Below are 121896 nucleotides of genomic sequence, written 5' to 3'. Positions count from 1 at the left end.
AGCGAGGCTTCAGGAGCACCGAACATGCAGCCACTTGTAATGAGACTCGGTTCCTAGTCATTTCATTGCAATAGCTGCTTAGGCTCAATTACAGCCAGGGCTTCTCATTATCTCTTAGTTGCCAAGTTATTACCTTGTAGGAGAACAATTATTTATTTTTTACCACCTTGCCCAGGACATGCTTGTCACAGATTCTCAGGAAGGCTCATCATCATGTTCAAAGCAGAAAGAGAGTGAGAAAGCTCTCTATGTCCCTGTACACTTTCATGGCTCCATTCATCAGAGTTTTGAGTTATGCAAGTGTCACTGGGCAGAGGAGCCTTGGCTCAGAGCAACCATCACTCTTTCTTCGTCCCTCTATACCTATGTCCCATGTCCTTGGTTTTCTCTCACTTGTGTAGGCAAAAGTGGGAAGTGGGGGGTCAGATTTTGCACCACCTCCAGTAGCAGGTTTTATTTTATTGCATTTATTATTGCATTTATTATATCCCATCTCTTCTCCAAGGAGATCAAGGTGGCCCTCTTCCTTCTCATTTTATACTCACAAGAATCTTGTGAGGTAGGCTAGCCTGAGAGACTGTGACAAGTCCAAGGTCACCCAGTGAGTATCATAACCCTGAGCACAAACCATGGAAGATTACACCCATACATTATCCAGCAAAGTCAATGAAACTGAAGGACAAAGGCCCGACAACACCCATTAATGTCAGTGGGCCCTGACGCAGTGAGTTGTTTATGGATCACTCCTGTTGGGTCAAGGAGGAAGCTTCCTGGCTTGAGACTCAGATTCACCTTCCTGCTCAGCTGAGCAAGTGACTGTGGGCAAGTGTCAGAGCTACGTCATTGGCAGCTGTTAAAGCTGAGTAAGGCATCACGCCAATGGCCAGCTAGAAGTCAGTGCCAAGGAACATACCAAAGCTAGCAAGGCAATTGTTGCCTGGAAAGTTCTAACCCAAAGAGGAAATCTGTATAGCCCTTCCTACTCCGAGAAGCCCCATTGCCCAGCTTGGGTGGGCAGAGCCAATTCAGTACCCAGGAACTATTTTTACCCAGGAAGATGTTCTGCACTGCAGCCTTGGAGGCTCACTACACAAGGGCAGCTGTGAGTTGAACTGTGGATGCACAGCAATAGCTGCTGGTCACTTGCGCTGCCAATCAGTGGCTCCTGATAGCAGGTTATTGTTCATTCTGTAATGCCCAACTGCTGGGCAGATAAAACAGGGTAAGAATGGTAAAACATTGTATTTCAAGACAAATCCCATAGAAATGGTAAAGATTACTGGTGGGAGGACAGCATGGCAGCAGACAAAGTGTGGATGAGAAACACCATATGAATCTCTCCATTCCTACTCAAATGCTATAAAATGCACCCTCAATTGAAGGTCTTGAGCACAAAGACATTCTTCTTTCAAATTGGGACAAATACTGAAAACTCCCCCCCCCCATATGAAGCACACATAGCATTTTATACCACCTTTCCCCAAACATTTATTTCCCCATCCCTCTGGAGAATATCATCTCTACAAATGCAAATTAAGATTGGGACTGAACTCCTAATTAAAAATGTGACACATATCATCCCACACCTCCTTCTTAGGCTTAACTGTTCCTAAGATTTTCCCCGAAGGATGGTTTTATCCTTGAAGGCTCTTTCTAGACAGAGATGCTTAACTTCTCCAGGTATGCAAATCATCGAGTTAGTCACCACAGGTGAGTAAGTGTGCATCTCACATATCTGGGACTGTGTGAGAGGTTGTTTTTTTAATTTTATTTTTACAGGTATCAAAATGTAATAGGCAAATTCTATGCTATTCATATATTGGTGTGTCTAATTTGTATAATAAGGAATTTTGGAGGTGGTGAAGCATGCCACTTGAATTGAAGGATGGATTTCTATTACCATTTCAGGTTTGCAACTCACAACTGAATCCAAATTGTGAAGACATTTTCAATACTATCCCATTTATTGTGGCTGGCCTAGTTATTTTATTTAGGGACTTTTATGTACCCAGTAAGGCCATTTCTATTTTGTTTAAGACTATATAGCCTGAAATATAATAAAATATAAACAACGTATCTTGTGGACATCATGGGAGAGATCTGGCTTCAGAGCAGTGCATGAGGAAAGGATCTAGGTGTCACCCTGATCATGAGCTAGCTGCTAAAAAGAACAACACTCTAATGAAGGCACCCCCAACCTTCAGCCCTCCAGATGTTTTGGACTACAATTCCCATCATCCCTGACCACTGGTCCTGTTAGCTAGGGATCATGGGAGTTGTAGGCCAAAACATCTGGAGGGTTGCAGGTTGGGGATGCCTGCTCTAATGCAATCTTAGGCTGCATTAACAGGAGCATAAGAAGGAATACTTCCATTCTGTTCTGCACTGGGTCAGGCTCTGCCCCTGGATGCCACATTTTCAGAAGGACATTGGCCAACTGCAGCATGTCCACAAGAGGGTGATGCTGATGGCATCATCATCTGATGAGTATTTGGCGCAGAGTATTTAAACCAAGTCCCGTGAATAATGTTTGAAAGATATGAGTATGTTTAGCCTGGAGAAGAAAAGATTATGGTATGGTGCTGGATATGATAGCTGTCTTCAAATATCAGAAGGACTGTCATGCAGAAGATGGAGTAGACTTGCTCTCTCTTGTTTCCAGAGGGCAGGATGAGCACAAATGGTTGCCATTTGTAGGATGTTCTTAAGCAGAGGTGGACAGTCACCACCTTCTGCTAGTGATGCTGTAACTGCATCCTGAATTGTTTATCCTTCACTGAGCAAGAGATGGATCAGGTGGCCTCCAAGATGCCTCCCAGCACCATGGGTCTATGAATCAACTTTGTCATAGCGGCCATGTCTCATACTTTTCCAAAGCATTCATTCGGATTCAGAACTTTCATTTGCCTCCAGTATTCAGAATAAAGAACCCTAGTGATAACTTTACATGGAGTCACTACCCATTTCACTGCTTTGGTGAATTTATTACGCCAAGAACAAGGAATTTGCAGTCTTGATGAATCAAGTTAGAATAGATATGTGTGTGTGTGTGTGTGTGTGTGTGAGGGAGAGAGAGAGAGAGAGAGAGAGAGAGAGAGATATTCAGCGGTTCAGTGAACTCTCTGTTTTGTTTCCTCCCCATGCTAAATCTAGCCTCCCGTTAACATACCAAGTTGGTAAATAAATAATTGGCCACAGCTCTGCTGCCCATACTACTGAGTATGACTGACTCTAAGATGTACCTCATTCTTGACAAATGATGTTTGCTCCAATAACAGTTGTCTGGAAGGGTCATTAATTATTGAAACTCATTTTCCTACAAGGGGAAGAAACTCAAATGAGGATTTGCTTCTTGTCATTACAGTTGTTACGTTGTTTAAATGCCAGTGTGGCTTGTAACATTTTTCTTCCTTGCTTGGCTTTGTGGGTGTTTTCAAACAGCGCTCTGAAAAAAGGGAGCTGAAGAATGGTTGAAGTAGTCATTCAAATGCTCCAGGGCTAACCGAAAGTATTTGGGTTTACCTGGCTCTCTCCAGGTAGTAGGTGGGAAAACGTGAATCCCCAGGTGGACAAGAATGGCTTATTATTATTATTTCATTGACTCGGGGTGTGTGTGTCCTGCCTCCTCCCCTTTACCAATTGATATCAATTTCCAGGACTCAGTGGTGAGAGGGAGGCAGAGAAACAAACACCAGGCTGCATGACATCACTAGGGCCTGTTCCCTATGACATCACCATGGATCGCCCATAGGCCTCAAGTTTGGGCCTTGAAATTTCAGGGTCTGTGATGTGCCTGACCTGGCAATTCTCATATGAGAAGACTGTGGTCTGGATCAAATGTCACCTCAAGCCATGGTTTGGAGATTAGGAATGCACACCCCACATTCCCTTCTCTGATTGGCTGCAGCTATAGACGCTTTTGCATCCACAGCAGGGCTAACTTTGCTTGGCTATGGCCAGGATTGATGAGAACCAAATTACAAGTCATGGTTCCAATCCATGGTTTTAGTGCTGTCATGGTCAGCGCTAACCATAGCCATCCCCAGTTTGACTGTAATGGCAAGCTATTGTTACAGAAAAGCATAGAAGGGCAGTTGGTTTGTTAAGAACAGGAGGGAACATAATCCTTCTGCATCTCCACACCAATTGTAAGGGAACATGATGACTAAGTGACTTGTGCTTCTTGTTCTCTTCTTTGTAATGAAGCAGAACCCCTGCCATGAGAAACACAAGCTCCAAATTTAGAGATACTTTGCACATTCCACTTCAGGGGAAGACACACAAGTGCCATTTTGGATATTACAAAGCAGCTCAGAAAATACCACCCTCCATTTTCTGCTTTCTTCTCTCTTCTTCACCTTGCCTTTCTGCTTAGACAGAGTTCAGCCCTAGGACAAGCTTAAAATGATAAGGAGAATTAAAACTGTTCCTCTAATGAAGGTACAACACAAGTCCAAAGGGGCTGCCAGCCTGTGCCTTTAGCTTCATCTCCATTGCTGCATGTCTCCAGGTTCCCCACATGTTTCAGGATAAAATCTGAAGCTAGGAGCCTGTTTCACTGACATAGGCTCCCCATGCAAAAGCCCTCATGGAGGGGCATGCAGCAAGGCTGATGAATGGCATGGTTGGGGCAGAGTTGGTGTAGCTTGAGGAGGCAGCACAGTATGAGGAGAGTCGCAAGCGCCAGACAGAGATGTCCAGGGCCTGAAGTTCCCCATCTTCCCTCTAATGGATCCTGCCAGTTCAGTTTCCTGAACGCCTCCCAGGATCAAATATCTCATTTTGTTCTGATGTCCGGACATCCAGAGAACCTGCCTGGAAATTAGGAGGAGGAAACAGGCCATGAAGAGCACATCTGGCACAGCGCAAGGGTAGATATGTCTGCCAGGAAGTCAGCCCCATTGAGTTTGATGCGATTTATGCCTGGGTCAGTATAGGATTGCAACCTAAATTATTTATGGCATCTGCTTCCGAATCGCTTGGCCTTTGAATGTGGTATATTTGCCACACAAAGAACCAATTGAAAGAATGGAATGGAGCTCTGGTGGCACATTTCTAAAGATGGTGAGTGCCTGTTGTCAGTTAGGTCAAGTATCGCAAGGGACCTATGCGACTCCCAAACACCTTGCTGTGAAATAGGAGAATGTTGCTAAAAGCCACCAGTGGTTTGTTTTTTTTAAAGGAAGAAGGTAATATGCATTCTGCAAGGTTTCTTCTACAAATGCTCCTCCATTTATTATTGCACTAAAATATTTATACTAGATGCTTTCCCAAGAACCAGGCTGATTGTGAAAACAATTTCCTGGCTTTTTCCTTTCATGGGTGTATGCTGAAGTTCAGATTTACAACCTGTGGGGCTATATTCCGTGCTTGTTTATACGATTATGAAGTTGTGTAACTCTTCTGAAAGCAGACTCCAGTTGCACCAAGCTTCTACATGCATGGAAATGAGAGCAGAGCTTGACTTTCAGATCACGTGGAGCTTGCTTGATAGTTCTGTGCTACCAAGGAAGGGACTGGAAATGACGGGGGCAGTCGCACTTGTTGGGTGCCATGGTTAAGCTCAAACAGAAAAATAATAGACTTACAAATTCCATATTATGCTGCATCTTATTTGGTGTTCTGTGTATGAAACGAAGGCAAGAGCTCAAAGATTTATTAGTGGTGCTTTAGAGCATTATTGAAATTAAGATTTAACTAGCTGTGTAATTTGCTGGAACCAGAGTTTTAGCATTTTTGATATAGTATATGTTGTTATTTGCAAAGATGTACTAAACTGCTTTCATGGAAGCAAAACAACCACAATGTCTTTATTTCTTTTTTTTTTTAAATCAATTTTTATTGAAATTTTTAAACATAAATGCAAATATAATAAACAATGTAACATATATAATAACATAACTTCTTAACTTCTTTAGACTCCCTCACGTCTTCCGCTCCCACTTGCATCTTTGTCAATTCTTCCCCGCAATTTATCATCCTGTTTACATTCTTATGTCCCATTCATTTAGAGTATAATCTAATGGTTCTCCCAAAGGTTTAAAGTTTCCCCTCAATCTCACTTATCATCCTAATTGCATCTAGTTTAGTGGTGGTCAATTATTTATAATCTAGCCTCCATCTTAACATTCAACCAAATTGCAATACTTTTTTAAATAAGTCTTAAATTTTTTCCAATCTTCTTCAACCTTCTCTTCTCCCAGGTCTCGGATTCTGCCGGTCATCTCGGCTAGTTCCATATAGTCTATCAGTTGCATCTGCCACTCTTCCAGTGTGGGTAGATCTTGAGTTTTCCAGTGCTTAGCGATGAGTATCCTTGCTGCCGTTGTTGCATACATAAAAAATGTTCGGTCCTTCTTTAACACCTTCTGGTCGACAATACCCAAAAGGAAGGCCTCTGGTTTCTTAGTAAAGGTATACTTAAATACCCTTTTCAACTCATTATATATCGTTTCCCAAAAGGCCTTCACTCTTGGGCAAGTCCACCAGAGGTGAAAGAATGTTCCATCATTTTCTTTACATTTCCAACATTTGTTATCAGACAAATGGTATATTTTGGCAAGTTTAACTGGGGTCATGTACCATCTATATATCATTTTCATTACATTTTCCTTCAAAGCATTACATGCAGTGAAGTTCAACCCAATGGTCCACAACCTTTCCCAGTCCTCAAACATAATATTATGCCCTATATCCTGTGCCCACTTTATCATAGCCGATTTAACCATTTCATCTTGTGTGTTCCATTTTAACAGCAAGTTGTACATTCTTGAAAGTATCTTAGTCTTAGGTTCTAACAGTTCTGTTTCCAATTTCGATTTCTCCACCTGGAACCCTAACTTTTTGTCATTTTTAAAAACTTCATTAATCTGAGCGTAATGTAACCAGTCTCGCACTTTGTCCTTAATTTTCTCCAAACTCTGCAATTTCCAATTGTCTCCACACAATGTCTTTATTTCTAAGGTACATTCCTACGAAAGTATTATTTAATTGAGTGAACTCTGGTTACACCCACCCCTTATGCTTAAAGCATTCTGATACCTTTTTAAGTCATGGTTCCCCCCCAAAGCATCCTGGGAACTGTAGTTTGCTAAGGATGCTGAACATTGTTACAAATTCCTATTCCCCTCACAGAGCTACAATTCCCAGAGTTTCTTGGGAAGAAGGATTGATTGCTAAACTACTCTAAATTGTAGCTCTGTGAGGGGAACAGGGGTCTCCTAACAATGCTCAGCATCTTTAGAAACTACCGGTCCCAGGATATTTGGACGAAACCAAGACTACAAATGAATGCTTTTAATGTAATTTGTGGATGTGGCCCATACAGTGCTTTTTTTATGGGGGTTATGCAGCGGTATGAACAGGGGCATAGCTAGCTGCTCTGACACCCAGAGCGGCGGGGGTGGGGGGCAGTGCGGTGAGCTGCCCGCAGAGCCTGCCTAGTGGATGCCCAGGAGAGATATGTGGATCAGGCGCACTGCAGGCCAGGCCCTGCAGTAAGTGCCAACCCCCGTGGTGTGCCATTTGTCACCCCCTTCAAGGGTGACACCTGGGGCGGAACGCAACCCCCTTGCTATGCCCCTGGGTATGCATACCCCTAAACATTTTTTGATTCTAAGTTTGGTCTCATTGAGGGGCTGTATTTCAAAATGAGTAGGAAAATGAGAGCACCCGTAAACATTTTTTTAAAAGAAAAAAAGCACTGGGTCCATATATCCAGAAATGCTTATGGGGGGGTGGGGTGCTGAAACTTTTCAGCCTGTAGTGTAGATTGATCCTTAGCACCCCCATCAGTTGGAATTTTGAAAAGTTGGTGGGGCCACACACTTGCCAGTCACATGATGTCACCACGACGTGTCAGGTGACACATTTATTCCTTGCAGCGTTACTTGAACTCAAGTTGTCCTGCAGTGGAAGTGATTCTTTGGGTAACTAGGCCCCACATTATTTAGGAATTTAAACCAACATATTACATGACTAGAAGCCAATGCAGATGATAAAGCAGTGGCATTATATGCTCATGTACTGCTAGCAATCTCGCTGCTCTATTGTAGACCGAATTATGTTTCCAAACTGTTTTCAAGGCAGCCCTGTGCACAATGCATTATAGTAATCCAGTGACATTTCCATATTCTAAGTGTTCTTCAATGCAACTCGGTCACTCCACGGGCATGAACAAATACATATTCACAATCAGTGACCAAGGATCATTTTCTAGTTTTTAAAACTAAATTGTCCCACCACCCAATAATTTCCCCCATTCACTTCTTTTGTCCTTATTGGTGATGCATAATCTTTTGTATTTTTTAAATTGGGTTCCCTGGCACCTAATACAAGCTGCAGGCTTGGTGCCCCCTCTATGATACACCTGTGATACCTGCCCACTTAGGAACCAATGAATCCATTCTAATAAACCCCAGTATGAAGGCTGTTTATGAGGAGCAGGAATATTACCTTGGACTCTGGTAGGCAAAGCTTTCTGTTCTTTAGGTATAATTTTAGGCACAGTATATTAACAATGCATACCTTCTGAGAACTCACTTTTGTTTCATTGGATGACTCCAGGTTCTAGTATTATGAGGGGGGGTGGGAATCTCTCTAGCTACTCTAACCACTCTGTGAATAATCTTACCTCCATTATGCACCCACTTACTCACATTTTTTCTAAACCAAAAGGCCTCAGACATTGAAACTTTCCTCAAAGGGGAGTGGCCCGAGCCCTTTGATCACTGTGGTGCCCTTTTCCTAGAGTTGCCAGCTCTAGAATGTCTATTTTGAGATGTGCCCTTCAGAGCCATCTAATTTCAATAACCATCTATTAACCAGAGCTAAACAGGATTTTCCCTCTCCTTCGCAATGGCCTTATTCTGAAAGGAAATGCTGCAATGTCCACAAGAATAAAGAGAGAAAAGCTGTAAACATACTTTTTAAAAAGAGAGAGAGAGAAGAAAAATGGGGCTTAAGCATTCTGATGTCTATTTTGGCTTTATCACTATTCACTGAAATAGTCTATAACCAAGAGCACAAAAGGACACCATTCTACTGTTGCAGGTAGCAATAAGATAGATATTTTATTACTACTACTGTAGACAAATATAAACTGATAAACCAATATCATTTCTCCCCCATTATTCATTTTGTATATTCCAAGGTCTGGGCTTTGCTAGTATTGTCAGTCCTGTTATGTTGGATTCTATATAAAATGGCAAAGCCTAATAATAATGGAACCTAAGAGTTTCACAAGGAAAAAAATGCACACATTTCAAAGAAAAGCAGGTAACCATCTGTGATCCAGCATAGGCATCAGGGAGTTTGTATTGTACTGCTGTATTTCTTTGTTACCTGCTTACTTTTTCTTTTTCTTTTGTAAATTGCAGGCTATTTACCAAAAAGAGACAAGAAGAATCACAACTAGTTTGGGGGAGTATCTTATTTTTCACTTGCTTATTATCTGCATGTTTCAGCAAAGAAGAAGAAAAGATTTGCTGCAGTACAGCAGCATTGCTTCAAAGACAGGTGATTATATAAAACATTGCCAATCACATTTGTGCAGAGTTTGGAATGCAAAATGAAAACAAGTCCTGGCTTAGACAACTTGCTGCAAAGATGAGCTTTGACACTCACCTACGCTCTAAAATATTGTAATAAGACCAAGGTTGGACTAAATCAGTTTCTGGGACCCCCCCTGCCAACCCTATAGCCCTGACCATGAAAAGAGACTGCCCAATAGGTCAAATGGGATGGAGAAGTTTGGCAGATTCCCTTTTGTTGGGAGACTAGGCCTTTGTAAAACTAAAGAGAGGGTCAGGTACGGGTGATGAGTTGCTATAGAAACTTGGTATCTGAAGAAGTGTGCATGCACACGAAAGCTCATACCAATAACTTACTTAGTTGGTCTCTAAGGTGCTGCTGGAAGGAATTTTTTATTTTATTTTATTTATTTTGTTTTGTTTTGACTACGGCAGACCAACATGGCTACCTACCTGTATATAGAAACTAAATGACTGTAGGCACTTCTGGAAAGGGTCATGCCTTGGTCATCTCCCCTCTCTTGGCAGTAGATGATGCCATCAAGGTATCTGTTGTGTGAAAGAGAACAATAGACTGCTGTGGCATTGGCAACTCTTAGAAACCTAATGGGAGAGTAGGATGTGCTAAAGCTGTGAACTTTCCATTTTATGCTCACTGTAGACCAGGCATAGGCAACCTTGGCCCTCCAGATGTTTTGGGACTACAACTCCCATGATCCCTAGCTAACAGGACCAGTGGCCAAGGATGATGGGAATTGTAGTCCCAAAATGTCTGGACGGCCGAGGTTGCCTATGCCTGGGGTAGACAAATGTGTAATTAAAACCTTAAGGCCATAAGTCCCAGTGACTTTCAATTCAAGGAAACCAGTTCCAGAGCAGGCACTGGAATGGGGGGCTTGTAACAATATAAACGATGAAGGGCTATTGGATGTGGTGAATCCATGCCTGCATCTGCCATGATCCCGCTGCACTCCTCCCCCCCCCCCGCTCCAATGGCAGAACATCTACACTGGTGGAACTTTTCACCAGCTTGTGGAGCAGAGGACTTCTGATGGTGTAAGTGTCATTCTGCCGTCAAACATCTGACACTGCTCTGGAGCAGCACTTACGTTGCTTCCTACTGACCCTCAGTCGCCTTTCAATGTGCGGTTTAGATTACACTATTCTGTCAGGCTTGAGGAATCCTCTCCTTTCCCCCAATGGCACCAAAAGGCAGGGAGGAAACAAGAAAGTTCTTATGTATGATTTATTCAGTCATCACAGTAAAAGACAAAGAATTCCTGTCATTCCTCCATAACGGAGTTGCTCGCACTGAGCTCCTCCCCCTTCCCTCTCTAGCAACAACATCTGCTTCTACGGCATCTGTCCGTGGACAATCATCTCTGTCTTCTGTGTTCTAGCACCCTTAACAAACCCCACGTTTTGGGAGAAGGGGGATCGGTTATGCTCTCCAGTGACGTGTCAGCTGGCTGCTCTGCCTCCTCCTCCTAACACTCTGCTGTTTGCCTGTCTCTGAGCTGCTATCATCCTCAAAGCTCTACTGTAACTCAAGACTGCCTTCATCCTCTCTGGAAGCTACAGGAGAAGGGGAGTGGGAGAGCTCCACCATTCCTCCTCCTCCTCAGTACAATCCCGGACATCTTCTTGGCAGGGGGTTGGACTCGATGGCCCTTGTGGTCTCTTCCAACTCTATGATTCTATGATTCTAAACCCGCTTAACTGAGAGTAATCCCATTCGAATGTCCCATTCAGGTAAGGGTCATAGCTGAGGGGTAGAGCACTTCCTTTGCATGCAGAAGGTTCCAGGTTCAATCCCAGAAAGGGCTAGGAGAGACCCCCTGTCAAAAACCTGCTGCCAGTCAATGTTGGCCATGCAGAGCTAGATGGACCAAGGGACTGACTCAATACAAGGCCACTTCCAATGTTCCTTATGATGGAAATTGCTTCTGAGTAGGCATGTATAGATTTGCACTGTAACTGGAAGATTTAAACATGAAATATCCAATAATGTTAAATACAAAGCAAAACGTTTTAAATGCACTTTTGAATATTCTCTCCTGAAAGTCCAATTTTGAAACTCGCAATCTGATATTGGAAAACCTGTTTAGACTCTTCCATTTCTGGGGTATCTTTCCATTTGTGGAACACATTGCATGCAACTATTAAACGGGTAGGCTCCAGCCCAGTCAGCTCCTCAGCTCCATGAGTCCCGTTTCATGCCCAGCAATAGGCAAGCCTTGCTTGGTTCAGAGTCCTCGTGGTGTTGGTGGCAACGCATGATTTAAATGGTATCATTTCCCAAAAATAATCAGACTGCAGATATTTCCAGGAAGCCCAGTTAGTAGCTGTTCCTCCTGCTGAGAAATGGAAGAATGTTAACAATTTCTAATGTGATTTGCTAGGTACTCCACTAATCCAATTAGTCCGTATCATCCAATTAGCTCACATAATCCAGATTAAATTATGCCGTAAGCAAAAGGGAGGTGTGCTGGGTGCCAGAGGTGCCACTAGGCTAAACCTTACAGCTGGTCGAGGCTCACCCCAAGAGCCAGCCATGCGAGCTAGGAATGAAACGAAATTTTGTACACCTTTAAAATAGGGAAGCGACTTGGTATTTACAATACAGAATTTTAAGTATCTATTATTCTATATATACCCTGGTAGGATTGTATCCATTGCCACAGCTCCACTAGCAGAGTGGATTTCCATGCATGTGATAGAGCTTCATCTTCCTTCCAGCTCCCCATCCCTGTGCACCCTCAAAATCAGCTATGGGGGGATTAGGGGCCCCTCCAAAGCAGATTTGTGCGGGGGAGGAAAGGAAACTGAAGTCCTGTTGCACTGGTGAACCATGCTGGTGCATAATTAGGTAGAGCCCATAATTAGGGTTGCAATCCTAAATAGACTTACTGAGTAAATTCTATTGAATGCAATTCAGACTAAAAATGTGGAGGTTTTTGGTTTAAGTCAGGAGTGTTCTAAACCTTTTTTTTAAAAAAACTGAAACATAGGAAATTGCCTTATACCAAGGGGTAGGTCAGGGATGCAGTCCTGGTCCTCCGTAGTTGCATGGTGCCCTTCTCACACAAGTAAGGTGTGAAGGGGGCTAATGTGGTAGGCATTCCACAAGAAAGGTGCCACCACTAAAAGTCCCCTGCTTCTTGTGAATGCTGGCCTTGCTCAGTCCAAGGAAGGCAACCTGAAAACCCCACCCCAGATAATCTAATGGCCAAGGAGGCTCTCATAAGAGAAAGCAGTCTTCAGAGCACACCTGAGCGATCATTTGTTTAACACTCTTATTGAAGCTTATGCCTAGAACTGTTCCTTTTTATCTACTGCATTATTAACCACAAAAAGGGCATGATCCAGCCAAACACCAGCACTTTTAAGTCCTCACTAATATTGATAGGAGAGAGTTGTGCAAATACAAAGCTCATCCATTAAAATGAATGGGGACTGTAGTACTTAACTTGGGTTGCAATCCTATACGCAGTTCTGAGAGTTTGCTTCATTTAGCTTAACGGGGTTTATGTCCAAGGGACTGGACTGCAAGTTTTCTCTATGATATCTTTTTAAAAAAGAAAAAGAACTGGGCAAAGATTTTTTGAAATGCTGTTCTTAAATAAATAAATGTGAAACAGTATGAAGGCACTCTTCCAAAGCTTGCATCATGCAAGGAATATTTGCTCAACACTTGTTTGGACTTGTTTTTCAAAATGCATATTGGTTAGACTTGAATGCTTCTCCCAGGGTGACTGCTGGAGTCTGGTGTGTAATTATGTATTTAGGACATAGGTTATCTTTCCTTTTAGAAGCAACTGATATGGAAATAAATTGGGCTGTATTTGCAATGGTTAGGGGATGTTTTCACTATTCAAAGTACTCGCAATGCATTTAGCTCAGGGGTCAAGCAAACTTTTTCAGCAGGGGCCAGTCCACTGTGGGGGGCCCGGACTATATTTTGGGGGGAAATGAATGAATTCCTATGCCCCACAAATAACCCAGAGATGCATTTTAAATAAAAGCACATATTCTACTCATGTAAAAACACCAGGCAGGTCCCACAAATAACCTCGAGATGCATGTTAAATAAAAGGGCACATTCTACTCATGTAAAAACACACTGATTCCCGGACCGTCTGTGGGCTAGATTTAGAAGGTGATTGGGCTGGATCCGGCCCCCTGGCCTTAGTTTGCCTACCCATGATTTAGCTCAATTTCTCTCTCTCTCTCTCTCTCTCTCTCTCTCTCTCTGTAGTAGTAATCATTTCTTAGCTTTTGCATTCTATGGTCAGGTCAGTGTGTAGTAATAATTTGAAGAAAATGAAAACAGGTTATGCAGGATTTGTACCTTAAACCCAAGCCAATGAAAACAAAACGTTTGACCTTGTCTCTTTTTATAATGATATTATCTCAGTGACAAGATTTTGCATGTGTGTGTGTGTGTGCACATGTAAGCATTTTTCAAGCACAAAGCAAATTTGCCTAGTGGAATTGCAGCTGCTGGAGTGTTCTGTGCACACCCCTGCTATGAAGTCACAATATTGCAAAGCAATTCCCTTCAAACTTCTCCATATGTAGGATGCCACATATCCGAAATTACTTTTGGAAGGGCTTCCACTGGACAAGATCTCTTCCAGCTCTCCAGTTCTATGATTAGAAGGAGCCTTTGATTTGAAGGGCTGTCCCAGCCAAGCCTGATTTAAAGATCAAGAATCATAAGAAAAGAGAATGGGGGGGGGGGCCTTGAAGTTGCCCCCAACAGGTAGCAGAGTAAGGCAGTCTTCTTCGCTGTGGAGAAATGCACTTTTTTTTTTGTTTTAGACTCTAGTGATTAGTTCTAAATTCACATCTGTACATATAAATCAGCTCTGCCAAATCTTATGCAAATTTGTGGCACAGGGACATGGAAGCTGCCTTCTACTGAGGCCCCATCTACACTATCTATGCAAAGCCTTCTCTCCTTGCTCCCCTCACAGAGCTACAGTTCTCAGCGTGGTTTAACGTTCAACCCCTCTTCCCAGGTAACTCTCAAAATTGCAGCTCTGTGAGGGGAATAGGTGTCTTCTAACAACTCTCAGCACCCTTAACAGACTACAGTCTGAAAGCAGTACCATACCAAAGAACCCTGGGAACTGTAGTCTGTTAAGGGTGCTGAGAGTTGTTATGCTGCAGATGGGGCTTGAGCCAACCCATTGGTCCAGAATAGGCTAAATGCAATACTGAGCAAGATGAACTTAAGAATGGAAAAATGAGAAAGCGAAACTGACATCTTTACCTTTCTCTACTTGCTACCCATTTACACACTCCTCTCCTCTCTATTATCCTCCTCATCTCTCCTTTCTCCGTGTCCCTCCTGGCTTCCTGGCCAAGCTCCCAGGACAGTAGCTGACCCCACTGTCATGGAACGTCCTGGTGGCTCTTGATGCTTCCAGATTTCTCGTGGTCTTGCAAGATGTCAGTAATGGGTGCCAGAGACAGTTGCCACGCTGGATCACTGCCTCAGGAAAGATAAGTGACAGTTCACTGCATCCCGACAGTGGCTCACAGTTCCACTAAAACAATAGTTAAAAACTATCCACAGTCTTAGATACGGAGTTACAAGCTGTTGCACTGTAAGGTCCCCAAGTATACAGTGGTACCTCGGGTTACATACGCTTCAGGTTACAGACTCCGCTAACCCAGAAATAGTGCTTCAGGTTAAGAACTTTGCTTCAGGATGAGAACAGAAATCGTGCTCCGGCAGCACGGCAGCAGCAGGCGGCCCCATTAGCTAAAGTGGTGCTTCAGGTTAAGAACAGTTTCAGGTTAAGAACGGACCTCCGGAACGAATGAAGTACTTAACTCGAGGTACAACTGTATCTTAATTTTCATCAGTTGGGGGGGGGGGGAGTTCAAAATGAAAACCACCAAAAGGAAAATTTCATTATGCAGGCTTAGAAAAAATATGCAGACTGTCACATTGTCATAGAAATATAAAGAAAGACATTTTTTTAACAGATATAGCTCAGAAAATAAACATTTATATATATGTAACAATTGAATTCGCGTAAACTTTATTGGGATATTTCTTTTCTTTACAGAAAGGCATAAATGGGTAACATCAAAGTTGCAAAGTGGTATATTTAATAACATAGGGAGGGTCCTGCTGAATGAAGCCAGTGGCCCATCTAGTCCAGCATCCTGTTCTCACAGGGACCAACCAGATGCCTGTGGGAAGCTGAGAAGCAGGACCTGAGCGTAACAGACTTCTCTCCGTTTGTGATACATAACAATAGGTTTTCAGAAGTGTACTGCATTGCTATTCCCTGAGGGCTTGCCTAAAAATAACAGTTTTTAGTATTTGTCCAAAACCACAGATTGTCGATGCACAATGCAATGCATCCATATGGAGTATATTCCACAAAATGCCATCAGGCTAAATGCTGTCTTCCAAGTAGCTGCCGGGCAGACTTTAGGATCATGTGGCACTACTGAAGAGTTCAGTGTTATTTCCTTACATGAGATAGACTCTAGATAATATTAGCCATCCTTATTTATTAGATTTCTTTTGCCTTGTTCCCTCCCAGTAAATGAAAGTTCATTCCTCTGTATGAAATAACTGATTCACTGTCTGAAAAAAATCCAAAGCTTCTGATTCTGAGCTTCTTATAGGTCCAACTCTGGCACCCAACACCCAGCACCCAGGGGTAATTGCGGGGCCCTCAGCACTCTGGCAGGGCCCACTGATGTTGATGTGTGCCTTGGCCTCACCAACACTGATGTCTGCTTTGGCTCTTCAGCCTGCCTGATTACCTAGTAGTGGCTTTAATGGATGGTGTCTGGGAAGCCTTCTGCCATTTTAATTTCCCAGCATGCCCTGAAATAGCAATGGTTGGGCAGGCTTGTGGTTGATAGTGCTGGACTTTTGACATTACACTGTATTATTATTATTATTATTATTATTATTATTATTATTATCTTTCCCAGAATGCGGAAAGGTGCAAATTGGAAACAGGGAAAGTGGAAATCACTTTCTTATTGTTGGGCTGGATTTCTCTTGCAAAGTAAGAATAAAACTGAACTGAATCAGGAATTGAACCTTCTTCCTTCCGAGTGTTGGACAAAACACCACTCCCTGTTAGTTTTGCTTTCACTTAAAAACAAACCCTGGGCCAAAGTTAAAGCAAAGAGTTGCCTTTCTAATTAAGCAGCATTCAGATATGGCCTTCGCTTTTGCTCACAGGTTGAGTGATGAACTTCAGTGAAAGCAGATGGCCACAATGGTATTAAAACCTAAAGACTTCATTTAGGCTTTTAATTGAAAACAATTGGACCCTGCTGGATGGTAATTACCTTGCCTGTTTGCAAATAACATCCCAGCACTTATACCTATGAAGGAAAAACCCCAGCAACAACCCTGAAACTGAGTTAATAAGAATGCCTTATCTGCATATTGTAAGCAAGGAACATCAAAGACTGTTTCTGCTTTTAGACTCCCTAAGAATGCTTCCAGTGGTCAGCGACATGAAAAAGAAACTGCACAGGAACAGGAAAGGAAAATTGAATTTTCCAATTTTTTAATGAAACAGCCTGCAACACACATAGGTGTGCCTACCTAACTTCTACTCAAGAGTCGACCGATTTGTAATTAAAGTTCGGCATGCCTATGAATTTCAGTAGGCCTATTCTGATTTTAGCTACATACAACCCCAGTCCCTCTCTCTCTGCCTCCATTTCTTTCTGAAGGTATAAACATAAATATAAAGATATAAATTGTTGAATCTCTCTCTCTCTCTCTCTCTCTCTCTCACACACACACACACACACAAACCAATGCAATATTCCAACATTTTCTCTCTCCCACCCTGAAATAACCCATTACAAACATTAAATATACCAGTTTTTATTTTTTATTTTTTAAATATTTTTTATTAAGGATTTTCTTGTTTTACAGAAGTGTAGTGCCTCGTATTTTTTTCTTCTTCTTCTTCTTCCATGTAACGTTTTTACAAATCCGTTTTATTTGTTGAGGCATTAGGGGGAGAAGAAAACAGAAAGAAAAAAGAAAGGGGGGTGGGGAGAGGGAGGATGGAGTTGTACAAATAGACTGGAAGTTCATAGCTGCATTTCACTATGCTGTCATCTTCACTGATATAGTAATTTCCACTTCTCATTTTTAGATGGTGCAGCCTACTATCTGGTACATTTCAAGCTGGCTGTCACCAGAAATTTCAGCAAATGCTTCTGTAACCATTTATATATTATATGTTCAGCCTAATTCAGAAAATAAATCTGTGGCCATACCTAGCCATACAGTCAATATTTATTCAATTCTATTTTCATTTTCCTCTCCTAAATGCTCCTTCTGCTTTCCTCTCATTGCTGATATCCTAACCATCTCCTAGAAAAAACTACCCCTGAAATTGTTCCTTCCCTTCTATGTATGCGAGTTTTCTCTTTCTTTCCCCTAAACCAAGAATAAATATATAGACCTCCATCCCTATTACATATGATTTTCCTCCAAGTTGGCATAGACAGCTGGGAATAGTAGGTAATTTTTACAAAGAGAGGGGACAGGATTCTAGCATGCTTAGAAATCACATCAAGGCTAGCCCAGCCCAACAATACAAACTACTCAAGTGCTCATTGCGACGGTGGCATCAGTGAAACATTGTGTGATTGAAGAACTGCTTCCTAGAATGCTTTGCAGTGATATGCAATCTGTATACGCAATGCAATCTGAAAGTGGCGGCCTAGCATCTTCTGTGGCAAGCTTGGGGCAAGGGTGGGCAGAAGGTCAATTGGGATCAATTGGTATTCCTCTTGTAGTAGATCAGTGAGGGTTCCTAACTCCCAACTGTTTAATAAAAGCAATAAGAAAATGACTTTCCCCCACCTATACTGCTGAGATGAAGAAAGCAAACTGGGAGTAAATGCCGAGAGCTCTGTTCAGTACTGAAAGTTTGCAGAGGAATCCTGTCCTTTAATTTTGTTGGCCTTTTGCACCCTACTCTGATTGGTAGATCTATGAGTTCTTAGCTTAGGGATTGCCAAGGCAGTGAAAACCCCCCCCCCAACAAGATTTCAAAGATGAAAGCCAAGGAGATGACCATATGAACAGAGAGGAAGCCTCTTCCAGCTTGTGACATCTAATTTGCAGCAATGGCTGCACTTCAGGTAGAAATTTAATAGGTGATGCTATACCCATTGTTGCATCTCCATGGAAGGAATAGTAAACACTTAATTTCTGCCTGGCATGCAGCAGTTTAGAAGTGCAAGAGGTTTGCAAACAGAAACATGGTGACCCTACTTGCAGCCCTATTGAACACTTGCAATGTCTAAATTGGCCCTTGGCAGTCTTCTGGTCAATACCCCTATTCTGTAAGTTAACAAGTGTGTAATGGATACAAGCACTTGTGTTTCAGGGAATAAGTCAATCTTTAGCTGCCTAATACTGCATTTGCAGAAGCTTCCAGTGCAAGCAAAGAATCCCCAAACTGCCTCTCTCTTTTTTGGGGGAAGATAATTGTCATTTTCTTTCTGGCACTGCGATCCCTTTGGAGACAATTCTTGATAAGATCCTGCCTAGCAATTTTCTGCGTTCATACTTAGCTTCTACATGGTGGGAAGTGGCATATTGGCCAATGCATCCTGTGTATCTGTAGGTACAAAACTGCAAAGAACTGCATTTATTTTTATGCCTGGAACCTGTGACAAATAAGCAACTAGAAACTAGTTACATCTGAAAAGTAATGTGAGCAAGTGCCATTATTTTTAGCAGGCGGGTAATAACTACTCTCCACTGGTTCTATACGACATAATTGCACACTGTAATTTCTGCTTGCAGCTTTGCAGGGCTTGTGGTGTATAGAAAACTATTTTAAAGGTATATGTAAGGCATAAGCTCTATTGATTTGTAGTACACAAAAGCAATAAACATCTGCTAGCTTTGATTAAAGCTGAAGTGAAGCTGAAGCTCTTAATCAATCTCTAAAGCTGCTCTGAATATATCACAAAGCGATACTGATTATTGCTATTATATGGCAAACTAGGGCATCCAAGAAAGAATGGAAGGAAACGATTCTCTCCCTTCCTCTGGGAGCTATGGATTGTATAATGCTGTCTTTTATTCAGAAATACACCTGGAGGGGTTACCACACAAGCTAAGATATGATGACAAACTGAGAATATGATGCTTTAAGGAAGGATATTATTCAAGGATTCTTCTTCTTTAAGGCTGGGCTGAAACGGGTAAGGGTGCTTTTCATGAACATTGGCTCCCTCTGTGAAAAATATCCCCAGTGGTTTTTTATTTGTGTGTGCAAAACTGTTGCTGGAGAGCAAGTGTGGTCCTTCTGCACATTCTGGTACTGGTGGAATTCAAGAACGGAACATCTTTGTGGCCCTGATTGGCTGCTGCCAGGTGTCCTTTACTGTTTTCCAAAAAAGCTCTTCTTCTGCCTAGGAAAGAAACTGATGTCATTATATAACTGGAATTGGTGACGTGATTACTTCATTGAGGACAAGCAAAGGCTAATGAGATAGAAATGAGGTGGCAGAAGGCTGAGGTCATAGAATGGATGGTACCATGTAAAAACAAACTTCCTAAAAGTTAAAAACAAACAAACAAAGAAACTTGCAGAACAACAAAATAGTTACACTAGAACCTTCCACAACAGATACTTTCAATATTGTAAAAATAATAAAATAACTGTTTTTATATATGTAATTGCTTTAATTGAATTTATACATGCAGTTGTTTTAACTGTTTTTATATAGGCAATTGTTTTATATATGTTTTTACTGTATTGTGAAGTCGCGTTGAGATGCTTCAGAGGAAGTGATCCATAGATGAAATAATAACAATACTACAAATATGCAGTACCCCAGCCATACATTGGAGTCTAGTGTGATTTGTAATGGAGAGGGTCATGTGTCCTGCATTACATTTAGTTAGGTCATGTTTACTCTGCTTTCAGTGTGCTCCCACCACTATATTGGTAAGTCGTATACACACCATGGACATGTTCACACCATACATTTATAGCGCAATGACACTACTTTAAAGAGTCATGGCTTCCCCCAAATAAGAGTGGTTACAAGGCTCCTATTCCCCTCAGAGCTACAGAGCTCAGAGTGATTTTAAAATCAATTCCCCCTCTCAGGGAACCCTGGGGATTGTAGCTCTGTAAAGGAAGCCACAAGTGCTAAGGTTGGGGTAAGATTTGGACTTGGATTTTGTTTAGGCGCCCCAAACCCATGGCTGTTCTCCAAGCCAATACTTGTTCTTTCTATTCTTAGAACAGTCCCCATTTCTTTCTTTTCCTTTTTAAAAACTGCAGCAGTGTGTTAACCTCTGTGGCCCCGTCTTTGCTAAATGGGGAAATGTTGCAAAGCACCATTGTTAGTCTGGATTTGTGATCTATGGGTTAAGCTTTAAAAGAACTCTCTTCACTTGAAAAATCACATTACTGTGAGAAAACTGTTTACTTTCTATTGTTGCAAGTGACACTTAAGACTACTGTAAGTGAAAGAGATTAGAGAGAAAAATTGTCTCTATTTTCTTCTTCTTCCTTTACCTGGCTCTTCCAGTAATGCTACATACAGAGATGAGTTTCGTCAGTTTCTCCATACAGCCCTTCACTCAGATTCTCAAAGGTTCCAGCGGATGAGACAAAATAGACCAGACACAGCACTGTGATCCAAATCCTTCTGTGACCAGGGCTCACCTTGCTGGATATGGCATGAGAAGCAGTGAAACAATATGAGCCACTTCTGCAATTGCAGCCAGTTGTGTACTCAGGCATATACCCTTGTGCAGTGCTAGAAAAATAGGTGCTGGTACTCACCATGAAGTTGTTACAGTAAGTGCCACACTTTTTAACAACAACAAAAAAAGGTGCTGGTACTGCATACTCTTGAGTACCCCCCTAAAGAAAAGCACTGCCCTTGTGGGATAGTGGGATTAGTTAGACTTCACAAGTGAAACTGAAATTGGCTTTGACTGAAATTTGTAATGTGAAGGCCTCAATGGACATGGAAATTTCTACCCCTCATGATGAATACACATACATGGCACACATAGCATGAGAGAAGGCCAAATGGTACACTGATTCCTCGTGTAACCACCCAAGGCCTGTTGGTCTGTAATATAAAGGAGAGAGGTTTTGATTCCTTAAACTGTGAACAGGGAAGAGCAGTGTATAGCTACAGAACCCAACCTGCTTCAGAATCCTTCATTTTTCAATTTGAGTTAGATTCTTGAGTGTCCCTACAGTGGTTCTAATGGATGCTAGGTGAAGACAAAGAGGGTTTCCTGGCTCTTGAGATATTCTATAGACCTGGTGGCAATGTGGTGCATGTGGATGCTATGGCACTCTTGAGGTCTTTCCCTGACACCCATGAAGCCTCTGAGCCTCTACCTCACTCCCCCCTTGGTCATGAGGTAGTGAGGATGGTTACTTAAAACATTCCTAGAGTGGAAGTTGGAAGAGTCTTTCTCTCTTTCTGACCCCTCTCTCTGAGTGGGCTGATCTGGGGGAAGGGGAATATAAATGACCAGAGGGTGTGATGTTCATAGTACCTATGAAAAACACACTCCAAATTCCCCATCTTGCAATTTGAACGTGTTATTTCAGGTGCTACCTTCTGGAACCACAGAAAACAAATTTACTCCATTTTTGCGGCATCCCTTCAGATGGCTATTGCTCTGCATCTTGGTGGTCTTTTCTCCTTTAAGCTAAACATCCACAGCTCTTTTCTAGAGAGACAGAAAGAAGCAGTTGATGCAAAACAAATGGTATATACGCAGTGCATATGCCAGCCACTTGCTTTTCTTTGAATAACGACATTTTCACAGAAGCCCAGGATTTTACTCAAGTGGGAAGCAAACTCAGCCTCTTGGCTGCTTTTGGGATTAATGAAGTGCTCTTATACCATTCTGGACTGCCATGTCCTATGGAGGCACATTGCTATAGAATGTCTCAAGGGCCAGCAAACCCTCTTTGCCTTCCAGAGATTACTGGAATGAATGAAGTAGCTAAGCAAAAATGGGTTGGATTATAACACATGCTTGGGCCTCCAATCAGTGAGAACCTGCCTGAGGTGCAGAATGCAACACTATCTCACTTTGTCACAGAAAGAGTTAAAAAGATATCCCTGTAGTCATAAAAATAAATAAAATCGGAGCTGACATTTAAGCCCAAGTGACAGATTTTCTCTCCAGCTCCCACACAGACAAGTGCCATAACCTATCATATTAAGCTGGCAGTGAGAAAGAACAGTAACAAAAGAAAGCAATATCGTTTTACTGAATTTGTTATGTCTACATTGTGCTGATCTACTGTGCTTGCACTCTCTTCAGACGTCATGTACGGATGGGCTTGGTTCCTGGGAGCCTTTATGTGACACGAAGCATTTTGTCCAAACCAGCTCTCTCCTCCAGTTTCCTTTGCAGATGGATAGTCCGAAGTGAATATGCACAAGAATCTTACTTAACAACTACATGATAAATTCCTTAGGTTGCATGCACTGCATCTTTCTCTTTCATCCCTTTTATGGCAATGCAGAGTGTTTAGTTTTCTTTGGATCCACCCACTTCTCTGTATCTTGCAGCCACCCATGAACACGACTGGAGGTTAGGCTGGAATTTCAGTTTAAGTAATGCTTTAATTACAGGATCAGTTCAAATTTTAATTGAGAATAATTTTGCAGAAAAATAGTAAGTTCTGTTTGAAATGTTCCTTTTTTTTAAGGGCACAATCCAGCCAATTGCACCCCATTGTTTTTAACAGGAGCGTTAAGCAAGTGCTTAAATTGTCTCTGTTGAAATCAATAGTTGAAAGCTATTCACTTTCGCTGGCTTGTGCCCATTGATTTTATGCAACAGTTTGAGCTAATCCTGTAATTTGTATATCAAAAAATGTGAAAATTCTGAAACATTTTCATTCTTACATGTCTAGCTTGGCATAAATACTGGTTTGAGTCAAAAGGCTGATGTCAACACATTCCTAAGTTTTGAAAAAATCAGTCGTCTTATTTGGCAGATTTTGTTGCTACTCTGTGCTGAGCAGCAACTCCCTCCCTAGCCTTGTAGCACTAGAAGACCTTGTGAAGCACCCTGAGATCCTCAGATGAAGGGAACAACAGCAACAATGCCTTTCTGATTCTAGGACTTGTCTCCATGTCCAGGCACTGCAGATCTAATGGATCTGGGAAGGATCAGGGTGAATATTGAATCTGCTGAAGGAGGGACAATGCGGCAGAGTGTGGACTGAAGCCAACATCTTGCCACATGGATACCATCAAAGTAGTTTCCTCAGCAATCATATCTATAGGATATATCCACGTTGTTCATATATTTCAGGCTGCATTGTTACCATATATAGAAAAGGGGTACATTTTTCTCTGGCCATACTGAGCAGCAGAATGAAGCAACCTGCTTCAGGCACCACCATGGAGAGGGAAGTAGGTGAAAGCACAAACTGGTGTCTGAATGGTATTGCAATTTTTTTTTGAAGTTTTGTCCCAGGGGAAGGGGCTCACAATTTGGGCTCCATTGCAGCTAGCAGCAGCTCTGTCTTTAGCATGTGCACCACTGGGGTGCAAAGATCCTCCCAGTGCCCCCAAATTTAGTTTAGCTCCCAAATTAACTTTTATTATGCTTATGTCAGACACCACGATTACGCTTTATCTCTTGTTTATGAAAGAAGGGAGGAAAAAGAAAAAAAAAATTATTTGCTCATTTATTTACAATACACTTATACTTAAGTGTGCACCACCACTACACTTCAACTTATAAGTATTGTTTAGGCACCTACTTAGGAGAAAGACCAGTCGTGTCAAAGGTGCCACTGACCCCACTGCCGCACAGCAGCTCAATACAATACGTAACATAATATTTTGATGTAAGAGTTAATTTCAATGACAAGTACTGTTGTTGAGTCTATCAAGCACCACTGCTGGCACAGCGCGTCTTTGATAAACGAGTGCACAAAGTTGAAAGTTCTTTAGTGAAACAGTAGGTATACATTTTGGTAATACCTAGGTATATATTATTTCATAACAGGTAGATAGTTAAGAGCTTAGGTGGCTTCAGCAACAGGCGTCTGGTGCCCCCCAGAATTTGGTGCCCGGGTGCCCCGCACCCCTCGCACGCCTGGGTAAAGATGGCCCTGGGTAGAAGAATGCCTTTTGCTGACACTCTTTCCGTGGATCTGCAACAATACAGATACAGCCTAGCTACAGTTGCTTTGCTATAATGTGTTTGGCGCTACTGTGGCAGGAAATGGGGCCAAATTGGACTCCCCCCCCCCTGAGTCATGCACCTTCCAGAGGCACAGCCTGCACCAGCCCTGCTCTGCATCCTCCTTGGCTGTTTTTCCTTGGCTGGAATGGAGAAGTGGGCTCTGGGAATAAATGTGGCCACGATGGTGCTAAAGGCTACAGAGGATTATCTCTCAATGCAGCGACAGAGCCATCCGCAAAGGGCTGGTTTGGTGCGTGTTTTTAAGCGGTTATTGCACGGTTTGTGGTTGTCTGTTTCCACCTCTAGCAAAGTGAATATATGTGGCAAGGGCTGCTTAAATTATTCATGAAAAGCTTTGCAATCTTGAATCCTTTAATTCTTTCATGTCTGTAGTACAAAAGGAAATGCCAATGTTCCCTGCTTATAGATTTTGTAAAATAAAATCCCCCAGCAAAGCTTGGCAGGTGAAACAAAAATTAATTGTAAAGCATCAGTTACTATATCGTTCACCGAAATTAACAGTCCTGCCGCCGAAGCAAACCCATAGATTAGCTTCTCTGATCTCTTGAGCTTGGCAAGTTGCCTTCTAGGCTCTTTCTCAATGCTCTGGAGGTTGGAAGCCAAGTATGAAAGGGGATGCCTTGATGTCAGTGAAACAGCCCAACGCTCTTGCTCCAGGCAATGATGAGGAGTTAAGATAGCAGGCCGAAGGATGAGGCAAGCACTATACCCACAGGATGGATTCTGTTTGCATTGTCAGTTCCTTGTTTTGGCCAGTGGATTTCCATTAAAAACGGCATTTGCTTTTTCTTTTTTTAAATGCCATCCCCCTGTGTTGTCCTTCCTTCAAAATTGTCAAGCGCTCTCTTCAAAAGCTCCATGTGTGTTGCCCACAGTCAGTAGAAGCTGATCTTTTAGGGCAAATGGGGGATTGCCCCACCAACCTCATTCTGATCTCAGTCAGCCTTCTCCTTTGTAAAGCACAGTTTAAGGCTGCAGTCTTAAATACATCCATCCAGGAGGAAGGTCCCTTGAACTCAGTGCAGCTCATTCTGAGTAGGATTGCATGGCACAATGGCTATATGCACATTTAGCTGAGGATAAGGCCCACTGAAGCCAACCAGACTCATGTCTGAGTAAGTATGCCCAGGCAAGGGGTTGGAGTTGGTGAGGCCTAGTCACTTTCCTGCAAGTTGAAGCAAAACTCCTTCCTGATATTAGCTCTTCTCCCCTTCCTGAGCTGTGGGGCTCACCATGATCTCATTCAGCAACCCCTGAAGAAGCCTTAAATAAAGCAAATCACACCAGAGACGCCCTCTCAGTCACCACTGCCATGTATGTGTGCATGTGCAGGATCATATAGTTGTAGAGCTGGAAGGGACCCAAAGGGTCATTGAGTAAAACCCCCTGCAGGGGAGGAATCACAGCAAAAGAACCAGGTCTTATATTTGTTGTATTTTAATTTTCTCTGATTGTCCATTGCCTTGGAGACCCATGGTCAGACATAATGGCAGCATATAAACATTGCAAATAAAAAAGAAATACATTAGGAATCTGTTGAACATGCTGCTTTTGCTCTCTTTAACATGTTCCTAATTTTGATTATCTGCCCTGAGCCTTTGAGGAAAAGATGGGTTAAAATATCCAAGTCAAATCCACCCTCTTGGGTTTTATTGTAGTGCTGCGTATATTTCCTTCCTTCCTTCCTTCCTTCCTTCCTTCCTTCCTTCCTTCCTTCCTTCCCTTTTTAAAGAACTTACTTTTTAAACATTTGGCCCAGATGTAAAAGAATAATAATAATACAACCCCCTCCGTGCATAAAGAATACATAACTTTGACATCCCTCCAGTTTGGAATACCACTGCCAGGCCTGGAGATGTGTTTCTGCTCCATGAATTATTGCGTGTTTGAGGCTGGAATGGCCTATGTGTGTGTTCCCTCTGCCAAGGCACAAACACACATTTTTATCAAATTTGTCAGGTTAAACTCCTGTTCGCAGCTAAAAGGCACCCGCAGCTGCAGTGCATTTGTGAGGATGAATGAGCCGGGAAGGAAAAAGGCTTTTGCTGTGTGGCTGCTATTTTAATGTGCAATTGAGCCCCTGAGATGCTCTGTTCTAGTTCAGTAGTTCTAAGAGGAGCAGTTCCCTAGGGGTCTTCAGTACCCAGATTAATTGAAATAACTCCAAGGGTTTTTCTTAATTCCTGATCCCTCCCCTGTGTTCTCTCTCTGTCTTGTTTTCGCACTCCGAAAACTGAATTTTATTTTCAATGGATAGGATGAAAAACACAATTCAAACTGAGTTAGCGTGAAGCTGAGAGGGCCACTCTGTTCTCCAAAACAAAATGCTCCGGCGGGTACAGAGAGGCCAAGCATATTTGGGACATTCATGAATGAAACCTGAATACAAACCACGCTGGAAAGTGGAAACTATTCCCCCCCTCCTTTTGACCTTCTCAGTTGGTTTGGAACTCCTTTGATCGTAATCCAATGCAGACATTTTTGGCCATGTGAGAACACGGCTTGGGATTTGTCAAGCTTGTGAGCATGTGCTGGAGCAGTTCTAATCTGTGTATATATTGTTGTTCCACCCTATGGATAATAATACACAAAGGAACCTCTTCTATAAATACCGCCAAACACAGTGGCAGGGATTAGTTTTCTCCATTCAACTCAACCTTTGGCTGAAACCCAAGCAGCACATCTCACTGCCCAGCTTCTTTGCGCTGGTCTCTGAAATACTTTTGCACACTTTTGCTGTTTTCTTGGTTGTGGTGGAAGCACCTTGGGATAGATGGACTAGAAGGTGATTGAGGCACAGGAAAAGGGTGGTTGCACAAATAAATCTAGTGTTTTGATTCTGTTGCCGCACCAGCTTCTGTGTGTCCTAATGGGGTGAGAGTGCTCTATAGAGAACAATAGGGAGAAACTGATAGACCATGCCTATCCTTAAGAATGACTATTCTCATCAAGGCAAGGAGGAACTACTCAGTGTTAGCGAGGTCACTTAAATAACACAGATGGAGCCCAAAGAGGTCTTGAAAACACTTAACAGACAAACTGAACAAAAACAATGTATAATTTTAGAAGAACTGAGAGGCTTTCTCTTTCGTAGATCTTAGATCAGGCCTTGTACATAGCATGAGGACATTTGACCAACCATACAAAAGAAGATTCCCTCAGAACTACACAGCCATTCAGAAGACATGCTACCTCAGTGAAGGTCATGCCACTATTCCTGGTTGCTAAGCAACAACTCCACCCATCCCCCTCTTTAGATGACTTTAACACTAAATGACTTTAAGTTGCACACTGAATGATTCCTGCTGCTGCACTTCCAGCACTCCATACCTCCTAGGTTGGGGGGGGGTATTGCAATGTTCTTAATACCAGTGCTATTAGATAGGACACCTGTTCAGGTCATAGTAACTGTGTCCTCCTAGGGCAGGCATCCCCAAACTCGGCCCTCTAGATGTTTTGGGACTACAACTCCCATCATGTCTAGCTGATAGGACCAGTGGTCAGGGATGGTGGGAATTGTAGTCCCCAAACATCTGGAGGGCTGAGTTTGGGGATGCCTGTCCTTGGGTATGCCAGATCATGGAGGATAGAGGGTAAGTGCCATCTTCAGCCACTGAGCCCTTCAACGTCATTAAAGCTTTGAAGAATGAGAAAAATGGTCTTCCATTGGAACCACTTGCATGAGAAAAGTGCCAACATAATCCAGTCCACATAATATGGCAGATCTACATGTTACAGAGATGACTGAAAGGAGCAGAGAGAAGGATTTCAGGCATAACAGATGCTTCTGGAAAGGAGAAACTAGGACTGGAAGCAGCTGATGGGGATGGGAAGCACAACATCTTGAAGAGGAGATGGGGAGACACCAGCACTTTAAAAGGGGATTGGCCTTGAGAATCATTAGCTGGGTTCAAAGAATCTGGTGCAGAAAGGTACAAAGGGGGATTTAAGAAGCTGTGTGATATTCTTTGCCTTGATAGATGTTGCAAACCCCTTTACTCTCCAATCGTCTCTGCCCACACAAACACTTTTGTGACTTGCTAGAATTTGTTAAAGTACAAAGTTTAGTACAGAGCACTCTAACACAAATCATCTTAATGAAGTGGAGGGGAGCCAATTTAACCTTTACATTTGGGTTTAATAATCTGAATGAATTAATGTGACAATATTCACTTTTAAAGTCATTTTTGAGATTAAAACGCACTGCTAATTTTGGCTCAAACAGATTGATTCTGGAACACTGTAGTATATTGGATTTCGACCTTGAAGGGATCTCAAAGGAGAAAAAATGTTTTAATTTGTCCCCCACCTAGGTAAGCTAGAAGTACTATCAGAGTTCTAGCCAGGCCAAACGGTTTGAGGAGGGTGGGAAGCAGGGCCAGTGAGGTGTGTTGCCAGGGGAGAGGGGAGTGGCTTGAGGAAAATCACATGGACCAGATAGAGAGCCCTAGAAGGTTTCTTACACCTGCTCAAAGAGCTACTCCACACCCTCTCTCAGCAACAGCTACCCGTCAGATTACTTGATTGCTTCCCTCTCTGGTCCATCTGTCTCCAGCCTTCTTTCCTGCCGGAGTACCACCTGCCTGCTACCTGTTTGCCTTCTTTAGTACATGCGAATCTTTGGACCTGAGCTCCTGACATGCCGTGACAACTAGCTATTCTATGTTGTTTCCATGGTTAAGCATTTGCATACAGGACTGACTTAATTGTGGTTCTATCATTTATCACGACTCTGTTTACTCCCTGTTTCCTTTCATTATCCTTCTATGTACGGTTTGGATGAAAACATCTGTAAAAAATCAGGACTGATCTACCCGTTTGAACACACACATGTTGGGTTGGGCCAGGTTAAGCGTACATGCTCTGTTTCCCAAAGCAACGATTCTTGGCGTTGTTAAATTCCTTTCTGAGGATTTGTGTTGACAAAAATGTTGGGTGGGGAAAAGGGAAAACAAAGTTGTTAGGACTGGAAAGCTTGTGCAATGCAGCACAAGGTGAGTCCCATGCTCAGGGTCATTAGGAAAGGGATTGAAAATAAAACTGCCCTAGTGCTTCTTCACACAGCGCATAGTTAAATAATGAAATTTGCTCATACAAGAAGCAGTAATGGCCACCAGCTTGTAATACTTTTAAAAGAGGATTAGACAGATTCATGGAGGATGTGGCTAATGACGGAAAATAAGGTAAAGGACCCCTGGACGGTTAAGTCCACTCAAAGGCGACGATGGGGTTGCAGCACTCATCTTGCTTTCAGGGCGAAGGAGCTGGCGTTTGTCCGCAGACAGCTTTCCAGGTCATGTGGCCAGCATGATTAAACCGCTTCTGCCACAACAGAACACCTTGACAGAAGCCAGAGCACATGAAAATGCTGTTTACCTTTCCGCCACAGCAATACCTATTTAACTATTTGCAGTGGTATGCTTTTGAACTGCTAGATTGGCAGGAGCTGGGACAGAGCAAAGGGAGCTCACCCCGTCACGGGGATTCAAACTGCTGACCTTCCGATCAGCAGCCCAAGAGGCTCAGTGGTTTAGACCACAGTGCCACCCTCATCCCTAACAATGGCAAATAGCTGTGCTCTATTCACCATGTTGGAGGCAGTATACCTCTGAATATTCCTGTATTCCCAGTATTCCTGGGAACTGCAGGAGGGGGGAGTGCTGATACACTCATGTCTATCTTGCAGGCTTCCCATAGGCTTCCCATAGTCGGTCACTGTGAGAACAGGATGCTAGACTAGATGAGCCTTTTCTCGATTCAGCAGGGTTTTTCTTATTTTCTTCTTCTGATTTTGATAATTTATGACTTTTTAATCTGATTTTTCATTTTAAAAGGCTACTGATAGAAAAGAATGCTTTTTTAAAAAGAAGTCTCTTTTCATGGAAGATACACAGGAGTGGATTGACTGTACTGTACAATGTGCGGAGCTCCTTTCGAAGCATAGAATCTTCACATGCAGGACAAGTCCGTAACTCACCAAAGGTTTGAGACCCATTGGGTACCCTTCACCTGGCATAGTCCGCCAGTCAAGGCCATTTCCCGGGGTGTGGCTGCTCTCGCATGCTGACCAAGGAGTCACAGGTGAGAGCTCAGTGCAGGGTGGGGACTGAAGGTGGGCAAACTACCCCAGAAGGAGCACAACATGCCCCCCACCAGAGGTACTATCCTTCCCCTAACATTGCATGCAATCAATTATAATTATGACATAGGTAATTTCAAAGGGACAAACCTTTATGCATAAGTTATACTTTGTGACAGGAAATAGCTGGTTTCGGCATTGAAACGTGCGTGAAGGGGGCGAGAAGGGATTAGCAAGTCTGTCAACACAACATGAAGAAATTTAGGAAGGACCAAAGTTCATCTGGTCCTACCTCCTGTCCAAATGCAAAACCAAATCCCCTGTCAAAAATCCCCATCATCCTCCCTTGAATAAATGCAACAGCCTTTTTGAGGGACAAACTCTCCATTCGCTTTTCTTTCAGTTAGTCCCACCCTTTACAAAGTTGTTAGTCCCACCCTTTACAAAGGCTTGAGATTTACGGCATGTAATGCCTTGAAAGAAAATATTATGAAAATGATATACAGGTGGTACATGACCCCAGTCAAGCGTGCAAAGATATACCATGTGTCTGATAATAAATGTTGGAAGTGTAAAGAAGCTGAAGGAACATTCTTTCACCTCTGGTGGACTTGCCCTAGAGTGAAGGTTTTCTGGGAAATGATGTACAATGAACTGAAAAAGGTATTTAAGTATACCTTCCCTAAGAAACCAGAGGCCTTTCTCTTGGGCATTGCTGGCCAGAGCGTGCAAAAGAAGGATCGAACCTTTTTTATGTACGCTACAACAGCAGCAAGGATACTCATCACTAAAAGCTGGAAAACTCAAGAATTACCCACACTGGAAGAATTGCAGATGCAACTGATAGACTATATGGAACTGGCGGAGATGACGGGCAGAATCCGAGACCTGGGAGAAGAATTGGTAGAGGAAGACTGGAAGAAATTCAAGGACTACCTACAAAAATATTGTAAATTGTATGATTGTTAAGAAAGATGTAAGATTAGCAAAAACATGGCTTCAACAAACTAGTTATAAAGAATATAAATTTAAATTCAATTGGAAGATGAAAAGATAAATTTGGGATAATTAATATTTTATGATTAAGCTTCAATGAGAGTATGTTAAACCCCAAAATTTGAGACATTAAATATTGGAAAATTATATTATATGAATTAAATCAAGTTAATAATTTGCTGGTAAAATTTATGTTTAGAAAGCAGGAACAAGAGATGTGAGGAAGTCCAAAGTTGAGAATGAAATGTGGATAATGGAAAATATTATGTTATTATGTATGTTTTTTATTGGTTATATAAAATTTAATAAATATTATTATAAAAATAAATAAATACAAAGTTGCTATTTCAAGTCTGAAGCTGGTAGGCAAAGTGGGCTGTGTGCTTTCCTGCACACTTTTCACAGTCCAGCTGGGAGTGCTCTTTGGATTTCCTTCCTTTGCAGATTTTTCCTGCTTTCTTTCCCTTTCTTTGAGGCCAGGGGCAGGGGAGCTGTTTCCCCACACAGACACTGCATCTCTTTCATTTATTTTGGCTCCTGCGTCACGGTGAGCCTTGACAGATGCTCATCTGCTGAATGTGTTTGCTAGGAAATAGCAAAAGGGACTGATTAAAAGTAACAAGTTACTGACGTTTGCTACTGAAGGGGATACTGACAGAACACTGATATTACAGAAATGCAGAAATACATTCAGAAGGAGAGATCAGTTTTGGAATTGGGATAGGAGGAAATAGTGCTAGTTCCAAGACCCCCTAATTGTCATTTGCTACAGGGCCGGAATGGAATCTAAAGCAGTCGTAGATGTTGATTTTGCATGAGAACTGAGATGCAACAGCATGCTGTGTTTGAACTGCTCGCCTGTTCTGTGTTGGGGGGCTGTGTGTGCCACAAATGTGGCCCAGGAATCAGATTCCTGAGAAATATTTGGAGCGTATGGAGTGAGGAAGAAGGATGCAGCTGTGTAAACTCAAGATCCCACCTCTATACAAAGTAAACAAGCAAATTCTCAACCCTGCTCAGACCCTGAAATCTTCAGATATGTTCCAAAGTGTCAGATTCCTAAACTACTGGTCACAAGGCTGTTGTAGGGAGTTCATGAGCCCCAGATTCTAAGAAGGAAATATAAGCAGCAGCTGAAGATGGGATGAAGATCATGAAACTTTTCCCCACCCTTCAGACCCTATTTAAGAAGGGGCTGCTCAGTTAACACAAGAAGAACCCTCCAGAGGCTCATCTAGTCTAACATGCTGTTCTCAGTGGTCAACCCAATGACAATGTGAAGCCCACAAACATGACCCGTGTGCATCAGCACTCTCCCCAGCTGCTGGTATTCAGCGGCATATTGCCTCCATCAGTATGGGTACACCATAGCCTTATCTTTCATGAATCTGTCTAATCCTAGCAGGGGAGATACCATGCTCATGATGGTGGTTTTCTCAGGTGGTTGTTCTCTGCAATTCCCCCAAAATGCATAGTTTGCATAGTCCTCTTTTAAAGCTAGCCATGCCAGTGGCCATCTCTACCTGTTTCCTGGCAAGATTATGGGGATGACGTACAAAGGTGGTTAGTAAATTCACTCTAATCTAACAGAGTGCCATGGACAGCACGAGGGTATATATTATTCCAAATGAGAATCTTCACGCAATGATCTACATGCATGTTCATATTCTTGAAAAGTGTTCCCTTTTAATAACTTTTCACTTTCCTCCTTACCTTAAAAGAACAGGAAAAATACAGTGTGTATTTAGCCAAGGATGACTGAAATAGTGAGCCTGCTATAGAGCTATATTCATCCTTTTTTGGCCAGACACATGTCCTTACCCAGACAATTGAACTTAGAAGCAACCACTTCTTCCTGTTTCCAGCAGAAGATGACTCTGCTAACTTGTCCCATGTGACAATCATGATGTCTCTCACTTGCTCATCTAAGGCTGTGTTCCAAGTTACAAAAAACAAAACAAACTCATGCAGATTGGCTTCTCCTCCTTTTTAAAGTGCCAAATGAATATTAAACTGGATGAATATGTCAAGCAACTGACTGTTGTTGTCTTTAAAGCAGAAAGCCTTTCTGAAGCAGGGTGAGAGGAAGCTAAGAGAGAGGAAATCAGCAGCATGAACTAGCATGCATTTGTGTCATTAGATGGATAAAAGCAGGAAGAAGCAGGAAAAAATATCTGCACTAAGTATGTCTATACACACTCATATATATAGAGAGAGGGGGGATCTATTATGTGTTCCTATCTCATGTTCAAAAGTGAATTACATGAAGTATTATTTATTCTATTTTCATTTATATGCTATGGTTTATTATTTCACTGAAACTTGTGAGAAGTCCCCACCTTCAGGCCATAAAGTGGGCCCTTTAAGATACTCTGGTGCTCCAAAAGGCAAGGGCGGGGGGAGTCTAGAAGAGATGGATTAAGTAGAAACTTAGAAGGCCTCAGTGCACTTCCATCCCTTGTCAGAGCAAGCTGTTCACTATGAGGCTTCCTTGACACTTCGACAACTGGCCTGCCTTGCACTGTGGATGGTTCTATGGGGATAGAATGAAGCATCTTCTGTAGAAAGGATGAACAATTGCTGTTCCTCATTTTAAACACCGTTCAGAAACTTTTCGTTAAGTCAGTATTTCCATTTTCTCTCCAGATTTATCTTGGAGACCCTTGCTCACTCCTGAATCCGTTCCAGTTTGTCAACATTCTGTTTCAAATATGGTGCCCAGAAGTAAACACAGTACAAGGTTTGTTTTTGAGAAGGAAGAGGGGGGAAAGCAGACACAAAACACAACCTGATATATATCTGAACTCCTTATGTTTTTATTGGGATTTTCTTGGGGTGAACCCTATTAGATGCATCACTAGTCTAGAAATTTGCCTTTGCCAATAAGACCATCTGTTCTATTCACGGAGCTTGAAATCTCTGGAGTGTTTCTCACAGCCTCATAAACGAACAGCCCTTTTTACGGTCACAGTATTCTGCGTCAACTCTGTGAACAATGGGAGAGTACCCAGGAGGTCCCTGCAGGAAGCAGAACTTCCCTTGTATAATTAACTGGGTGGGAGGCTGGGGAATGCAGATAGTACATGAGACACATCAGACAAACTGCTGAAACAATAAACAAACAAATGAGCAAGTCCCATTTCCTCTTCAGGAACTGTTGTTCCCATTGCTTCCTTATTCCAGAGCCTCCAATTGCATCCCCCCCCAAAAAAAAATCCTCCTTTGCTTACAGCAAGTGTTTTAACCCCTCATGGGCACTGCCTTTGAATAAACTGGCCCAGCCTAAATTTAGCCACAAGGTTCAGCTTTTCCAGCAGGCAGAGGTGAAGTTTGGCACATTTGAAAGTCACATTTTTTCACTGCTTATTGCTGTATTAAAATAACGGAGTTCACAAGCATAGAGGGACATGAGGCTAGATACTCTGAGGTGCTTATGCAAGGCAGAACTATTCATCTGCCAGCCCTCACCCCATCAAACAACACAGTCCAGACTTCAGTTTGTCACAGGTAGGGAACAGGTGCAAACATGAAAAATTGCCTGCAAAGTCCAAAGGAATCAAGAAAGAGTTACTACAAGTGGAAGGTAGCCCCTACTAGCCAACCTGTTTTAGCTATGAAATTATTTTCCTGTCTCATTGAAGGCAATCAGTCTGAACCTAAGGATGAACAAAATATCACTAAGTGAGGTGCCTCCCTTTACTTTCCTTACAAATTCTCAGAACATAAGATGAGTGCTGGTTTTGACTTATGAAGCCTTAAACAGCTCAGGACTGCAGTATCTCAAGGACTGCCTCTTCCCATATGAACCTACCCAGACCCTGAGATCATCTTCTGAGGCCCTTCTTCATGTGCCTCCTCCTCAAGAGGCGCGGAGGGTGGCAACATGAGAATGGGCCTTCTCTGCAGTGGTTCCCCGTCTATGGAATGCTCTCCCCAGGGAAGTTTGCCTGGTGCCTTCATTATACACCTTTAGGCACCAGGCAAAAACATTCCTTTTTAACCAGGCCTTTGGTTGATCTGATTTACATCCTATGCAATTTTAAAATGTGCTTTTGGGGGGGGGGGCTATTGGGTTGTTGTTTTTATTTTTATTATATATTTTGTGGTTTTATATCTTGATTTTATACTGTGAACCGCCATGAGACCCCCTGAGTATAGGGTGGTATATAAATAAAATAAAATAAAATAAAATAAAATAAAATAAAATAAAATAAAATAAAATAAAATAAAATAAAATAATCCATTTCGTTCAGCATTCTGGCCAGTGGCTTCCCAGAAGTCTGTGGGAAGCCTGCAAGATGGACATGAGTCCAACAGCACTCTCCCCACCTGTGATTCCAAGATACCAATACTCAGATAGTCATTGTGGTTAGTAGCCATGGGGAGGGGGTTGGACTGGAGAAGGGGTGTGGGCTGGCATTTGACCCCTGGATGCCAATGGTGAATGCAGTCCTCTGACCAAAGAAGATTAGCCCCACCCCTAGGCTGTTTCTCCACTTACAATCTACCTGCACAATCATATCAACTCAAACATTACTAAACACAATAAGCTCCCTGTGGCCTCCTTGCAAAGGAAACCACACCTCAGAAAGCACAGCACCCCTGGAATCTCTCCGTGCTCAGAGAAGTGGAATGATTGCAAATGGCATACAGCCTTTCATTAAGTAGGAAGAGAAACATGTGTGAAAATTGGTGTGGGGCTAATCCATCTGCCCACCGAGAGCCCTGCCGGCCTGGGCACTTACCTTGTCATGGCTGACCTCGCAGGGGAAGAATTGAAGCCAGCTGTGGCCAATTTGAAACACCTTGGCAGACCGATTTAAAAGGATGCTGCTGCTGCTGCTGCTGAATCAATCCTCTTAGTTGTATGATTTGTGAGGTTCTGGCACTCAGTTCTGTTTGCTGCCTTTTTGTTTTTGAAGCAATGGTGGGTGTAGTAGTTGGTCTGAGTAGCTGGGTGTTTATAGCTGAGGGGGGAGATCCAGATGAGCTGGAATATTGATGAGGTAAAGTTGTTGGTGCGTTTCTTCTCCGAATAGAGGTTTTGAGGGCTGCATGTGCTCTGGGGCTGAGGTTCCCCATAGCTGTTGTAGCAGCAAAGCACTGGAATGATCTGTGTGGGTTGTGTTACGTGAAACAAGCATTACAATGGTTGCTCCAGCTGATGGCTTATTTGTTATTACTTTAAATACACTCTGTTGGCATTAAGCACAGCAAGAACTCTAGTAAAATTGGAATGGTGACATTTAAAAATGAAGGCTCTCAAATAGGCTTTTAATCTCTTTCTAATAAGAAAGTTATCTGCTAAACACCAAGTTTAACAGTCATGTAATAAGTCCGTATCTATAATATGGCTAATCATGGGTGGGATATGCCTTAATGCTTGGTGTTTAATTAACCTATAAAGCACTTCCTCTTCTTTTTTTGCTCCATCTAAATTACTCTTGTAGCTCTACAACTATTTAAAGTCTCTGAAAGTGTTCTTAGTTAAATATTTTTGCCAACGGTCTGCATTACGCTGCTGGAGAAAGAGGGGGAAAGATTCCTGGATATTTTTGAGGAGAGGTTTAATAGGTATGGGCAGATCTTGAACAGGACTGTCTTCTCTTGGGGAAGGATTCCCCAAAATTCAGAAATGGCCACTACCAATTCTGAAAGAAATCTTCTCCATAAAAATGCCAGTTTGCAAATATACACACAATCCAAGTTAAAAATCTATTTAACCCCTACCACCACACAGGGGTGGATGAAGGTGTCGTGACACCTGGGGCAGGCCGTTGCTATGTAGGGCGCATGTGTGGCATCGCTACGTACGACACATGCGCCATATGTAGTGATGCTGCACATGTGCTGTACATAGCGGTTTGCCAGCACTCCAGAGCCTTACGAACGCTTCCGGGATCCCTCCGTCGTCGCTACAGCCGTGAATGGAGGATCCTCTACATGTGGTTGTAGCAGTGATGGAGGGATCCCACCACTGTCCGTATGGCATTCATAGCGCTGGCAGCAAACTGCCATGTACAGCGCATGTGCAGCGTCGTTACGTGCAGCGCATGTGTGTGACGTTGCACATGCGCTGTACATAGCGGTTTGCTGCTGGCGCCGGAATCCTCTACTTGCAGCTGCAGCCGCGAATGGAGGATCCTCCACATGGGTTGCGCGATGGCTGCTTGCGCTGCTGTGAGCCCCCGCAGGGTGCCCTGTCACCCCCCCAGACATGGCACCCAGGGCACGCTGCCCCCCCGCCCCCCATTGTGACACCACTGCCACCGCATTAATATTGTAATATCCAGTATTCATGTCAAAACTGATATTCTGGGTGGTATTCTGGTCTCACTCCCATTGTGCTAGCAGTAATCCTTTCACCAACAGTGCCCTGGCTTAGTGCTACACTGGATCCATCTATTCTGTTCTTTCTCTGAGGAGTGTGGGGCTCTTTCCTTTTACACTGATATTTTCTCTCTGTCATGATGTTAAATGTAAAAAGCAGAACAAAACAAACTCTGCTCAATATCCCTGTGGACTACCTATTCCCTTAGTCTCTTAGTTTTAGTCTATTAAAGAATTGTGTTACATCTAGGTAACAGATGACAGAGAAAAAAATAGCATCTCTATTTTTAACTTTTTCAAGAATAGGTTCCTCTTGTGTTTTAGGGATTTCGTTTATGAAGTAGCATATAAATATATTCATTTATTGTATGTTGATATGACTTATTATTTGATTTTCCAATTTTAAAAACCCCAGTGATTTTTTAAAAAATACACATATGTACTTAAACCAACATGAGGATAACAGTCACAACATAAACAGGTGTAAAGAAAAGTAACTGAAATTTAGAGAAGGTACATTTGCTGGGGACGTGAGTCATAACCTTTTCTGTGGTGGCCTCCCATTTGCGGAATGGCCTCTCCTTGCAGGTATGTTGGGTGCCAACATACCCCCATGAAGACATACCCCCCCAATCAGACTTTTAAGGTATTTAATGACTGTTTTAGCCTTCTGTGTGACTGTTTTTGTTACCTTTACTAGTGTGTTTGATTTTAAAAAATAAATAAATTATTACAGTATATAGCTTCACACAGAGAGTGAGACCCCACTTTAGTCACACTCAGCAGACCCATTGAATTCCACCATTTCTGCACACTCATCTTGTAATTTGTATTGTTCTTGAACACAATTTAATAATTCTGGTCTGCTCCCAGAATTTTTGCAATAGTTCTTCCTTAGATGGACTTGTGATTACCTTCCCACATTTTTCAAATAAAATCCTTGTAAGAGTGGGAGCATACAGAACTGGTAATTCCCGCCCTGCCAGTTGGAATATGGCTGCAATATAGTTTAAGTGCATATAACTGGCTCTGACCAGCTTTATTTCATATATTTCTCCAATGAATGCCAGTTGGTTTGGTTTTACTCTTTTTCTTTGGTAAGTTATTTGATACTGTACCCCACCCTGACCTACAAGTCAATGAAGGGCAGGCCATACATCTTTTAATTTTTTTTTAAAAAACCATACAAAATGCTGTTACTTATTGGTGGACAGATCCTAACTGGAGTACTGAAATAAACAGGCATCCCTATCAATCTGGTTGGGCAGGAAAGGTAAACAGGGAAATGAGAGAAGTAGAGCATCGGCTTTGCATGCAGAAAATCCCTGGTTCAATCTCTGACTTCTCCAGGTATGACTGAAAAAGTTCACCATCTGAAACTCAGAGGAGCCATTGCTAGTCAGTGTAGACCACACTGTGCTAGACAGACCAATGATCTAAGTATTAGTATGAGGAACAGTGAAGTAGCTTGGCCCCCTTGCTCCCAGTATATAGGTGCCATCAGCCAGCAGGTCCGATTCACACAGGTCGTAGCAATCTGCATTGCATATCCCTTGCAAAATCACACAGTGGCAATCTGTAGCCTAAGGTGAGCGCTGGGAAATGACAGAGAGCCAAGCAAACAAATGTGTCAAAGGCTGGCTAAGCATGAACAAAGTAAGAGATGCTGCTGTGAACAGCTTTAACATTTCCTGAGAGTCTAGGTGAATAGAGGAGGACAGGCCTGGGATGCTGTATAGACTAATAATGAAAACTGGTTATAGAGATTATGCAGCGCGATAGAAAACTTGCCACAATTGTACATTATCATAGAAATGAAAAAAGATCCACTATCTCCTTCTTCAAACACTGCTGAATGCCCTTTAGTTCCGTGCAGATCCCCGAAGCCACGGCAGCCTCAAATAACAGCAGTGTCTGCTGCACAATTAGTTCTGACAGGTGGGCCTTTCCAACAGCCTGCTGCCAGTTGCGGAGGAATTGGACTCCCAGGAGGAAAAGGCTTGGAGTCAGGGAGGGACAGCAAATCCTTGAGGTCTCTGGTGATGGGCATCTGTTCTGTGTTTACAGGCCTGCTTCCTCCAGGGCTGCAGGTAAGTGCTCACAGGGAGCTAGCCGAGCCTCTCTCTTGCCCCGTGGGGAAGAGTGTCTTATCACAATCAGAGAGAAATGTTGATGTCAGGCAGGTTTTTCTACATCTCCTTCTGATCTCTTTTGGCAGGTCTGTGTGCAATCGAGAGTGCTTGACCTCGTGCTGAGTTCTAGCCTGTCACAAAACATGCGCTTCCACAACATGAACTTGATTATAAGAAGAAGAAAGGTGAGGTCTCCAGTTTTCTCCTTCAACTAACTGGAGCAGTCAGTAACAGTAGCTTTAACGATCCCACCAGGGTCCGAAGGCAAGGTTCACTACCCCCAAATGCAAGCTGTCCATTATCAGTGGCAGACTTTGGGCTTTGAAATTTCAGTGGCACCCTGGGCAATGCCTAAACTGGCACTCCCCCTGCCCCTCACCTTCTATTGTTTGTCATTGGTGCAGTGCAGTTGCAGTTTAGTGCCCAGTGCGGGCAAATTGGTTGCACCCCTCTAAATCCACCTCTGCTATGATCATGCATGTGTTGGGTGGTCATATTATGTATACGGTGTAGCCAGTTTCAAGGTAGCTGAACTTGCATATTCCATTAATGTAGCTACAGTGGTACCTCGGGTTAAGTACGTAATTTGTTCCAGAGGTCCGTTCTTAACCTAAAACTGTTCTTAACCTGAAGCACCACTTTAGCTGATGGGGCCTTCTGCTGCCGCCGCACCACCAGAACACGATTTCTGTTCTCATCCTGAAGCAAAGTTCTTAACCCGAGGTTCTATTTCTGGGTTAGCGGAATTTGTAACCTGAAGCATCTGTAACCTGAAGCGTATGTAACCCGAGGTACCACTGTACTTTGAATGTGGATGTGCATGAATGGCACGGGCCTTTCACAAAGCACGGCCACAAGCATAGCAGGAGGACTTCAGTGCTGTGATCTTCTTCTGATTCAGTGCAAGCATTTTGCCCAGCCATTTAGAACAACCCCCCTCTCCTCCTCCCCACTATCCTGGGGTTTCTCCCGTAGCCAGTTTTGGGGTGTATGTTGGGAGAAAGCTCCATTGCACAAGCTCCTTGTGTAGTGCTTCTGCTGACAGGACTAATTAGTTGAAGCTACCCAATGACAACACTAGTATGTGGCAGCTCAAGCCCATTCAATAGACAGGCTGAATGCGGACAACTATTTCATTGTTTTGTGTTCAGGAAAGAGAGGAGAGGCAGTTCTAGACCAACAGCAAATGATGTGGATTTGTTGGCCCCACCCCTCCTAGATATCCTCATTATTCTCACAGTAGAGTGGAAGCCTATGTAGCTACAATGTTTTCCTTTAAATATGCCCTTGCTTTCTTTAGGACCATGGCCTTGCTCCATCTTTCTCCAACAAAATTCTGCTTCCTCCTCCTCCTCTTATGCTTGTGGGTTCATCCTTAAGTCAAGGCTGTTTTTTGGTGGTCTTTTTCATGCCTAAATGACACCACCATCTACTAAATGGCTTGGCAGACAGCCTGGTCTATCCTCCTACCTTCCGCATAGTTGGAACTTTTCAGCTCACTATCTCCTACTTTTGCATTCTGGTCTGGCATTTATGTGGCAAAAATACATGGAGGAAATGTAGCAGCTTCTCCCATCCTTTCTTCTCATCTCTCTCCAGTTATCAAGACATACACAGTATTTGATAAAAAGGAACCCACCATGTCTTGTTACTTTTTCTCAGTTAAGATACAGTTTGAACAGGAACAGTTTATGTTCCTGTTTGTTTATATGTTGCTTTTTGGTTGAAGGCCCTCAGTAATATGATGCCTTGATTAGGTGCAATTAACTTTTTTTTAAAAGCATTGAGCCAGTTTTTTTTAGTTTTGCAGAAATCAGGCTTAAGATACATAGGAAAATACGCTTTTGGTAACTTAGAGAACAGAGGGTGGTTTGCTATATGAGGCAAGAAATAATTCGAGGAACCAGGTCCAGTGTGAAAAATAAGACCACGACAAAATGTAACTTCAAGCAGGAGTTCTCAGCAAATCAAAACTCTGGCTGTGAGCTGCTTGACGGACTCTGAAAAATACAGGAAGTATATTTGCAACCACTGGATTGGAAAGACAGATGTTTCTCTTATTCCTTCCTGCTTGTGCCTAGCTGTTGTCAGTTCAGCTAATAAACTGTGCCTCTGAGTGTAGCTGGGAGGGTACTCAGTGGGAATACCACAATAATGCAGCTTGTACTACTAGAGATCTATCTTTTGTCCCTCTTATTTAACATAGGGGTGGGGATAGGATTTAAAACCAAATTGAACCAAGACACATTAGTAATAAATTTGTGCAGCTATTCTGATTCCAAAATGGATTATTTGTTTGAACAGAAGAGAGAATAATTACTAGAAACATAGCTTAGTGTATATGAAGTCTACCCAAGAAGCAGAATTGCCACACAAAAAAGGTGTCTCAGCAACCTAATTTCTGGGAGAAAGACAGCCAGGTTACTAAGGCCCGTAGCCTAGATTGTCACCATGCAGTACGTTAACCTCCATTCAAGGTGACTTTAACATACATCTCTGTGTGATGGTTGCATGAGCCGCAGCTGGTTATCAGTGCTGTCCTTCAGCTATCAGTGTAACCTATGACTCCAAAGGGCAGGGAAGGATAATTACGTGTCAGTCTACACTATTTAAAAATAAAACCAAGCAGTTCATGGACAGAAACACTGTATTGATTCCAGGATGCTGCATTTGTTCTATGTCCATGGAGTCAATTAAAGTGCTACTGTATAGTTCAAAGGCGCTGGTTGTTAATGCCAATCAGTTGGCTGGAGCAGACAGCAAGCCCTGTTTTTGTCCACTTGCAGCCATGGTTTGGAGTCAAACCATGCCTGTAAACAGACATTTCCCCCCTTGCAGACTGGCAGAGCTGGTGAATGTGGGCAAGGCTCCTCTGTGAAATCTGGACTTCTGAATGCCCCCAGGGATCCTAGGTGTGTGGAGGGCTTTATCTGTGTACAACTACACCACACAGAGGTGATAACTGTGGGGCCATGGCGAGGGGGACACAGCAATGTTGGGATTAAAAGCAGCAAACATAGTCCTGTTTTCCATGTTTAGTGAATGCATGTCAGCCAAATGAGTGAACAACCCTGAATTCTTTGGGGCAAGCAGTTACTAGAAATACATTTTTATTTGCATATTAGGAGCTGTACAGTACAAGAAAAAAATAATCAAGAGGGCATCTGGCCAACATCCTTTAGGACCTTTTACAGTTATGGAGTAACAACTCTAAGAACAAACACATTGTATGAATGACTTTGAGGAAGGACTGGTTTGCTGATAAGAATAGCAACTGAGATGCCAAGCTAAGTCTTGTCCGCACTTGTCCTGCTGCTCTGTACCTGTAAATCAGAGCAAACATCAACTGGGTTTTCCATGGATTGATGTTTGCTCCAGTTCAGCAATAAAGAACATGTTTCCCCAGGGAAAGTGATGTGGCAAAAGGAAAACCACTCAGACCTTTGCCTAGAAAGCACAGGACAAGCAGAATACCTCTCAGACCTCTGCTTTCCAGACATGGGACAAGTGAAGTATGGATGAACTCTTAGGGTCACTGATGAGCTGTTCTGATAGCTAAGCCACTCATCCAACATGTTTACATATGTATTCCATCATGAGATGGTCCCAAGTCTGGGAAAACTTCTATGAACCATGTGGCTCTAATTTACTAAAATTGCTACAGAATTCCAGAACATTCTAGGAAGTTCCTTCTGCAGATTTTAACAATTCTTCCTGTCCTAGAATGACTCTGCACATAAACACTCCATGGAAATGGGAGTCATATAAAGAAAGCCACATTGGAACCAGGCTTTTTACCAACCCCCAGTGACCACTTTTTGCACAGTTTATTCTCTCAAGGACCCATTTATGTCTCCCCACTGAGAAATCAGTTAGCCATAGAGTTGACTGGCAGGAGACAAGCTCCTGCTTAATACTGTGTAGTACCCAAAACCTGGACGCAGGTGGCGCTGTGGGTTAAAGCCTCAGCGCCTAGGGCTTGCCGATTGAAAGGTCGGCGGTTCGAATCCCCGTGGCGGGGTGCGCTCCCGCTGCTCGGTCCCAGCGCCTGCCAACCTAGCAGTTCGAAAGCACCTCCGGGTGCAAGTAGATAAATAGGGACCGCTTACCAGCGGGAAGGTAAACGGCGTTTCCGTGTGCGGCTCTGGCTCTGGCTCTGGCTCTGGCCAGAGCAGCGATGTCACACTGGCCACGTGACCCGGAAGTGTCTCCGGACAGCGCTGGCCCCTGGCCTCTTAAGTGAGATGGGCGCACAACCCCAGAGTCTGTCAAGACTGGCCCGTACGGGCAGGGGTACCTTTACCCTTACCTTACCCAAAACCTGATACACAGCATAAGCAACGAAGTATTTGGGAACAGTGGCTGCTGTGCTGTCAAACTGAACATACATGTGAGTGTTAAGTCACATGGAAGGCCCAAAGAGATCACATTAAACTTCAAAAGAGTAAACTTCTCAAAGATAAGAGGCATGGTTAAAAGGAAGTTGAAAGAGAGAGTCAAGAGGATCATGCCTCTTCAGGATGCTTGGAGATTATTTGAAAGCACAACGATAGAAGCACAAATAGCATCTGTACCTCAGATTAGGAAGGGTATAGATAGATGCCCAAGAGGACATTGATGTGGTCCACAAACTCAGACAGGGAAGCTTTGAAAGGCAATATTTCCATTTAAAAGCCCTTCTCAAATCAGGAAAATATGAAAAGCACAAATTCTGCAAAATGTAAGTCAATAATAAGGCAGATAGGTATGTTGGGATTTTGCCTACGTGCTTTGATCCAGCTTTCTCACAGAAGCAATTAGTGAGTTGGCCGAGGATACAACTCTGCTATTGGTCGAGGTTACCCATATAGGCAGGATGACTTCTGTGTGGTCGGTCGGTCTATTTGGAGTTAGCTGAAATTGAGTTCAGTGAGAGAGAGTTAAGATCCATGTCTGTATCCTGTGTATAGTAACTTGTGAGTCTGCTGTAAATAATAAACCTCTAAGTAACCAAGTTACTAGCAAGCAGCATTTTGTTCTTGGTCATCCTGTCAGCTTGCAACCAGATACTTCCAGAAAGTCTGCGTATACTCTGCAATATTCAACAAGGTATGGCTTTGAGGAGCATATTGTTAGAAACCTTAAGACACACAATAAAAACACATTTAAGCAAAGGAATCAGCTCAGGAGGTTATTGGACAAAGGCGAGAAATGATCATGGAAGAAATAGAAATTGCAGAGGAGCTGAACCAATTGCTTGTGTCAGTCTTCACAGCAGAAGATAATAAACAGATATCCATACCTGAACCATTTGTTTTTTTTGTTTTTTTTAATAATAATTTTTATTAATTTTCCAATTTTAGAACAAAGCAACAACAACAACATAAAAACATCAACAAATACGAACAAATACACAAATATAAATTCTTAACCTCATTTTCATAAACCTCCTTTCTCGGACTTCCCCATACCTCACCCTTTTTGCATCCTTATTTTACAGTTTTTCAGCAACCCTTTTTGCCAATTAAATTTAAACTTGTTATCTTTCTCAGTTTCACCTTAAATCATCAAACAATTTCAGCTGTAATTCTGCATCTTCCTTCCCCTTGACATTTTAGCACTCCTCAATTTTATAACAGTTCTTAAGATATACTTTAAACTTCTTCCAATCTTCCTCCACCGTCTCTTTCTCTTGGTCACGGATTCTGCCAGTCATTTCTGCCAGTCCCATAAAGTCGATCACTTTCGTCTGCCATTCTTCCAGTGTGGGTAATTCTTGTATCTTCCAATACTTTGCTAGAAGAATCCTTGCTGCTGTAGTGGCGTACATAAAAAAAATCTTATCCTTCCTTGACACCAATTGGCCGACCATGCCCAAGAGAAATGCCTCTGGTTTCTTATGAAAGGTACATTTAAGTACCTTCTTAATTTCGTTATAGATCATTTCCCAAAAGGCTTTAATCTTTGGGCAGGTCCACCAAAGGTGAAAGAAGGTACCTTCAGTCTCATTACATTTCCAGCATTTATTATTGGGCAGATGATAAATCTTCGCAAGCTTGACTGGGGTCATGTACCACCTATAAATCATTTTCATAATATTTTCTCTTAGGGCATTACATGCCGTGAATTTAATACCGGTGGTCCATAACTGTTCCCAGTCAGCAAACATAATGTCATGACCAATGTCCTGTGCCCATTTAATCATGGCTGATTTAACTGTCTCATCTATTGTATTCCACCTCAGCAGCAAATTGTACATTCTTGATACATTCTTAGTATTGGGTTCTAACAGTTCTGTTTCCAATTTCGAACCATTTGTTTTTTAGAGGGTGCCAGAAGAATCAAGTCAAACAGAACTGACAAGAGATGACACACATAGGCAATTTGAAAAATAAAAAACTAACAAGTTTTGAAAATATATGTACCTGGGAGTTTAATTTAACAATTTAAATTGTTGACATTGAACAAAAATATGCATCTTTTCACTGAAGTTAGCATCTGAATTGTAGGATTGGGAAGGAAGCTAATGCAAAGCCAATCTTTACAGTGATAGGACAGTTCTAGCCTTGCCTAGAGATGCTACATATTGATCCTTGGATGCTCTACTCCTGAGCCTACTGGCCTTCCCCAAGGGCCAGCATCAACAGTAGGCATTGCTGGGCATCTGCTGAAGCCCATGTCCCTGAAGGGGGTCCACTGCCATTATCTAGTTGCACACCTACTTGGGAGTGATGCCTCCTCAGCTCCATTAGCCACAACTCAGTGCATAGACTTAGGCTGCGCGTCTATGAGGAGCAGGATAGGGGCCTCCAAGCAGAGGAATAAGGCAGGAAAAGAGCAAACCCCATCTTAGAAGTGTCAATTGGAGAACACCACAGATGTGCTGCTTTAGTTAATTAATTGCATCTATTTTTAATCTAATCTATATCTCAGCTGTGATCAAGTCACTAAAAGGCTGTTTGATGGGGGTTTCTGTCACTGGTTAAAGTAGCTGTGCAGAATGCAGCCCTGGAAATATCAGCTTATAGGTATCTTTAAGCAAATGGCTACAAAACGATGATTTGAATGACCTGGAAGGTGCAATGCAGATGCTTTGGGTCTGGGACTCAAATGTTTGAGTGGCTGTGACAACACCTGTACTGACTGCACTGATCATGCAAGCAGCCCCAACACGAACACTGGCAGCATACAGGCCTCGGAGGAGGTTTGTAAAACAAGCGTGGCCTTTCTGCGTCAGGAGCCCTGGACAGCCGTCGGAACCAGATGGAACTGTTTGTGACACCAGCCTACCTCCAGAGCACATGGGAAGGCATGTGTGAAATTGCTAATACTTCACCATCTTTGTTCTCGTAACAGCGGAGTGAGGAAAGGCTTATTGTGATTTTTGCAGGGGTTGCGGGGAGGGCAGAGGAGGAAACTGGATTTGCATTATTCTTCTGAAAGATGGAAGTGCTAATGGCCAGAACAGGAATGAGAAGAATGTGGAAATGAGTCACAGGTTTATCCATGCATGTTTTTGTGGTACATTATTCGGTTTGCATTGCATTTGCACAGATACCTCCCGAGCTCCATCATGGGAGCAATCCATGGGTCCCTAGCTCTGTGTATGTATTATGTTCCCCTAAGAGGAAAGTTTACAACTTGTGGGGGGCGGAGTTACTTCAGAAAAAGTTGAGTAAGTGGGGATATGATGGTGCTATATAAAATCGAAAGAGAACAGTTTTTCTCTCATAGTGCTATAACTTGGGGACATCCAAGAAAGCTGAATGCTGGCAGACAAGTACTTCACAAGGTGAATTTGCTTCCACAATATGTAGTGGTGGCCACCAACGTGCATAGGGGATAAGACATAATCATGGAGCAAAAGCCTATCAACCAGTCATGGTAGTCACTACCTCCAAGATTAAAAAATCAGCAGTGCATTTCCAGAGTGAATGTCCAGACTATACTCAGCTTTCCCTTGCATCTGTATAATGAAAAATGAAACCCAAGAGGACATGACCTCTTCCACCCAAGGTTCCCAGTACTTTCCCTTTGTCAATCAGTTCCTCCTGGTTGGTGAGGACCACATCCATGATAGATGACCTCCTTGTCGCTTATGAAGAACCATAAAAAGGAAGAGCTTTAAAGTTACGCATCAACAGTTAACACCTGGATAACAGAATGAGGTACACAAGTCACTTGGTCATAGTCTTCCCCACTCTAGGGAGATGTATTCTGTTATGATTTAATTTATAGTAATAATGTCTAAATCTGCATATATTCATATAAATTAGAATATGCAAATTATATGCAACCCTGTTCCTGCCTCTCAATGAGCTTCCTCTCTCTCCCTTACTCCAGTTCCCATTGCAAGTTGTTCAAACAATTCATTCAGTCATCTTTAAAAAAAGACCTCATAATTGCACTTTGTTCTTGAAGTCTTCTTTCCCTAACACTTTTCTCCTTTGGCACTCACCACTGGAGGAAAAGCTGTGGCCAGACACTTGGCTAGGTGACTGAAGGATAGCCAGATTGCTCAGCTATGTCCGGAGATTTAACATTGTTAGCAGAAGGATATAGACTCATTATCGGAGTGTGCTAATTTTAGAAGGTGACTTGTCAATGTCACACAGCACGTCCAAGGAATCCGGCTTGAAAAGAATTGTGCTGTATTTTATCTATCTAGCCTGACAATAGGATTGCATAGTGGCTGTTGGGCTGTTTGCTGAGCATATGGAACTTGAGCACTCACTGGCTGGTGGCCAGGCATCCAAAAGTTAAATTGATGGGTATTGCCACAAGGACTTCCAGCCTGTGCAAATTGCACAGAATGAGGCCTGCTTTAGTTTTGCTTTCTTTCCTGGGAGCCTTCCTCACAGAACAAAGCCAGCAGGTATAACTTCTTCTGCTCTCCACACCCTAGGACAGTGTTGTCAACCTTTTTGGGTCTGTGGGCACACGTTTGTGAAGTAGAGAAAATGTTGTGGGCAAAGTATTGGAACCTCAGCTTCAGGATCTGTTCTTCCTGCGAGCACTCAGGGCTGATTTGGGGACACTATTACAGTGGTTCTGCTCCTATCTTTGTGACAGAGTCCAGGGAGTAGCTCTGAGAAAGGGCCTTTAGGCCCCCGACGGCTACATTATAGGCTGCTGAAGGGGACTATTTTATCTCCAGTGCTATTTAATATCTACATGAAGCAGTTGAGAGTGGTCATTTGGCGTTTCAGAGCAAGATGCCAACAGTCTACTGATGACACTCAGCTCTATTTCTCCATAACATCTGAATCAGGAGAGGCCTTGCAATCTCTGAGCCATTGCCTGGGCGCAATGGTGATATGGATGAGGAAAAGCAAGCTGAGCTTGAATCCTGGCACTGTGGGTGAGGAGTCCCCATGTCTTAGAGAATGGTCAGCTGCCTACCCTGGATGGGGTTGCACTCCTCCTGAAGGAGCTGCTTCTGGATCCAGCTGTCACCTGAGGCTCAGGTAGTCTCTGTGGCTAGAAGTACCTTTGACCAGCTGTGGCTGGTTCCATAACTACAGCCATTTCTGGACCAGGAAAGCCTTGCCACAGTAGTTCATGCATTGGTTACTGGCATCGAAGGGCTGTGTCAGATCAGTATCATAGCATGCATGTTTGTACAGGTTTCCTCTGTTGCAAATATTAATATTGCACAGCTTGAAGCAACTGGATACATCATGGTCGCGCAAGGCGCATGAGAACCACATGGGGCCAAGTTGGCACCGCTGAAATAACTTACAGTCAGAGTGCGTTATGTTAGCACTCTCTCTCTCTCAACAAGCATTCCAGACCCAAGGAGAGGCATGTTACTCACACTAATGCCCGAGAACAAAGACTAAAGGCAATCCCCTTTCAAAATGGAGCTTTGCAACAATTTACCTTTGTTAAATGATCAAAGGTAAACATTCAATATTAGAGCAGAGAACAACAACAGTTAATTATCAACCCACCTAGGAGCTTAGAGTCCTTTAGTATGCTGACATGGAAAAATCCGAAATGTTAGCAATACACAGAGAGAGAGAGAGCTTTATTGCGGTCCATAGACCTAAAATACACAGTACAATAATCAACAGTTATTAAGGTGTAAGATCGCTTCTCGGCCTTTTGGCTAAGATCAAGTGTCGTTGGCAATACACATTTAGCCATTCTCCATTTCAGTGTCAATTAAAGAGTTATACTTAACAGTAATCCCTTTTTCCCACTGTGTTCCTGATCAGAACTGCTGTTTGCATCTAGAGAAAAGCTCCCATCAGCTCTGAGATCTTCCACAATTAAATGGAAAAGGGTATTTGGAATTTTCCATGTGGCTATTGTAGTGTTTGCTCAAACCATATGAAGTCAAAATTCTATTGGCCAATCCAATAGACAACTGATAATACTGCATTTAAAAAATGGTTAATATGGTATGAAGGGAATTGTCTTATGCCGTTAAAAGTCCTAGTAAATTGTTTTATGTCAGAATGACTACAAGGGCTGCTGAGATAAAATCTGCAAACACAAAAGATTAATTATAGACAGCAGATTACAAGGTCCCTTGGTGAATCATTTTTGCGATTTGGAGCACAGCAAGAAGGGCCTGAAATTTTGGACTCTAGAGGAGTCCAACTTAAAGCCCTTTCTCCACAATGCCAGAGCCCCAATCAGAATCAATGCTCCTTGTCTTTAACTTTCCTTCTAAAAAGCCATTCTTGTAATTGCTAATTAAGGTAAAAAAAGGTAAAGGACCCCTGGATGCTTAAGTCCATTCAAAGCATGAATTGCATTTTGGGTAGTGTTGGGCTCTTTCCTCCCTCTGTAGTACAGATTCCCTGTATGGAATGTTATCACTTTGGGGCCTAGTGTTCTCTTTCCACATACTTTATTGGTCTAAAATTGTAACTTGTCATCCTTCCCTCTCCCAAATCATGCCCTTCAACTCCATTCCTTATTCTCACAGTTCCACAAGTTAGAATTTTGGAAATCCAAGTTGTTCTGCAAAGGGCAGGGTTCTTTCTGGATCTGGAGCCAATAAGCACACCAGTGGATGAAGAATAAGTAATGCTTTATTTGCATAAGGTTAACAGATAGCAGCAGGGACGCGGGTGGCGCTGTGGGTTAAACCACAGAGCCTAGGGCTTGCCGATCAGAAGGTCGGCGGTTCGAATCCCCGTGACAGGGTAAGCTCCTGTTGCTCGGTCCCTACTCCTGCCAACCTAACAGTTCAAAAGCATGTCAAAGTGCAAGTAGATAAATAGGTACCACTCCAGTGGGAAGGTAAACGGCGTTTCCGTGTGCTGCTCTGGTTCGCCAGAAACGGCTTAGTCATGCTGGCCACATGACCCGGAAGCTGTCTGCGGACAAATGCTGGCTCCCTCGGCCTATAGAGCGAGATGAGCGCCGCAACCCTAGAGTCATCCGCGACTGGACTTAATGGTCAGGGGTACCTTTACCTTTAACAGATAGCAGCAGGCATACAAAACACAAATTATAGCATACCACACAGAAATCACACACAATCTCCCCTTCAGCTGCCTGAAGCTCCAGGTAGAGCAGCGAGAGAGACCCCGGCCACCAGTCTCACAGCATCTGGTACCTCAACCTGTGAAGAAGCTCTCTGAGCCCCTTCAACCTACAACTTTTATAGCCAACTTTGATTGACTTGATTGACTGTACCTGGTTAGCAGGCATCACTCATGATCAGCCCAGGACACTGGGAGTGACTCAACAGGAATGCGGAGCAGCTGAGAGTCTTCAACCCAATTCACTGCAACTGGGTATCCTCCCCACTAGCCAATCAGCACTTAGAACAGGAGACCCAGGAAACTCCTGACACAGGTGTGTGGAAAATAAGTTATATCAGCATGAACTGGCAAACTTTAAACCAGGGATGTAAACGGAAAGAGACACGTCATCTAACTCCTCAAAATTACAATGGTCTTCTGCGTTTCCCCTACACAAGTATATAGTGGATCACCCTCAGCTACTTGCTTGCCGGCACCATCCAAAAGAAGCCTAAAAGCCTCAATAATATTTTTGCATCAATTTACCTTGGCAAGTCTTTAATTGCCTAAGTTCCCGAGGTCTTTTAAAGAAAGGTGTTAGGATGGCTATCTGCCAATCTCCTGGGAAGGAATCTGATTTACATATTCACACCTTGTATTTAAAAGTTCAACAATTTAGCATTTTAGATCTTTTTAGAACTCTTGGGTAAATGCCATTCAGCCATCATAGCTTACTTTCCCTGTGTCAGTTACTTCTAATATTTTGGCCTTTGTCACCTTTGTTTGCCCTAGTTATTCAGAATCACTTGGTGGGCAGGGGAGAATGGTTCAGGAGTCGATCTCTCTACTATAATACCTTCTGCAGCAAAAAAAATTCATTCAGCAATTTCCCTGTGATCCTTCTGTGCTCCTTTAACACTGCTCCTTCTCTGGCTGGGTTGCAGCTTCGGATATATTAAAAGCCCTTAATTAAAGCTTCCTTTCAATAAGCCGAATGTGGGACAAGGCTTTGTTCTATGGCCAGGTTTCTGTCTCCTTAGCTTGGACTCAGTGTAGCACTTGACAGATTTTAGACGCTGGATTTAATGGGCTCATGCAAGGGGTGGGGCATGAGCCCATTAAATCCAGAGTCTAAGGGTAAAAAAGATAAAGAACCCCTGGACGGTTAAGTCCAGTCAAAGGCGACTATGGGGTTGCGGCGCTCATCTCGCTTTCAGGCCAAGGGAATCAGCGTTTGTCCACGGACAGCTTTCCGGGTCATGTGGCCAGCAGGACTAAACCGCTTCTGGCGCAACAAAACACCGTGACTAAAACCCGAGCGCACGGAAACACCGTTTACCTTCCCACCGCAGCGGTGCCTATTTATCTACTTTGCACTTGCGTGTTTTCAAACTGCTAGGTTGGCAGCAGCTGGGACACAGCAATGGGAGCTCACTCTGTCGTGAGGATTCAAACTGCCGACTTTCCAGTTCCAAGCCCAAGAGACTCAGTGGTTTAGACCACAGCGCCACTCATGTCCAGAATCTAAAATCCAAGTCCAGAGTCTAAAATCTGCCACGTGACAGTGGCCATGCATGGGGGGGGGGGGGAGATGTGTGAAGCGCCTCATAGGTTCCCTGTATATATTGTTGTTGTGGTTGCTTGTTATTGTTAACTGAATTTATATACCGCCCTATACCTGCAGGTCTCTGGGTGGCTCACAGGATAAAAGGATCCCTACACCCTGTTGTGGAATGCACAGCCATCATGGTGTGTGGCCAGCAGGTGTGTTAACATCTGGTGTGGGGCTGGTGGTGTGCACAGTGTTGGGGGCAGAGCTGGGAAGTGCAGTCTTTGTGCCGGAAGAGAGAACCCTCCTTTTGTCCTAATTGGGTTATGGACTGCTAAGAGGCAGCAGTAATGAGATCTTAAGGAGGCTTCATGGATATCCAGACCATGACATGCTGTAAGCAAGATCGGAGCCAATATGCTTCCCGAAAATATGTTGATATGCACCTGCGCTTCAGATTATACACTTCAGTATATACATATCTCTATATCTATTTATAATTGAAGAAATGCCAGTGTTTCTGGATGGAACTCACTATATACGTTGTGGATTTTTATTTTATTTTTATGGTTTGCTTTGAAGCTTTCCCCCCCTGCAATTGAAACTCGGCAAATCAAAGGCAATTCATCCTCGGAACCAGTGATTGACTCAAGCCAAACAATGCTTTCTGATTTATCATAATTGAAAAGATTGCAAGACAGGAATAGGATTGGGCTGCAACTCAGAGAGTGCAAATGCTTTATGACAAGTATCATTACATTTGTATGCTCTATCAATTCTGCATTATGGGGTTTATTTGCTTTTTTAATATATAATTTTATATTAAATGAATTTAATGCTTGGAAATGACCAGCAGTTCTGGAAGTAGAAGTTTAATCTACTCACTGCAAAAACAGAAAAGCCTTTCTAGGGCTGAGATTCTAATTCTGCATGGCTAACATGCCGCATCCCTGATCAGTTTAGGATATTGTATTGCATTTACTACAGGCAATCAGCTCAAGTGCTCAGGACAGATTCTATTTCATTTCCAAAATACTCTGTAAATGAAAAAATGGAATTTAAAATGCATGCAAGTTACATCGCTAGCCAAGTCACTTTACAGTATGGAAATATGTGATTTAACTATATTTTCTTTTCTGAATCGCATGCATTTTGCTCTCTGACTTACCCGTTTACTGAAATGTCTTCAGTATGGTATTGTTACATAGGTTGTGAGCCACCCCCAGTCTCTGCCCAGTGGTTGCAGGATTCCAGGGGGTTCCAGGCACTTACCTAGAGTCATGTTTGCATTTGAAATTCAGGCATGTCAGAGACTGTAGTGTTTAAAGATATATGGTTTATTTTACACTTGTACAGTGGTGCCCCGCAAGACGAACGCCTCGCAAGATGGAAAACCCGCTAGACGAAAGGGTTTTCCATTTTGGAGGTGCTTCGCAAAACGAATTTCCCTATGGGCTTGCTTCGCAAGACGAAAATGTCTTGCGAGTTCCTGCGGGGTTTTTTCCCCTTCCTCCCCTTTTCCTAAGCCCTAAGCCGCTTATCAGCTGATCCACTGATAAGCCACTTATCAGCTGATCTGCTAAAAGCCGCTAAACAGCTAATAGCGCTAATCCGCTAAGCTGTCAATGGGCTTGCTTCGCAAGACGAAAAAACCGCTATACGAAGAGCCTCACGGAACGGATTAATTTCATTTTGCGAGGCACCACTGTATATACACCTGGGTCTAGGTGGAGGAAGCGGGTTCACAGCATTATATCTCCAGAGAGACTTGTTCCCCACAGCAGCGCAGCACTGAAGCCCAAGGCATCCTGCTCACCATCTCTGTGCCTCTGTCCCAGCTTGTCAAGATGGTTCTGCCCTGCATGGCCTCTGCCTGGAGTTCTGGCTCCTCCTTTCTCCTTCCCAAGAATCTTTGCTAAGTGGGCCCTCCGTGTTCTCCAAACCTTCCTGCTTTTAAAGGGACACATTTCCCCTGTTACATCACACACCTTCGCCTTGGCAGCCTCCCAAATCTCCTGTCTGTGTCCACTCCTTGGAGCAGGGGGGAAGGACAGCTGTTTGAATCAACAATTGCACTTAATGGCTCAATACCTGACTCCCCATTGTTCCTTAATGGCTCTGCAGTTAGTTAGCCCAGCCATATGGGTTTGCATCAGCTAACCCAGAAATATCTTAATACTACTGTTTATTAGGTTTTTTTTTACCATTTACCATCAGCCTCTGGTACCCCAGATCTATGGCAATATATTTGAGCATCAGGAGCATTTTGATGACTTTCATTCCCACCAAACTCCAGAAATTAAGGAAGAGCCAAGTAGTGTACAATTGAAGCTAATGCACTCATCAGCGCCCAAAGCTCATTAGTCTCATGGTATTACACAGCTAGAGGGAGAGAGTAAAATAAATAAAATAACCCTGAGACGAAAGATGAAGAGGAAGCCTTCCCACAAAGAATTCTGGTAACTGGAGATTACCCTTCACAAAGCTACAATTTTCAGCACCCTTAACAAACTAAGTTCCCAGGATTATTTGGAGGAAGTCATGTGCTTCAATGTACATTGAATATATGGTGTGCATGCAGCCCAAATCCTTTTGACAGTATAGTAATCTCTTGGTGTCTGAATTGTTCATTCTTGTCATGTTATTCCACATTCATTTCAACCAAACTTTCTAGTCACTTATCACTTTTGCCAGGAAAGGTGAGACCTTCTTGCCACTTGGAAGAAACTGTTCTTAGGTTGGCAGCCTTAGAGAGGCTGTCTGTTGGATTTACTGAGTCTCAACCCCACCCTGTAATACATTTTAATTATAAAAATGCCTCAAGCTGCCCAGGTTTTACTTATCAGACGAAACAGGGGGAAAGGATAAAGGGCTGGAAGACTGGCCTTAGTCATACTCTGCTCAGATGCCAACTTATTTTTCAAAAATCAGAATTGCCTTTTCTGAGTCACCCTTGTGACTAATTCCCTGAGTGACACCTTAGAATATTATAAATCAGGCATTCGTTAAAGTAAGGGCAAGTTCGGATAATTCTATTGCAGCATTGTTGTTGACCTTGATTGCTAATTTTATTTTTTTATTTTTGTCTTGATTGCTATTTAGGTTTTCTCTTTTTTAAAAAAAATGTTGGCTTAGTGTTGATAAATGTTATATAACTGTATTGGCTGTCTTAAAGTGTGTGTAATCTGCCCTGAGACTGCTTTTAAAGTTGAAGGCAAACCCCACTTTTCTTTTGGCCTTTTAAAGGAAACTCTCCCCCCCCCGGAACTTACATGAGTCTTTGGAGATTTCTCAAAATACAGGATATATGCAAGACCCATGAAAGAAACCCCTGGGCAATTAACATCCTGGTACACCTCCTACATTCCTTAGATCTATTTTGCAGCAATCCATTTACAGACTAACTTCTCAAGTGCACAGGTGGGACACTTCTATACTTTCACTATTTAATGCTGGGATCACCTACAGGCAAATTCCGATGGAACAAGTATAGTTGATTGGGAGTTCCTGTGCAATAAGCCCCCTTTCCCAAAAGAGTTTTTGCAATAACAGAAGTGATGGGTAAATGCACTAGAAAGTGAGGGATAACACTGGCACTGATTTAATGTCATGTAACAACAACAACAATTTATTTATACCCCACCCATCAGGCTGGATTTCCCTAGCTACTCCCCACAAGCAAAATAGAATGAATACTCCTGCAATAGCAAACATTATCTAATCTCTCTGCAAGGAAATCAGGACGAATGCTCAATAAACAGGTTGCCTGGAAGTATTCAAAGGTAATGCAAATAACAGAAGATGAGTGTGGCTTGTGAATCAGGTTGAATTTCCTAGAAGAATCCTTACTCTCTACCCCATTGCTTCCAGCTTTACCCACCAGAATGTTATGTTTACTTTAGATACCACTTTTTAGCCCAAAGGCCAAGCAGTGAACAGCATATGAAGGAAAGAGATGACAAATGTCAAAAAAGTCGAATAAATAAATCTCAGCAATATAAAATGGCCAAACCACAAAATACCCACCATTTGTGCTTCCACTTTGTGCAGTCACTTAGGACTTACAAATTCATTTTGGCTGAAAAATTCGTTTTGGTTGACGCAGTGCTTTAAACATTATACCTGAATTAAAGTCCAGATCGTGTTCATTCCTAATTAATTTGCTACTCAGGTTTTGGGATTGCCAGTTACTGTACATGACAGCTAGGAATTGTTTGAGGAAGAGGGAGCAGTGGGGGAGCAAATGACTTTCCATTTTCTCATTTTACATTCACTACCAGAAGTGAAAGCCTGGCCTTGCATATGTTGGTGTTGTGTGCAGTGTGAAATCCGCTGAGACATTTGTGCACCGTCATGCTTTTCACCACTATATTTTACAAATTGTGTGCTCCTGCATAGTTAATTGCAGGGCTGAGTACTTTAAGTACTTGTTTTCTTTTCTCCACCATCACCATTCCTGGGCTGATAGTATTTACTTAGCAGGCATTCATCTAAAGAAAAACGTCCCTACTTTTATATAAGTCAAAGTGAGCTCTCTCTCTCTCTCTCCACACACACACACACACACACACAAACGGGGGTTAGACTCAGTGTTGTCTATTGTTTTTGGATCTATGAACCAAGCTAGATGTGATGGCATACCTCTTAGAGACCCTGGAGAATCACAGTGGATCAGCAAAGACAGCAGAGAGCTTGACCATCTAAATCAGTATAGGTAAAGGTAAAGGACCCCTGACAGTTAGTCCAGTTGCAGACAACTCTGGGGTTGCGGCACTCATCTCACTTTACAGGCTGAGGGAGCTGGCATTTGTCCGCAGACAGCTTTCCGGTTAATGTGGTCAGCATGACTAAGCCGCTTTTGGCGCAACGGAACACCGTGACAGAAACCAGAGTGCACAGGAATGCCATTTACCTTCCCGCCACAGCAGTAGCTATTTATCTACTTGCACCGGCATGCTTTCGAACTGCTAGGTTGGCAGGAGCTGGGAAGAGCAACAGGAAATCACCCCGTTGCAGGGATTCGAACCACTGACCTTCTGATCGGCAAGCCCAAGAGGCTCGGTGGTTTAGATCACAGTGCCACCCATGTCCTTTTTATCTGGAAGCTGCCTTGAGTCCCATCAGGGACAAAAGGCAGAACTGCTGCTGCTGCTGCTGCTACTACTACTACTACTACTACTCAGTGGTAGAGCATCTACATGCAGAAGGACCCAGGTTCCATTCCTGGTGTGTCTAGGAAGGGCTGGGAGAGATGCCTCCATGTAATCTTGGACAGGTGCTGTCAGTCAGCGTAGACAATACTGATCTAGACAGACCAAGAGACTCACACAGTAGAGGCAAGCTTCTGTTGTTCCTATGCTCCTAAAAACCATATTTTCACAGGAGCAAAACTTCCCAAGGATCCCCACCCCTAACCTTTCCTCTTCTGCATATCCTGGGGTGCTTCCACAAGGGCAAAAGAAACCGAAATCCTATCCAGGTTCCTTTGATCCCTGGTTAGCTGACAATCCCATGTGCCTTGAACAGTTGGGCTCAGCTGTAAGGCATGAAAAGAGAAACTCAATATATAAAGGTCCCAGCTGACTGGTCTGGCAAGGGGCAAAAAGGGACTAAGTGAACATTGGAAAGGACCATAATAATAGGAGCAAATTCTTCCCAGAGTGTGAAGCTGTGGGCTTTTTCAAGGTCTGAAGAGGATGCAGAAATGCTGTTGGTTGACATTAGATGGCCTTGCCAGAAAGGGCATCAAACTGAAATAAAATATTAACGTATCTAACAAGCATGTTACTAGCAGCCTGAATTAGTCCACACATGCATTGTAAAACTTGATTTCCCATTCCTTTATTTTTATGCTTGGTTGAACAGCTGCTGAATGTGAGAACTGTGTCCGCTGAGAAGCATTGCATTAGAGGTGATGCAAGACAACATGATGAACGTTTTATCTCTGGCATTTGATCTGTGATGGCTTTTCATTCAAGTAAACAACCACTTGACATGACAGACATAAAGTGATGAGCATGTAGTTATGAACTAAGCCTTTTTCACTGATGTGTACACAGGATTGCAGCAGTACTGCTAAACTGGCACTGAGAGCAAGCGACCCAAAAACAGCTTCATCTGTGTTACTGGTGACATGCTAATGTTGATGCATTGACATGCACACAAGTATGCTTTAATATGTATTTTTACTGTTGTAACCAGCTTGGAGATTTCTCTCCCCATAAGCAGTATAGTAATATTTAATAAATCATGCATAGTAGAATCATGGAATTGTGGAATTTGAATCCCTTAGGATCATCTAGTCCAACCCCCTGCAGTGCAGGAATATGCATCTGTGGGGATCAAACTTAGTGCCAGAAATCACCCCAGAACATCTTAAGATAACAGTCATGTTATCTGTAGACATTTATCCTCAAAGTGAGAATTAGCCAAAGTCGCACTACAAACTTGTTTTGGTAGGATTTGAATCCAGGCCCCCTAGATTCAACGAGTGGTCCAATGGACTACATTTCTTGCTAACCAGCTTTAACTTTAAGATTCCATAATACACCTTCTACTTTAAATATCCAAAAGACTTTTACCCGAGAAAGGAATAATAGGTTCTCTTAGCTATACAATTGAATCTGCAGCTTCAGCCAAGGCTGGATCTAGAAACATCAAAGAAGCATTTCAGTTAAACGCGTTGTAAATTTAAACAGGGAAAACAGGTAGAGAAAAACGGGACTCCATAGCATCATATTGTGGCACAATGCTATATTGCATATACAACACATATAAATCGCTTTTTCTTTACCAATCTAGCTGAGCCGCAATTCCATTTTAAGCAGTGGCTGCTTCTTTGACTAATGTTTCCCCTCCTGCATTCCTCCCTCACTTCATGCATAAACAAACGAGTCACAAGAACAACCTGAAAAGGGGAAAATAATGCTACATATACATATACATATACAGTGTTATAAGTGCTAGTGTGGGCTGTACTTCAAAAGGCCAAGACCAGCTCTCAACTACACTCTGTTTATACCCCACTCTTCTTCCAAAGGGAGCCCAGGGTGGTAAACAAACAAGCAATAAAACAAAAGTTCTAAGAACAATTCTAATAAAGATGCAGACTGTGAAAAATCCCTGCTTAAAAGGCTTGTTTATATCTATCAAATGGGGTAATAGGTTGGGACTTTCTCTCTCCTTCCCTCTGGCTCAAGACAGACAAATGTTACGGCTTTGTTTTGGTGGTGTTACAAGACCATTTTTTGCCTTGCTTACCTGTAATGATCTGTCCTGTAGCTCCAGCTCTGAAGACTTCACAGCGGAAGTTTTCACAGCCAAAGCTGCTGTCTTCATAGTTCCCTAAGTTTAAAATGTGTTCTCCTTACTCAGTTTTTCACTTGTTATGAATTCTCTAAGATGTGCAAGGGAGTGAGGGGAAGAAAGCATTTTGCACTGTCCATTATACAACTAGAGAGAGCGGGGAAGTCTAAAGTGCAGTAATTCACATAAGTGACTATGGAAAGTGGTGCATTTTTACTCAATGATTTTATTCCCTGGTGTGCTGATTGCTTTTCCGACACCAAAATATGTATCCTATTACTTTTTACTATTGTTAAATAAGGAACTGGGTTCTATTATGCTCTTCTGTACCTGCAGCACAGCCATTAACACTATTCTGTTTGCCAAATGTGCATCTCTGGTGATGAAACTTGAGCAAGAATGAATACTGACATTTTAATGGCTGCTTCTGATTTCATAAAGCTGTTTTTATAGAAAGGTACATTGATAAATCTATTTTGTGAAGTACCAAAAAAAGGAATCCAGGCTTCTGAAATGGAATAGCTATGCCCAGCTCAAGGATTCAGCTAGACTAGTAAAGAAAAAAGGATTTATATGTGTTGCATGTGCGATATAACATTGTGCCACAAGATGGTGACATGGAGTCCCGTTATTCTCTACCTGTTTTCCCTGTTTAAACTTACAATGTGTTTAACCTAAATGCTTCTTTGATGTGTGTAGATCCAGCCGAAGTTTCATTTTCTGGGTTACTATTTTGTTACTGTTCAGAACCTTGCAAACAGCTGACTTCATCATTTCACAGAGAGCAGGGCTTCTTGTGTTTATTCAAGAGACAAAAGGTAGCTAAAGGCTTACATGCTGTGTCTTCATATTCCATTGATAGAACGATATTCAAGAACCATGCACTATCCAACACCTGTTGTTAATTTCCTTCCGGTTCATGAAGAACATCATGAATTACTGCTCCCGCTGGTAGCTGGTGATGTTCTGAAGGCCAGCCTGGGAGCTCACTGCTGAGACAAGATAGGATTTGGATCCAGATCCGTTGTTGTTGGCATACATCTGTCTCACGAGACAATGGAGTGTGCCTCGAGAGGTGAAGTCAAACCATTGTGTTGACATCACTGAAGTCACCTCCATGGAGCGCAAGCCTGAGCAGCATGTATAGCTTACAGACATACAGTTTAAAGTTATTACCGTATATGCTAATAGGCTGGGAACAGGAGTGTTGAAACCCAGATAAAGAGGTACAATTTCTAGATACCCAAAGGACTGTGTCCTAGAACAGCTGGAGCCAAGCAGAGGTGGTGGTGCCAAAGACTCGGTGTGAGATGCTAAGTTTCAAATGTTATGGAAATTAATGACATCTGAGGGGGCACCACTTAACCATCCCTGATCCAACATGTATTTTGGAGAGCTATGGTCTCGTGCTGGGACGCAGGTGGCGCTGTGGGTTAAAGCCTCAGCACCTAGGGCTTGCCGATCGAAAGGTCGGCGGTTCGAATCCCTGCGGCGGGGTGCGCTCCCGCTGCTCGGTCCCAGCGCCTGCCAACCTAGCAGTTCAAAAGCACCTCCGGGTGCAAGTAGATAAATAGGGACCGCTTACCAGCGGGAAGGTAAACGGCGTTTCCGTGTGCGGCTCTGGCTCGCCAGAGCAGCGATGTCACGCTGGCCACGTGACCCGGAAGTGTCTCCGGACAGCGCTGGCCCCTGGCCTCTTAAGTGAGATGGGCGCACAACCCCAGAGTCTGTCAAGACTGGCCCGTACGGGCAGGGGTACCTTTACCTTTACCTTTATGGTCTCGTGCTAGCTTGCATGAAGAATTTATATATCCACAAATCGATATCAGCTGTTTAGTGCAGTTCAGTTTGACTAAACAAACAAGCCCCTTCTCTCTCTCTCTCTCTCTCTCTCTCCCTCTCTCCCTCTCTCTCTCTCTGAGTATCATGTTTAGGCATTGATGAAGTCATAGAATATATATATATATATATATATATATATATATATACACACACACACACACACACACACACACATTTTAGGACATCTGGGAAATTACTTGCAACAGTTGCCTCCATCCGCTGAAATATTTATATTTAAACAAAGTTAGGAATACATAATACAAAATTGTCTGGGCTTAATATATAAGCCTCTGTGCATTTTTAAAATTTGCCTGTGCGAGACAGCCTCCATTTCAAAAGGGCAAGACTGCACAGAGTGATCCTTGCTGACATTCCAGGCACTAGCTGCTACTCATCCCATAGGAATTACTCAATGTGTTGGCTTCTGATACTCCCAGACAGTATCAAAACAACTGAGGAGATCACTGGCTAGGACAAACTTAAATGTACTTTACCTTATGTCCTATGTGAGAGAGCTACCTCACTCATCCTGGCCTGTCGTTTTGCTTCCTAGATCAAATTGTGCCCTTCAGATAGAGCCAATTTCATGGCTAAGGCTGGTAATAAGGGGAAGGGGGGAGAATGTAAAGCTGGTGTTAGGAGTTTGAGGCTTCAGACCCCACAAGTGGAATTGGCAAAAGCTGAATTCCATGCTGTGCCTCTTTGCACAAGAAGCAGGGAAGATCCTGGATTTTTAGCCAAGTCAGCTTCCAGGCTGTCACAATATTACAGGTAGGGATGTCCATTTCAGTTTCCCCCTCATCTTTTCATTTTTTCCAATTTTATGTTCAGTTTTTCACATTCACGAAAATTCACTAGTGGATTTCTCCCAGCATATACACCTTTGCATGTAGTTTTGCCTAATATGCACAGTTTTGCAAAGTAATCTTCCTGGATGCATTATGAATGTTAATATATACTAATATATGCATTTTACGGATGTTACCTTAGTATATACACATCGCTTGGCTGGAGAACTGCACTGCAAACTCCAGAGGAGTCGAACTTTCAAAGGATGGCTCTGATTTGGTTCACATATAGTTTCAAAAAGTGTAAATTAGGAAGGCCTCTAAATGTGATCTGAATTGACCCCCCCAATCCCTAATTGCAGATGGGGTTCAATCAAATATTTGTAAATTCAGGTTTTGCAGTAAGTGAATTTTGTGTTCTTGTACAACAAACCTGTTTCCACTCCTGTCCCTCCTCCAAACATTTGGTAGTAAATGAGAAAATGCACTGGAAATGCACTGGGATAACAGTCACTATATATGATCTCATATAGCCTCCCTGCAAACAAATCAGAATGAATCCTCAGTTACCAGTAAGTGTCATATAACTGCCCTGCAAACTTTGTGCAAAGAAGTCTGAAGTAATGTTCAACAAGCAGGTTATCTGCAGGCAGTCCCAGTCATATGGTTGCCCTTTGCTGTGGACTTGCCTGTAATGAAGTAAGATGTAACTTCTGTGCTTCTTATACTAGCCTGGGGAAGTATAATAAGGTAAATTCAACACTTGCTTCTTATTATCTTGATTGCATTCCCTTGTGTAAATGCAACTAACTTTTGGTTAAGTAAGTCTATGTGTTGTAATTAGGGCAAATCTTAATCCATGTTAATGTTTTTGTCCTTTGGGCTGAGTTACTGAGAAAGTGTACAATTAGATTAGAGAGGAGGAAGACTTGGAGACTGTGGATTTTTCCCCCTTCCTCTTGTCTAGCAATTTGGGTTTTTCCAGACTGATGTTTGCTCTGATTTAAGAGAGGGTTTTCCCTGGGAAAGCAGTGGGGAAAGGGGGAAACTGCCTGGATCCATGGCAGAGAAAGTGCTGGTCAAGTGGAAAACTGCTCTGACCTATGCTTTCCAGGCATGGGGCTAGCAGAAGTGTGAATGAGTCCTGTGTCAATGATAAAACGAACACACAAAAGGGATGTGGCATATTATAACCACAAAGACAATTTTATTGAGTAAGGGGGCTTGTTCATTCCATTTTGGAATAATAAAGTCAGAGATGAAAGACCTCCTTATAATTTATTCACATTGGTTTAATACTCTGTCGTTATGTAACCTTCTCTCTCCTCACCTTTCCTCACTCTAGAATATCACTTTTGGTTTTATTTAAGCTATACTACTGGAATGTAAAATGGGAGATATAAAAAATATTTTAAAAGAATGATGAGAATCTTTCCGGGTTACAATTCAGTACTCCAGATAGTTCTCTGGGTGGCACAGATGCTGGTATTATTATTAAGGTAAAGGTACCCCTGCCCGTACGGGCCAGTCTTGACAGACTCTGGGCTTGTGCGCCCATCTCACTTAAGAGGCCAGGGGCCAGCGCTGTCCGGAGACACTTCCGGGTCACGTGGCCAGCGTGACATCGCTGCTCTGGCAAGCCAGAGCCGCGCACGGAAACGCCGTTTACCTTCCCGCTGGTAAGCGGTCCCTATTTATCTACTTGCACCCGGAGGTGCTTTCGAACTGCTAGGTTGGCAGGCGCTGGGACCGAGCAGCGGGAGCGCACCCCGCCGCAGGGATTCGAACCGCCGACCTTTCGATCGGCAAGCCCTAGGCGCTGAGGCTTTAACCCACAGCGCCACCTGCGTCCCATGGTATTATTATTATTATTAATTTATTTTAGAATGTTTTAGGGTGAATTTAGTCCTAGCGGTAAAGCTGGAATAACTAGGCACCCACCTAGTGAGGGTTCTAACATTATACGAACACAGCTTAGAAGCAAGTCTTACAACCCTGACAGTAATTCCTGGCAATCAAAACCTGAGCCCGAGAAGAATCTAAGGGATATCCAGTGACCCTCAGAGATGTGACATAAATATGCTCCTGTTTACTTCTCTGCTTTCTCTTCTACAAACTCTTCTCTTCTGCTACTTTGTCGCACCTACTGGAAAAGTAAAGCTGAAGAGACTGACAGATTTATTTCTCTTTCATTTAATGGATGTTGAGACAGAGTGACTTCTGCCCCATTGATCCAAAGCAGCTCCTATACTTTCAGAAAGAGAATCACTCGAAGATCCCAAGCATGTCCTTTTTCTTCTGGTAATTTGTTTTTTTTAACCCCCCCCCCCCCATGTTAGCAAACTATACATGAAGTGGAACATGGCAGAATATCCCCAGTGTAAGATAAATTGTGTTGCAAGGCTTGGGACTAATTATCCTCTGCAACATCAGAGCTAGATGGACCAGAAAATAAAATGGTATCTTGTGGCTACAGAGAAAATTTGGCAGCAGCATTCCTCCATACACGATTAGATGGGTATCATGCTTGCTATTGTGGTCCAGCATTCGCTTGCAGGGTCTCTACGGGCTACATTTATTTTGTGTTTGACAAGAACTCTTTGTCTTCTCTGCCGTGTGTATGCTCTATGTATACATTTGCTGGACTTTTCTCTCCGCGGCATTTAAGCTCCCCCCACCCATCCCTGCTGTTGACATGCAAGTGCTTTTATCTGGGCTTGATTAATTAGGAAGCACGCTAGGCTTTAGCACAGTACCCACAATGGCAGCCTAAAGAACTTTCCCAACCACCAGTCGTCAAAGTAAAATGCTAATTACACAAGTGCACAATACAGTAAAGTTCTTTCAGGTGGTGTTTACTAATATAGAAGTGAAAGCTCTCAAGAAACGTGCAAGTAGGTTTTCTATGGAACGCTTAGAGGAGTATATCTGTGGAGCAGAGATGCTGATGCAGCTATTAGGGCTTGGCCCCAGCATTCTTTGGGAGGTCTCAAAGAGGCAAGCATTGCAGTTCTTCATTAGCTTGGGTAAGATTTAAGTCAGAAGAATTTCCAGTTTACCTACTTACTGTGGGCACTCACCTGTCTCGGCAGATAATGGAAGAGTTTACCTATAGATTACTAACTTAACAACTCCCAGATGAGAGCTTCACATGCCCATGGGAACTCACACTGGGATCTTGAGGCTGTCAAGAGCATCAAGGATCAAAGCAAATTGAAAACCTATCACAGTCCTTGTCTTCAACAGCTGCCCACACAAAAATTTATTCTTCAGCCGGGATAAATTTTCATTGGCCACAAAGTTGTCATCTGGTGAAGGTGTAAATTTTTCCTGGATATTATATTTTAATATTTGATTGTCATAATTTCGATGGTGGTGAATCACTCTTTAATACAGTGAACTGTGAAAGCAGCATAAACCTGATTTTAATTAATGCGTTACTATGCATTTTTATATATCTGGGAAACCTGCAAATGAACCCTAATTGCCAAGTGTGGGTAGAATCTGGGGTTGACTTTGGATAGGCTCAGAAACAAGGCAATCTCCTTCTCATTTTTTTTTTTTTTTGAGGGGGCACCTGACATTCTAGTTGAAGGTGTGGGGAAGTCAAAGAGCCAACCTGGATTTCACTCCTCTTCTTTTGGGGGTGGGTGGGTAGGGAAAAGCTATAATCCATATAAGGGACACAATTGTGGCATTTGGGCCTCAGTCTAAACTGAATGGTGAATTGTTATGAAACACACATTTTGAATTTGAGGAATATTTCATGAGTCTTTTGCAATGAAAATTGTTTTACTTTCATTATTTGTACAGCACATTATCTGCCACCCCAAGTCTGTTTCACCCAACAATCACATGTAGAATTGGGTGAAGGAAGAGGAATTGGGATCTTTCCCACTGGACCTGCCTTTCCCTGCCTTGCATGGATCCTTAAGGTTGGATCTTAAAATAAGGGCAAATCTTTCTTTCTTTCTTTCTTTCTTTCTTTCTTTCTTTCTTTCTTTCTTCTTCTTTCTTTCTTTTTGGAAATGCATTCTTCAAGGCATTACACTCTGTTTAAAACCACCTAATCTTTTATTAATGTACATGGTCCTATAAAGTAACTTCAGACTTCAGTAAGTAGATTCATATGCAGTGCAGTATTTTAACTAACTGCGGAATGCGCTCGCATATCCCTGAGCAAAAGGGACATGCTTGGGGGAGTGTGAAACGGGCCCCGTGGAGCTCAAATCGTAATCCTCTCTCCGCTCTCCCTTCGGTTTCTCCAGGCGATGCAGCTGAGGAAGCTTGAAGAACAGCCTCGCAACATCCGAAGAAGCCTGAACTTTCAAGTCGGCACTGCAAAAATATGCAGGTGGCATTCATAAATTAGAATTTTCTAAACAGGGCCCTTGGAACTTGAGCAGTCATACATTGCAGTCACAAAGCTGTGAATTTTCTGATTTTTGTCACACTCTGATAAGATTAACGCCGCCGTCCCTCCTCCCCCCTTGCACACACCACAGTTAAATTCACTCCTGCTGGTGGAATTGCAGAAGTAATTTCTCTGACAATAGAAATCTAAAACTTTTGAGATTTTCTGCCCATTGGGACGGAATGCAATTTATCAATTCCTATTAACTCCAGTCACCAATAAGAGATGCCTTTATTTTCCTCTTAGGGAGTATAAAGTGCACACCACCTATATTTTATGCGCTAGCGTGAATTTCTCCATTCAAATGGCAAAAGCACCTTGTTTCTGAAACCTCCCCTGAAAGAGAGAAGCATCACTTTTAGTAGCACTTCTTATTTGCTGTGCGGCTCTCACAAGCAGAATTATGAAGTGTGTGAAGTCTGCTTACATTTGACTGTGCTGAGTCCATGGGCACTTTGGGCTTTTCCGGCCCCTCTCAGTTTTGTATAGACATTTTTTCTCAGCACCAATTTTTCTCAGACTATGGCTGCAATCCTTGTGTACTTACTTGGGAGAAGGTACCATCAAATATAGCGGGACTTACTTCTGAGGAAAAATGCACAGGATTGTGCTGTATGGCTGTAATGCTCCACTTGCTTAGGAGCATATCCTTTATATTGATAGACAAGACTGAGCTAGATGGACCAGTAGTCTGCTAGCTCAGTCTGGTCTACACTGAATGGCAGTGGCTCTCCAGGGTTCAGGCTGGGGACACTCCTAGCCCTACTTGCAGGTGCTGGGAATTGAACTTGGGACCTTCTGCATGCAAAGTGGATGCTCTGGCACTGAGCTATGGCCCTAGTGTGATTTCTGTCTAAGAAAACATGTCCAGGCTTGGGCTGCTCATGGAACTACAGTGAAGCTGTTCCCAAGTGAGTGTTTTCATACTACACTTGCATCTTTTCTGTCTGTGGCGCAACCTCTATAAAGGATGCTTCATACATCAGACAGGGGCAACCAGAAGTGGTTCCTGATGGGTGTTTATTATGAGATTGGTGCTGCTCGTGCATGCAAGGTTTTCACAGCAGCCACACAACGCCACACTGGCACCCAAATGCCAGGCCGCCTTTCTCCCTGTTTAATCTGGATTTACCCTTTTGGCAAACAAACACAAATAAGTTAAAAAACAATGCTCTTGCCAACAATCTGTTTCCAGTTTGTGAACAGGCTGCTTGCAATGTTAAGCCCTAAGCAGAGAGGACCTGCTGCTCTGCAGATGAGGGCCAAGTTACATGTTACAAAGGAGATACTTGACTGGATATCCTGTCACATTTTGCTTGTCTGGAAAGCAGGTTCCAACAATTTGGTTCAGGGACATGATGCAGAGGGGATTTAATCCTTTCTTCCATACTTCAATGCAAATCCCCCTTTCCCGTGCAGCTAATAGCAACTGCAGGTGGTGGTGAGAGTGTTGTATTGGGAATGGGCATAGGAGGAAATGGGTTCAACCAGTTACACATTGCCAAAAATGTGGAAGTGCAACACACACACACACACACACACACACACACACGCATACACACACACACACACACACACACACACACACACTGTGGGTTAATGGAAACATGGATTGTCATAAAATGTGCATATGCTAATTTATATATCTATAGGTGCTAATGTATAATTTTTTTTAAAAAAAAATAGCATTACCACAGATTTCATCACAGTAGGGAAGACTGTGACCAAGTGACCTGTGTGCCTGCTGAGACTCCTGTCAAGAGCAACTTCAAGGTCCCTGCTTTCTCTTCTTGGGATTCTTTCTCTCTCAACTACAGTGGTATCTTGAGTTAAGAACTTAATTCGTTCTGGAGGTCTGTTCTTAACCTGAAACTGTCCTTAACCTGAGGTACCACTTTAGCTAATGGGGCCTCCCACTGCCGCTGGGCTGCCACCATGCGATTTCTGTTCTCATCCTGAAGCAAAGTTCTTAACCTGAGGTACTATTTCTGGGTTAGCGTAGTCTGTAACCTGAAGCATCTGTAACCCGAGGTACCACTGTAGACTTTAAACTCTTCCGACATAAGACTGTCCTCTGTCAGGCCTTCAAATTGAGGACTGTGAATTAGAATGCATGACCACTCCATCCTCTTTCCATACCATAGGTAAAGGTAAAGGTACCCCTGCCCGTACGGGCCAGTCTTGACAGACTCTGGGGTTGTGCGCCCATCTCACTTAAGAGGCCAGGGGCCAGCGCTGTCCGGAGACACTTCCGGGTCACGTGGCCAGCGTGACATCGCTGCTCTGGCGAGCCAGAGCCGCACACGGAAACGCCGTTTACCTTCCCGCTGGTAAGCGGTCCCTATTTATCTACTTGCACCCGGGGGTGCTTTCGAGCTGCTAGGTTGGCAGGCGCTGGGACCGAGCAGCGGGAGCGCACCCCGCCGCAGGGATTCGAACCACCGACCTTTCGATCGGCAAGCCCTAGGCGCTGAGGCTTTAACCCACAGCGCCACCTGCGTCCCTTCCATACCATAACCTAGTCCAAATCCTGCTCTTAGCAAAAGAGAGACACAGGTCCATTTATGGATCTCCTCTGTAAGGTGCAGTTTGAATCTGAGTGTTCTGAGAAGGAGAGTTTGGTCTTACAGCCTGTTCCTACACAGGTCTGCTCAGAGGTAAGATTGAAACGAGTTTAATGTGACTTGTCAACTTGTAAATAGATTTAGGATCCTAGTCTGGGTGTGTGCTAAAAAAATGCGGCTGGAATGAATCCCACACACTTTCCTTGCTTACCTTTCTCCCTCTTACTTTGCACATCAGAAGAAAGAAACATCACCAAAACGATAACCAGGGCTTTCAGCTTTTCCCCAACCTGGTGCCCTCCAGATGATGAGCTACAACTCCCAGCATCACTCCCCACTGCTCGTGTCTGCGGCAGATTCTAAAACATTCTTTTATGGGTCAGAGGCACATAAAGAATTAGGGATGCAGTCCAAAGTTAATGGGAAAAAATGATGAAAACATAGCATTATAAAAGGAATTATAATAGACAACATTGCCTTCTTTGAAAAAAGTTGGGAAATCAGTAGATCGGAAAGACAGGAGTAAAATGCAGGACAATTTTTGCTATTAGTGAAGTATTTGAAAGAATGCCTCTTACTTCTGATATTCATTCTTAATGACCTGGTTACAAACAGTGTCACATGGCTGGAAGAAGGCTAAATAGATGGCAACAATTTGTTGTGATCTATTGAGTCCTGGGGAGGCACCCAAGTGGGGTGTTGCAGACACTAGAAGTCTTGGTTTTATTTATCTTTCCTAATGTCTTGGAACGAAGAAAGGAAAACATCCCATTAATTAAAATTGTGCATATTAAATTGGGAGGTGTAGCAGAAAATAGACTAATCACTTAGTCATTTATAGGGTGTCCCGAGCTCATATAATTTACTATGCACCAATTAAATGTGAAATAAATCCTGACTCATAGCAAATTTTATTCACTGGCTTGATATTTAGAGCCACAGTTTATTTCCTCCCAGTGCTGTATAGCTGCCACGTGAACTGGGCACCCACCCACTTTTCATTTAAATCAAGAACGTTAAGTTCTGAAAAATGTCTGCCTATTAAGAAATACACAGACAAAGTTGAGAGATTTGGAACTAGGAGTTCAGAGTTCATTTATGAAGAAAGAATTAACAATGCGGCGAAACTACAGGGATGCCACAATTGCTGAGCCTCTTAGAAGCAGGGAGAGACCCTTGAACATAATCATCACCATCATCATCATCATCATCATCATCATCATCATCATAAATTATTTGTACCCCGCCCATCTGGCTGGGTTTCCCCAGCCACTCTGGGTGGCTTCCAACAAAGATTAAAAATGCATCAAAATAGGAATGGCATAATTCTAATGTTGAAATGGGGTCTCCTGGTCATGGTATTCCCTGAAGCTTTTTGTGTGGCAAAGGGATTGTGGCTTCACTGCCATGCAAAAGACCCTCAGACACCCAAAGTGGGGTTGTCATGGGGTTGGGACAACACAGCAATCTAATTACATCTTGCCCAGTTACTTCACTTTGGGGAGTGAAATGGTCTAACCTGCACTTGTTCGATCCAGCTGCCTGCCCACAGTGGCGGCCCCTGGATCTATCTGTCCAGGAAGACCAAGCAATGATAAATGGGCTACTGGGAAGAAGGAAGAAGAATCCCCCCCACCTTGAAGATACAGTATATTTTGTAGGAGGCCATCAGATAGCTATGAAATGGCCATTACTCAAGTAATATAGATGAATTCACAATTTAATCTAGAGACCTCATAAAATGCCCTTTTTTTGGGGGGGGGGGGGAAACCCCAAAACAACAACCACCCAATTCCATGATTGTCTTGCTTATTCTTCACCAGACATCCCTACTGATGTTGGCTGGATATAGTCTCCTTACAAAAAAATGTCCATTGGGGTAATAAAGTATCATATTGAAAGCACTATAAATCCTCTGCCGTTTCCACAGACAGTTTTGTAAGCAGACCGTTCCAAAAGCTGCCTCACCAGAGCTCTAGTAAATCAGGAGCCATCTGGTGTGTTTGCATTAATTCATCCACATTGCCTGTTACTCTTGCGCAAAATGCCAAAGGAAACCTGAGTTTGATGCAATTAGAATCAGCTGCAATCTTCACTTATTGGGAAATTACCACTCCCACAAATCCAGCAGGTAACTGAGATGTGCTCCACAGAGAGTCAGGAAGCACAATTTTGCATTTGGGAACATGGGAAACATTTCAGTTGCTTCACTGTAATGAGTCTGTGTGGTCTTGGCATTTGTATACAGACTGTAAGTTCATGGAAGATAAAACTAACAATGGCTACTACCTGTGATGGTTATTCTGCTTCCATGGTCAGAGACAGGAATGCTTCTGAAGACCAGCTGGTGGAAATTGCAGGAAGGGAGAATGTTCCCGTGCTCCGGTCCCACAGGGTTTCCCACATGCTGACCATTGTGAGAAAAGGATGCTAGACTAGACTGGCCTGAACCAGCAGACTCTTCTTATGTTCTTATGTTTCCTTGTGAACACTTCCAATCCGATGTAGATTTCAATCCCTTCCTATTCTCAAATCTCAGGCTGGCTGTTTTTTTTCTTAGGCTCCATTTTAATGACGGGGGAAATGAGCCTGACAAACTGGGATTTGCAAAAGCTTGTTCAAGGACCTCACAGATTGTGACCCAGGCTTCACAAAAGTGTCTCAAATATGGAGGCACGTTTTATGGATGGGGCAGGAGGGGCTTAACTCCAGTGACTCCAAGGGGAAGCCTACCTCAATCATACACTGTTGTACCTTGGTTTTTGAACGCCTTGTGACTCGAACGTTTTGGCTCCCGAACTCTGCAAACCCGGAAGTGTTTGTGAACTTTTTTGGAAAGCCGAAGGTTCGATGCAGTGTCCGTGGCGTCTGATTGAGTGCAAGAAGTTGTGCCTTGGTTTTTGAACGTTTTTGGAAGTTGAACGGACTTCCGGAATGGATTCTGTTTCAGAACCAAGGTACTACTGTATGCTTAAGTCAAGGAAAAAGCAGATTAGGGGCCTTTCTCTCCCCCTCCTCTCTCTCTCTCTCTCTCTCTCTCTCTCTCTCTCTGTCTCTCTCTCTCTCTCACACACACACAGAAATCTAAGAGCTCTGTGAGTGATCCCATGCCCATGAGGACAGTTTGTATACACCATACAGTTGCATGAGCAGATCGATCAATCAGTTTATTTATGGTCATAGACCAGCAGTTTAAAAATGGTTAAAAATACAATAATTATAACAACAAGATACAATAGTTATAAGAACAAGCCAGAATAAAAGCAAGGAGACAAGAGTCACTAACCAGCTAGAATTTTGGCTGAGCAGATCTTTCTCCATACGTTTGGAAGGGTGCCACTCAAATAACATAGACTTGTGCAACTGGCCCCATTGTCTAATTCCAGGGCTGGCCCTACAATGAGGCAGAGTAAAGCAGCTGCCTCAGGTGGCAGATGCTGAGGTGTGGGGGAGGGGACAGAGCTGTGCCCTGTATCTAGCCTGCCGCCGTTAAGTGCAGTGGAAGATACTGTGCTTGCAGAAATACTGGAGTAGGATTCAACAACCAGTCAGACTGGTTTTGCCTATGTGCCTTGAGGGAAGTTTCATCTTCTCCTTTACCTCAGGCAGCAAAATGTACTGAGCTTCTCATTTAATTCACACATGGACTCGTGCCAAAGGGAAACAATTTCCACATCACAGGGTGTTTATCTATATCTATATCTATCCATCTATGAATGGGCCAACATTGTTACCGTAAGTGACACTACAGCACATTTTTTTGGTACATAAAACGGGGGGTGCCCTTTGCATGGACACATGCAGCCCCTGGATCTGGAGCGGCTCCATCAACATAGGCTTGGCTTCGCCTTCCCTCAGGTGGGATACCTGGAGGTCTCCGCCTACCCCAGTCAGTTGTCCAATCCCACCTGGGGGATGCGTTGCCAAGGGGGGGGGAGGGATTACCTGCCCACACAATAGAGGGAGGATCTTACCTGGGAATCCTCACTTGGCTCCAGAGCTTCTCCCACCCTACCCACCCTCAATTAATGTCTTATTTTGCAGGTTAACTTCTTCACAGGTATGCGGGCGCTGCTACATCAAGGTCGCTGTTAAAGGGCCGGAAAGGAATTCCCCTACATTGGCAGGTTTTGCCTTTCCCGTAGCAAAACGTCACAACTTTGACGGTATCAGGCCTTGGGCGGAATCCTTTAGTCTATCTTCCTCTTTGCAGCGGCGATATCAGGGTTCCCCGTTAAAGGGGTTTCTGAAGGAAGGCTTTGACCGTACGTCGAGAGGTCGTCATTGCTCTCCCCTGCGGCAGCGGCATAACGGGGACGGCTATCTCTCCTTGAACATATGTTCTCCAGAGCCGGCCCATCTCTCCCCCGCCCCACACACTTGGATAACCCTGATGTTCCCTAGGTCCCCAGCTGGGGACTGGGGAGGGATAACGCCCAATGCCTGAGCCAAGGTCTACCCACATCTGAAATTTAATAAAGTTGTGGCCAATTTAATCCCATAGCACGTTGTCTTGAGTCATTATTCCACATGACGGGGGGGGGGGATCTGGGGGACTCCGCCTGTCCACGCAATGCCACTTTCTTATTTTTCTTGGTTTGCTGTCTTTTGTTTTGGCAAGCGGAGCCAGGAAAGTGCCCGCAATGACAACACAGATGTATGCTTTTGAAACGAAATGCTCCTGCCTTCCTCCCCTCCTCCATTGAGGGTTCTGCTGCACCTTTGTCTCCCTGCTGCTGCACAAACCACATTGCCTAACGCCCTTCATGGTACCTGGAGTGAAACCTCTCACGTAAAGTTTAGGTAGGTTATGATGATTAAACGCTGCTTAAAGATAAGATCTCTTGCTTCTTTCTTGGGCAAACCTCCCACTGACATAGGACCTGTGAGAGAAAAGATGTAGCTAATTGTAAGACAATTCCTTTGAAGTTCTGCGAGTGCCAGTAACTTCAGTAAAAGATTTATAAGGGGCTATTGGGAAGGGGGTGGGCAACCTTTCTAAAGTCCAAGCTACTGAACTGGCAGGTTGTTCGTTTTGACCTGACAGGCCGGTCAGGTGAGGCTGTCAGTTCTTTGAAGTATCTGTGTCTGTAAATAAGACATGAGTCCAAAGCAAGGGAGTTCTGAGCAGCTCTTTTGCAGCTGCTCTGCTGAAACTCACAGTGTGGGAAAGATTTACAAAGAGCAGAAATTTGCCTGAAGTTAGCTTCAGGCACAATGGAACGGTAGCTGTACCTGTTTCTACCAGCAAGACAGTGGCACCATACAGACAGATTATTGAACATGCTCAAGGTAGGGCCAGCTGTTTCAGAGTTAAAATTAGGAAATGTTAAGCAAAATGCTGTTGCATAAGAACTGGGTTCAAAACAAAACAGATTGGGCTTCTGTAGCTGCCCATTCAACCATAGATGCGGTGGACACATCCGTTAATTGCAGTTTCTCTCTGTTTCTCATTTTCCCCCACTCATAAACTCAGTTTGCAACATTCCTTCAGAATTTTGCAAATTTTAAAAAAGCCCTCACAAATTTTTGCAAGCATTTTTAGTGCACATTTCTGCTTAATGTACACATTTTTGCATGCAATTTTACCCAATATGCACACTTTTGCAAGCAGTTTCCCACACCACAATGCAATTCATACAGTATGTAATTTTTACATACATGTACATTTTCTTCTAAGTATTTTTATACACATTATCTGGTTGAAGAATTGCACTACAAAAATTAAGAGAAGTGCACATTTTGCAGGATAACTATGCTTTGGTTTGTCTATTGTTCTGGGAAGTGCAAACCAGGTAGCTTTGTATTAAAATGCAAACCAAACTGAATTTCTCCCTTACTACTAACCATAAGCATCGTGCAGCCTTATCAATGTGTTAGGTTTCCCTTTCCCAGGATGCTTCTATAGCAGCAATCCCAGGGCTGGTGTTGGGTGGGGGCCATTGAGGTGGAACCTGACTAGTGACATCAGAGTCAACAAATTCTAGTTTTGTCCTCATCTTCCTCCCTGCTCAGTTCTGCAAGTGCAGTGCTGAAGAGGAGGAAGTTGGCACTCAGTGCCACAGTCTAGATTGGCTGTAAGGGCTTTAGAAAGAAAGAGGAAATAAAACTTAGAATCATAGAATCATAGAGTTGGAAGAGACCACAAGGGCCATCGGGCCATCGAGTCCAACCCCCTGCCAAGCAGGAAACACCATCAGAGCACTCCTGACATATGGTTGTCAAGCCTCTGCTTAAAGACCTCCAAAGAAGGAGACTCCACCACACTCCTTGGCAGCAAATTCCACTGTCGAACAGCTCTTACTGTCAGGTATCAGTCTGATATCAAAATGCCATTATACAAATCTATGGTTTGTAACCACATTTGGATTACTATGTACAGTTCTGGTCATCTCATCTGAAAAAGAATATTGTAGAGTTTGAAAAGGCTCAGAGGAGAACAACCAAGTCTCCTTTCCAAATCATGGATATGGACCACAGCCAGTGCTATTTTTCTAGAAAAAGAGGTGCCGGAACTCACCATAAATGCCTCCCTTGTTCTCTTATACAGTGGAACCTTGGTTCTCAAATAACTTAATTCTCAAACGCCGAAAACCCGGAAGTAAGTCTTTTGGTTTTGGGACATTTCGGAAGTCAAACTGACTTCCGTAACAGATTAAGTTTGGCACTTTTGTTTTTGCTATTTATTTTGCATTTTTGTTTTTGAGGCTTTTTCAGTTCATTTGTTTTTGTGACTGTGTGGAGCCCAGTTCAGCTAGTGATTGATTGATTGATTGTGTGACTGTGGAAATGGATAAAAGCCCCCCATCCAAACAATGACTATCATCAGTGCACGTGAGGAAAAAAAAATAATTTGAATTATTTCATCTACAATATTGTCTTATTTATTTTATAGTACAGTACATTGATTATTGCTTTCATTTTTTGGCTCAATGTTCTTGTTTGATAGTAAAATTCATGTTAAATTGCTGTTCTAGGGGTTGTTTTTAAAAGTCTGGAACGGGTTAATACGTTTTGCATTACTTTCTATGGGAAAGTGCGCCTTGGTTTTGAAACACTTTGGTTTTGGAATGGACTTCCAGAACGAATTAAATCTGAGAACCAAGGTACCACTGTAATGGCAAATGCCACCCAGTGAGTTCCGACTGATAAAACACCCTGACCACAGCAGAGATGGTAGGGGAAGGCAGTCTCTGGACCTCACAGGTGCTCATTAGAGCAGTTGCCCCTTGTTCTGGTACTGAGATACAATGGTGTGGAGACCTTTTGTATGTCTCATGCAACTGTGAGTTTCCCACCTGACAAGAGAAGAAGAGAAGCTGGTTAGCTTGCTTGATCAGCATTTAAAGCAAGTTGTTTGGAAGGTAGGGTTGCATTCAGATTGTAATAAATAATGTTGTGGTATGTTAGAACAGCAAAGGCACACAGGAAAGTGACTGCTCCTAAGCTCTGTCATTCTATGCCTTCAAAAGCTGAAACAAAAGAAAATCAGAAGCCCCAATGTAATTTGTGCGACCCACAATTTTTTTTTCTTCAGGCTAGCACAATGACAAATCCACACCATTAATGTCATATTTAAATTGCTTCAAAATTTATTTGAAAGGTATCTCCTGTTGGACAACCAAAGGCACTGCTTAACGTCTTGGCCTGTAACATGAATTGACTCAGGACATAAATATTTTGCCATTCATCTTTTCACTTGCTCCTGGATTATACCATAAATTGTGATCCCTGGGTTAATAATACATATAAAATCCTCATTTTTTTGCCCTTCAGTGCGCTTTTCCCTGAGTTGAGAGAGAGCGATCAAGGCCTCCCAAAATAAGGCCAAATTTGAGCCAGAGTTCACCAAGGCCCCTCTACATAGTCTTGCTTCAAAACTAGCAGATTTGCTTCAAAACTAGCAGATTTGATGCAGCTTAACTAATTCCCCCCTTCAAAGAAAGATTCTACCCTGCCAAACATTTCCACTGTTCCAGTACTCTTCTTTCCTTGTTTTTGTTCTCCAGCTGCTGCTTCTCAGTGCCATTTTGCCACCCTACCCTCAGTATCTCTGGCATTTGCCAGTGCTTGCCATTTAATGTAATTGGCTGGGCAATGCATGCTCAGAATCCCCCACCACACACACATATTTTCAGGCTTGGAAATATAGTTTTGGGTAGCTCCAATGCTTGCCTCAAATACAATATGAGTGTTAAAACTCCAAAACTTCTGCAGCTTGTGAATCTGAGCCAGAGAAGAACTTTTTTTGCTTTTTCTCTGATATCCACCCAGTTCTTACACACCCATCCATTCCTCCATGTGATCCTACCCTTTTCCATTAGCATGGAATAGGGGTGTGTGTGTGTGCTGAGGGACATGGGCAAGCAGGTATGTCAGGTGTGTAGCCTGCAGGCACAGTCCTATTTCCCCATAAATGTGATCTGTGCAGATTGGGGGAGGGGAGAGGAAGAATATGCATTCTCCTTTGATGTCCTGGTAAGTACCTTTGCATCCACATGACTGTTGCTTCCCCTTTCGTAATGCAACATGCTGCAAGAGATGCCTTCCTTTAAAAGTTCTGGAGCGAGTCTAATAACAAACAAGTATAGCAGCTGAAAATTCCAGCTTTCTGGGCACGGTGGATTAGAACCAGGTATAGGAATCGATCCGCTAATAGCAGCAGCTTCAACTCTACATAAATCAAGGGGGAAAGCAGGATTGTGAGACTTTGGGAAGCAAGATCGAAAAAGCATTGCCTCATCGTTGTCAGCACTGATGGCAGCTTTAGAAGACAACTGGCCCCCAAAGTGTCGTGAAGCAGTTGGGCAATATACACATCAATCCAAATTCTTTACAAGGGATTCACAAGAATGGGGGCTGGCTCTTGCCTAGCAGCTGTCTGCTTAGATTTTCACAATGCTGTATTTTCTGTGCGCCATTTTCTCCTGTCTACAGGATGGCTTAGAGAAACCTCTGTGGTACAGTTCTTACTTCTACAACTACGTAGGATCTATAAGTGAAGGAGAGAGCAGGACTGCAGCAGCAGGTGGTGTCCACAACCTTTATAAGTTCATAAGCCAATTACACTGAAACATAGGCAGCAATGCTTTTGAATACCAGTTCCTCGAATCCACAGAAGGGGAGAGTACTAGTCCTGCCAGAGGGCTTTTTGTGGGATATGTATGGCTGATATGATTGCAGAAATGGCTACTGGTTGCTGTGGGCTATGTCCTCAGGAGAGGCATCCAGAATTGTAATCATTACTGAGAGAAGCGGTCCAAATATGTTGTTTTTCTTGCAAAACAGAAAAGTTTAGCACCCATGGAGAGACAGTTATGTTTCTTCAGTTCATGTAGAGTTTCAGTAGAGTAATAGCTTCAAACGCTTGAAACAATATATAAGGGTTAAAGTAAAATGGACGAGTTAAAGTAAAACAGGCCATTAAGTGAAATGCGTGGGGCAGAGCAGGGGAAGAGATGACCTTTCAAGCAGTCATTGAAATTCAACTGTGCCCATTATTATGCAAACAGTCTAAGAACTGCTCTCAGGCTTGGTCTGAATTGCAAATAGATTTTTAAAAACTGCAGGCAGTCCCAAGGTTAGCAGGTTGGGGTATGTGAACCCCGCTTCTCAGATCCTGGATCCAAGTGATGTTCTTCTGCAGCCCTTCCAAAGTTTGGTAAATAACTGGGTGTGGCCTCTCAGTTGTACTACTTAACAGTGTTTGGCTGAAATCTGTAACACTTGTTCGGGTCTTGTGTCTAAAGAGGGAATTAGAAAGTAGTAGTCGGAAAAAAGGTCCGTATATTTAAAGCTATGGTTTTTCCAGTAGTGATGTATGGAAGTGAGAGCTGGAGCATAAAGAAGGCTGATCACTGAAGAATCGATGCTTTTGAATTATGGTGCTGGAGGAGACTCTTGAGAGTCCCATGGACTGCAAGAAGATCAAACCTATCCATTCTTAAGGAAATCAGCCCTGAGTGCTCACTGGAAGGACAGATCGTGAAGCTGAGGCTCCAATACTTTGGCCACCTCATGAGAAGAGAAGACTCCCTGGAAAAGACCCTGATGTTGGAAAAGATGGAGGGCACAAGGAGAAGGGGACAACAGAGGACGAGATGGTTGGACAGTGTTCTCGAAGCTACAAACATGAGTCTGACGAAACTGCGGGAGGCAGTGGAAGACAGGAGTGCCTGGCGTGCTCTGGTCCATGGGGTCACGAAGAGTTGGACACGACTAAACAACTAAACAACAACAACAATTTTCATCAGAGAAATGTTGGAGGGTGTGTAGAAAGAGGATGCCTTTGTTGTTTGGACCAGAAGTGTGCAGGATCCACTGGAATATCTCTGGCTGGTTTGCAGAAATCTCTCCCAAAGAAGGCAGTGATAGCCACCACCTTTTTTGTTTCAGTCCTTTTTTTCTTTAAAAAAATGTTTAGGGGTACTCTCATTTTCCTACTCATATTGAAATACTGCCCCTCAATGAGGACAACTTAGATTCACAAAATGTTTAGGGGTATGCGTCCCCCTCGTAGCTGTCAACTTTTCCCTTTTCTTGCGAGGAATCCTATTCGGAATAAGGGAATTTCTCTTTTTAAAAAAAGAGAAACATTGACAGCTATGGTCTCCCTGCGTCCCCCCCGAGAAAAGCACTAGTTGGTTTTAAAAGAAAACAAAGTCACGGTGGACAAGGCTATCAACAGTGAAGCTACCAACATGAGTCTGACCAAACTGCGGGAGGCAGTGGAAGACAGGCGTGCCTGGCGTGCTCTGGTCCATGGGGTCACAAAGAGTCGGACACAACTAAACGACTAAACAACAACAAGTCAGAAATGGGGGAGGGCACTCTCCCTTGCTCCCCATGTTTCTGTCTGCTCTACCCCCAACTTTCCTGTTTTGAGAGAGAAGATCTGAATTGAGAGAGATCTTTTTTTAAGTGCACTTGTCTGAAGACACTTAGAAGTCTTCTGACAAGTGGGAAGCCTGCACCCTCAGGATTCCTGATTGCAAGGAGACTTCTCTGCATTTCAAAGCCACCTTTAGACTTCCCACGCGACTTGAGAAAGTCAGGGATGGAGCAGGTTGGGCCTGCACACACAAGGACAGTTGGACGGCAGCATGGGGCTGCACTCTTCACCTGACCTTCTGGCTGCTGCTGCTGCATATAGCCATGGAGAGGGGGGGGGGCAAGGTCATTGTGGTACAAATCCACCAGTGGAGCCATACTGGCATTCCTGACAGTGCTTTTGAATTGTGCCAACCTCACCTGCTTTCTCTTATTGGGCACATTACATGAAGAGGGTTTTCATCTCTTTAGAAACCGTGAGGGGATTTGCATTAAGTTATCAGGACCATCAAACACTTGAGATAAAGGCAGCTTCAGATAATTTGGGGGAAAATTTGAATATGGGTTGTATGAATATCTATAAGCACCTTGTTCTTTTGTCCCCAAAGTTGAACTCTCATCCCCCAGGAATATTTCTTTTAGTTACTTAGGGTTACTCATCCCCCTTTCTGAGCTTGTCCTTTAAGGCCACAGTGAACATGGCAAAATAAGTGAATGCCTGTCTGGGGAAAGTCATAGATTTAACCTATTAATTATTACTTCAAACTATAATTTCAGACTGAATGCAAGAATCTCATTTAGAAAGGCGGTCAGCATAAAGGTAAAGGTAAAGGTACCCCTGCCCATACGGGCCAGTCTTGACAGACTCTGGGGTTGTGCGCCCATCTCACTTAAGAGGCCAGGGGCCAGCGCTGTCCGGAGACACTTCCGGGTCACGTGGCCAGCGTGACATCGCTGCTCTGGCGAGCCAGAGCCGCACACGGAAACGCCGTTTACCTTCCCGCTGGTAAGCGGTCCCTATTTATCTACTTGCACCTGGAGGTGCTTTCGAACTGCTAGGTTGGCAGGCGCTGGGACCGAGCAGCGGGAGCGCACCCTGCCGCAGGGATTCGAACCGCCAACCTTTCGATCAGCAAGTCCTAGGCGCTGAGGCTTTAACCCACAGCGCCACCTGTACCCTGCGGTCAGCATAGGTAAGGTTTAAAGACCTCATTTGATGGGGACCATGTTACATCCTTTATGCCAATAAATACTTCTGTAATTATAAGCTTGCTGCTTCTTTTCAGTTTTAGTTTGCCTAGTTTCAACTTCCAGCTCTAAAATATCGTAATGCTTTTTCTCTATTAGAAATCTCTCCATGGGAGGCACTTACAAACAGTGATAATAGCAACACTTAACCATCTGTTTTAAGGTCACTCTATTTAGTTTGGCAATCTTGCTGGAAGCCAGGCTTTCCAAGCTATGAATCATTCTGGAAGCCCACTTCTGAACTCTTATACATTTCTTTTCCTATTCTTTAAAAATGCTTTGACACAAACCCCTGACCTACTATGCCATTAACACACGCTACTGATGTTTAAAAAAACAACAACACTCTGAGCCAGTTTATATAGAGTGTTTACAATAAGTCACTTGCCTTGAGGAGAAGGTTTTACATCCAATCCGCCTCTGTTCTTCTCAAGTTTCCTAATCAAATAGAAGAATGTAAAGCCTCCGTATTCTTAAATATAAAACTGGTTTAATAAATTACTTCTTCAAAAAACAAACATGGCCTGGTTGAAACCTTGAAGTTGGCTTTAACTCTATACCCTTAAATTCCCCAAGAAAACTGGCGATGGCACAGCTACGACTTGCATGCCAAGGCTCCATGACCCTGTCACTCCTTAGATGATAAAGAACTAGACAAGCTAGCAGCCTATAGCCTGGGCTCAAATAGGCCACAACTTCATTGATTACAGATGTGAATAGTTTGCTATAGGCATTGAGTGAAGCCATTTATTTTGCTCCAGCCCGTCTGCTGGGAGTAAACCAAGGGTAAACCACATGGGGGGGGGCTATGACATACATCAAATAGGTGTCCCCCTGAGGGGTCCCCTTTGGTGGAGTGTTATGGCCCTAGCCGCCACCTGGGCATCAGATAGAGGCAGCTCCGTGCGAATCCCTTTAATGGTGCACCCTTAATCAAGGAGGGGCAGGCAGAGGCTACAACTTCCCCTCCACCCAAGGCTTACCCAATGCCTAGCCTCACAAAGTTGTGATGACTGCTATGAGGTAGGTGAAAACCAAATGGCCGGTGCCAATTTGTCAAGCGAAAAAATTCCTGCCCAGCCCCAAATATGGTGGCTAACAAGGTCCTTCTTAGCATGAAAGGAAAAGTGTATGATAAAGGGAGGGAGGGTGGGAGATCTGACAAAAAGCTGAGGATGACTTGGCAGGCTATTTATTCCCCCAGGAGCGAACCCAAATGCCCATTGGCTGGTTGGTCTCACCCTCTGAGGAACTCCGGCCCCCAGGCCAGTCTGCTATTGGCCAATCTGCAGGCAGGCCTGCAATCCACTGCAGCCAGCTGCTGGGTTGCAGATGTGGCTATGACCAGCCTACAATGCTGTCTGACCATTAAATGTAAGTGGACTTCTTCCACCACCCACCCATCAATTTATTCACTCATCCACCACCCCACATCTAGTTCTGTCATCCACCCTTCATGCCACATATTGGCTGTGGAGCTCCTCATCACCTTTATACACAGAGAGGTAAGGTAAAGGTAAAAGACCCCTGGACAGTTAAGTCCAGTCAAAGGTGACTATGGGGTGCAATGCTCATCTCTCTTCTGGCTGAGGGAGCCAGCATTTGTCCACAGACAGCTTTCTATGCAGTGGGAGTGCCAAAGCACATGGAAATGCCGTTTACCTTCCTGCTGCAGTAGATAGATAGATGATGATAGATAGATAGATAGATAGATAGATAGATAGATAGATGATAGATTTTTCTAATAACAATTTTTCTTAACGTATTATTTCCAAATTTACATTGATTTACTTCCCCCCCACCCCTCCTGGTTTCCATTTTTTCCCTTTTATTTTCCTTGCATCCAATTATTTTTCATCACTTAATTTCAAATTCTTTTTCACATCCTAATTTTGCCTTCAGTTCATAAATGTTGCAACAATCCTGCTAATGTTTCCATGTTTTTACAGCGCTCTTTAAAATAATCTATAATTTTTTCCCATTCTTGATTAAATTTTCCTTCATGGTGTCTGATCTTCACAGTTAATTTAGCGTAGTGTATCATCTTAGTCTTCATTTCTTCTTTCGTTGGGACGTTCTCTTCTTTCCACTTCTGGGCAAGTAGCATTCTGGCAGCTGTGGTTGCATACTAAAAAGGCCTCTGGTTTTTTAACAATTGTATTTTTAAACATTTTTTTTTCCATTTCATTGTATATCATTTCCCAGAAGCCCCTTACTTTTTTACATGTCCACTACCTATGAAAAAACGTATCTTCTTTATCTTTACATTTCCAACATAGGTTAGATGCATTTTTATACATCTTAGCAAGTTTTACTGGAGTTAAATACCATCTATACATCATTTTCATATAATTTTCTTTTAGTGAACTGCATGCTGTAAATTTTAAATTCTCTTTCCACAGCTTTCCCCATGATTCAAATGGTATGTTATACCCTATATCTTGTGTCCAGTGTTTCATTACAGTCTTAACCTCTTCGTCTTTCGTCTCCCATTCCAGCAGTAGTTTGTACATTCTTGATAAGAATTTCTCATTATTTTCCAATAATTCCTTTTTGAACTTTGAGAACTCCTTCCCAAAGCCCATCCCTTTATCACCTCTGAATATGTCAATCAATTGATGGTATTGTGGCCAATCTGTTAGCAGACATTTTATATCATTATATTCCTTCATCTTTAAGTGATTTTCTGGTTCTGTTAACAGATCTTTATATGTTGCCCAATTTCAAGTTTTCCCTTTTCAAAATATTGCTTCCATTGGGAACACTGTGACGAGTACCAGAAACGCCATTTACATTCCCGCCACAGTGGTACCTATTTATCTTATTGCACTGGCATGCTTTTGAACTGCTAGCTTGGCAGGAGCTGGGACAGAGCAACAGGAGCTCACTCCGTTGTGGAGATTCAAACTGCTGAACTTCTGATCAGCAAGCCCAAGAGGCTCATTGGATTAGTCCCCCCCCGGGGGGGGGGGCTAAACTGTGAATATTATTCTGGAACAACAAATATGATAACCCTTTTTTACTTAAAAAATGCATTCTTCATTTTATGGCAAAGCATTAATGTCAGTTGTGCAATCTGGATGCAAGTATGCATTGCCTTGTACTGTACTACAATAGGAGGAAAGGTGCATTAATATTCACTTTGGGAATGGTTTAATGATGAGTGATTGATGCATTGCCAGCTCATAAAATCCGATCAGTATCAGCTCATTAGCAAGAAGTTGAACTGTATGCATTGTTTTGATACACCCACCCACATGCACATGATAAACAACACTCAAGACGGAGCCTGCTTTATTAAAACATAAAATATTAATTCTGAAAATCAGTCTTCAAAACTGAGATATTGACTACATAATTCCATATTCTCCTTATTGGGCTGTTGATGTTGAATGAGGAAGACATTTTGCAAATGACTGATAAATGGTAAAATAGTTACAGTGGTACCTCAGGTTACACACGCTTCAGGTTACAGACTCCGCTAACCCAGAAATAGTACCTCGGGTTAAGAACTTTCTTCAGGATGAGAATAGAAATCGCGTGGTGGCAGCGGGAGGCCCCATTAGCTAAAGTGGTGCCTCAGGTTAAGAACGGTTTCAGGTTAAGAACGGACCTACAGAACAAATTAAGTTCTTAACCCAAGGTACCACTGTACAGGTATTACTTTCCCCAAAGTCACATATATTCCAGTTGACCCAAGATGGAATGACGGTCTCATTCACTAATCCGAAGAAAACATCTCAACAATATGCATTGGGAGGAATTCAATCTAACCCTATAATAATTACTCCATCACTGAAAGCTTCTTAACTTGCAAGACAAAATGATTCCTTCCAGGAGTGCCAACTTGAATGAAATATGGGACGGGGGAAGGTAAGTCCAGCCCTGCATAACTGATCACATGATGTGGCACACACTTACCATTTCAATGGCAATACTTATCAACTTTGGAGGGCCCAAGCCCCCTCAAATATTTTATGGGGGGTGGGAAAGGGACCTTAGCCCCTAGGAGTTGGCTCCTATGATCCCTTCTCTCTTCCTCATGTTCACTGTTCTGGGGATTTTCCCTACCCTCCTTGAGCCATTTTTTTTTGGGGGGGGAGGGCTGTGTGGGGAGAAGCTTGGTAACCCCATTGCACTAGTGGAAGTCCTTGTTAATTGAATCCCACAAACATGAATCCCTATGGGAATCTACCTGCAGCAGGAGTGCTCAAGGGGGATTATCTAACTGCAGTGGACCTCATGTAACTCTGAACAGTTTCATTCCAAATCCCTGTTGTCTCTGGGCTATGGCAACTGCGTGAACATACCTAAAGAAATCTGAATATTTCTGAACATTCCTAAAGAAATCTGAATATTTCTGAAAGTTCCTAAAAAAATCTTGACATCTGGAAGAAACATATAGGGTGTTTCTTCCAGATCCCAAGATAAAGCATACGAAAGAATGAAGTGCCATGTGTAGTCTGCTGCAATTTTCTGGCCAACCAAGAGTTAACCTTATTTAATTAACCATGAACAGAAGCAAACCTTTATGCTTTTTTAAAAAAATGTATAGTTTGAAGCTCTTTTCTTTCACAACATAGCAGAATATCATCTGGACTAGAAGTTCACAAAGTGGGCAGTAATCCCCCCCCCCCGGGGGTGGGTGGGAATTACCTAGGAGGGCACTAAGAGGCAAGGCGTGATGATGCTGAAAGTGCAAAGACTCTGTAGTTTTGTAACATGAGTCTCCTAGTCTCATTCGAGGATCTCTCACTTCCAGCAGAGAGAGTGATTCATATGCACATTGTCAAAGAGAGAAAGCATAGAAGGACAGGCACAAAATGATCCTATTCGAAAGCCCCAAGGCTTGTGGGAGGAGTGCTTTGAAGAAGAACACAATGACAATACAGTGGAGTTTAATATGACAGAACTGCCAGGGCTGGGCAACTTCTTCCATGCCCAGAGTGGGTTCTTGGAGGCCTCTTTAGGCTTTAAGCAGTCAGTTAAAAGCAATTCTCTTTCATTTCTGACAGGTTTGGGCATGTAGACCCATTAAAATGAGCTCAGGTAAAACAATTGGCAAAACAGACTGTGACCCAGGCAGTTTCCACCTCTTTTTCTCACATCGTTTAAACTTGTAAAAGCTTGCTTAGTTTTCTTCTTCTTCTTTGGTCAAAAGCTTCTTAATCCTGAATCTGATAAATGCAGTATTCCACCCCCCCCTTTTCAAGATGAATTAAGCCTTCTTCCCTGAAGATGAATCGGCAAACATAAAGAAATTTTGCAACGTGAAGTTGATTGTGGCTGCAGTCCTATTAGTGTGGCCAAGTACAAAGAAAGCAGCAACCTTTAGTCTTGCAGCAACCTTTTGTTTTTGCATGGAAGGAGGGCTCTCATTAGGCGTAGCCTGTGCAGCCAGCTAAAACCTCTGGAAATTCCCCCTTCTGCAGAACAATTAAAAGTGCAGGAATCTAGCTTCTTTTGCCTTTGGCCAGCCTAGGACATTTACCTGGGAGACCCATTGAATTTAGTGGGATTTACTTCAAAATAAACATTCCTAGCATTGCACTGTTAATGGTGGACAGAGTAGTTCAAATCCCAATTTGCTATGCTGGAGGGGGATGGAGCGGAGGGTTCCTTCTGCCCAGACTTGCCCAGATCAGCCAACCTCTGCTGTGGAGCAACTCCATCATTAGTGGCTCAGCCTTGTCAGAGAGGAGCACCCCAACGCTCTTTCTCAAACATTGAACAGTTAGAGCCTACCTACAGTCAGCAATATTTCCACCAGTGGTAGGTACTAGAAACTGCCCACAATAGGGCATTTCAGAGGCAGGGAGAGGACAGTGCTGGTCCAGCATATGATTCACTCTAGAATCCAGTGCAGCAAAGAAACATTTTTCCTGTCCTTCTCCCCAACTTCCACCTTGGCAGCTGTGAGTGGTGGGGATGTAGATTCAGCATCGGATTCAGGGTGCTGTGGGCAGTTCTGCTACACAGGGCACTGAGCCAAGGGGGCACAAAACTGAGAAGATTCATAATTGAGAAGATCCATTTGGAGGCACCAAATTTTGGCCTTGCACAGGCACCATATTACAAAAGATAACCTGGTGGATGCAGCCAAGGCCACACTGCCCTGCTGTTGCAAATCAGGAGTTTGGATTGCCCCTCTACAAGAAAGAAGATTCCACCTAAACATTAGGAAGAACTTCCTGACAGTAAGAGCTGTTCGACAGTGGAATTTGCTGCCAAGGAGTGTGGTGGAGTCTCCTTCTTTGGAGGTCTTTAAGCAGAGGCTTGACAACCATATGTCAGGAGTGCTCTGATGGTGTTTCCTGCTTGGCAGGGGGTTGGACTCGATGGCCCTTGTGGTCTCTTCCAACTCTATGATTCTATGATTCTTGGACTGCAGTTCTATACACGTTTACTTACCCCGTTGAACTCAGTGGGTCTTACTTCTGAGCAGACTTGTGTAGGCCCAAACTTTAACTGTTAGGTATTTTAGCTATAAACTAACTCAGACTATAGAATAATAGAATTGTAGAGTTGGAAGGGACCCTGAGGATCATCTAGTCCAACTCCCTGCAATGCAGGAATACGCAGCTGTCCCTTATGGGGATTGAACCTGCAACCTTGGCGTTATCAGCACCATGCTCTCACCAACTGAGCTATTTCACCGAGGTCTGATGAGTTCACTGTTTGTGATAAGCTTCTTCTTTCGCTGTATTGAGAGTAAACCAGATACAATACTATGAAGTAGTTAAGATGTAAGTGATGAAGCCATGGTGGTCTTTGACATCTTTGTATTCCTGACTGATTTGGCGGAACACAAACAGTAAAGTTAAAACGGGCCTTTGTTTGATCCTAGAAGCAGCAGTGAAACAGAATGGAGGAGGTGGCCTCTACAGAAGGCTGCCTGGGAAAAGTATATCTGCTCAGTTTTATCTGTGATCAACAGTTCCATTTTGTTTTCATCCCATTTTCATCTAATCTTGAGAAATTTGATTGAATGTTGCCGCGTTTGTATTGTCTCTGTGCAAACCACTTAGGGACTTTTATTCTATTAAGCGGTATCATTTTTAATTGATAAATAAATGCAATATAAAATCTCAGAGGCACTTGGAGAGGAGGCAGCTGCTCATATCCAGCCTCAAAGCTCCTTTGCTCATCCTCCTCTCCTACCTATTCTGGCAAGCAAAACACTGAGCATAGCAGGGCTTTCCAAAGGGGAGGATGAAGGCTCTAAATGGCTACATTGTTCAAGTAAATGATTTAGGTTGGCGAATGGGGAAAAAAATGAAGTGTTTCTGCACCTTTAATTGTTTTTCAGAAGAGGAATTCATGCTCAAGGTTGGTCCCACTGTTGGGCAGAGTGAGGCAACTGCCTCAAGCAATGGATGCTGCAGATTGGAAGGCTTTTGGGAGCCTCTAAAGTAGCTTGAAGTCCTCAGTTACAGTGAAGGATGCTGTTCCATCATCTGTAAGGTTTAGCTGCCAGTCCTTAAGACTTCTGTTCAGTTGAGGGCACCATCTTGTCCTTCATTGAAGGGATCAAGATGTCTTGGGCCAGCCCTGAGTGAAATCCCCCACCCTTTTTCATGCTTTCACCGATTCATCAAAGACAGCTCCATTTAGTTTGTGTTAGAACAGGCTTGCTTAAGGGTCAGAGAGACAGGCATGGTAATGTATAAATGTCTGTTAAAAACTCACACCTTCAGGCTTTCATTGCCAAAATGATCTTCAACCTCAACTATTCTCCGCTCCTTTTCTATTGGGTGTATTTGATTTAATGAACTATGTGACGAGTTACTGTAGGCACTGTGGAAACACATTATCGTCAGTACTACCACCATCACCACCAGGCAGGAAAGTAATTACGTGACAGCATATCTCCGTGAAGAGAGGCCCCGCTTTCTTCTGTGTGGAACATGGTGGACCTTGGTGGTACCAGAGGGAGAGGCAATGCTCTCAGGACAAGTAACTCCCTCCTTCCTCCCCACTGCTGAACCCTGTAATTATTTGAAGGAAAGTCACTTTTCCTATATTGAGAGTGGATTCTTTATTATCATCTATCAATGTAGAAGCAGAAATGTTGAAATAGAATAGAACAGACAAATAACAGAAGTCAGTGTGTGATCTGAAGCAGGAACTCAGGGCCTAAGCATGTGTCAGGGTATTTGTGGAACACGGTACCTCAGAGTATATTTTGGGCACTAGATACCTATTCAGTGGCAACTGGGCATAAAGGAAGTACAAATCCCAATAGAGAATTCAAATATTTCCCCCCCTTACGGATTGTGTAGTTTGAATGACAAATTTTTCATTTGTGAGACTGAGGCCACATTCACACCATACATTTAAAGCCTGAAAATACCACTTCATGGCTTCCCCCAAAGAATCCTGGGAAATGTAGTTTGTTAAGGATGCTGGGAAAGTCCTTGGTATGCACTCTCCCACCCCAACATAACTTCTGTCTCACGGGACTGAGCTACAGTTAACTGGCTCTCATCCACTACTTCCTCAAGATGCTGGTTCAGCACCTTCACAGCTTCATAGCAGCATGACACTTTTTGTTAATGTCTGCACATCAAGCTGGTGTTAAAGGCGCAGCTACAATAGCCGGTTAAAAAGTTGGCCACCTGCGTTGGCACAATCTAAAACGGAGCTGAGCAGAGAGGCTGCACTGCCTGCGAATGGAGCCAACCCACCTTTGCTGCTTTAGTCAATTAGCTGCGGGTGAAAGAACAGTCAAGGTCCACTGGGTGAGATGCTGGAGGTCACTACCTGAGCAGTGCTGTGAATGCTGGGCAGCGAGCCAGCAAAACTTTGAAATGGAGGCAGCTAATTAGCTGCAGGTGACTGCGAGGAAAAGTCATTCAAACCCGGAGTCCCCTACAGCTGGGGACAGATGAGAGCAGATGGGCATTCCAGGTCTACTCTTGTTGGCTTCACTTCTGGGCTTACTGCCACTACGTCGGCCTCTCCACTTGCTTCCCACCCCCATTTTATCATGTAATTTACAGCATCTTGCTGTGCTGGTTGTAAACACGATGAAGCAAGTGTAGCTAGTGCGGCAAAGGCAAGCTGAAACAGTAGTTCAGAGAGCAGCAACCGCCTCTCTCCATCTTATTTAAGGGGCGCCTCCCGTGTTAAGTGTTCAGAGTCAGTTGTGCACATAGCTGTTGCTTGGGATGTGGGGAAGTGCTTCCAGATTTCAGCTTCTCCAGCCCCAAATGCTGAAAAATGAAATGAGAAACACCTCACAAAAGAGGTGTCTTTTACATAGGTACAAAAGAGGTACCGGTTATACATCACTGATTTTGCAAGATACTTTGGTTGCTTCCAGATAACTTGTTTATTGAGCACTTATCCCAATCTCTCTGCACAAAGTTAGGGGTTTTTTTTTTGGGGGGGGGGGAGTTATGTCTGCTGTTAACTGAACATCCATTCTGATTCGTTTGCAGGAGGTTAATACAAAATTGCCTAAGGCAATTGTTAGCCAACGCTTTCCAGGAACATTTCCTCATTGCTTTCCGTACCTTACATATGATTTTTTGGGAAACAGGTTTTGGTTGCACAAGAACACCATATTCACTTTAATCGCACAACTTGAATGTGCCAGGACCCAACTGTTTGCCACACCCTGTGCTAATTTTGTTACAACTGCATGATCAGATTGGGCAATGAGAACAACTGACACCTGACTTGCTGGTGTCAGACACATGTTTGGTTTGGACATATGACATTTTAAAAATCTGGAGCCTTCATTCAGGATAGGCTGGGGAAATGATGTGAAAGGCAGTAATAGTGTGTCAAAACCTGTCTTCTCTGGCCATTGAGAAGCTTGGATGTGTTTTCTCAGGTGGATAAAATTCTTGAGATATTGGTATCTTTGCCCAGTCACAAATGCACAAGGGTACAATGCAAGCAGATTCAGATCCAGATTCACAGCAGCACCAGTTCGCACCTCTCAGATCCTTTAAAAAATAATTGGGCTTCAAGCCTCAAAACCCACCCCCATGGAATAAAGACACAATGGAAACAGAATTTAGTTTCAAGGTTAATGGGCAAATTTAGGCCACAACTTTATTGAATACACAGGTGTGACTGGTATTGGCTTAGACATTGGTATCTACTGACTATAATTGGCTCCTGTCCACCCAGCAGGAAGCCTGCAAAGGGTAAACTGCCAGCAGAAGGAGCTCCAACAATGGCTATTGACTGGTGCTCACCCCTGGGGTTCCCGAGGGTCCTGGCAAGGCCCTAGTCCCTCCCTGGGCTTCGGACGAGATCCAGACCCCTGGATTCCTTTAACGGAATACCCTATCACATGGAGGGGCAGGTGATGGCCACACCTCCCCTCCCCACATTCCCCTAAACCAATGCCTAACTGCCAAACCTTACAAAGTTGTGACGATTGCTAAGAGGTAGCCAAAAACCAAGTGGCCACTGCCAATCTGCCACACTGGAAAAAATTCCTACCCGGCCCCCGTTCCAAAACAGGTGACCAACCAAAGTCCAAAGCAATGCCAGACACCGATCTAACAATGGGTGGGTGGGCGGGCGTTCGGCAGCACAAAGCAAGAGACAGGCACACATCTCACTGCCATATACTTACCTTGTGCCAGCACCCCTGATTGGCCCAGGCCCCTGGAGTGATAGCAGCATTACTGACCGGTTGTGGGGAGTCCTGGGGCTGCACACAACATGGACCCTCAGGTAGGAGGATGCAACTAATCAGATCCTAGCTAAATGGACCACTTTCAAAAGGAAAAAGCCTTCTCTTTCAGCACCTTAGCATTGTTCCTCCCAGATGGAATTGGTTTCATTCCTCACCTGGCTGTAATTCTAGACCATTCCAGAAGCTTGGATGCAGGAAGAAACCATTTGTTATGCTTGCCAACTAATAAATTAATAGCAAACTCACTCCTCAAGTGCTGACTGTAGAAGGTATCAGCAGGCCTGCGGTAACTCCAAGGTTTGCAGGAGAATAAATAGGGGGAACCCCCTATCAAAGGATTAAACATGCTCAGAGGCCACAGTACATTCCGTATATGTTGGAGGTGGTTTGGAAAATTGAGGTGGTGGTAATGGAATGGAGTATGGCAAAAAGGGGCATGGCTGGCAATGGTCATAGAGCAATGGTATGTTGCAGGTCTCACTTCTTGCTGGTGAATTTTCACTGTTCCCCATGAATGACCAGGTTGTTCTAAAGCTTAAAGGCATCATAAGATGGCATAGCCCACAACAAGCACCTATATGTGGGGTAAATCTGGATAAGCTGCTATAGGTTCAAATATCATCTCTCCATAAAATATGTTGGCTATAGTTTTTCATATACATTGGGTGTCACTCTGGAGAGGATGCACATATATAGTGTATGTAAAGCGGTGTAAGCACAGCGTTCTTTCTGAAACATGCATTGCTTACTGACAGCACAATACTACTCAGAAGTAAGGGCCATTAACGTCAATGAGACTTCCTCCAAGGTACGCATGAGTAGGATTTTCTCCTCACCTTTAGTGATAGTATTATTTGGATTTTTTAACCCACACTTCACTGTAAGTCCCAGGGTGGGTCACAACAATACAAAAAAAAAAACAATATTAAAAACAGTTAAAGCAATTTACAACTAGAAGAATAGGGTGGATCCATATATATACCCCAGATGTGCCTTCAGCATATGATGAAAGATATACAATGAAAGTGCTGGACACACTTGTGGAGAGAAAACTTCACTGCTTAGGAGTTGGCCATGGAGAATGCCCTCTTCAAGCTGTCCAAGGGCAGTTGAACAACCAGAAGAGCCCCCTTTGTTGATCTTACCACTGAGAGGGTCTGTAGGGAAGGAGGCAGATATTTAAGGCCTCTGTCCTTTGGGGCTTAATCTCCCTGATGGCATTTTATGCAGCTCACCTTTCATCTCTTGGAAGTGTGTGGCTGAGATGCAGCTAAAAGTAAGCACTAGAATTCTGAATCCAAATGGTTATTAAAGTTCTAAGCCAAGCCACGAAGACTAAACTCTGATGCTTGGAGGGCAGAAAGCATTAAATTTGGGCATCTAAACATAGTGGTATCGATGCATTCTTCTGAGGCCACTTTCTGACATTAATTAAATGGATTCACTAGTGCCGGTTTTATTAGAGAGGAAGATGAGTGAGCTCGTTTGAGCGCAATATGAAGTGACTTGAATCTTTGCCCAGAATGCTAATGGAAGCTTTTTGAAATCAGAAAAGTAGATAATAACATTTTATTTAATTAATACATATTTTTTTCTTTCCTCTTTCCTCCTTGCCCTTCTGTACTTGAAGATGTGGGAGAATATTAAAATCAAGGCTGGCTCGAAGCATTTGCAACTTGACTCAAGGTGACTTTAAAAGCATACTTTAGATCCAGTTGCATGCCTGGAGATAGCTTTATGTGGCTGTGATTGCTTCATCGTTTGAAATAGACAACTTCCAGAAGCTCCCAGTCTCAGCAAGTTACATTTGGGAACTTTTGCTGTAGATAACAGATGATACGCTATTCCAGATGAATGGGTCAGGGAAACTTTTCCAGCCTGGGAGTCATGTTCCCTTGTGGGCAACCCTCCAACAGAGGTCAAGGAAAGAGGAAAAAGTGGGAAGAGCATGGATGCGACTCTTCCAGAAAGATACATACTAGCTTGCAAAGTCAGGGGGTTCTAGACAGACAGACAGACATATACAGTAGTACCTTGGAAGTCGAACAGAATCTGTTCTAGAAGTCTGTTCAACTTCCAAAATGTTTGGAAACCAAGGCACGGCTTCCGATTGGAGGCCAATCGAAACCCGTGGAACCCGCATTGAACGTTCAGGTTCCAAAGAACGTTTGCAAACCAGAACACTCTCTTCTGGGTTTGTGGTGCTTGGGAGATGAAATGTTCGAGTCACAAGGCGTTCATCTTCTTGATCCAGGCAAGGAAACCCAAGTACCTATTCCAGCAAGGCAAAAGGACTCAAGGAAGACACAGAGCAGGGCCAGTGAGGGGTGTGGCTTGGAGAGAGAAGGGAGCAACATCATGGGAGGAGTCTAAGGTGAAGCTGTGAAGCTCTCTTGTTATTTTTTGCCATTGGAAGCTGCATGTTGTTTAAGTAATCTTGTTACATGCATAGTATTGAAATGTGGTTTGTTGTTATTGTTTTGCCATGCTATTATAAAATGGTCACTATGTTGTTGTTTTACTATGTTATTATGAAATTGTTTTTGCAGTATTTGTTTGAAACACATCCCTGTCTTTCTCTAGTAAGCTGTTTTGAGCATGATTTTTTTTTTTTTTTTTTTTGCAGAAAAGTGGCATACAAATATAATGTAAAGAAAAAAGAAAGCAAAGGAAAAATATGTGGCCTGGAAGAAAGGGGTGTCACTTGGGAACAGTTCAGAGAAATGGATAATGAGGAGGGGCTTACAACAATTTTCATATACAGTGGTACCTCAGGTTACAGACACTTCAGGTTACAGACTCCACTAACCCAGAAATAGTACCTCGGGTTAAGAACTTTGCTTCAGGATGAGAACAGAAATCGTGCAGTGGCAGCGCAGCGGCAGCAGGAGGCCCCATAAGCTAAAGTGGTGCCTCAGGTTAAGAACAGTTTCAGGATAAGAACGGACCTCCAGAACGAATTAAGTTCTTAACTCGAGGTACCACTGTAGCTGGATTTAAAATGGCTGGCCCACATTGCTGCTCCTAATTTAAATCTACTTTTTAAACAGAAAGGGGTGGAGTGGGTATGGGGCAGGCTTAAGCACGTTCTGCCGACGCACGATGACCCAGAATGCATCCCCCATGCAATATATAGGGGAGAACAATCAATGAGCTGGAAGGAAAGGACACAAAAAACATGTTTAATAGTAAATCTCCGTGTGTGGCTTGCAGCATTTTTGAGATCAGTTTTGTATTGTTATCCAACCTAACAATGTTTCTCTGTTTGTTCTTTAGCTGCACTGGTTACTAATTGCACGAGTGTTTTGCAAATACTTTAATGGCTTTAGTAGATTAAATCTTTGGTAATGTCTCTGCCAGCAAATAAAACTCAGTTGTTTGCAGTGCTGGATATTATGCTGTTCATTTCTAACTGCTGCACTGAGAAGTGGGATTACAACAGTTTAGGAAGCTGCAGAAAAGTCAGGCAAATTTTAGAATTTTACTAAAGCAAAATAGCAAGTGAAGAGTATTCTCAGGAGCAAAGAGTTCAAATTCCTGTGTGAAAGGAAACTTTCCTCAGAAAGGAAACTGCAGAACAAGGCCATTATTTTAAATCCCACATTATTAAAATATTTCTTTTAGGAATTGGATTGCTTTGTATAATAAAGCCTTCCAATTTCACACACCATGAGCAGTCCATCTTAGTAAGCCTGAACCTTCTTCCAAGCTCCCTGCCTTTTTCTTTTGCATGCTCCTCACTTCCTAATTTTTTCATCCAACTCCTTTTTCAACAGCCCACATAACACCCCATCTTACAGCTGGGATTTGTCTCCTGTATGTGCCCGTATGGAAGGAGGCAGATATGGTATGTGACTAGATGCCATAGAGCAATGTCCCACTGCTCACTACTAGGCAGAGGATCACAACCGCCTTGTACTCAAACAGGAAGAGGATTTCCTGCAACCTGCATGTGGAGCTTTACTTTGGGAGGGTCACATTCCTTCCAACCACTAGGTAATGCTACCGAGTGTAGCTTCTATTGACTTTTTTTAAAAAATCTTAGTACACCAACTAAAATTATCTCCAGCTTGCTCTTATGAAAACCACCACCATGTTTCCTTTTTACTTCTGTTCTCTACCTAACAAAAAACCTTTGTGTTTTCTTAAGGCTAGAAATAGATCTGAGTAACAGCTGGATTATATATTTTCAAAAATGTTGTGTGCCTAAACCAGTTACTTCGTGCTTCTTTCTCCTGCTGATCCCAAGTGCAGCCTGCAGCCAGCACAGAACCCAGTGTAGCCTAATACAATAGTCTGCTACCTCCTCTTATACAGTCGTACCTTGATTCTCGAACGGACTCCATTCCAGAAGTCCGTTCAACTTCCGAAAACATTCGGAAACCAAGGTGTGGCTTCTGATTGGCTGCAGGAGCTTCCTGCACTCAATCAGATGCCGCGGAAGCCGCGCCAGACGTTCGGCTTCCAAAAAATGTTCACAAACTGGAACACTCACTTTTGGGTTTGCGGCATTCGGGAGCCAAAACATTTGAGTCGCAAGGCATTCGAGAACCAAGGTATACCATTTTAAGACTGCGTCTGTGTACACACCATACATATAAAGCACCTTGTAGCTCTGTGATACGTAAACTATAGTTCCCATGATACTTTTTTGGGGGGGAGGGAATATGCAGTCTGTGACTAAAGGCAGACTTTGGACCTCTTTGCGTGTTAATCATGTGAAGGGGGCATTGTGTGACTACAGGGAGTGGGGCTGTGCTGCTGCCCCCACCCCAGACATCCATGCATAGACAGGTTAATATTGCGATATATATTTCTAGATCTCATTTCATTACTTTGCAGCTTTAACAAAGCTTATCTTCACAGCAGCTCTGGGAGGAAGGATAAAACGATGACAATTGAGAGCATGCCTAAGGGGGGGATTTGAACCCAGGTCTTCCACATCAGCACCCAATACGCTAATCAAATGAAACCCCTCAGGCTTTACTTGGACATATTGTTTTATTTATGACATAGGTTTTTAAAAAAAGTTTGGACACTAAATGAAATGCTACTCTGTAGGATTCTATGGCTTTCTTTTTTTAAAAGTTCACTTTGATACTTACTTTTAAAGAAAAAAATACTTAACATTATTCACATTGTTTAATTCTGTAAGTGTTCATTCTGCAGAACAATACATCCCCATTGTGTTAGATACAGTTGCTCTAGATAATAATACATCTGATCATTATTTCAGCCTATAAAATAATATTTATTATAAAGCATCACTTCTACCCACCTTTCCTTTTCTTAAATACCAGCATGACATGGGGAGGAATGAGTCAGCATTGTCTTGGTTAATGCCGTCTCGAGATTTTCTTTCTTTCTTTCTTTCAGAAGAGCTTATGAGCTTCCAAAGGCTTTAATTAAATATGGCAGGGCAGCAGATGTAAAAGGGAAAACACACACGCCCTTCCCCACCATGAAATCCCCGAGAGAGCTTAATACGACTTCGGGGGGACTAATATTCTAAAACTAGACAAGTTTCTGATGTTAAACCCTTCATACAAATGAACAATTTTGGTCTTGAAGTTGGCTTTCATTTTGCCTTATATTCATTCTCTGGTCTTAAGCTGAGAGGGTTAGACGTTTTTGCCTGCTATCATGATTTTTGTCACGAGTCTAACATCTCACAGGGTGGAAACCAAAGTAGCACTAATAAGAATGTTCCATTGGTGCAAGGATTTCCGCTTGCACAATGGAACATTCTCCCCCTGGGCTCCACCTAAATCTCTTTGTGGAGTTTCCCCAAGCCTCTGGAGCAGATTTGGTGAGAGTGTAGGGTGCATATGGGGAAAGGGGAGTCCTGCTGGGCAAGTGAAAATCTCTGCACTGATGGGACACATTACTAGAATACCATCTATTATCATTTTTCCTCAAATTTTTTTTTTAAAATAAAAAATATAATGATGATTTGGCACACACACAAACCTCACATGTGCCAATACAGTTCAGATTTCTAGTACACTCTGATATGATCATGGTTTTAAAAAAATGTACAGGAATGTACGGGAATAGGTCTCCAATATGTACTGTGAAGGATTCTTCTGGCTGTAAACATCAAATAGATATCACTCACCTTCAAAAAGTATATGTATTACCAGCCTTTTCTACTCCGCAAAAAATGGAATTTCTTTTTGCAGCTGTGGAACCTTTAAAAAAAAGAAGAAAAAGATTAATATAGTGCAATCAATGTATATGGCATTTTATATAGCAACCAAAGCCAAAACAATTTGTTCTTGCCAGAAAGACTTTACATTCGAAATTTCAAGAGCGGGAGAACAAATAACACATAGAGCAGAATTATACCAAGATTTAATATTTATTTCATATGCCACTTTTCTATTGAAATAATATTCACAGCAACATACAAGAACAGAGAGGTGGGGAAGGAGAGGAGAAAATTATGTGGTTTTAGTGGAAATGATATAAAGGATTAAGAAAAAATGAGTTGGTGAAAGAGAGAATGTTAAATTATAGTATCTTAAGATAAATTGTTAGGGACGCAGGTGGTGCTGTGGGTTAAAGCCTCAGCGCCTAGGACTTGCCGATCGAAAGGTCGGCGGTTCGAATCCCTGCGGCGGGGTGCGCTCCCGCTGCTCGGTCCCAGCGCCTGCCAACCTAGCAGTTCGAAAGGACCTCCGGGTGCAAGTAGATAAATAGGGACCGCTTACCAGCGGGAAGGTAAACGGCGTTTCCGTGTGCGGCTCTGGCTCGCCAGAGCAGCGATGTCACGCTGGCCACGTGACCCGGAAGTGTCTCCGGACAGCGCTGGCCCCTGGCCTCTTAAGTGAGATGGGCGCACAACCCCAGAGTCTGTCAAGACTGGCCCGTACGGGCAGGGGTACCTTTACCTTTTTTAAGATAAATTGTTGGGAAGGAGAGGGCAAGATAACAGTCAACAAAGAGGTTGAACGGGAGATGGAAAGTTATGAACAAAGTGTTTCTGTCAGGCATGAGAGATTAAGGGTGGATCTACACACAGCAAAAAAAGGGCTATAAATAAGTCAGAAATTAAATCATTATAACAAAAGGGGGGAAATGCTATGGGAAATCACTTAGAAATTTTATTTTTGCTCTCTGGAGCCACCTGGTGCTGCATGTTTATAAAGCATTCAAAATGCTGTTTCTTGACTAATGTAGCTGAGTCCTAAGTCAAATGTTTCATGGGAAAGCAGTCTTTTGAGAAATAAGCAACAAAGATATGCCAGAGGTGGCCCTCCAGGTATTGCTGGTCTACAAGCCCAGACCATTGTTCATACTGGCTGGGGATTATGGAGGTTTGAATCTAACAACATTGGAAGGCCACAGATTTCCCACAACTGATGTAGGTGTTGTGGGGAGGAGGGTCCAGTTATGGAGGCTCTTTCAAGTGCTTACATCAAGACTAGCACAATATGTCAACCCTCAGCAACCTTCTAATTATTTCCAAAGCTTCCTCCCCCAAGTTTCCTTCTGTATGGCCTCTCGGGTCATACAGATTCTGTGAGCAAGAGGTGAATAGGCCTCTTCCTTTTGGCAGCGAGTCCGGGTGAGAACATCACCACAATATGATAAGTGGCTTTTGTAACTGAAGAAATGGAGAAGCGAGTCATTATAGCTTTGCCTTTCTTTCCTCTAGGCAGGCTACTAGAAGCTGATGTACTAACAAATTGGTCCAAGAGCTCATAAAACAAAAGGAGGCATTATGATGTCATGGGGCAAGTTCTGAGGAGAGAGAAAAGGGAAACAGCGGTAAACAGAAGCTCGGCCAGTGAATCATAAAACCCCAGAGTAGTTTTAGAGCAGGAACAAATGACTCATGTGGCTTACAAGCCACAATTTTGCATGGAAAAGTTCCAATAATGCTGCCCTCTTTCAGAAATCATCTTCTGTCCTTTCTTTAGAAAGAAGAGGGAAGATCAAACTTTCCTTCTCTTCAGCTCTGTGAAACCTTGGCGCCTCTCACCATCCCAGGAGACGAGCGAATCCTCTTTGACGACTGCTCTCCAAGTAACTATAGCTCCTTCAGAGAGGGATTGGATCTATTGGTTCTCACCTGCTGCTTTCTAAAGCAGTCATTAGTAATACACACAGGGGAAATCTGGTTCTACTGCTCAGGCTCAATTCTATCACCCTTCTGCTTGAGAAATAATTTCTTAGTAGGGTAAATCATCTGAAGATATAATCTGTGGATGTATCCTGGCATTTTAGCAGGTCTAGTCATGGCACTGGACAGGTTGGAGGAAATGCCTCAAGAACTAATCCTTTGGACTCTGGATGTTCAGCATCTGCTGGAGAGCAAAGGCAGCCTCACTGATACCAGCAGCCCTTAATATCCATGAAGTTTTGGCATGATTATCTGATGCCCAACTTTTTAAAAGTTTAGGGAAGTTTTTAGTGTTTGATGTTTTATTGTATTTTTAGTATTTTGTTGGAAGCCACCCTGAGTGGCTGGGGAAGCCCAGCCAGATGGGCGGGGTATGGATGAATGAATGAATGAATGAATGAATAAATAAATAAATATAAAAGAAAAGTTAAAGTTCTTTATTATTTTGTGTGTTGTTGTTGTTGTTTTAAAAAACAGTTTAATTGTAAGCCAAATTGGAGGGATTTATATCCTGAACAGATTAAAATCCTCTTGTATCTCATCCTAGATCCTTATGCTGAAAGGCAGGTAAGAGGCATAATAAAGAAGACTGGATTTTTTCTTATTTAATTACTGGCCACAGAGAAAATCTAAGCAGTAGCACTGAGGTTATGTGATTATCATATATATATATATATATATATATATATATATATATATATATTGATTTATATACCACTCACATGCCAAAAAGGACATGGATGTTGTAACCATATAGGAGAAATATTTATCATTATTTTGTGATGGAAACCCTTACCTGTAATAAGCATTTACAGCGAAATGACACCAAAGCAGAAAGAGCTAACCAAAGTGTTTAATCAATGTTTGTATTTATTCTTGATTTATTAATTAAATATTTATACTGCTTAATATAATAACAATAAACACTTTAAGCAGTTTACACAGAAAATAATAAAAGTGCAAGCATTAATGTTCAATCAAATTCCTAAATAAGTAAAATGCATGTTTAAGTAAAAACAGAACAAAACTATATATTGTAGTGAAAAGTGTAAGACCTTTCACCTTCAAAAAACTTTTTTTCTGCTCTCTGTCAAAATTAACATAGCTGGAAAATATAACAGATAACATATTAATCTGGGAATAAACAACAAATCCACCCCCTTTTTTGAATAGCTGTTTTATCTCTGATTAGTCACATTCCTTTCCTTGCCATTCCAATATAGTTCCTCTATTATCCACCCCCTTTCCCCTTTGGGTGGGAAGACCATGTGATTTATGCCTCCGTCATTCTGTGCCTTGCCATCCAAGCATATGCTTTATGGTATCTGATAAGCCTTGAAAGCCATTGCCATTTCTAACCCTCCAGTGCCTTGATTGCTGATGCTGCAATTACCTATCAGATGACTCTGCAATATCAGTGGCACACAGGGAGAGCATGCAGTAATGTGCCACCACAGGTGAGGGACAAGAGCTGATTTTTCCAGACATCAGCCTGATCAAAGAAATTCTCTGCCTAGGGCCTCATTTGGGGGCAGTTGATAATGCAGAGCTGCTTCTCTATGGATAAGTGAGCCTTGCTATTTTCAAAGAATTTTACATACAGAATTTTTGCTTCTTCCCTTCCCCACAGAACCACTCAGTTCCAGCCCTATTCTGAGTTTTCTTTTGTCATTCTAGCATGCATAATATAGTCAACTCAGATAGGAAGATTGCTACGGTATAGACAATGTGTCCTTGTCAGTAAGGTTGAGGAGAAATGTCTATTTTCAATTAAAACCAATTAACATGAGACTGGACTTGCCAGTTGTCCATTGCTCACAGAGTTATTTGAAATGTATATACCCAGAGGGGCGCGGGTGGCGCTGTGGTCTAAATCACAGAGCCTAGGGCTTGCCGATCAGGTTGGCGGTTCGAATCCCCACAATGGGGTGAGCTCCTGTTGCTCAGTCCCTGTTCTTGCCAACCTAGCAGTTCGAAAGCACATCAAAGTGCAAGTAGATAAATAGGTACCGCTCTGGCGGGAACGTAAACGGCGTTTCTGTGCGCTGCTCTGGTGCCAGAAGTGGCTTGGTCATGCTGGCCACATGACCCGGAAGCTATACGCCGGCTCCCTTGGCCACTAAAGCGAGATGAGCGCTGCAACCCCAGAGTCATCCGTGACTGGACCTAATGGTCAGGGGTCCCTTTACCTTTATACATACCCAGGCTGTTGCATTACTGATTTAGTTCACTGCCATTCTGAATATGGTTGTTGAGTTGCATTGAGTTGGAAGTTTGTGCAGAAAAGTAAACTTTGCTGAAGGAAAGCGACTGTCATTATCAGTCGTCTTTTTTGGCACAGTGATAACTTTTTTGGAAACAGAGAAGGGCCTCTCCTAGGCAAAACAAAATACAGTATAAAGAGACAGAGTGGCTCATAATAGAGTGGCTTGTTTTTTTCTCCCACCAGCCTCCTACATGGTCAGACCAGGATCCCAAAGCCACTTGCCCTGCCACAATTTTTCCCAGAAATGCATTTCAGGTGCCAGGTTCTGGGTACATGTTTGGCATCATGCAGAATGGCATCATGCACAGTGACATCCTTGGCATTCCTGGACACAGAGATCATATTGCAGTCACTTTCCCAAAAGTACTCAAGGAGGACTTGCATTGGGAGGTGAGTAGTAACTAATTATGGAAAAGACAACCGTGACCAGTTGTTCAACACCATTTATAATTCCAGGAATGTTCAGCACCATGAAAAGAAGGCAACTGAAAATGGCATATCATTTGCACTTCTCCAAAACTGGGCCTAAACCCTGATAGAAATGGATCTAGAAAATCAGTTTCTTTCAAGAGTGCCTAGATCTGGTCCATGACTACCTGCTCAAGAACCTTGCCCAAAAGGGGAGAAGAAGGATATTGACAAGCTGGTACATGTGCTGAGGAGGGCAACCAAGACGATCAAGGGTCTGCAAACCAAGCCTAATAAGGAACAGCTGAGGGAGTTGGGTATGTTTAGCATGGAAAAGAGGAGACTGGGAGGAGATATGATAGCCGTCTCCAAATATATAAAGGAGTGTCCCATGGAAGATTGAGTTTTTTCCTGCTCCAGAGGGTAGGATTCAAACCAATGGCTTAAAAGAAAGGAGATTCTGACTAAACAGCTGGAAGAGCTTTCTGACAGTAAGAGCTGTTTGACAGTGGAGGGTGGTGTGGTGGACTCTCCTTCCTTGGAGACTTTTAAGCAGAGGTTGGATGGCCACCTGTTATGGATGCTTTAGTTGAGATTCCTGCATTGCAGGGGGTTGGAATACATGAACCTGAACCAAAATTATATGATCCCCATCATTATAAATCATGTGTAGAATTTTAATGATTCAGATTGTGCATGATTTGGGGTAGGTGGCCAGAAGAAGATCACCTGGCTTGGCCAGGAAGTTCTCTACCAGGGAACACTATGAACATCTACCATTTGCCACCTGAAGACACTTTCAACTCCTTCCTGTAATTAGTTTAATGTCACAGTGTAGAATCAAAGTGCAGTATGAGTTTGCTATGAATTGCTTTGAAGCTGTGATTCCAGCTTCTCGATACAGGTGTGCAGGAACTCTTGCTCTTCCTCAGACAGGTGTCAAATTGTGTTGACTTCTCTCTCTTAAAGAGGCTGCACTCTTCTAGTGGCAGATTCCAACACTGTTAGGAGAAGCAAGCTTAAGAAGAAAAATAAATAGCTTTAGGATTGTTATGAGGGGTATGTGTGTAATCTCATTTGAAAACAACTAGTGCATGGCCCAAACTTATATCACATTTGATGGCAAAGCCTCAAGGCAAAATAAAAGGAAAAGGGAGGCTTTATGACAGAAGTGCCTGGTGTGCTCTGGTCCATGGGGTCATGAAGAGTCGGACACGACTAAACGACTAAACAACAACAACAAAAATCTATGATGCAATCTGAGCAAATTCTCCCATGGGCACAGAACACTTTTCCACGTAACATTTCATATTTGTAATTGTCATTATTCTTACCAGTCATACTGACTGACTCACAACAGGAGTGTCTTTATGACTGGCATGCATTATGTAGCAAAAGACATGGGAATTGTGGTGGAAAGGGGTCATTTTATTCTGGAGATTCACACTCAGATACTTTGTTTAGGGTCCAGGGTCTGTAGATCGAGCTATGTGCAAAAACAAAGTTCCATGGGAACCTAGCCTAGTCCAGGGCTCTCCAACAAATGACAAACCTTTGAAGCGTCCCTCATTATTTTGATTATGTGATTCATCCCATTTCATATATTTGTGCTTTTGGATTTTTAAAGCCAGATGAACAAAGATACAGTACGATGGTGGGCGGAGTGCCAAGTAAATGATAAATTATACAAGTCAGAGGTCGGAGGAGTTGGAGTAGTTATGGACTTGTAAGCATACATCGAAGTAGCAGAAGAGGAGGTTCTGACAGATCATCAGCTGGAAGAGCAGCTGTCAGTGGATAATGCTAATGCCTCAGCAAAGCTGCGAGAGTTCCTGCTCTGAAGGAACTTTTCAGGAGAACGAATAGGCATTCCTCTTAGGGGATTCTGGCATTCCTGGATGTTTTGTGTCACTACAAACACTCACCAAACAAGATCCCTTCCAGGTCTTGGAATCAGTGAAACAAAATGGTTTTCCATTATGAAGTGCACATTTCTTGGAACTATGTAAAGGGTTGATGATCAAATGGGGAATTCTCTTGGCTCACATGAAAACACCAGCCTTTGGCCCACTGCTTCAGATTTATTGTTCTGGGAAGCTGGTCCCTGCAGCGACATTAAAAACAAAAGTCTGCAAGATAGCCTATTGTCTAAATAAGTAATTATAACGAAACTCATTTTTAATCAAAGGAAGGTCTTATCCAAACTGTAAATGAAACTTGGTGAATTTCAGAAGTTGCTGTTGAGGGCTTAGTATCCAGAAAACATGAACCTGAGCCAAGTGGAACTGGAAAGATGGTGGTTTTGGTAATGGTTATGGTAATAGTAGAAGAAGAAATATTTGTATTAATTTTTGTGGGGGGATTAAAATACATCTCCACAATTGGCAGTGATTCTTTAATTTCAGTGGGGTTCAATGGGACAATCCAAATCTCAGGACTTGGAATACAGCTTTTGTGACTGTATTGTAGTTCTCAGGACCAGATTCTTGCGGATGATTACAGATTTTCCACATATGTAATTTGAAAATGTTTCCTTGCACTATGCAGATATTTATTTTCTATGGGTGATAGCCAACTAAATTATATGCAGAGTAGACTACTGAAATCTTAAATCCATTAATTTCAAATGGTTTACAAGCTGAACAATTCTTTGAGTGATATTTGACCCCCCCTCCCTGCACTCTGTCTATGCACTTGATAAACCACTGCTTTCAGCTTTCCCCCTTATCTCTTATTTTTTATATGCCTGCCAGCCCTGTCAGAACAGCTGGTTTCTTGAGCTGCTGCTGGTGCTCTGACAATGCTGTTCTACCCCGACAGTGGCATCACCGGAAGGTATTTGTGCTGCGTCTGCAATGACAGAGCCTGACACTCAGAGCTTGACTTCTTCCGACTGCTTGAAGGAGGTCGCCAGCGAATGCCTGCCTGGAAGCTCTAGCATTGCTGCTGCCCACGCTTCGAAGAAAGACAGCGCCTCAGAGGCAAATGCCGCCTTTCCTGAGATGATCAGGTTGGATGACCTCGCTCAGCGTGACCTTTGCGCAGGACAGACTTTGTCCATGCCGGTTTGTGAGTTTACCCTCAAATCACAGGGACTGTGCTAGTGATTAGGATGTCAGATTCTGAAGGGAACTGCAAGATACAGCAGACTCTCTGCAGTTCAAATCAGCCCTGATTAGGTATGAAAAATAATCTGTCTCCTTTTAGACTGAGGCATTGTCTGCCTGTAGACATTAGCATTTTATCTACTTAGAAGATGTCAGCGGCAACAGAGTGTTCGTTGGAAGTATACTTCTGTATTGTCATAAATGGCCTGTATCCCCCCCCCCTTTTTTTATAGATTGCTGAATGTTTATTTTGTCATTTCCTTTTTCAACTCGATGCCACTGATCCTAGCTCCTGGTTTCAGATTTCTTAATGTGACAGGGAGCTGAGAGAGAAAGAAGCAGATTGCCAGAAATATGGCTCAGTCAGAAGGGAAATTGTTCTATGCAGTGCTGAAGAGGGTGACAGCTACAGAAATGGTGTAGAGGTAGGTGAAAAAGCACTTAGGGTGCAATCCTGAAACTCTAGAAACCAATGGTAAAATAAAAATAAAAATGATTGTAATGGTTTGGAATTGCAACATGTGGGCTTAAGTAGAGGCCTGAAGGTCCATCTAATAGGGTCCCAAGTCATTTAGTGCTTTATAAATTAACATTAAAGAGTCTGAACAGAGTAAAAGAACAACAAATGGCATACCCATCAACATTTCTCTGATGAAAATAGGGACATCCTATTCAACATCAACAACACCTTTATTATTTATACCCCACCCATCTGACTGGGTTGCCCCAGCCACTCTGGGCTACTTCCAACATATATAAAAATGTAATAAAACATTAAAAAAGCTCACTATGCAAGGATGCCTGCAGGTATCTTCTAAAGGTTGTCTCCTTGGTTCAGGGGTTGCATAACTCCATACCCCCCAACATTTCTTGGATGAAAAAGAGATGTCCTAAGGGAAAGAGGGACATTCTGGGATCAAATCAGAAACTGGGATGGCTTCTGTAAATCTGGGACTGTCCCTGAAAAATAGGTACACTAGACTCTGAAATTGGTACTCAGGGATACTCTACATCAAGGTAGTGGCCCGAGGGCCACATCCCCTCTGGACAACCTTCAGGGCCACATGATGGGCCAGTAGTGGGCAGGGCCAGTTGCAACATGGGAGGAGCACCTAATGTAAATTTAACCTTTGTAAAGTAGGGTGGTTTGTACACACACTCACACAGTACTCTGTATCTACCATTCAGACAAGCAAGAGTCCAAGGACTCATTTCAGCTAGGCAAAAACACTTGTGTGCATTTACTCTCGCATGTGTGCTGTACTCTCGTCAGGCCACACCCCTCACTTGGAGGTGGAAGTTTCCCCATCCTGTTGACCTAATTCAGCTACAGGGACCCACTTTTATGCAAACAAGTTTCCATGCACAGATCTGCTATAGTGAGAACAGAACAGTTTGGGAGGAAGACTGAATGCAACCCATTTCTGACTTTTTCAGTTCTTGCCCAAAGCTATGTGCACAGCTCCAGTTATGAATAGTTTTCATATGTGTTTATTTGATTAGGAACGAGACTGTAATACCTCATGTTGTTACTGATAGGACAAAAGGTGTTTAGCCTCAAGTTCCTAACAACTGTTGCAGTGCACCAAGGATGTTATCCGACAATACTGAGTTATACTTTTAACAATGGTTACAGAAACATGATTTTCTCCTTTCTCTGTATTGACATATTGTTTTCTTGCAGAAGATGGCGCGCGGGGGGGGGGGGGTGTTATTTGCTGTTATTATCTGCAGATATGAAGGAGAGAAGAGGCTGAACATAATTTGGAGGGGATTGGATCGTGAACTGTATAGAATCGTGCTTAAATGGATAGATTTGGAGGGAAGGGATGTGGTTTATACAAGAAGGTTGTACATATTCCTATACATGTCAGATATTTGTACAATGCGTTGAACTATCTTTAGACCTGGTTTTACTGGTATTATTTGCTGCTGAATTGTTGCTGATATAAATTGGTACTATAAATAATTTGTTGTTTTATTTATTATATTTGTATACCACCCATTGAGATGGGCTTTTCAGAGCCCTGGGGGTTTATATCCAAGCTAGACTCAGATGAGTTCTCAGATTCAGATGATACCCCTAGTTACCACCTGAGAAACAATTGTCTATATTTTCCCCAAGCCAGCAAATGTCTCCTGTGTCTTGTGCCTGGTCCTCTCACAAACAAATCTGTTTATAAGGTCCAACCTTTCACTTTACGCACAATTTCCCTGTCAAATGACTCTTTCTAACCACAGCACAGGTTTTCATTTGTCAATTCCCAATCTCTACCTACGCCATTCGTTTAGTGTGGACTGTATGTCTCTATTTGGTGAAAATCCTACTGTTTGTAAGAAAAACCTAAGCACTGCTTTGCTGGATCAGGCAAAAGTTCTATCTGGCCCTATGTTTTCTTCCTGACAAGTCCTGGGAAGCTCAGAAGCACACTGTGATGAGCACTGCGTAGCACACTGGAGGTGCTCATTAAATGTAGCATTGCAGTAACAGTACTAGTAGTTGCTGTGCATCCTCAGAATTGTTTGTGGTGTCTTATTTCCCAGGTCCTGCAAATGCAGTGTCCTCTGAAAGTCTTGAAGTCAAGGAAAATAGAATGGAGGGGAGGGGTGCTTCTCATATATCACAAGTCCAGAAGCTGCTGCCAGACTAAGAGGAAAATGCTTAAGCATAGCATGACTCCAAAAGGAATTCAATATTCCACTCTCCAGAGTGAGCGACTGATCAAAGCGACTAGTTCTGAAAAGACAAACTCTCCCATTCCACCTGTGCAAACTTTATTTAAGAATGAAAGATCTTTGGGGAATGTTAATGACAAAACGCCACTTCGTTTAAGGATCGGAGCAGCCTTCTCTCCAGATCTTGCATTCCTCAAATGTATCGATGGATTCTGTCATCTGTTTTTTTAATGGTGGGGCAAAGTGGGTCTTAGTAAATCTTCCATATGTGATGTAAAGCTTCTTAGGAGCTTTTTAAGGATGACTCCTGCACATCTAAAAAAGAAATAGAGAAAACATTATGTTGCACTGGCATTCTAGTCAGACGTTTTCGGGCAGTAAAAGCAGATATGACCAGTTCAGATTTTTAGGACCCCGTTTTTGAATAAAAAGCAGCTTACTCATCTGACAAGATGAAGAAAGCAATATAGGAATGGTTAGTTAAGCTGTTGAGAGAAAGGGGGATATTAGGAAAGAGACAAGGCACCACAGTGCCACAAATATGTACTTCTGTTTCCTCTATTGAATTCTGATGACCACACTGCAGCCATGTCGGCAGTTTTGACATTTGGTGAGGGTCCTAAGAGTACTCTCTAGCCTCTTTCAACAGAAATGCAATTTCCAGGTGTCCCTGATAATTGCACATAATCCCAGTTTCAGTATGTGATGTAGGTCAGCAATGGGCGGAAGGTTCACGGGAACCACCAGGCAACTTGGGGTGGATCACTAAATGATCACTGTTTGCTGGGAATCTTGCAGCAAATGCTGGATTAGGTGGACCCTGATCTAATCAGGCAGGACATTTCTATGACCTTAAGCAAGACTAACAGGTTAAAGTGGGCAAGGCCTTAACTGCATGTAAGCAATTAACAGCCATGGTTAACGAGATTTCAAATAGTTGCCATGGGATGGAGAGCAGGGCCCTAATTGTGGCCTGCTGGAAGGGGGTTAACCATGTCTTCTTGTGCCATGACATCAATGGAAAATACTCTCTAGGGCAGCCTTTCTTAACCTGTGGGTCCCCAGATGTTGTTGAACTACAACTCCCAACACCCCTAGCTAGCAAGGCCAGAGCTCAGGGATGATGGGAGTTGTAATCCAACAACATCTGGGGACCCACAGGCTGAGAACCGCTGCTCTAGGGACTGACAGCAGCTTGGGGGGGGGTGTCACACAATTTTCATGGAATCTATTTTGTACGAAAACTGAGGATGCAGATTGCATATATGGAACCTGTGCATTTTCAGGGTGACTTTGTATATTCATTCTGTTTTAAAGTAATGTTTGCACAGGGCTGTAAGAAAACCCCAATGCTCCTGAGTCTTCAATGCAAGCCTCCTAGTCAAATGATACCACTGAAGTCAGGGCTGACTCCTGAGGATGGCAAAGTTGGCCATTTACTAAGGCCCCCAAGACCAGCAAAGGCACTGCCATCTCAACAGAGGTACCATTGTCATTCTGCTTGCAGCACCCAGGAAGAGCAGAGACAGCATTATAGAATTCTCTGACTACTTTTTCTCTTCCAAATAGGGGGGCTCAGTGAAGCTGCATTTCCTGAGCACCCTCCTTCACAAATACTGAAGCTGACACTGTCCAGCCAGCCATTTATTTTTCAGCTGGTTCTGCTGTGATTTCACAGCCTTTAAGCTATTTGCTTTCCGGCCGCAAGGCCTCCACGGATGTCACCTGTGCTTGGAGTAGCGCCAGCAGCAACTGGATTTGGCCCTTGGTGCCTATCTTTCATAAAGCCTTTCACATTTGAAAATGCTATCAAACTAAAAATATAAAAGCACAAAATTGCATCAGATCAGGCAGCCACAATTACAGCAAGCACATGAGACAAAACCCATTGTCATTTATCTCTCTGGGGACACCGTGCCTTTTGTTTCAGAGCCCTATTATTGGCATTGTGCATGTTCTAAAATTATAATAATTAAAATGGTGATTATAAGTGTCAAGGATTGCAATTCCCCCCTCCCTAATAGCTGGGAACGATCTGTTCGTTATTGAAGGAGGAGGGTGTGAATTGGCTTGAAATCCACATTGGTTTAAAAAAGATAGAATTGAACAGAGTGCAGAGCAGATATCCAGACCAATGTCGTCGTGTTGCCAGCCAGAACCCAGTCACCTTTTTTGTATGAGGGTTTAAGTAAACCTTGGCAGACCTCTCTTTTTAAGAATAAAGAGCACTTTGAGACAGGAGAGTCTGGAGCAGATAAGTAGCTGAGGAATGAGACCTTTTGCTTCTTTGTTCCAAATCTCCCCCAGGGCATTTGCCCCTCACATGAAATTTATTTATTCATTCTCAAACACTGATACACCACCTTCCATACCAATCCCAAGGTGATTTACAACCTTAAAATATGATCCCTTGGGTAATAGGCAAAATTTAAAGCCAATAAAAGTTTAAAGCCAGTAAAGCCAAAAAGAAGAAGTACATATTAAAATGCAACCATACATTCAGTAACCAGAACACTTCTCAAGGCCAAATCTCAATGCATTTTCAGAAGGCACTGAAAAATCATTGCACGCCTTATTTCCAGAAGGAGACTGTTCACCAGATGAGTGCCACAACAGAGAAGGATCTCATTCTGGTTGCCACCAGAAGTGTCTCTGCAGAGTGTGCCACAACCAAAGATCCTCAATGCTCATATATGGGTGCAAGTGTTCTCTTGGTGGGGAAGCAGTAGATAGGAAAGGGCTATTTCAGCTTCTCTCCATTTCTCATTTTTCCAGTCTTATGTTTGGTTCTCCACATTTCTGCAACATTTCCTTTTTTTTTTTAAAAAAAAAAAGCCCTCATGAAAATTCGCTGCAATTTTTTAAATAGCAATAATGTTTTCTTTTTCATATTGAAAGTTACATATGTTACTCAACAGTTCTAGTCCAATTCAGCAAAACCAGTGACTTCCTGCTCACCCAACACCAATGTTTATAACCCAAATTACATACAATTGCATTTTAATGTTCTTCCTTATCTAATTTCACCCTCATGAAAATTCAGTGCAATTTTTCCTCATACACACATTTCTGCAAAGCAGTCTTCCATTATATAACACATTCTTGTATGTTGTTTTCACTAATATATACATTAACGTGCACATTTTACCTTTGCATATACATTTTTGCACACATTACTTGGCCAGAGAACTACACTGCAAAATTCGGAGATGTGTGAATTTTGAAGGATGGCTGGGTTTTGGTTTGCATGGCGTTTTGGAAAGTGCAAATTCAGTATGTTTGCCTTGAAATGTGAACTGCATCCAATTCCTCCCCCATCCCTGCCTGCGGCAACTGTCTCACTTCTGAAACCTGATAGAGTTTCAAAGCATTTTGCAGTGGGAGAAGAAGGTGATTGTTTTTGAGGACAGGGCAGGATGGAGAGACAAACTTCCTATACATCTCTACTCGGAAGTAAGTCCCCTTTAGTTCAATGAGACTTTCTCCCAGGTAAGTGTGCACTGGACTGCAGCGTTAAAACATAGCCAAATAGTGGAACTCGTTCCCAAAGGAGGCTGTGATGGCCACGAATTTGGATGGTTGTGAAAAAGGATTGGACAAATTCATGGAGGGGAAGGCTATCAATGGCTACTAGCCATGACGGCTCTGCTCTGCTTCTGAATAGCAGTTGCAGGGAAACTCAGGAGGTGGAAGTGCACTTGTGCTTGAATCCTGCTTGCTGTTTTCCCACTGTGAGAACAGGATACTGTACTGGTCTGATCCCACAGGCTCTTCTTATGTTCCTATGGCCCTGATTGCTTTGGGACTGGTTTCTCAAAGCATGTGGAATCTGAGATGAATTTTCATTGGGTGAGGACAGGGGAAGGGATGATGAGGGGGCTGCAGACTTTAGCTTTGATTAGCCGGTGGTCAGAAAGTCACCGGCCTGCCTCCTCACACTCTTTTTAATGACGATAACCAAAATGGAAGGCGAAAGGGTCGAGATCATCTGGGAAACAGAGCAAGGAAGCAGGGAGAAGGTGGGGAGGGATGAACTGGAACAGAGGCTAGCGGAATTGGAGGAACGCTGATAAGTTCTATTTAGCGACTAACACAATGTGCGTTGTAGCACAATGGCCTTTTTCTGCAGGCAGATTATCCCAGCCAGTCTTTCCTATAATAAAGAAGAAGAAGAGTGTGTGTGTGCGGCAGCGGTGGGAGGGGAGAGAGAGGAGGGAAATAGAGCACCAAAGAAAAGGAAAGGCGGGCTGTGAGGCAGCAATCAATACTGCCCTTTATGCTGCCTGACATTTGAGGGACTTGTTATCAACGATTGCTGCCTGCTTTATCTAAATGTATCTCCCCAGCTGCCAGGCGCAGTTCTGATAGGCGGCTGAACGTGCCGATGGCCTCTGCTGATACAGCCGACTGCCCAATTCACCCACGTGCTTCGGTGGCAGGAGCCTGATGGCTCTTGTCATTCCGTCGCTGACACACCTCTGCCAGCCTCAGCGGGAAGGAAAAGGGCAAAAGAAACACACGGAGAGAGGGCATTTTCCAGGCTGATTGCTCTCTCTCTCTCTCTCTCTCTCTCTCACACACACACACACACACACACACACACACACAGCTATTTCAGGGTTTAAAAGCAACCCCCTTCCATTTAATAAGAATAAAGGGAGGTAGTGAGCAAACGGGAGTGAGGAAGGTGGGTGGAATCTGCCTGACTTCTTCCTTTTGTCACTTGCTTTTACCTCAGCTTTATCCTGCGCTGTTTCTCTGGCAGAAACTGACTTATGCACACACACCTCTCTCTCTCTCTCTCTCTCTCTCTCTCTCTCTCTCTCTCTCTCTCCATCTCTTCCTGGTTTCCTGCAGAAGAGTGATAAGACTAATCTACAGCTCGACTGCTAGTTTGTCCTTTATTGTACAAAATGCTTCCGTTTAATATTTCATAATGTATACTCTCATACCCACACAAATATAATATGAAGTATCCGTTTGAAATGCATATCCATGCTTTTAGAGACCTGCTGGTTAATAGGTGCATGTGTGGGTGGGTGGGTGGGTGTATAGGAAAGAATAATAAAACGAAAAATTGGGTGGGGGGGGTCACTTTATGTCCCAAAGCATCCCCATTAGCCCTTCCAGTTCAGTCTAGCCAAACCAGAACGTAATGTTCCTGTCAAGGGCAGCATGGTTTGAGCAAAGGGACCTTTCTGACTTTGCCAACTCATAACTCCTCAGCTTTAATGAAAAGTGATTTGATGGACACACACGCACACCACTTCCCAGATTTCCAAAACAACCTTAAAGTGGTATTTTGCACCTTCAACCCACAGTAGAGAAATACTTATCCTAAGAAACTGTGAACTACTGTTCTCTGCAGCTGCAACAAAAGTCATAAGGAAGGCCTGGAAAAATATCTGTTTTACAGAACTTGCCATTTTGGCATTCCATTTTAAAATGCAGGTTTTTAAATTTGAAATCTGTTTTCGAATGTGAAATTCAAGTGTCTTAGATTTATTGGCAAGTCTTTATTGTTGGTATTAAAAGACGTATCAGCTGTCAAGTACCAAGCAGGTATATCACATACCCTGTAATACTAATTGCTACAGATCAAATATTAAAAATCAATATTTTAAATTAAATATTAGAATTAAAGAACAGGGTGTTAAAGAATATTTGGAGCCTTGGAATTTGTTTTCAGTACTGAAACCAGTCATTTTAGATAAAAATCTATTCCTGGTTAGCTATCTTCATTTCAGCTGACTAATTCAGGTGGAAAAAAAACCCATTTTGTTGCTGCTAGGGATGGGTAAATCTGTCAATTTCTGTTTATCTTGGTTTCTCTTTTTTCCAATCTTCAGTTCAGTTAGTAACATTTCTGCATCAGTTTGTGAATTCTTTGTTTTTTTATTTAAAAAATCCTCATGAAAAATATCTGCATTCTACTATTGATTTCTCCTAATGTACACATTTTTGTATGCAATTCTACTTCATATGCACATTCTTGCAAGCAATTTCCCCATACATAATACTTTGTTGTATGTTATTTTCACTAATGTGTGGATCATTATGCACAGTTTACCCCAATATACACCATTTTGAATGAATGTTTGTTGTTGGAGAATAGCATGACTATATTCAGAGAAGTGTGAATTTTGAAGGCTAGCTGCATTTCGATTTATGTAATGTTTGGGGAGCGCAAATTAAATAGGTTGGCATTAGAATGAGAACATAATATGAGCCCGCTGCATCAGGTCAGTGGCCCATCTGGTCCAGCATCCTGGTCTCAGAGTGCCAGCCAGATGCCTGTAGGAAGTCTTCAAACAGTACATGAGCACAACAGCACTCTGCCCACCTGCATTTGGCATTCAAAGGCATACTGCCTCCAGCAGTGGACATAGAACATAGTTATCATGGCTAGTCGCTGTTGATAGCCTTGTCCTCTAATTTTTTTTTTTTTTTCTGGGAGGACGCAGGGAGACCATAGCTGTCAACGTTTCCCTTTTTTTAAAAGGGAAATTCCCTTATTCCGAATAGGATTCCTCGCAAGAAAAGGGAAAAGTTGACAGCTACGAGGGGGACGCAAAACCCTAAACATTTTGTGAATCTAAGTTGTCCTCATTGAGGGGCAGTATTTCAATATGAGTAGGAAAATGAGAGTAACCCTAAACATTTTTTTAAAGAAAAAAAGCACTGAAACCAACTAAGGTGGTGACTATCACTGCCTTCTTTGGGAGAGATTTCTGCAAATCAGCCAGAGATAGTGGATCCTGCACACTTCTGGTCCAAACAACAAAGGCATTCTCTTTCTAAACACCCTCCAACATTTCTCTGATGAAAATAGGGACATCCTATTCTTCTTCAACAACAACAACAACAATTTTATAATTTATTACTCTGCCCATCTGACTGAGTTGCCCCAGCCACTCTGAATGGCTTCTAACATATAGAAAAACATAATAAAACATATATCAATATAAACATTCCTATGCAGGGCTGCCTTCAGATGTCTTCTAAAGGTAGTATCATCTCCTTGGTTTGAGGGTCACATAACTCCATACACTCCAATATTTCTCTGGTAAAAACTGGGACGTCCTAAGGAAAAGGAAAAGGAAAATTCCAGGATCAAATTAGAAACTGGGACAGCTTCTGTAAATCTGAGACTGTCCTTGGAAATTGGGATACTTGGAGGGTCTATCCCCTTGTATCTTTCCCTTGAGAAGCAAAGTTGAATACACTTTTATGCCCCACATTTCCTGCAAAAGAAAGCTCAGGGAAGTCTTACTGTAGGAGAGAAAACTGTAGTTATAGTCTTATTATAATATTTTTTATTATTATGGGCCCGAAGAAGCAAATGCACAGGCAGTCACAGATTCATAGATTCATCAGTCGAAACCCCCAATTCCCTATCTCAGACTACAGCTTGTATGAGACCTGCATTCCATGTGGTATGAATAGCTGAAGGCTCTTTGGTGTTTATGGTCCCTATCAGCAGCAAGGCCATAAGGAAACCTCAAGGGGGACACTTTGCTTAACAGGACTGTATGGCTCACACAGCCAATATTGGATTTATATGGATTATTAACCCGCACTGTCTCCATAGGTTCAGGACAGAAAGCAACATTTACAGATACAAAATTAAAACATGTTAATCCTTTTCTGAAAACCAGCAAGGAAAATAACCCCTGCTTGCAAAATGCTTTGCGAGATAAAAGGTCTACCATGGCATGTGGAAAATACTCAGGGTTGGACCTTCTGAACCTAGGACAGCCGTTCCTTACATCCTAAATACTGCTGGTGAGCTGAGAGAATCACAGAATCATAGAGTTGTAGAGTTGGAGGGGATCCTGAGAGATATCAGCTAGCCTGGGAGAAACCCAAGCTTTGCAAGAATGTAGAAAGTCTCCAGAGACAAAACCCCTCAGTTGCTGGGGGGGGGGTGGGCTACCCCAAAGGGAAAGTAACAGTGTTTTCTGGAGAAGGGTGAGGCTGTCTGAAACCAAGAACAGGAGCAGTCAAGAGTGCAACATTTGGATGCATGTTCCACTTCTACCTTCAACCTTTCAGATGGTGCATGTAGGAAAACCTAGCCTTGGCAGTGTGTAGAGATGATGATGCAGACACAGGTTGATAATTTCTCAAGAACATTTGGAAATACCATATTTTTTGCACCATAACACTCACTTTTTTCCTCCTAGAAAGTAAGGGGAAATGTCTGTGCGTATTATGGAGGGAATGCCTACAGGTGGAGGGGGGGGGATCTGCTGCAGTAGTGGGCAGAGGATCCATGGTTCCCCTTCCTTCCCTCCTCCATGGCTCGCTTTGAAACAGCAAGGCGGGAGAAGAGCCACTGAGTGGGGAGGAGAGAGGGACAGAGAGCCTGCTTCTTTAAAGGAGCAAAGCGGAAGAGGAGAGGAGCCACTTACATGAGTGTAAGCAGCTCCTGTCCGGTTGGTTCCTTTAAAGCAAGCGGGCTCTCTGTCCCTCTCTCCTCCCCACTCAGCTCGCTACATAGCAGCAAAGTTTTTCAGCTCACTAAGCGGGGATGAGCAGGGAGGAGGGAGAAAAGCAGAGCCTGCTTGCTTTAAAGGAGCAAAGTGGGAGAGGAGAGGAGCCTTCTCCCCTTATACCCCTCTTCTTCATTATTAGCAGCCTCCTTCTCCACCCACCCGACACGTGCTTCTTCTCCTCTTAAACTCCTCGCCTGCATTATTAGCAGCATCCTTCTCCACACACCCCACGCGTGCTCCTTGTCCCTTGAGTGCTTTTCCTTCCCTCCCCACTTAAAACGTGGTTACAAAGCACAGATCCACATGGATCCTCAGGATTTTTGCACTGGGTCACCCCAAATTCACCATCAGATCACATAGCATGTCCATGGCTACATCTTGCACCAAAAAAATCACGCACCCACTGTTGCCTGGGGCCGCAGTGGTGCAAAAACATGGTTACAAAGCATGGATCCACATGGATCCTCAGGATTTTTGCATTGGGCTACTCCAAACTCACCGTCAGATCACATGTCTGTGGCCACAGCATGAACCACAAAACTCATACATCCACTGTTTCGTTTAGAATTTTTTTTTTCTTGTTTTCCTCCTCTAAAAACTGAGGAGGTTTTTGATCGTGTTATGGTCGGGTGCGTGTTATAGAGCGAAAAATACGGTAATCCACACACATGAAGTTGAGGGTTTAGAACAGGAGTGACTCACTATAGTTTTCTAAGAGGAAAAGCAATAACTAAAATCTAGTTCCTGCTGGAAAGCAGCAGCTTTTAAAACCCTTCTTGGGGTCAAGGGAGTTATGCATTTGCTAAGAAAGTAACCAATTATTGACAGCTCTTAAAGTACAAAGACCTTAGTTATCTGTGGCCTTTTATTTCAAAAGACAGCTTAAATTATTACCTGCAGTAGTGAAAGGTTTTGAGGTCTACGTGGAAATGTCAGCTTGTAGGCTTTCCTAGAAGTATTTACTTTTTCCTTAGTGATAATGAATCCATTTAAAAACCAGTATATGTAGTATGGGCTAGAGTATAATATTTCTCTAGCAGAGAATTGCTACTGTCATCAAGGAAAGTGCCACAGAAAATGTATGCAGGACAAATGTACTTTAAAAATGCATGCATCAAAATGCATAAAAAAACCAAAAACAAAAACCCCCCTCAAAAATGTGACAAGATTATGTCTTTGGTATTGTTTGACTATAAGTAAATTATTCTGTACCAAATGCTTAAAATTGGACTGCACTTCAGGTCAACAATTAATTTTAAGCCTCCCTGAGGTGGTAAACTACCGTATTTTTCCATGTATAGGATGATGCTTATTGCTTAAAAAAAAAAAGGCAAAAATTGGGTGTTGTCTTATACACGGATAGTGAATGCGGAGGGGGAATGTGCGATTAATGGCAGTAGCAAGCAGAAGATTGGCAGCAGTGATTGGGCGGGTGATTGGTGGCTGCAGCAAGGCCTGCTGGCAATTGGTTATGGCTGCAGCAACTGGGCAGGCGACTGGTGGCTGTGGTAAGGTGAGGTGGGCAGGCAATTGGTGGCTGCGACAAGTGGGCGGGTGGGCTGTTGATAGCAGTGAGCGGGCAGACAATTGGCGGCTGCAGTGAGGTGTGCAATCAGCAGTGGCTGTGGCAAGTGATCGGCAGTTGCGGGCAGGCGGGTGAGTAATTGGCGGAAATGATGTGTGTCCCCCCCAAAGCTAAACAACTTAATTTATTGATTTTGGGTTAAAAAAAGGTGGTCATCTTATACATGGGGGCATCTTATACACAGAAAAATACAGTAAGTAGGATCTAGATAGCACCACTTCAGACAGCAGGAGGGACCTTACAGGATTGTACAGATGAACATTTAATCATAGAATCATAGAGTTGGAAGGGACTCTGTGAGTCCATCCCCCTGCAAAGCAAGAATCTCAGCACATGGTTCCCCACCCAACTTGAAACCACACCTGACCCTGCTTACCTTTGAAAATGTGCGAGCAGTTTTGTTGTTGCACCACTTGGAGAATCTATCATGCGAGTCCCTGCCTTCAGTCTGAGTGGTGCAACCCAGATAGCCTACAACACGACGTGGCTCAAATCTGGGACACCATCTTCTGTGTCCAAAGTCCCTTGTGAGTCACATGATCTGGCTCATTTTCGGTTGCCACACAAGATCACAGACCTCCTCCCCCCAAAAATGTTTTTTCCGGGGGTAGACCTTGGCCCCAAATCACATGAGAGCAAGGTGCCCAAAATGCCCACCATGCTCTCGCAGGAAAAAATGGGATGTCCTGTTTTTTTCCAAGGCAGTTGATGGGTATGCTGAGTCAGAACTAGGCTTTAAGAGAAGAAGGCCACCTTGAGAAGAAGATGGAGGTGTGTGGGCTCAGAGGACTGCTCTCTCCACACATGTTTTTGGGTTGGCAACAGTCAGTCTGAAGTCAACTGGTAATCTTCAGGCGCAGGATTTGGCCCCAGAGCCTTCAGCTACTGATTACTAATACATGCATTTGTAGAGCACTGCCATGTAAAGCAGATGACAGCAGTTATCAAAGTAGTCCATACTTTCTGGCTCTATATTTGCTTGAAAGCTCCGGATTTTACAAACATCTCACTGCAAGCTCAACACAGCTAGTCACTTGTACAAAACTAGTAAGTTGTCACGTTCGGAGAGTCCTCTCCTCCCTTTGGTAACTTCACAGGTAAGAATTAATGAGCAGTTGATAGGTTTTTAGTCCTTTTATTGCAGTTTCATGTTGCGGTCACAAAATACACAGCTCTCCGCAAGGAGGGCAGTTGCCTACTCTGAATCTGATTCCCTACTTCCGCAGCAAGGAGCGCACCAATGAGAAGTTGTTCCCCCCCTTGCCTCCTTTGTTCCCTGATACGTTTGGACCTCTGAGTCCATGGGGAAGGGTTTTTCCCCACACTCTCAATTGATCTGTCTCCCAACTGCCCCCTCCTTTCTGAATCTCTTGTCATTATCTCGTAGCTGGGTAGCTCCTCCCTAATCTGTTCAGTTTCTGTGTCTGCCTGTCTCTCTGCATCTGAAAACACTGGAGGCGCGTAGCAGGGCAATATTCCCCCTCCTCTTCTGAGAGAATCTGATCTGCCTGCAACTGCATTTCCCCATCTTCAGATCCAAACTATTCCCTGACATCAGGTAAGGTAAGAGTCCTTTCTGATATGCAACACTACATATTCTTAAGCAAGAGCCCTGCCTCTTCTAGTTATTGCACCCTATAACCTTTTCATCTGCTCCCAACCATCTGCAGATAGGAGGCCTCTGTAGTCTTAAGGAGTTTGTTTAATCAGCTTAAGTATACCCAATGGACCCTCATTTCAGAAATCTCAAAAAGCTTCATACTCTGCTCTGTACCACTACCATAACACAACACACTCCCAGATTTTCATGGTCCTCTATTCTCAAAAACCTCCACCTCTCCAATCGTAAAAAAGCACTAATGTTTTATTGGATGGTACAAGTATAGACACAAGTTGTTTTCAGGTATTGATACAAAATCTGGTTAAGTTGAGATGGTGGCTACAAGGGTGGACTCCCACCACCACGACCATTTGTGTGTATATTCATTTCTCCACACATATATAGGGCCAGATTCAACTAAATAGCTGCACTTGTGTTTTTGATATTTTGTTGGGAGCTGCTCATTAATAATAACATTAATCTTATTCAGTGTCCTCCAATGAGTCCTGCTAACACAGTGTGGCTTCTGTCACTCTCCTACCCCATGTGCCCCCAAATAAGCTGGGGGGGTCCAGGAGAACCCCCAGAACAGTGGGGGGGGGGAAATGAGATTGTACTGTCTGGAAAGCACAAATGTTTGCATTGTCAG

The 121896-nt window shown here is 43.0% G+C and overlaps 1 protein-coding gene across 4 annotated transcripts; it reads left to right on the top strand.

Annotated features, from left to right (window-relative positions):
- The first annotated feature begins 1622 nt into the window (after positions 1–1622).
- On the top strand, positions 1623–95008 carry LOC307213777 (uncharacterized protein). Of its 4 annotated transcripts, XM_079971957.1 has the most exons (5): positions 1623–1680; positions 9378–9516; positions 34502–34595; positions 67077–67198; positions 67532–70128. In XM_079971957.1, the coding sequence occupies exons 1-5, from the start codon at positions 1664–1666 to the stop codon at positions 67628–67630; spliced, it is 471 nt and encodes a 156-aa protein (XP_079828083.1). In that variant the 5' UTR covers positions 1623–1663; the 3' UTR covers positions 67631–70128. The 4 variants fall into 4 exon arrangements, 1 of the variants encoding a protein (XP_079828083.1); XR_013837675.1 differs by lacking the exons at positions 1623–1680; positions 9378–9516; positions 34502–34595; positions 67077–67198 and adding exons at positions 62960–63246; positions 65476–65564; XR_013837674.1 differs by lacking the exons at positions 1623–1680; positions 9378–9516; positions 34502–34595; positions 67077–67198 and adding exons at positions 65247–65564; positions 94610–95008 and having other exon boundaries at positions 67532–67617.
- The last annotated feature ends 26888 nt before the right edge of the window (positions 95009–121896 follow it).

This window comes from Podarcis cretensis (assembly GCF_951804945.1).
Source record: "Podarcis cretensis genome assembly, chromosome: 3".
In the NCBI taxonomy this organism is placed as follows: Eukaryota; Metazoa; Chordata; class Lepidosauria; order Squamata; family Lacertidae; genus Podarcis; species Podarcis cretensis.
Note: the sequence above shows the minus strand (reverse complement) of the source record. Positions and strands in the feature narration are given on the sequence as shown.

What these genes read in the sequence shown, in the direction of transcription:
- LOC307213777 (XM_079971957.1), top strand. An exon ending in AGAAGTAAACACAGTACAAG is followed by an intron (nt 34,596 to 67,076) that starts GTTTGTTTTTGA and finishes TTATTTGTACAG; the next exon opens with CACATTATCTGCCACCCCAA. An exon ending in GCCTTGCATGGATCCTTAAG is followed by an intron (nt 67,199 to 67,531) that starts GTTGGATCTTAA and finishes CGGTTTCTCCAG; the next exon opens with GCGATGCAGCTGAGGAAGCT.